Below are 144179 nucleotides of genomic sequence, written 5' to 3' on the forward strand. Positions count from 1 at the left end.
GTTCTTCTCCTCAAGAATAAGCATAGAAATCAAATCTTGGAACACGGGGATGTCTTCTCTTGTATTCATGGAAGACCTGAAATGTACATACTCATCTCCTAGGCCATCCAAGCATGCACGGACAATGTCATCGTCTTCCACTGAGACTTTAATAGATCCAAGAGCCTCAATGATACTCTTGATCTTCAAGGCATAATCATTGATTGAGAGGTTGTTCCTCTTAACCTGATTTAGCTCCGACTTTAGTTGAAGCTTCCTGGCCTTGGTGTTCACCTCGAACACTCTGCCTAAGTTTCTCCATGCAATGGCGGGGGTTTCAGCATCCTGTAGATAGCCCATCATGCCATCTGTGATGCTCATAGAAAGCCAATACATCACTTTGCTCTGGCCTTGTTGCCAGTCCCTCAAAGTTTTCCTTTGTTCTGCTGTAGCATTTGCCTCGGGAATCTCTGGTTCCTTTTCATTGTCTCCTTCTACATAGTCCCAATAACCTTTTCCTTTTAGGAAATTTGTTATTCTGAACTTCCATGCAGGGTAGTTATTTTTCTCAAGCTTCTCAGTAACAATCTGACTGAAACCGTCAGACATCTTGAAGCACTAAGACAAAATAGCTGCAATCTGCAAAAACCTGTAAATCTACTGAACCTGCTATCGTGGTACCTATAACGCTTTCTACACTCAACAAGTGTCCACAATCAAGCGTACATACAACCACTATACTTGTACAGTAAATCTCTGTATACTGCACTCTGTGGATTGCGAACGAAGGGATTGTGATGCTCTTGCTCTCTTAGACTCTCTTGCCTGCACCATGCTCTGATACCATGTAAAGAATGAGGATGCAAGAGAGCTACACAAGACAAGCACAAAGCACACAGAGATGGAAGGCTTCTTCTTCTTCTTCACAGAAAAGAGAGTACAAAATGACTAAGTGCTAAAGCTGAAAAGTAGCACATATGTACATGCGGTCACTAAGTGTGAACTCGCTAGAAGCGTACTAGGCTGGCACTATAAGTGTAGTCCAGCTGTAGAATCACTGGCAGAGATCCTCCGTGTCGGTCACCTAACGCGCCAGTGAGTAAATGCCGTAAGCGGCCAAGACCCGTAGTGGATGCCAGCTCAAGGTGTAGAGCTCGACATCTCAACACTTTACTCTTGCTACAAGCATATTGGCTCAAGCTTTGGGCTAGCCAATGAATGGCTCTAGTCATAACAAGCAAGGGATGTAGCATTTGGACAAGTGTCCTCCTTTCCCACTTTGAGAGAAAGATCTTAATCATTTAATTGTAGCATTTGGATAAGTGTCCTTCTTTACCCCTTTAACATAAAGATCTTTATTATTTAATTGAATCTAAATTCTCATTGGACCTTCCTATAGGTCATCCAATAGGATTCATATTGCAGAATATGAGGGCAATATTGCTAGGGGCTTGACATGTGGCCTTAATGCCTCTTGAGTCTTGGGCTTGCCTTGAGAGTGTGTGTGTGTGTGTGAGAGAGAGAGAGAGAGAGAGAGTGTTCTCTCTCATGCCCCTATCTTTAGAACACCTCAAGCACCTTGGTCATCAGGCACCTCAAGCACCTTAGTCATTAAGCATGACAAGGACCTCAAGCACCTTAGTCATCAAGCATGACAAGCACCTCAAGCACCTTAGTCATCAAGCACGACAAGCACCTTAGTCATCAAGCACGACAAGCACCTTAGTCATTAAGCACGACAAGCACCTCAAGCACATGCCTAGCTTGCCTAAGGTCTAAAGTACCTAAATGTCCTAGGTCTAAGGACTTTTAACACTAACCTTAAAGGTATTTAATGAAGCTAACCCTAAGGTCTTTTAAGCTCCATTATCTGCTCTTTGGTAGACCATCTCCTTTTTAAACCCTCAATGACATGCAGCTTTCTCTCCCTTTGGTTCCGTGCTGAGATAAATCTAAAAGCACATATCTATATTCTAACTCTTGTTCCCATTCATTGCTCTTTGGTAGACCATCTCCTTTTTAGACCCTCAATGAGATGTAGCTTTCTCTCCATTTGGTCCCGTGCTAAGATAAGTCTAAAAGCACATATCTATATTCTAACTCTTGTTCCCATTCATTTTCCCAGATTAAATGATCAATTCAATATGAGGAAATCATTTGGGATAGGTAGATATTTGACAAGGCTTGTAGTAGCAGACTTGAGTCTTACCATACCCCGATCGACATTTTCCGAGCGAACACAGATCCAAGCAAACAAATTAAGAAAGTGAATCATAATACATGAAGATGAACTCAACAAGTTATAGTATTACAAACACTATCCAATTTGTTAATAACTAAACCCTACATCACAATTACTTGCCAATAATTCTCTAAATTCTTTAAGGAGTTGCTTTCGTCTCATCAATGACTTAATGTTTATCCATAACACAAATTACGTTGTCAAATCATTAATACAAGAGAATTCCATTAAAAATGGACAAAGTTATCTTTGTAAAATGAAAAAAATTCAAACTAACCATGGTCCATTGGACACCTCACATGAGGATTTCAAAATATTCACTTTCAAAATCATACAAGGAATGACATGTCCATTTGTCAATACTTAAACTCTAGATCATAAGCACTCGATAATAATTCTAACTCTATGAAGAGACGCATCCGTCATTAATAAAAACATTGCGTTTATGACGCATTTCACAGATATGAAAGTCGTATCGCAATTGCTTCGCCATCCTTTGAGCCGCTGCCTCTACATAGATCGGCAATGCACTTCCACAAACAAGCAAAAGTGAATGTAGTCAATATGAATGCACTCAAAATTCAATCTATGGATCTCATTAATAACATTAAACGTAATTCTTTCGCAAGATACATAAATGCCAAAAAGTGAAACATAACATAAAGACCCAAAACACAGAGCAAACAAAATAGGGAAGTGAATCATAATACAAGAAAATGAACTCAATAAGCTACATTTTCACAAACACTATCTTATTTGTTAATAACTAAACCCTACATCACAAACACTTGCCAACAATTCTCTAGATTCTTGAAGGAGTCGCATTCGTCTCATCAATTCACAATGTTATGTATTATACATAATACAAATTATGTTGTCAAATCATTGATACAAGAGAGTTTCATAAAAAAAATTGGACAAAGCTTCCTTTGTAAAATGAAGAAAATTTCAAACTAACCATGGTCCAATGGACACCTCACATGAGGATTTCAAAATATTCACTTTCAAAATCATAGAAGGAATGATATGTCCATTTGTCAATACTTAAACTCTACATCATAAGCACTCGCTAATAATTCTTAGACTCTATGAAGAGTCGCATTTGTCATCAATGAAAACATTGCGTTTATGACGCGTTTCACAGATACGAAAGTCGTATCTCAATTCCTTCGCCATTCTTTGAGCCGCTGCCTCTGCATAAATCGGCAATGCACTTCCACAAACAAACAAAAGTATATGTAGTTATTATGCATGTAATCAAAATTTAATCTATGGATCTAATAACATTGGACGTAATTCTTACCCAAGATACATAAATGCCAAAAAGTGAAACACAACATAAAGATCAAAAACACAAAAGTAATGTCAATGTCATAGTAGGAGCGAAGTCTCACTAGTCATCATAAGGGTCGACATGCGATGGCATGTCACCCTCATCCTCAACATCTAGAGAGGTAGATGCCTCCTCTCGGCTTTGCTTTTTAGGGCAAAGCAAGGGAACCACATAGTCTCTAATAAGAGACTCATCGGTGTCAAGCGCAGCACATGCTCGTTCAAATGATAAGCATGCAGCCAAAACGGGAGATGTACCACACCCAAGCTCCAAACAAATACCTCCACGTCGACAAAGTAGCTCAACAAAAGCTGCAACAAAAGCCTGGCTCTGCTGCATCTCACCCCGCCAAGGCATCCCTGATCCTGATCTAGCTAAGGAAGTCTCAAGAAAATGGTGTGTCATGAACGAATCTGAAGGCTAGAGACCCAAGCGAGAGAACATAGTGGTGCTCTCAGCCACAAATCATGCTGGCTGCATCCCAATCCTGTGTACCATAAGTAGCATAGAGCACTGGCACTGCAAATCAAATTACAAAACCACAACATTGAAGAAAGAGCTTTAACAAAACTATACAATACTGAAGTGAAAACAATACCTGAATTCGACCAGATAAACTCTCAACATATCCATATGAACTATGATGGAGCACTATAATGCGACGATGTACCACCATCTGTGAAGCACGACAGAACCTCTCCACCCATCCAATAACCTCTCCTATTCATAGGTTCTTGTAAGAAAAAACTACCGATATTATGAAATAAGATTAATGCAAGTAATCAAACACAACACAAATACCTGCAGTAGAAGCCATAATGAGCAGCCATCCAGAATCTGCAAGTGTAGAAAAAGTCAAATGGATAGCAGATCGTACATGCTCCTCAGTGCAAATATCCCAACGAGATGGAGAAGAAGAACCAATATGCAATCCACCATAAGGAAGATCCAAGAAGACAAAATCTGCGGCCCACGAAACATACTTTCCCACACGAGTGTATGGCACACCGCTTGAGCGAAGTCGAGACATATGTTGATGCACAAGATTCCACGATGCATTGTGAGTACCCTCTCTATAGTTTGCAGCGATAGAAATGTAATCGCCAACAATAGAAATACATTGTGTATCAACAGGAAGCATTGGGTAATGTAAAGGAGACTCCAAAACATAGACAAATTGTATGCTCCTCCTAACAACAATCAAGCCCGAGGAGTCTACGACAACATATTTATGATATGTGAACTTTTTCACAAAGTATTAATAAAAGTTGACAATAAAAATTTCAACACTTACCATGCTCTAGAACATCCTTCTCAATAGTGGTATCAACCACAGTCTCCATCCTCTCACTAGACAAGTGGACACCTTAAAAGACATATACAACATTTTTTGAACCTACAAGAATCAACAGCATGAAAACATAAAAGTTAAAGAATGACATAAGCATACCTGGTTGTCTCGCCTTTGAAGTAGGAGGTGGTGGTTGTCTCGCCTCTGCTGCTGCATCCCTAAGCATGGTTTCTCGAAGCTCTTTCTCTCTCTCAAGGATGTGACCCTGCACCATATCTAACCACCATGGACATGTATCTCTCTCCCATGTTGTCAAAGTGGGTATGCTAGGGGGGTACATATATGTGTCCTTTGACGCAGTCTGTGCCCACTGTCTCACCACAAATGGGAGAGTTGGCAAGATCCCCTTTGAAACCAAAAGTGACAAAAACCTAACAAGAAACAAAAACATTGAGCACATGACTCGATAGTGACATACAAAGCAAGATCAAAATTGTTACAAACCTATAAGCCAATCGTTGAGCTGCCATTCGAAAAGTATCAACTTTCTTGAGTGCTTGTTTCTCTACATATTTGCTTTTAGCCTCCAAAGAAACCTCCAAAGGATAGAGAAAAGGCCTAGCTTCAAACTTAATTTCATCAAAGTAGAACCCCAATGTGCATTCATGTGGCAATGGTGCCCCTCCTAGCACATTTGAATTGTCCAAAACAAGTTGTGTTGCTCTCTCATAGACACGAGCAAGGTAGCCCTCTCTACGCAGCCAACTACAAATTTAAAAAAAGCAAATTTGTGTTATTTAAACAAATATTATCTCTTAGACAAAGCAAGCCAAACATTAAATAACTAGTAAATCATACTCACTACGAAACAAATTATCTCCCTTCTTCAAACCAAAAGCAGTCCTTGTGATCCTATCAGACTCGAGTAATGAAACCCATTGGATTTTATTCTGCATAGGGGCATCATGGAGTGCAATCAAGTTTAGCTTCTCTAAAGTTGCCCAGCTGTCATGTCCCCATTTGAGTGACATAATCTTTGCCAACCAGTCTGTCCCAAGATTGGGATCCAAAATATTCAAGAGCTACAAGACAATACAAAGAGCATGAAGTTTTACTTCACATCCATAACAACAATTAACACAATGATTATTGCTTGATTATTTGGTGAAGTGTACCTTTCCAATGCGTTCTTGATATTTATGTATTATCTCACGATGAATGCTTTTCTCCTCCTTCTTCACATCCTCTACAGGCATTCCTTGCTTGAGTTGAGTCAATCTAGACTCTTTCTCTTTAGTTATTTGAATCTAAAAAAGAAATCAATTTGTCTAAGAGTTATTCAAATGACTTAAAAATAATTTGCAAGTAAAAAAAAAAACAAAACTCACATCATAAACTAGCATGCCAAGGTAGCGTCGTGTGAGTGGATACCAAGGTTCTACACCTTTAGCATACTTTCTTCGCACAGATGCAATTAGTTTATGGTCTTTGTCGGGGAGAGTTTTTAGGTAGCTTTCATGTTCAGCTGCACATATGTGATTGGTGTTCACAATCTCATCCCGTATGTGAGTGGCCACCAAAGCATGCATGTTCATACTGCAAAAACCCATATTGATTTGTTTCCATAATAAAGTATTCAACAACAAGATATATGCTTTAGTAGATACTCACATATTCATTCGTTGCAAGCTACTTAGCAATGCAATCTCAGGAACCTTGGTGGGATCTATGATAGTACAAAGGACCCTACAATGTCTCTCCTTTGAGGTGGAAAACTTCTCTTTGATAGCTTCAGTCCATGCAAGCGTGCGATGGTTGCCCTCCCAAACATAAAACATGCGGTCTGACAGATCTGCAAACCTTGGTTGGCTTTTGAGCTCCAACTCATACTCCTCATTGATTTCTATTCAAAGAGGATCCCACTTTTCCTTGATGTCATCTTCAAAACAAGAAACCAAAATTAGTGAATTCAAAAATAATTTTTAAAATAGAAATTCACTTAACAAATTTAAGAAGCTTCAACTTACCTGTAGCAATGGTTTGCTCTCTCTTAAATGTCCAAAGTGAAACAATGAAAGCTCCCTTTTCTTGCATATATCCTTCCCTTGCAAAAGCCGTTTTTAATCCACCTAAATCATCTCTTAAACCTCTGACTCTAGCATATGGAATCAACCTACACAAAGGTATAGGAGGATAGTCGAAGCAACTGAACATACGTGTGGTCTAAAGTACATCGGCACCTCTATGCATAAAAATATTTTGCTCCTCGTCAATCTCTGCAGCTGCAGTTACCTCATCTCGCATTTCCCAAGGGATAATTTGAAGTTCGTTTTCTTCAGGAGCCAATGTGTCATCAATTTCGTGCATAGACCCTTGGTCAACATCCACAGAGTGAATCTCTTCCTCTTCAATGCCATGACACTCTGACATTTCTGTTACTGACACTGATGACACCTGTTCACTACTTTCAAGTGGTTATGTAGACTTTTCATTACGTAGACTTTTCTTTAATCTTCCACAAGATGGACTAAAAATAAAATACACAATCAACATCTTAAAAAATTTGTACATTGCCTCTAAACATGAACTTTAACATGCATGTCTATAAGCAATGAAAACTTGCCTCTAAACATGAACGTTAACAATGAAAACATTGCCTTTAAACATGAATGTTAACATGCATGTCTATAAGCAATGTTTCAAACTGAATTTAATTGGAGGAGACAAAATAAATATTGAAGACAAAAAATAAATACTATCTCCAACAAAACATTGCTTGTAAAGATGCACGCTAACATGTAACATGTATGACTAGAACCTTTTTTGTGCATAAAAATAAATTCTAGAAATACAACAATATAATTTGCTACTCTAATGAAACATTGGTTTTAAACATGCACGTTGATATGCAGGTCTTTCAGTTGCCCTTCAATAAAATACACAATCAATCTTTGAAAATAATTGGACAGCACCTCCTTTGAATGTGGAACAAAATTTCAAAAAATATAATAATCCAATGGACACCTCACATGAGGGTTTCTTAATATTGAATATAAAAAACAAAAATAATCTCTTTTGAAACATTAATCACTATTCTCTAAACATGCATGTTAACATGCAGGTTTTTAGACACTAATTGACTTGAAAGCTTGGATGATTTGAAAGCTTTTTTTCATATGTAAACATTGTCTCTAGGCATTCACATTAACATGCAGGTCTTTAGACACTAAATAAAATTTAGCAAGCTACAAACATTCTCGTCAACGGGTAGTTCTAGAAGCAATTTGCTTTTGTAAAAATATATATATTATTTTTGATACAATTTGCTTTTAGGCATGCACATCGACGGGCACCTCTACATGCATAATAATGGCACCTCTACATGAGAAAATGTACCTAACAGGAGGGCGTCCTTTACGTCCCGCCATTGCTCCTCTCCGATTTTTTGGTGATGTTGGCATGGAGATGCAAGCTTTGCGTAGATACTCGGATGACAGATGCTCTAACGCTCACACTTCGCAGGTGCTTTCTGACCTGCATGTGCAACTCAGACTCATAACCATATTTTGAAAGCCTCAAGAGACCGCACTTTCTTTTTGTGAATTCTGACAAGCTTTGCTTCAATTGTCTTGAAACAATGAAAACATTGTTAACTCGAGGCTCAATTTTCAAGATTGTACTCAAACCATTTCCTGATGACTTGGACCATTACACGACACTCGCTCAGGTAGCAGAATATATCTGCATGTCGTCATAAACCAAGACTGCTGAAAGCATTTATAGCTCTATTACTAGCATGGCAATCAGCACAAAATTTTGACAAATTTCCAACACTTGAAAAATTAAAATCTCTAAAACTGAACTGTCTATGCATATACAAAAGGTTTTTACTCAAAATTACAAGCTCTACATTGCATATTTTATTTACAAGCTCTATATTGCATACTCTATTTACAAGCTCTCCGCTGCATATTTCAATTACAGGCTCTATTTACAAGCTCTGCGCTGCATATTCTAATTACAAGCTCTATATTGCATACTTTATTTAGAGGATCTATATTGCATACTTTATTTAGAGGCTCTGTATTGCATACTATTTAGCAGTACAAAACTATGCTTACAAAACTAAAATGTGCTTTGGCTAAAGGGTAGTTAAGGCTTGTTTTAGCGAGCCAAAAGTCTAATGTGACAAAATCTTGGGATGAGAATCGAGGCCAGATGGAGGGTAATGGCTGCATCACCACCACCGAGGAGGTGTATTACTCAGGAACTCAACATCTAAGGCATAACCCAGGCCACTCACCAACCCTTAACAAAACTTACCTTCTACTAGCACTTGACATGAGGTGGGAGATGACAAGGAAGAACCGACTAACAAAGGAAATCAAATGAGAGGGAAGATGCAAATCTACTGGCCAATAAGATTTAAGGCGCAAATCTATTGGCCACCCAAAAGCTAGTAGTTTCTACACGTGAACTGATAATACGCAGACCATTGTTGCGTACTCTCCAACATAATGCAAAACAGACACACCCAAAACCGTGTCCAAGAATAAAGTCAAGCTCATACAGAAGTTTTGACAATTGAATGCCTTCCATTCATGACTTCAAACCAAAAAGCCAGGAGGACTTTTTGGTTACGAAGTCTCCTTAAAAAGTTACGAAGACTTGCTAGACAGAATCTAGTATCAATCTAGCAGTAAGGCCCAAATTTTCCGTCCACATTTAAAACTTGAAAATAGATTACTGCAATGAGCTCCAAGAACTTGATGGACAGTAAGGCGGAAATAAAACCGTTCCGCAGAAAAATCATAAAATTTCTTCCACAGTGACAACTCAATGCTACAAAATCAGCTGCCAAAACTATGCTTACAAAATTGTGCTTACTTATCAGTCAAAATTGCACGCCTTGCGTCCCTCAGCTGACGAATCTAATGAATCTGAGCTTACACATCAGTACGAACTGCACGCCTTGCTCGAATCTTGCTCTCCACTGCTCTGAACTGCCGATTTGAACTGCTATCGCGAACTGCTGCCGATTTGAGACCTTGTGCAAACTGCTGATTTGCTGAGACCTTGCGCGAACTGCTGATTTGAGACTGCTCCCAAAGAGCGCACGTTAACATGCGCTCACTGCTCAGCTACGAGCATCTTCGATCAAACACAGGGTAGGAAATGACTTCAAAAGACTTTGGTTTTTTGAGCCCAAAGACCTGCTCCAAAAAACCTTTGGTTTTTTGAGCCCAAAGACCTGTGCCCCACGTTAACTTGCGCACAAAGACCTGTGCCCCCCAAAAAACCTTTGGTTTTTTTAGAACTGCTCCGATCGAGACGTGCACCACTTTGCGCCCAAAGACCTGCTCCCAAAGACTGCACATTAACATGCATGTTTAGAGTTTCTTTGAGAGTTGTTGTGACACCTGCTCCCAAAGTGCGTGCCTCCAGAACTGCTTCCAGAACTGCATGTTAATGTGCGCTCACATTAACATGAGATCTTGTTAGAATAATTTTGTGTGGAGTAGTGATTTTGAGTTGGTGGAGTAGTGATTTTGATTTGTCTTGAACGATGTTTGTTGGTGCATTCATTATTTTAATTTTTAATAATTTTCAATCATTAAATGTTCACGCTGCTAATTTTTAAAAAGTTTATATTAAATCTAATTGTATATTTCTTTTTGAAAATATGTTGAAAAGAAAATCGTCACTAATGTGTCTTGAATTGCGGGCAGGATATGCATTTGAATAATCATTTGCAACGTGTGATTCTGCATTTATGGCATCAGGATATGGAATAATCATTTGCATGAGAATCATGAAACGTTTTTGTTGCAAAAAAAATTGAAGTTTATATTAAATCATTTTTATTTATTTTTATAAACATTAAAAAACATATTTAGATTTGTTAAAAAGGGAATCGTCATATTTGAAAGCTGTTGTGTCATTCTAGTGGATTGCAGCTACAATGGGTCGTCAGATTACTATCTATGGTCCAGTTCGTGGTCAGAAACTTTTGTTACTTCTTGAAAACAAATTCCATGAATTACCTTTGTAGTCAGTGAGAGAAAGTTTTGGCTTGTTTACTAGTTCGTTTACTCTGCACCCATTAACATTGAATGGTGAACATGTAAAAATGGAATCCTCGAGGTCAGGTTCTAGTGAAGAGGTCTTTTTACTGGATCATGAAGTGTGCCAGTTTTTTAAAGTTCGAATAACAAACACTCATGAACATCAAGGCTCCCCGGGAAGTGAAGCTTCTCCAATAGTTCTAGATATTGGTTCAAGTGATGTCACAAAGAATCAGACCAGTGTCATGGATATAATTCGATCAATGCCCAATAAAAACAATCTTCATTCTGCTTTGAAGAAGACTAAGGAAATTGTTCAATGTAAGGAGATTCCTGCTCAATACGATGGATATGTTGCATTTGAATTGCCACCAACAAGCAACGACAATACAATGGTTGGCATGGAGCAGCGTCATGATTGTCATTTGTGGACAGAATATGTCACTTGTAGTAGTGATTTCTTTCCTGGTGCCATTCGCTTCAGTAGGTGTTCAGGTCATCTCCGTTGTGTCAATGATGCATGTCCTTTCTATTTGCGAGCAAGAGTTCATAATGAATCACAATGGCGTGGTCATCTCTCTAAAGTTATTTCCATTGGAATATTGACACCTGAGCTGGGAACAGTGGTTTGTGTCCATTGCAATCAAATGCCTTTTTGTGTTGCAACATGTCCTGCTGTTATTTATTACTGTTTGCCAAAAGATAAGCAAAGAGTTACTCGATGTGCTATTCATATGAGAGAGCATAAGCACCCTTGTGTTCAGGGAAAGAATAGGTCTGTTGAGCAAATGATAGATTCGCTTCTGCAAACTAAAGCAAACCAAGATCCTTTCACAACTGCCAAGCAATTAGAACCTGTTGCTACCCAAGACGTGATAATAGATAAGCTAGTGATGGAAACTGCTGGCAAAAATGACACTATTGAAGATGGAGAGTTTTCAGAATTTCTTGATACCATTACTCCTCTATCTAACAAGCGAAGAATAGAGAGGAGCTTAGAGATTGCCAAGAGGTCAAAGAATTTCAGTGCAAAAGGTTTGGAAGCTGTCCTAGACCTCAAGAGCAGGTGTAGGTATCATTTCATTCATAGTGTACTTTTTCCTGGACAGCTTGGAGGTTCTGAGCAGCCACATGTGTTCAAAATGTCGATCATAGGTCCAGGGAGTGGATTTGACTTGGTGAATAAGATGCGTCGAGGAGGAAATTTAGAGAAAATGTGGGTTCACTTTGATCATGTGCACCGTGTTCAAGGGTGGCCAACAATGTCTGCTCATGTCTACGACCCATTTGTGCGTGAATTAATGACAATTGCCACCTGTGAATTCACTGTTGAAAATAAATTTGCTCAAATAGAGTTTTGGAAAATGTTAAATAAAGTGGTGCAAGATCAAGGGTATGAAAAGCCAGAATTCGGAGGGTTTATGGCAGATGAAGCAAATGCAAATTGGATTGTTGTTTGGACTGTTTACTTTGGTGGGGCAAAAACAAAAATACCTTCCAAAGAACGATCATGTGGCTTTCAGTGGGAGCAGTCCATGATTCAACATGCAGTGAAATGTATCCGTCCATCTTCACAAGAGGATCACAAAATCTTGTGCCGAAAATGGCGGAGTGCACCATCTGAGAATCAAGCAGACATTTGTAAAGAAGATCTACGCCAATTTTGGAAGGCAGGGCATGTTGTCGATGGAGAGATGGCTTGTTTAGAGACTTGGATGGCTTGGTGGGATGTAAGAGTACAACATTGGGGAGGGAGATTTGTAACACAGGATGAGTCTGGAATTTTTGTGCCCACAGAGGTTAAGCATTCAAGCATGCGTGCATCTATTGGTTACAAAGAGAAAATTAGCTTGTATGAGGCATTTGGTGTAGACATGGCAATGGCAGTGCTACAAAGCGTCAAATACAATGCTTATCTAAAAGGTGTTAGGTCTGCTACTGGTCCTGGGATCGATGATCTCGCAAAGCGATTTTTGGGCGGATCATCAACGTCAGCTTCCAAATCCCTCATTGACTTGACACACTCTTCAATGTCTGAGATGGGTTTTCAAAGCCCTGAAATGAATAGAGCTCCCTTGCGAGAGAAGAGTGTTAAGAAGAAGTGACCAACATTTGTTGATGCAGATGAGCTGCTTGATGAAGACAGTCATAGACCAGAATTTGTGACAGTTACAGAGGTTGTAGGGCCAGATGTGCATCCAGAGACTAGCTGTGGAGTTGGCAAATATTGGCACGAGGTTAATGTTCCAAAGACACTTTGGGCTATAAGAAGAACTGAGCCTGGTCGAAAGATGACTTGCTTTGGGATGGTTGATAATCAGAGTGTTAGATGTGCACGATACATCAATGAAGGGAATGACGATGTCACACGTGGAACTGCTGCTCCATGATTTTGGGGACGCAGAAAGTATCCTGCCTCTGGTTCAAATCCAGGTGGTTTAGTGGAAGGTTTTTTGTGGTTTTGCAACTCCAATAACATGCATACATGGTGGATACATGAAATGATTGTAGGGGCTCCAGGGCCAACACCAGGTGTTTAGCCTGTAGCGCAGGGAACACAATTGTTGCCAGTTGAGGTGGAGCACTTGCAAGCAAATGGATTTGTCCTTCAATCGACAACAAAAGCTACCAATTTAGGCAGTGGTTTGTGATCAAGAAATAGTGTTCCCAGTGCCTTCCGTCCTAGGTATAGGGATGGGAAGATTGTTAAGTGAAGATCAAAGCTTACAAAAGAATTTCATACAAGGATTGCTTTGGGGAGCACACTTGAAGCAAAATTGGTGAAATAAGTGATTATTGTGTGCAATGAAACACATGTTTTCTATGTCAGTACAGAGGGGTCCAAGGCAAAGGGGATAACATACTCAGTGACAATCTCTGATTTTCCACGATGCACATGCGAGGACTTCCAAAAGAGAGAATCAAAAAAACAGACCTACATGCCATGCAAACACATGTACTATGTATTTCTTCATATTCTTGGGTTAGACTCACATGCCCATGAGTTCATGCACCAGGCTGCTTTATCCAAGGTAGAAATTTTTCAGGCTCTGGGGGGCACTAGGGCAGCTGTGCGTCCTTAGGATACTTACACAACATGATGTTCAAATTATATATTGCACATTGTTGCAGTAGTTTTTTGTGGGCATTTACGTTAACTATCAATCACCATCCTAGGAGTTTTTAGGTTGCAATTTTGAAATTTTAGGGAAATGTCGAACGTAAGGCTTCGAACACATAAACTTTCCATGTATTTAATATATTGTTGTCATCGATATCTTGCTCAACCGCCTCACCACCGCCGATGCCACCGTAATTCTCTCTCTCTCTCTCTCTCTCTCTCTCTCTCTCTCTCTCTCTCTCTCTCTCTCTCTCTCTCTCTCTCTCTCTCTCTCAAGCATACACACACACACATACACCTGGGAGCAAAGGAAGGAGAAGGAGACAGAGATGGAGCAAGAACAGTTCTTAGCGTACACATCCAAGAAGGAGGATTTTTAGGTCAAATGGACCTTTTATAAGAGTTTAACCTATTCACACATGGGCGTCCACGGTGGCCGGTCGTTACAAAACTACTGTCAAAATAATATAAGTGGTGCGCCTCTCATCGGCGATCACCTACACAACTATTGGACAGACAAGCCCGGTCCATACTCAATCAAATAAATAATATGCGTCTGTCGAAGGTGATAGGATGTCCGTGAGGGTTAACATGCCCCCCTTCCTGATGTAAATTCCGTCCTCGGAAGCTATTGAGATGAAGCTTGTTCATTGGGGTGGAAGAGAATCCGAGATTGAATGTCCTTAGCCTTCTTCAATCACGACAAAATCAACCAAAATTGGCACAGTAACTACATTCTCATATACAATTAAAAAGCATATACACTTGTAGGCACACAAATTGATTGGTATTAGAATATTAAACAATTTGTCAGCAGTAAACATTAAACTGTAATATAATCAACGCATAAACATTTATAAAGCAAAAAGATTTACACAAGTCTAGGGTCGTTAATTTAATGGTTGAAAGGCACTAGAGGTCAACTATTAATACCATGGGCAAGCTTCTCAATTTTCTCTAGTTAATCAAGCTATTTAATGGCGAGAGCCAAGTATTTCATGTCTGAGAGCTGACTAGAGGCTATACCTAGAAGACCTTTAGTTAAGCTACGATAAAAGGAATTGCTCATGAAATCATTGCCTAACTAATTCCCTTTTCTTTGACCCCCCAAATTCTTTTCACATTGATTCAATTTTGATGTGTGTGCTTATTTTGTATGCCTTGGGTTTTTTGCTTTTCAAGGAATGCCCACACTGAGAACCTCTAGGGCTCTAGTACCATAGGTGATACCTGTGAGTGAAGTACCAAGTCAAGCTGAGATTTCTCTTCTAGCTCAAGATTTTACATTGTGGCCCTTTTGATTTATTTATTTTTGTTCGTTTTCAGCATTTTAATTTTGTAACTTTGGGGGGTCATATAACATTGTTACCCTCCCTAGGCTCATCACACTAGTAAACTCCCTTTATAATACTTAAGCTAAAGGTCAATAGAGACTTAGCCCACTAGAAAGCCTTAGTACATTGCACACAATGCTACCTAAATCGGATGAAGAGCCTAAAGTAACCATTGATTACTAGGAAGGCATTCCCCATGGTATTAAGAGAAGATCTCTAATTTCTAACTTGGTCAAAGTAGCTTAGTCAGACTGCTTGATTCTTTAACCTAGACAAGGGATTATGATACAAAATTATATAGGATCTAATGTTTAATCTAAGCAGATGTGCGAAATATTGTGCTACCAATCACATTTAAAGCAGCCAAACATGGATGCAAAAACAAAGAGAAGGGGCAATGCTAATGGTCAAGAAACACCTAATTGTGTTGATGATCGTGCTTGATTTGAAGAATGAACGAGAGAAAAATTCCATGAAGTTACAAATCCTAACAACAGCAACACGTTCTTATACACACTAGAAAACACAAGGAAATACCTCTAGGAGGCACATCAATGGGAAGAGACAACAACCTTTATTGAACACAATCGAACAACATAAGGAACCCTAACCTAATTACTTGCACTCCCCCTATAGAGTGAAGGGAATAAGATATTGTAGAGATGGGGAGGTAACCCAAAGGCTAAACCCCTCCTCATCATCGTCGAGAAAAAAAAAAGTCATCAACCGTGAGACCATACGTATCATCCGTGTAATCATGTAAATCTTCTTCATCATTAGAGGCACCAATGTTTACTAAGAAGGTCACTAGATATCTATAGTCATCTTGGTCAAAAGGGTACGCTTGTGTAATGGGAGCGACGATCTCTACTAAGGATGGATCAGTCGTGGTCAAGAGATGTATCATCCATTCCAACTCCTCGAAATTTCTCTCACATGCTAGCGTACCTACCAAATCCCATTCACAGGCAAGCACCGGAAAGACTATGTGAAACACTTGTGAAAAGTAAAGAGGGTATCTCTCACCCAAGGTAGGAGTGAGTGACTCTAACGTACTAGCCATATATGTACACACAAATAAATGATTTTTAGAGTGCAAATATTATAAGGGTCGTGTCAAAAGGTCGTGTCCTTGTGCATAATGTGTTTTAATGACTTTGTGTCATATAGAACTTGTAAGTTTCCAGATTATTGTTTGGTGGATCTTGCTCTTTTACTTTTTTATCTTGTTTTTGTGAGTATAAGGATTTTTATATACATTCCCTAAGATTGGGAGATTGAGAGGTTAGGGAGGAAGGTTAAGAGGGGAGTGAATGAATGATGAATGTCAGTAAACACTCCCCCTTCCTTGGGTAGATCATACATTTTGGAATGATGTCGTCACCTTTTGAAACCAATTGTTCCAAGTTGTCTTCGAAGACTTTGACCAATAGTTTTTGACCACCCTAGGCATTTTATCTAGTTGCAAGGGTGGTAAGGTACTCTCCCATGATATTATTTGCAACATTATTGTAGGTGGTGAACTTAAAATGGGAGGTGAAAACTCTTTCTTGTTTGTATGGATATGTACAATGGTAGGTGGAGGTTGTGTCGAAGCTTCTATTTCCGTATATGAACTACATGAAGAGCAAGAAGCTTCATTTGTTTTTTCTATAGTTGAGCTGAGTGAAACAAGCCTTTCTTGCTTGGAAACCCATACTACCTCCAAATCCGGTGTATAGTGTTCTGTGATTTTTCCTTTCCCACGATCTTCCATCGGCTTTCTCATCACAGGATTTGACTCACATGGGTCAGGTGATAGGTAAGAACACAATTTACGTTTTGGCACCCAGATTTGATCATTTCTTTGATAGTAGCCTTGGGCTTCCAATAATCGTTTAGGAATCCAACGCAACGTTTTTTTACATTTCTGAGAGCGAGTGGAACGTTTCTTACAAGGCTCCTGCTTTTTAGCATCAGTCATGGTCGCTAAAGAAGCTTTAGGGACCCACTTGTATGTTTTCTTAGTTATATTGCGATGGGTCTTGTGTGTCTCAAGCTTTAGAGAGTTGGGATATAGGGACATATGGTTCAACCTCCTGGACATGTACTGTTTTTTGTTTTATTTCCTCAAGAGGTAATATCTCAGAGACTATGGCTTGAGTGACATCGCTAAGAGTTGGTTTCTACGTTGTGACACTCCCTATCTCCCAATCAATAGTGCATTTGTTCTCTATCATCCACGTGTGTCTTAGGTTTATATTGCCTTCCATAGTTCCAACAGGCATGACCAAAAAGTTTTGAGCTACAACCCCGTTGTCATAAGTGACGAAGTGTGCCAGATACCAAAAACCGTAGTTTTGTTCTTGTTGAGACCCTTGACTTGGATAGTACTCACAGATAGGGATGGCTTTTTTAACTGACACCACACCCCATATGATAGCAGATTATACTTAGCATTCGTGTCAAATAAGGCATTATATAGCACTTTCCCATATGCGCTATTTAGTTCAATAGGGTATTGTAGAGGTGTGTCAAAGTCCAACCAATCATCCTCTGTTTCAACGTGGAATGCATGTGTAACTCCAAGGTTGGCCTCTCATTGACGTCTAATGCGTTGTTGTCGCTCCTTAGCCTCAGCTTGAGCTTGTATCTTCTTCAACTTTGCTTGTGCCTTGGCTTCATTTTTTGATGGATGGCACGTAGCTCCTCTTGGCTTAAAGGATCATAATATCTTTTAAATTTTCTCCCATTGAAGAATCCAATGGTTTCAACTCCATCAAGAGTCTCCACACGAATGGTACCTTGTGGAGTGATTTCACATACTCTATATGGCCCTTTTCCAGCATATTTCAACTTTTTCTTCTGTTACACACTCCATACATAAGGACTTTATCACCAACATTGATATCTTTGTTCTTTAGATGACAGACAAACCATTTCTTCCTCCTATCTTTCTCCACAAGTGCATATTGCACAGCCAATTGTCTTTCTTCATCTAACCTCTCAAGGATATATGAGCGCTCAACTAAAGGGTTACCATCCCAACCTTCTTGTGAAGCTACACGCAGACTAGGAATTACAAACTCCCATGGCATAACTGCTTCTTGTCCATATACCATTTTGAATGGTGTACAATTAATAGCCACTTTGTAAGAAGTACAGTAAGCCCATAGAACTGATGTCAGCTTCAAATCCCAATCTGTTCAATGAGCTTCCACTGTTTTGGTCAAGATAGAAATTAAGGTCTTGTTAGTGCTCTCAGCTTGGCCATTTGCTTGTGGGTAATATGATGTAGACTTATAGTGAGCTATTATGAAGTTTATTGTGAGTTCCTTTATCACTCCATTTATAAAACGAGTACCATTGTCACTCACAATTTCAAAGGGACAACCAAATCTTGTAATAATGTTCTCAAATAGAAACTTGGCAGTTGACCTTACATCAGCTTTACGTGTCACCCTGGCTTTCGCCCACTTTGTCACATAGTCAATGGCAACGACAATATATCGAAATTGAGTGTTACGAGCTATCGGACTAATTGGGCCTACAAAGTTTAAACCCCATTCTTCAAATGGTTGAGTCACTTTAACAGGAAGTAAGGGCATCTTATCCTTTCATTGTGTGATCTTGTAATGTTGGCATTCATCACATCCTTTTGCAAAAAGTGATACATCCTTGAATAAGCTAAGCCACCAATAGCCTAATTGCAACACCTTTTTAGGAGTTATTTACCCTGAGAAACGTCCTCCGGCTATACCCATGTGAGCTTCTTGCAGTATGTATAAATACTCATCCTCACGAGCACAACATCTAAGAATATCGTCCTTCCCTAGCTTGTAGAGAGTTCCTACAATGAGAGGATAAGGTTCACATTCTTTTAACAGTTTTTGCTACATCTTAACGAAGCTCCTTGGGTGGAAAACCGTTAACTAAAAAGTTCACAATCTTCTCACTCCATTCAGGCATGGTCTCGATTAGGAACAGGGAAGTATCACGCTATTCATAATTAATTCCAGTAGGGGCTTCACCATTGGGTATGCGAGACAAATGATCTGCCATGACATGTCGTTTACCAGGTCTCACCACAACAGTAAAATCAAACTCAAGAAGAATCAACAACCATCATGTAATTCTTCCCATGAGCAAGGTTTATTTACTAGATAGAACAAGGCTTCATGATCCACATAGAAAACAAACTTGTTGGCAAGAAGGTAGTAGCAAAACTTCTTCACTGCGTAAATCATAGCTAAACCTTCCCTCTGTTGGGAATGGGATCATGCTAGCTATGGTGGATGAAAGAAAAACATGGCGTCAATGTGTGAGTGTGTGTGTGTAAGCAAGATTATCACTCAAGTGAATTAGGTTCCAAGATAGAATTAGCTTGGACTCATTAACACAATCTTGATTGTTGACTTAGCTTAGCACAAGCTCACCATAGACAAGCATGTAGTGTAAAATAGAGTTGTGTTTATTCATTCATGAAATGAGCTTTAAGTAGCTCTACAGCCTTGCTCCACAACATGTGGGATAATTCCACTCTTCTCTCCTTGACTCACACTTTAGGACAAAGCTCCCACTTTACAATTCTCCCCTTGAGGTTTGGACTATGACAAAATACTGAAGATGCATGATCCACACAGGATGATAAGCTCGTATCCACACAGGATGGTAAAATCCACGCAGGCTGACAAAATCCAAATAGGATGATAATATCCACACAAGAAAATAAAAGTCCTCCCCTACAAGTAGAGATGCTGCATCTTCAAAGTACGTCTTCATAAAAGACAAGGTTGGTCTCTCCTTTGTCTTCTTCGTCTTCTACCATGTGAGCTGATCCTTTGTTAGGTCTCTTGCCTTCGTTGCTTCTGTTGTTGCTTCTACTATTGTTGCTTTCTCCTCTGCTAGTGTGCACTCCATCAGGTTCGGATTGTTGCTCTAAGGCAGTGCTGATGACAGACCATAAAGATTTTTTCATAAGATATCCTCTTAATTTTGTTTGCCAGGTGTGAAACCCTTCCCCGTTGAATTTTTCTATTCCCTTTTCATCCATTTGTGCTAATAGAGGGGTCTTAGCTCAGGAGACTCTCCTAGCCAGTGTCTACCTCTTTACACGGTGCACAAATATTTTAAAATTTATTTGAAGTGGTTGTGCTCGGTTGGGTTCATTTCATTGCAAGTTAAGGGACAGAGAGAATGAGAGGGAAAATTTCTTTAGTAAAGCTTTACTCCCTTTTGTGAAGCTCCTCTTCACCATCGGTGAAGCCCCTCTTCATAGATAGGGGAAATGACCCTTTGCTTTTGCTTTTGATGCTTGAAGGAGTTTGAAAAAGCTTATGGTAGTGAAGACTACCCCTCTAAAATAACCTTATGGAGTTTGCCCTTTTGTAGGAATGCTTTAGTCACCTTGGTTTCACTGCAGGTGGGAAAGGGCTCCAAAGGAGGACCTTTTTGCAAGGCCTTATAGGAACCTCCCCTTGTGGTGCTCAGGGCCATGTGAGCCAGTGCTAGTGCCAACCAGCAAGGCGGGCAGGGTCGGGTAGGTCCGGGCAGTTGGGGCAGGCGCGGGCAGCAGGGCAGCTTGTCGAGCAGTCGCGGGCAGGCGGGCAAAAAAGGTATGGCAGGAACAGTCCCTAGCGGACCCTATTTTCTTGAAAAGCCAATTTGATGCGAATTTTGGGTCCCCCCAGCTTGCTCAAAATAGCCAAGACAATTTGAGCCGTAGACCCCACGAGTCAACACACCATTTATGGTGCACTAGCCAACAAAGCAAGCTCGTTTGCTTGCAAGGAGCTCCTAAAAATAGAGTCTTAAACTCAAGCTAGCAGGCTCCATACACACACACACACCTAATAATAGATAACATTGAGGATAGGTTTAATGGAGTTCTCGGGCTCGGATTGCAGAGCTTGAAGGCTCTATGGAAAGCTTGAAATGAGCACTTTGGGATGAGGTGAGCATTGAAAAAAGAAAATGAGTTCAATGAATTTAATCGAAGAGGCAAATGATGCAAAAATTGACACAAAAGGGCAATCTAAAATGCAACACAAAAAGATGCTAATCATCTCCCTAATCAAGCCAAACTAGCCATGGAGGGTAGTGGCCTCTTGGATGTGCCAAGGACATGTGCACACATAGCTAGATTAGTGCTTAATTAGTGAGAGATGCAACTAGTTATGAAAATGTCAATGGACCGTAACAATAATTATGAAATGCCAATCAATCTAATGGAGATGCTAATAATTAACACACTAATGCATAATGACAAATCTAGCTAGCTAACCTAAAGCTCTGATACCAATTGTTGGGAATGGGAGCGTGCTAGCTATGGTGGATGAAAGAGAAACATGGCGTCAATGTGTGAGTGAGTGTGTAAGCAAGATTATCACTGAAGTGAATCAGGTTCCAAGATAGAATTAGCTTGGACTCATAAACACGATCTTGAGTATTGACTTACTTAGCACAAGCTCACCACAGACAAGCATGTAGTGCAAAATAGAGTTGTGTTTATTCATTCATGAAATGAGCTTTAAGTAGCTCTACAGCCTTGCTCCACAGCATGTGGGAGATTCCACTCTTCTCTCCTCGACTCACACTTTAGGACAAAGCTCACACTTTACACCGTCTCTGTAGTACTGTAGTTTCTCTCAGCATCATTTAATTGACGACTTGCAAAGCCAATGGGGTAGTCCAGTTTATGTTCTCCTGCTTGAGCTAGAACACACCCAATAGCAAATTTGGATGCATCAATATGCACATGGAAAATTACATTCCAATCGAGCACTCGTAGAATGGAAGCGCTAATCAAGATCTTTTTCAATGACTCATAAGCATGGTCACACTTCGCGGTCCAGTGGAACTCAATAAGAAGTTTGTACAGTGGACAAATTATCTCGGCAAAGTTTAAAATAAACCGCCGGTAATAACCAACATGGCCCATGAACCTTTGAACTCCTTTATAGTTTGTAGGTGGTGGCAATTCAGCAATGGCTTTAATTTTTCTCTCATCTATGGAAATCCCATTTTTGGACACTATATGCCCTAAAATGACTCCATGTTTAACCCAAAATTGGCATTTAAAAGTGTTTAAGGAGATCTGATACAATCTGGACTTCTCAAATACTTTTCGTAAACATAATAGATGTTCTTTCCAAGAAGAATAAACACAAAAGTCATCTAAGAAATCTTCGCAAAACTCCCTCAAATATTCTCTAAAAGTAGTGTTTATTCATCTTTGGAAGGTAGCAGGAGCATTGGTTAAGCCAAAAGCCATAACACGAAATGTGAACACTCCGAATTTGGTTATAAAAGTCTTTTTAGCTTGGTCCTCTAGTGCAATTGTGATTTGATTGTATCCAGAGTACCCATCTAAAAAGCTATAAGCTTCCTTCCCTGCAACTCTTTCAAGCACATGTTCTGAATATTGCAAGGGGTAATGATCCCTCCTAGTGGCAGCATTGACCTTTTTAAGATCCATGCACACTCTAAGTTTCCTATTCTTTTTCGGCACAATCACTATTGGAGACACCCATTTTGAGTGCTCAATAGGGTATATGAATCTGCATTTGACAAGCTTTTCAAACTCTTCTTGAACAATATTTGCATACTTAGGATTCATTGGGTAGGATTGTTGTTGGACTGGTTCCATACTATTCATGGGAATTGTGTGGTGCACCACAGAAGGTGGAACACCTTTCATATCATGATATGTTAAAGCAAATATATCCTTGAATTCCTTGAGAAGTTCTTTAAGTACATACTCCTCACTCTCTGTCAGATCTTGGGTAATGAAAACAGGTTTGGACTCTTCTCCTGGGTTTGCTAACTCTATCTCCTTAACTATCGTTGGACCATCATAGACTCCATTACTTCCATCGATAGGTGTCCTTTGTGCCTTTTTTATATACAACCTTACATTCCTTTGTGGTGTAGGATCTGAAATGTTCACGTGCAGGGTGTAAGTCTGTGGGGTCTTGTTGTTCTATGGACTGTGATTTCACTTCCTTTTGTTGTTGAGTTAACTCTCGATATTGTCGTCTCCTTACGATACGGATCAACTTTGGCTTCTATGTAGCCTCTAGTTGTGCGAGGTCAATGGGTTGTGGACTACACCACATAACGCTTTGAAGGTATTCACCCCAGTCATCTACCAACTTCCGATGAGCATCACATACCCCAATATAATTAAGCCATTCTACGGTAGATTACTTGTCATTTATTCTAGCACGCACATTTTCTCAATATTGTCGCCTCTTATATCTCTTACTCTTCTTGTCTTATTTTCGATTATGGCCAATCTCTAGTGAAGAGTCAGTAGATAAATCGCTACTTGTGTCTTCTGTTCTCCTGGATAGATTGTCATCTAGGGTACCACTGGGTCTTGAATGGTTTATCCCCACATTTGCACTAACATTTAACTCAGATTCTTCGTTCTCAGAGTCAATTTCAATTGATGATTTTGACTACGAATTGTGTGGGCTATAGTCTTGGGCTATAGTCTTATGAGACACTACTGGTTCCAATGTCAGTCACGCCTTCATCTTGTAGGTCAACAAAAGTTATATGCATTGCTTCTATCATATTTAAGGTACGAGTGGTGGCATTTCATCCCCCTCATGTGTTACCCAAGTTGTCCCCCTACTTCCCCAAGTGTCTATGGTTTCTTCTAGGTGGACCCAATCCACATTGTTAGACTCAGTCATCCCAGGTAGAACATCCATATGAGGAGAATATTCCCCAACATCAGTGTCCACTTTACATGTGTAACAATACTTCAATGGGTCCAAGTGAACTTTAGTGTCAGATCTATGATCAATTATAGATTTGTTTCATAGAGGATGTGCTCGACCAATTACAAGATCCACTCGAATGACAAAATCTTAGAACTGCAAGTAGACATGGTTTTTAGACCAGTCATGCACCATTTTTGCTTCCCTCATGAAAGGACGTCCTTAGATCATCTCAGATGACATAGTGTGCTTGGTGTCATAAAATCTAATATCTAGCTAATCGAAATGATTTTCTCATATTAAACTGATCATTTAATGTGGGAGAATATACGGGAACAAGAGTTAGACTAGAGACATGTGCTTCTAGACCTATCTCAACAGGGGACCAAAAGGAGAGATGGTTGCATCTCAATAGGGGTCCAAAAGGAGAGGGTCTACCAAAGAGCAATGTGCAATAAGTGCTTCTAGACTTATCTCAACAGGGGACCAAGAGGAGAGATGGTTACATCTCAATACCGATCCAAAAGGAGGTAGTCTATCAAAGAGCAATGTGCATCTAATGGAGCTTAAAAGACCTTAGGGTTAGCTTCATTAAAGACCTCCAATAGTTAGTGTTAAAGCCCTTTGACCTTAGTCAAGCTAGGATTGAGCTTGAGGTGGGAGCCCGACCTAAGCTTGAGGTGCTTGTCATGCTTGATGACTAAGGTGCTTGAGGTGCTTGTCGTGCTTGATGACTAAGGTGCTTGAGGTGCTTGTCATGCTTGATGAGGAAGGTGCTTGAGAAGCTTTCTATGCATGTGGGATAAGGTGCTTGAGTCAAAAAGAGACCCTACAAAGGAGGGGGAAAGCCTCAAAGTTAGAGGAATCTTTGACTTAACCTCCCACTCACCCAAAAGGCACCCTTTTCTCAAGGGGCACATGGGACACAAGTCAGACTCTCGCTATGCTTAGCCACATGGTGTGCTTGAATGCCATTGGCTGGGCTAAAGAGGGGTCCAATGAGCTTCTAGTTCCATTCAACAAATATCTAGATATTTTCAAGATCTCTCTCTCTAAGGGGTAAGGAGGACACTTTTCCAAAGACTACCCATGTAGTTGAATGCATGCCGCATGTGATTGGCTAGGGGGAGAGGGGTCCAATGAGCTTGAGGCATGAGAAAAAAGTAGACTCGCCCCAAGCAAGCAAGGGGTGTGCTGGGGGGTAGACACCTCTCATACACTTATTTTGTGGATTCATTTTCACTTGGTGAAAGTAAGGTGCTATCATTTAACGAGCGATGAAAAGTGAGCGAGGGACAAAAAGCGAGCAAAGAGATGCAAAAAACAAAATACTTTGAAAAAATATAGATCATATAAGATAAAATTTGATTTCCCTATGCATGGGCATTGTGTGAAAAAGTGACTCTATCGATGGACCGTTTGTGACAATGTCTCTCCCTTGTGCTCTACGTTTACATGTATCCACAATAATCTACCTTATACATACAAACACCACATGCTATAAGCCAAATGTATGTACAGAGTCTGTGTTTTTCTTGATGCAACTATATTAGCAATATTTCATCTCAAGATGTAGAGCTATACATGTCAAAACACATGTGCACTTGCTTATATACAAAACCATGTCTAGCACCTAATCAATTTACATTGAGCTACATTGAAAAATAGTCATGTTTTTAACACAATCACCAACTTTCAATATGTGTTATGCATCCTTAAAAGGAGATATTGATAACAAGTAACAAAATTGGCAACACCAAAATTGGCATCTCATTGTTTAATTATTGCAAAGGTTGTGTTAATGCTATTAGTTAGAAGGACTACTTTTTGTTTTAAAGTGATGACTTTGTCAACTTTTTGTTTTTTCATTCAACCAACCCAGGCCGGGTCACCCGGACCTTCCTTTTTGCAATTTGCTTGCAACACCAACATTGGCATCTCATTTTGTCATTATTGCAAAGTTTTGTTAATGCTATTACTTAGAAGGACTATCTTACTTTACATACGACAATGATGTAGAAGAAGTCATGCCATCACAAGGAGACAAGAAACAAACTAGCCTCCTTTATCCTTTTAGAAGCAAAAGTAACACATGGATTTTGGAATTGGCAAAGAAAGTGAGTTTTTGCAAAAGTTTGTAATATTTTTTGATAAATAATTAGCTTCATCAATCTCATCTATAAAATCATTTTGATTGCTCTTTATGCCTTCAAAACCATCTTTGAATGACTCATTATATGCCTTAGTTTTTCAACCTCCATTGTCTACATGTGGGAAGGAAGCATGGTATTAGTGTGTTCTCTATGCAAGTCCATGTTAGATTAGTTTTTTAAAACTCAACCCTCTTTTTGTTTCTATTTAAAGCTTCTTCAATGTAGCACGTGAGCCTTGGCTCTCATTCCGCAGAGCATCAAGCAAACTATCTTGAAACAATCTATATATAGGATCCATCCAAGCATGGTTTATGTGAAGAAATCCCCCCAAAAAAAAATCGCTAATTTTAATAAAGTCTCTAATTGACAACACTTATCAAATAGGGTATCCAACTTATGGCAGGTCCAAAGAAGCTCTAGTATCGTGTGCTCACTCACTCATCATTTGTAAAGGTGAGTGAAATCAATATATATCCTTCTTTGGTATATGATTTTAATTGGTGAAGGCCATTTAAAGTGGACATGTTTTGTTAGTGTATCTTGCCTTGGCATGATATATAAACTTTCAATTTGGAAAACAAGTACATACTATTTTTTTCAAAAATAGAGCAACATCCAATAGAAACCCTCTAGATATATTGCTAGTCAAAAGTATCTAACCTCATAATATTCTCCTATGCTTTCCTGTTTCTTTTCATGTAGCACCTCCTTTGTGTCTTGAACTCTAAGACATTTGTCTTGAAAATTAATTGGTTCAATTCCGACATAGTGCTCGCTTCCTATACTTGGACAAGTTCCAACATGTTAAATCTTAGAGGAGGTTGGTAAAAGGACGTATCAATCACTTGATGGTTAATATGAGTTAAGGACCATGAGCGTTGGTAGCAACAAGTTTAAGGTAAGCAACACAATTTCTTATAGTTGAGTTTCAGATTGTGCATCAAACAAGAAGCATAGAGATGAAAGGTAGTAGGATAGAAAGGCCAACTAGACGATTCTTCTAGAAGATACCTATGTGTGCAATGATAGCATTGAGACAAGGAAAAGAATAGCACATTGCAACAAGAATATTGTGTTGTACATGGAGGCCAACTTTGTTTATCTCTCTCTCTCTCTCTCTCTCTCTCTCTCTCTCTCTCTCTCTCTCTCTCTCTCTCTCTCTCTCTCTAGGAATTCACCATACAACAAGGTGGGAGCTCACACCACTTTAATAGGCCAAAAAAAACCAAAATTTCACACAAGTGGGTGAGGAGGGTTGCAGGGGTAGTGTGATAATTTCCTAGGTGATGAGAGACTTTCCTCTATCTATGTATCTGAAGTCGCGCGATTGCGGAGCGTGGGTCGACTCTCTCTCTCTCACACACACACACACAGTGAGCTTACACAGTACACAGTACGCAGAGATCTGTTAGAAGGGTTATCTCCCAATTCCTTAGTATTCACAAAGAATATGTTAGTATATACAAAGAGTCAGAGGTAAGTGAGTTAGGCGGGCGGCCGGCCATATCCGCATAAGAGGCCACTTGGGCTTTAATCCCAACAACCTCCCACTTAAAGTCCAATGTGGCACTTTAAGTAACTGTAAATCTATGAACATAAATGTACAAAGATTTACATGGCTGCCATCTATCCAATGCCCAATAACTCACGACAATGCACAAAGCCCTCTCCTGGAAGTCCCTTTGTGAGTAGATCAGCAGGATTGTCCTTGGTGTGGATCTTCAGCAGCTGTATCTGCTTGTCTTCAAGTACTTCCCTAATGAAGTGATATTTGACATCAATATGCTTAGTCTTCGAATGGAACACTGGATTCTTTGCCAATTGTATAGCACTTTGACTATCACAATATAACTCTGGCATATCTGCATTGATTCCCAAGTCTGCAACCAATCTACCAAGCCAAATAGCTTCTTTGCATGCCTCATTTGCTGCAACATACTCAGCTTCTGTAGTAGACTGCGTAACACAATCTTGTAATCGAGATCGCCATGATATGGCACCTCCAGCCAATGTAAAGACATAGCTTGATGTAGATCTCCTCTTATCCAAGTCTCCTGCATAATCTGAGTCAGTGTATCCTCTGACACTCAAATCCTGACTACCATAGCATATGCGCATACTCTTTGTATGTTTTAAGTATCTCATGATACCTTTCACTGCCTCCCAATGTTTCTTGCCGGGATTTGACATATATCTGCTAACCACTCCCACTGCAAATGCAATATCCGGACGTGTAGCAATCATTGCATACATCAAACTACCCACTGCAGACGCATATGGAATCTTATCCATTTCAGCCTTTTCTTCCTCAGACACAGGACAATCTTGTTTGCTAAGTTTCACATATGGTGGCAATGGAACACTCAATGCCTTTCCCTTCTCCATATTGAAACGTTGCAAAACCTTGTCAATATACTCTGCTTGAGATAACCAAATCAACTTCTTTGATATGTCTCTCTCAATGCGCATACCAAGTATATGACTTGCCTCACCCATGTCTTTCATGTCAAACGATTTTGCCATCTTTGACTTCAAAGCTGAAATTTCTTCCAAGTGTTTGCCAGCAATCAACATGTCATCCACATACAAAATAAGGATCAGCCAACTGCCATCCTTAGCCTTCTTTGTATATAGACAGTGATCGAACTCACTACGTTTGTAGCCTTGAGAAAGCATAAACTGGTGGAACTTATGGTACCATGCCCTCGGTGATTGTTTTAAGCCATAAAGACTCTTTAACAACTGGCATACCAAATGTTCCATGCCTTTCTCAACAAACCCTTCTGGCTGCTGCATGTAAATTTCCACATCTAAATCACCATGCAAGAACGCTGTCTTGACATCCATTTGGTGCAACACCAAATCCAATATAGCAACCAATGCAAGAAAGCATCTCAATGTAGTCATCTTGACCACTGGAGAGAAGACTTCATCAAAGTCAATGCCTTGTTCTTGCTTAAAGCCCTTGGCAACAAGCCTTGCTTTGTACTTTGGCTGACTATCATGAGCGGTGATCTTATACCTGTAAACCCATTTACAAGGTAGAGCCTTTTTGCCCTGTGGTAATTTAACCAACTTCCATGTCTGGTTTTTATGCAGAGCTGTCATCTCTGACTGCATGGCCAACTGCCATTTTTTCGAGTCAACCACTTGTAATGCTTCCTTGTAACAAGATGGTTCTCCGCAATCTGTGAGCATGACATAATTTAGAGATGGCACATAACGATCAGGTGGTTTGGAGACACGCTCAGAACGTCTCACCACAACTGATTCTACCTCTCTAGCCACTATAGGCTGTTCCTGAGCCTGACCATGCTGTCTTGATGTGCTAGCACTAGGTCCATCTTCCCTGAAGACAACTCTTCTGATCTCCTCTGTCTTCTCTGGCTTAGCGTGAAACTTGGCTTCATTGAAATGCACATCATTGCTACGAATAAGCTTTCTGGACTCAGGATCCCAAAGCCGGTAACCCATCTCGCCCGATTCTCCGTAGCCAAGAAATATACACTTCTTGCTCTTTGGTTCTAACTTATTTCTGAACTCCTTAGGAATATGGCTATAAGCTTCACAACCAAAGACTCTGAGATGCTTATACGAAGGTGCCTTGCCTGTCCATAGCATCTCGGCCACTGCACTCTTATCCAGAAACCTACTAGGAGACCTGTTGATCAAATGGACTGCTGTAGCCACTGCTTCCGCCCAAAATGCATCAGGCAACTCAGCATTTGACAACATGCTTCTGACCTTCTCTTGTATGGTCCTATTCATACGTTCTGCAACCCCATTCTGTGAAGGATTATATGGTGCAGTAAGTTCCCGCTTAATCCCTTTTGCTTCACAAAAGTCTTGAAAAGCTTTGGAAACGTACTCTCCACCATTGTCAGTTCTCAAGCACTTCAGCTTCTGACCACTCTGATTCTCCACCAGCTGCAAGAATGTCTTAAAGACCTTGAGCACCTCATCCTTGTGCTTCAAGAAGTAAACCCATACTTTGCGAGAATAGTCATCTATGAATGTACAAAAGTACGCTGCTCCCCCTAGTGACAAACTAGGCATTGGTCCGCATAGATCACTGTGTACAAGAGCTAACCGTTCGTCCCTACGATTCCTCTTTGATCTGTGCGGTTCCTGTGTTTGCTTACCATAAACACAATGCTCACAAAACTCGAAATCTTGAAATGAAAATCCAGGCAAATAACCATAATGAGAAAGTATTTCCATTCCTCTTTTTGACATATGTCCCAACCTACGATGCCACAGTGACACACTTGGCTGCTCAATCACATTAATTACATGGTTTTTAACCTCTGAAACATGTAAAGTGTACAGAGTTCTTGACTTGCTGCCATGTGCTACAGTCATCGAACCTTTGGAGATCTTCCAAGCGCTGTTCCCAAAAACTGTCACATAACCCGCATCATCCAACTTCCCTGTACTAATCAAGCTCTTTCGGATTGCTGGAACATGTCTGACATTCTTGAGCCATAAAGAAGAGCCATTCTGAAACTTCAACTGCACATCTCCCACTCCAAGTATGTCACAAACCTGCTCATTGCCAAGTCTGACATAATCTTTAGTAGCCACATATGATGTAAACCACTCTTTGTGCGGAGAAACATGTAAAGATGCCCCTGAGTCGATAATCCAATCACTCATAGCATGTCCATCCTCTGCAGTCAAGAAAACAGAATCAAGATTGCTTGTAAGGAAGATGTCACCACCTGCTATACCAGAATCACTGTCTGAACCAGATCCTGTGACATTCACCTCTTCAATCTTCACTGAACTCTTCTTTTCATCTTGCTCAGAACTCTTTGTTTTGCCTTTTTCTTGTTTCCACTTCGTACAGTCTCGCTTCATGTGACCCTTCTTGCCACAATGGTAGCATTCTATGTCATCCTTTGACTTCGAATCACGAGACTTACTTCGGTTTTGTGCCTTCTTACCCTTCTTCTCTTTAAACTGTTGTCTCCCTCGAACGACCAAAGCACTATTGCCTTTGCCTTTGTCAATGTTCTTCCTGTTCACTTCCTCTGTGAGCAAGCTGCCTTCTACATTGGCACTTATAAGACCTTCTGGCGCGACAGAATTACTTAACGCTGTACGAAAAGTATCCCAACTGTCTGGCAAAGTGATTAAGAGAAACATAGCCTTCACTGAATCTGGAAAGACTATCTCCTGTGCTGTTAACTAGCTGAAAATTGAGTGAAATTCATTCAGATGATTTGACATGGCTGTCCCTTCCTTCATCTTCAAATCCACCAATTTCTTGAGCCAGTAAATCTGAGAAGCAGCACTTTGTTTCTCGTACATATCACATAGCTTTTGCCATACGACATACGCTGTAGTCTCTTCTGCTACGTTGAAGTAAACATTTTCTGCCAGTGTCAGCATGATTGTGGAACAAGCTAACTCGTCAAGCTCTTCCCACTCATCTTGAGCCATAAATTCTGGTCTCTCCCCTTTGAGCTTCAGTGGCTTCACTTGTTTTTTCTGCACCAAAACCTGCCAAATCTGCTTCTTCCAGAATGGAAAGTTTGTGCCATCCAGCTTCTTTATGTTGTAAAGAGTCTCACTTTGAGAAGATGCCATATCTGCCAAACTGTTTACTCCTGAGAAAAATCCGGCAGAGTTTCCCCTGTAAACTGGCCTCTGTACACAGTAAACAAGCTATAATCAACAAGCTGAACACCTCTCCTCAGGAACTGTCAGTATTTTTGAAAATTTTTGACAGAGTCTCCCCTGTAAACTGAGCTCTGGGAACCAAAAGATAGCTCAAGAAACAATCATAAATAGCTGACCAATGACAAATCTAAAAAATCCCTGTAATATGCTGTCCTGTAAGCATACATTGTCTCCTCTCTGGGCGATGACAGAACCTGTATCTGTCTCAAGACTGAGCCCTGAACAATGCCTCAACGGCCTGACGCATAAGATGCAATCCAGTGTCTACACAAAGTCATACATCCTAAGGGATAAAAGTCGCCGAAGAGGATGCGTGTAGAGGGGAACTCCAGCAACCTAATCCACCTCACACTGGGTAACCCAGCCCCCAGTGCTTGGCTTCAAAAAACCTCACACACGACCCTCTCAGATGGCTCAGCAAACTGCCCAGAACTAGCATACATCCTATAATAGACCAATCACTGTCCTATGACCGCTGCGGCGGTCTGTCTGCTAGCGTGACTCACAACTAGCAGACCCACAATCACAGTACATCAATCTGCAATACATGCCAGTGGTGTCAAGCCGTCGTATGGCCACACCTCCCCTGGAACCTGGCAAGCACAAGAAGTAGCAATGCAGACTGCAATATATATATCTGATGATATATATGTGTACCTGGTCTATAGATGATGCTCTGAAGACGAATAAGTGATGTATGTCGATGTCGATATTGATGTCGACCACCTCCTGCTTGCCAATCTACACAAAACGGATTTCTTTGCGGCTGAAATCTATCTTCTGCTGTAGTGCTCAGAACGAAATTCTGAGGGCATAAATGGCTTCGAAAGGGGGGTAAAACCCCAGGTCGCCTGATGGAAACGCTCCCGGAACGCCGAGTGTGAATTTTCGAACTCCGGATCCAGAATCTGCCGGAAAAGTGCGCGCGCGCGCGATTGCGCAAATCCGCACTGAACCAAGGCTCTGATACCAATTGAAGTCGCGCGATTGCGGAGCGTGGGTCGACTCTCTCTCTCACACACACACACACAGTGAGCTTACACAGTACACAGTACGCAGAGATCTGTTAGAAGGGTTATCTCCCAATTCCTTAGTATTCACAAAGAATATGTTAGTATATACAAAGAGTCAGAGGTAAGTGAGTTAGGCGGGCGGCCGGCCATATCCGCATAAGAGGCCACTTGGGCTTTAATCCCAACAGTATCTACATTCCTATCAATCAGGATTATAGTGTATGATGTGTGGATCTCTCCCTCTACTTTGATCACTCTCAAAGTTTCAATGTGTAGAGGCATGAGGCCTCTAAAAATGGCAACCACAATTTTGAATCTAGCCTCTTTGAGACCAACCTATGAAGAAGTTACCTTCAATTGCTATCTGGTGACCTTGAATGCAACATATGCATTTCTATATCAAGTCCACCACCACCAAACAATACAGCTTAATTGATATGGAATTTGAATCAAGTGATAGGTCTTATAGGGGCCACGGGAGCAAGCCAACACAAGTACCCATCATAAGCCGTTGAAAACCAAAAAGGTCTACACCCAACTAGATTCTGATAGGGGCAAGGGGTAGCATCTGCAAATCTAATGCAACTTGGCAAAGGATTGGTCTTGTTGATAACTTCTTGTGCAAGTTATGACATGGGTGTGCACTTCTCACAAGGCTCAATATACAAAATGTGCACATGCAGAACAGTCACGAATGGGTTTGCTGAGAGAGAGAGAAAGAGAGACTTGGAGGTGAAGCAACAAGAGAGTACGCACCTTCAATCTCATCAATTTGCTCTTTACATTTTTGTAGGTGCTTTAAATAGATGAAATTTTTCTACCAACCTCCAATAAATGCTCACCGTAGCATTAAGCATAGCGTTTGGAAACGTTTTGTCAAAACGCCAATTGTTCGGCTTTCTACTTCTCCTCTCACTCTGATGGTTATTTACTATAAAAAAAAAGGCTTAGTGAAGACTCCTTCTCACCATGGGGTTTAGGACAGCGTTTGGAAATGCTCTTTGATCAGGCTTGGTGAAGACTCATGCTCGACAAGACTTTCAATGTCGCTTTTCCAAAAGATTTAAGAAAAGGCCTTGTGAAGACTGAAAAAGCCACAAAGTTTGTGATGTTTCGACACGAAATTATGAGGCAATATTTAAAGTGCACTACCAAGTGTTGTCCAGCTCATTACTCTTATAGGGCAAAAATGAAAAAATCAAAATCTTCTTTCATCCTTCACTCCTTCACCAAGAATTTCAGAATAGCCTTAAGAAACTCTCTTCAAAAAGGCTTGGTAAAGTCTCCCATTCACCATAAAATGTTTGGAAATTCTCTATGAAAAGGCTTGGTGAAGACTTTCTAACCTTGGCTTTTGGAACAACATTTGGAAACGCTCTATTATAAAGCTCAGGGAAGACTTTGGCTCACCAAGGCTTTCTAAGTAGCGTTTCCAAACGCTTCAAAATAAGGCTCGGTGAGAAGACTAAAAAAGCCACAAACTTTGTGATTTTTTAGACACTAAATTATGAGGCAATATTTAGAGTGCACTACCAAGTGATTTCCAACTCATTACTCTCATAGGACAAAAATGAAGAAATAACATTCCTCTGTCAGCCTCCACTTGCTCATCATGGCTTTAAGAGTAGCATTTACAAATGCTTTGGTGAAGACTCTCTCTCACCATTTTTTTAACAAAAACTTCTTGAACGCTTTGTGATAAGGTTTTGTGAAGACTCCCACTCACGATGGAATTTATTACACCATTTTAGCATGTATCATGGTAAGGCTAGGCTTAGTGAATCCTTTGGCTCACCAAGGCCTTCCAAGTAGCGTTTCCAAATGCTTTGATAAAAGGCATGGTGAAGACTCAAAGATCCACAAATTTTCTGTTGTTTAGACAATAAATTGTGAGGCAATATTTAGAGTACACTACCAAAAGTGTTCTCCAACTCATCACTCTCACAAGACAAGAATGAAAAGAAGGGCTAACTCTTTGCTTGAATAGACAACCGCATGTTCTTTTTTTTAGTGTTGACTTTGTTTTCTATTCAACCAACACAGGCTGGGCCACCCGGACCTTCCTTTTTTGCCTTAGATACCTCCAAGGGTGTTAGTGGGGGTTGAACCCACCACCATGGTGATGCAAGTGATGCAAGTCCAGCCTTCTAACCAGCTAAGCAAGCCCCCTTGGGTTATAGACAAACAACCACATGTTGTGCTTGCTCCCTTGGGTGTTTAGCACAAAAAACAAACAAAGGCACCATATTTACATTACAAGCAACACTTAGGTTTGTGGTATCTATTAGTACCCGTTTGGTAAAGTTTCCACCTCAATAGTGTTATCAACACATTGGAAGGAAGCTACTTCTACCTTGAGGCATCCCTTTGCATTCTTTGTACATCAAATAGACATGGTTTCTCTATTGCTATGTATAGATCAATGTGAGATCTCAATGCATGCTTGACTCCTTCTATGTGATATCTAATCACCCTATGTACACGACTAGGCCCTAGCCTTATGCTTATAGCTAAGTCTCCCCTCTTAGATCCATACAAAGTACAATTAGAAGCAAAAACTATAGCTACTAAAATCTAAGCATGTAGCTGTGTTGCCACTTCTGGGTGCGTATCCCACATGGGCTACTACTAGAGACACAATTGATTGTTTTTGGAACCCAAGTCCATAGTTACGTGGACACTCTAAGATGTATCCCACACAAAATACTACTAAACTAATTGCTGATTGTTTCCAAACTTTCTTCAAAGTTCAAGGCCCACCTTGATTCAATTTATATAGACATATAGTTATACGCAGATGCACACACTCACACACACACACATGTGTGTGTGTGTGTGTGTGTGTGTGTACATGTATATAAGTATGTATCTATGCAAGTGTTATGTGAAACACTTCCCACTTGGGCATATAAATCTCTTAGTACATGCTTCCCACTTGGGCCATTTCACTTGCATTTTGAAACGCTTCCCAATCAGGCATACATACATACATACATACATACATACATACATACATACATACATATATATATATATATATATATATATATATATATATATATATATATATATATATATATATATATATATATATATATATATATATATATATATATATATATATATATGTATGTATGTATGTATGTATGTATGTATATATATACATACATACATATATATATACACACACACACACATACACACGCACGCACGCACACACACACACACATTAAGAAGAAAGAGAGATAGATAGAGAGAGAAGAGAGAGAGAGAGAGAGAGAGAGAGAAAGGAAGATTGTATCCACTTTTGTTCATTTTCATTTCAAGAAACTCTTCTCAATTGAGAATTACACTTATTTATTAGCCTCACGTTGCTCTAGAATATTGTCCACGTGGATAAAGAAACAGAGCTATGAATCAAGCTTATACCTTGAGCCTCAAATCAAAGGCTATTAATGATTTTATCCTCCCCCATTTGTAGTGAAACGGTAGTGGTGGAGACAAAACAGACTTTGGGATAATGGGACATTTTCATCAAGAGCATTGAATGGAGGAGTAAGATCACAAAGATGGTGGCAAAATCAAGGACAACGTGATTACATGATACAGTAGCACTACTTTTGTAGAGCCATACTTTTAAGTGACCTCAATCTCTCAATGCTCATTAATCTCAATTGGAATGTGTTTCTAGATGCAAGTGGCGGGACTTTGTCAAAGGCCAAAGACATAGCTATAACACAAATAAAAAATTTCAAGTTAGCAAAAACACATGTCATCTATGCATGGGTGATGGAATAAGTTAGTTTTCCCATGTGATGTTATGGTTGTTCAACTTTGCTAATAGTTTAATAAGGCAACTAGTTTATTCCTTTATGTACAGGCAAAAGTGAGACTAGCTAGGGACTTAGTTATGCAATATTATATCATAATGGATCACCACACAAGATGAACCTTAAGGAAGAAGATTACTTAATTGAATTAATATTCTATCCAAGAAATAGGCTATCTAGATGGCATTGCAAGAGTATACAATGCATCTACCAAGTGGGCACAACAAGTGTTAGGTGCCACAACTCCCATTTTACGATATAAACCCAAAAATTAAAATTTGGTAGCGGTGTTCTTTGCATGGGCCATTCTACATTGGAAATGCTTTAAATTCTACTAAAAATAACTTTAACAGTCAAAGTTCAAGATCATGAGGCATGTGATTTGAGCCGTCCAATCCAACAACTTTCCATGCCAAAAATTCAGCATGCAATCTTACTACAGAGGCCACTTCAGCATCCTTTTTTTTTTTGCATTGTTTCCAATCAAATTGTGCCATCTCAACCAACATCAAGAAAAGCGTCCCCACCTTGTAGTCACTGTAGACATATAGTAGTGTTAGTGTGTATACGCGCTTCACTAGGGGCACTTTTCTCCCACTGGGTTTTTCCCCCTGGACATCTGGTGTGAAAGGACACCTTATCTCTTAGGGTCTCATATAAGTTTGTAGCTCTGAGTTTGGATATACTTTATTATTCTAATACAGAGAAATAGACTACAGAGATCTCGTACGCAAGCTCTGTGTCTTCTCCTTCTCCATCTTCTTCCTACTCTGAGTTTCTATCTTCCTTATGTTTCCTATTTCATCATCTTCAACAATTGGTATCAGAGCAAGGTGATTTCCAGAGCCTCTACTTGCGTTTTCGCGTCCGCATGCGCAATCGCAATTTTCAGGCAGTTTTCGGAAAATTTGCTCGTGGGAGCATCCTCGACGTTCCGGGAGTATTCTGATCAGATAACCTGGGGTTTTACCCCCCTTTTGAAGCCGTTTGAGCCCTCAGAATTTTTTTTTGAGCAGCATAGCAGAAGTTACTTTTCGGAGGCGTTTAGATCAAGAGGGTGTGCTTTTTGACAGATTTTCTTCAGGTAAACAGTTCTTTTCGGAAGCAGCTTGTCTTAGCTTTGTGCTGAGATTTTGTGTAGAGTTTTTCTTGGATTGGAGAGGAGATTTGTGAATCTCTTGGAGGTTCTTTTGCTCTCTTGTGTGCATCCACAGTATGGCTCAATCTACGGAGAAAGAGATTTTTGGTTCGTTTACATCTGAAGACAAATTGGATGGTACCAACTATTCTCTTTGGTCTTTTATGGCCAAGAATGTTTTGGTTGGTAAAGGATTGTGGGATTATGTATCTGGAGATGAAGTTCATCAAGGTAGCATTTCACCTGCCACGCCTGGTCATGGTGAAGCTGTTGGTGCAGGACCCTCACAAGTCACTCCAGAGCAAAAGAGATGGGATACTAAAGATGCACAAGCTATGGTTGTGATTGCCTTAACCATAAAGAGGACAATCACACCACATATCAGATCTTGCAGAACTTCTGAGGATGCTTGGAACACTCTGCAAGCTATGTTTGGAGGAAGAAACGCTGCCAGAATAGAGTTTTTGAAGAAACAACTTGACAAAATACAGATAGACGAAGGTGACGATATTGTCGAGCATCTTACAAAAATCAGGGATCTTAAAGAGCAATTGCTTAGCATTGATGAAGTGATTCCAGAGAAGGACTTGGTTTTTAAAACACTCAATTCACTACCACCATCTTATTTGACTTTTCAGACTTCTTTGACTCTGTCTTTGCGAGCTAATCCTGAGCCTCTTCATTTTGAAGAGTTAGTGGCTTTGCTATTGCAGGAGGATCAATCACGTAAGAACAAGTCTTTACAGGTGGATGGTATGGATCATGATCTTGTTGTACTGAACAAAAACAAGGGTAAAGAGAGTGCTCATCACTCCAAGTCTGGTGCAGGACAGTCTTCAGAGAAGTCTAAAGGTGATTCCGACAAGTCCAAGAAGAAAGGTAAATGTCACTACTGCAAGAAACCTGGTCACTACATTAGTGAGTGTAAAAAGCGAATTGCTAAAGAAAAGAAGAAAGAGTCAAGTTTGGTTGTTTCAGCTTCTGGTGATTCTTCTACAGCTAAATAAGAGTCTGCAAACTTTGTGCAGAATTCTTATGCTTTCTTAGTATATTCAGATTTTTCTGCTTACAGTGTTGACGAGACACAAATGATTTGGTGCTTTGATAGTGGTACATCCAGGCATATTACTTCAAGGAAGGATTTGTTTTGTTCATTGGATGCAGCTCCAGTAGGAAAGAAGGTGACATGTGCAAATAATGCTTCTTATCCAATCAAAGGCGTTGGTAAGATTTTGATTACCATTTTAGATGGTTCAGATTTATGCTTGCTAGATGTCTTATATGTTCCAGGGATCAAGAAGAATTTGTTTTCTGTATCCTCTCTTGCAAAAAATGGTCTTCGGGTCATTTTTGAGGATGACAGATGTGTTGTACGAGATCGAGAGAATGGTTATTCTCTTATCACTACAGGTACGCTGGAAAATGGACTATTTGTGCTAGATCCTTATGAAAAGCAGATTCAGGTATGTATTGCAAAAACAAAGACTCGGGCCATGTAGGATGCTGAGTTGTGGCATGCTAGATTTGGGCATGTTAGTTATGGCAGTTTGATGACTTTACAACGTCATAATATGGTGCATGATTTGTCTTTATTGGAGATGCCACCAAGACATGTATGTGAAGGTTGCGTTCTTGGAAAGATGCACAGATTTGCATTTTCGCAGGATGGTTCAGTTAAAGGGACACGAAAGTTGCATCTTGTACACAGTGATGTATGTGGTCCTATGAGGACGCCATCTATAGGAAACAGCCTTTATTTTGTGACCTTCATTGATGACTTTTCCAGGTTTTGTTGGGTGTATCCACTCAAAGCAAAGTCAGATGTGTTTGCAGTTTTTCAACATTATGTCGCCATGGTTGAAAATGAAATAGGTTACAAAGTACAGACTCTTCGTACCGATCGAGGAGGTGAATACATGTCAGGTGCATTTAAGGATTTTTTGGGAACGAAAGGCATTAAACACCAATGCACTATGCCATACACACCACAACAAAATGGTGTTGCAAAAAGGAAGAACAGTGTCATGCCAAGGGTAGGACTAGACGGGCACGGCCCGGGCAATGTGCCGGACACACATGCAGTAAAGGGGTCTATATATGGAAGAGGGTCAGGGGCCTATATATAGGATGGTTGGGAGGTTATTCGCGTGCCTGTCTACCCGCTGGTCTTACATTGGTATCAGAGCAAGGTGGAGAGGAGGGGACAGTAGGGAGCTATGGAGGAGGGAAGCATGGCGTTCTCTCTGGAAGCATGGCGATCTCTCTCTCTCTCTCTCTCTCTCTCTCTCTCTCTCTCTCTCTCTCTCTCTCTCTCTCTCTCTCTCTCTCTCTCTCTCTCTCTCTCTCTCTCTCTCTCTCGTGATCGGAGATCTACACAGAGCTCGGGGCCGAACTCCACGTGGGACAAACCGCTTCTATGCACAAAGTCGCGATGTTCGACATGCACGAAATCGGACCTGCATGCTTTCTGCAGCTTCGCCCTGGCCTGAGGGGGGTTTTTCGTCACATGATGGAGGTGGCTGGAGCAGCGCATGGATTGGCATGTTGGAGTTTTTCCCTGCGCAGTTTACAGAGCCGCCATCGCTGAAGATTATTTCTTTAAGTTTATTTTTTACTTCGTTTAGGGGTTGGCCATGGTGTGGGCGCCTAAGGTGCCCATGGGGCACTCCTAGGGCCTTGTCCCACACATGGGGTGCCCAAGGGGTCCCGGAGAAGCCAGGTCACCCAAGGTTGCATGCAACAATTGCAGGAGCCATGGTTGCACGCATTCACGGACTAACTGACCGTTTTGCTACGATGCATGAGTGTCTCGAAGAGAGGCAACGGTGGTTTTTCCAAGGCATGCATGCAGAAGTGCTAGGGAAGCAAGGCTTCCAGTTCACCATGAGGCTATGGAAACACGGTTTCTACCTTTGCCATGGATTTCCAATCGAATACCCGACATCACTAGCGGACGCCGATTCGAGGCTCTTTAGCGCTTTGATGGAAGCTATACACCACCATGATACGAAAAGCATGGCATGCGTGCTCATGCATCATGCACGAATTTGACAACATAGCAAGTCGATTCATGTGATTCAGCAGGTACGCACTAAATTTTGTGGCATATTTTGTTTGCACAACATTAATGTTTCGGTTCAAGATCAAAATCCAGCATGGCTTGAGTACACAATTCCTCGACCCCACACGCGCATCAGAGGTTCATTGTTGCTACAAAGGCAATTCAGGCAGGGCTTGTAACATATTCGATTACGGTATTTGGCAAGGCCGACCGATAATTATACTTTTTGATCCCTCCTACATTCAAGAAGCTGCAACGATGACGACATGAATAATATTCATCGCTAACGTTCAAAGACAAGGTATGACGATTTGTTGCACTTTTCTTGTTTGATTCATTCTCAGTGTGCAGCTGTTACTTGTATGCTTGAGCACGGCTCACTTGGTCTTCAACATGTTGTTCTGATCATTGAGCAAGGCTCATTATGTGCATACACCACTGTGGTGTTGAGTACACCACTCCAGAGTTAACCCTTGCAACTTTTTATCATGCATGGCATGTATATACTTACAAGGCTTTCATTTTTGTCCTGCTAGCATTTGGAGTATGCTAGGAGCATATTCATTGGGGACATTTTTACAACTGTATGGTATGACCATTTCATGGATGTGCATAGGATGATTTCTAGTTACAGTGCGGCAAGTATAGGCAAGGCCTATAGTTTGTCATGCAAATTTCTTTCTCGCCTATCTTTCATTGGCATAGCAGGCAAAAGTGCTCGGCATGGCTGACCATTTATCACAGCCTGCAACACAGATAGGAGTCTCTTTGCTTTCAATAATCCAGTTCCGTCGGTATGTATATAAGTATTTTTCTACTCTTCAATAAAAAGTACAACTGGACAAGGTCCATTGTCTGTGCATGATCGACACAATTGACTCTCTTCACGATGACATCTGTCATCAATAGCATGTGTTGGCAATGAGGCCAGACATAGTTATCTGAAGCATGGCTTCTCCTGAGTACCTTAAGGCAGGGCCAAGGGCAGGTTTTTCAGTATTTCAAGGTGACACGCTTACTGGATTTGTTGACGGCAGCAAGTTGCTCGGCATGGCCGACTCCTTGTCACTGTTTCTACAAGCCGACATAGGATGCTTGCCACACAATACTGGTTAATTTCACTTGAAATTGCTCGACTAGGTCGATTATTTTTGTCATGCTATTGGCAGCCACATCAGTTGGCCATTAGCACTACCCGATTTAGGTGAAGCAAGGCTTGTCTTTATGCATCTTGCATAGAGACTCCCCACGTTTTACATATGCTATGAGCATACAAACTTGGGATGGATTTGCAAAAATGTCTGTAGCTTCTTTCATTCCGTATACGACGGATGTATATGATACAAGAGGGAGAATATACATATGCGACAACTCTCTCTCACACGGCAAGGGTAGGACTAGACGGGCACGGCCCGGGCAATGTGCCGGACACACATGCAGTAAAGGGGTCTATATATGGAAGAGGGCCAGGGGCCTATATATAGGATGGTTGGGAGGTTATTCGCGTGTCTGTCTACCCGCTGGTCTTACAAACAGGTCTTTAATGGAGACAGCTAGATGTATGCTCAAGGCTAAGAGTTTGCCTCATAAGCTATGGATGGAGGCAGTTGCTTGTGCAGCACATGTTTTGAACAGGTGTCCTACTCGTGCCTTGAAGACCATTACTCCATATGAAGCTTGGTATGACAGAAAACCTTCAGTCAGTTATCTTCGTGTTTTTGGTTGTCTTGCTTATGCTCACATCCCTCAGTAGTTACGTGGGAAGCTTGATGATAAGGCAATCAAATGTATATTTGTGGGGTACAGTAGTGGAAGTAAAGGTTATAGACTTTACAATCCTGCTACAAACAAGATTTTTGAAAGTCGTGATGTAATTTTTGCAAAAACTACTGCCCAACCTATGGTTGCTTTTGATGTACCTCATATGCAGACACATCATGTATTTGAAGGTTTGCTTCCTTCTTTTGTGGAGAATCAAGAATCACAACAGGTTGATAATCTTGATCAATCTTTTGATCAGCATGTGACACCTCATGATGTAGAGGAAATTGTGCGTGAAGAGCAAGAAGTTCTCAAGGAAGAAAGAACCTTGCCTAAATGGGTTCAGAAAACTTTGCAAGATAGCAAGTTGGATGCACCGTTGCCACGAAAAACACGTGTTGGTACTACTTTTGGCAGAGAGCAAGTAGATTTGGCTTGCTTTAGCACTCTTTGTGATGCAGATGAGCCTGATTCATTTGAACAAGCTTTAGAGTGTGTTCAGTGGAAAGATGCTATGCAGCAAGAAATTGATTCTATTCATAAGAATCATACATGGGATCTAGTGGACTTGCCTATAGGTAATTGCCTACAGGTAAAAAGCCTATTGGTACATAGTGGGTTTTTAAGGTAAAAAGGAAACAAGATGGTACTGTTGACAGGTACAAAGCAAGGCTTGTGGCAAAAGGCTATGCGCAACAGAAAGGCATAGATTATGATGAAACCTTTGCTCCTACTTCTCGTGCGTCCACAGTTAGATCACTAGTTTCAATTGCTGCTCATCATGGTTGGAAAGTGCATCAGTTGGATATCAAAACTGCTTTTTTGAATGGTGATTTGCAGGAAGAAGTTTATGTAAGTCAACCAAGTGGTTTTGTTGTAAAAGGTCAAGAGCAAAAGGTATGTAGATTGCGTAAAGCTTTGTATGGTCTCAAACAGGCTCCAAGAGCATGGTATGAGAAGATACATACTTATTTGATTGGCCAGGGATTTCAGAATAGTCCAACAGAAAGTACTTTGTATGTCAAAAAGAGAGATGGAGTTCTCATTATGCTAACACTTTATGTGGATGATATGCTTCTTACAGGCAATACTGCAAATGAAATTGAAGCGTTTAAAGATGCTTTGAGAAAAACCTTTGAGATGTCTGATCTTGGTTTGCTACATTATTACTTGGGTATTCAGTTTGTGCAATCAGAGGATGGCATATACATGTTGCAGGCAAAATATTTGCATAAAATTTTGGACAAGTTTGGTATGCAAAATTGTAAACCAATCTCTACACCCGTAGAAACTGGATCAAAGTTGAGCATGCACGATGCTGGAGAACCTTTTGATGTACATACTTATGCAGCAGCGGTTGGTTGCTTGATATATTTGGCAGGCAACACTCGTCCAGACATTCAATTTGGGGTTTCACAAGCAAGCAGATTTATGCACAGCCCAAGTATGCATCATTGGCAGGCTGTGAAGCGCATACTTGGTTACCTTTCAGGTACCCCTAATCTTTCCATGTTCTTTCCGAGGGGGGATATGTATGGAAAGCACAGTTCTATGCAGCTTCTTGGTTACAGCGATTCAGATTGGGCTGGTGATTTTGACACACGACATTCCACAAGTGGCAATTGTTTTTTCTTGGGAAATGCATGTATATCTTGGCTAAGCAAGAAGCAACCCACAGTGGCTACATCAACTTATGAAGCTGAGTACAGGGCAGCTTTCACGGCAACAGTTGATTGTGTATGGATACGTAGGTTATTGGCAGATCTTTGTGAGTGTCAACAGGCACCCACTACCATTTTCATTGACGGTCAGAGTGCTATGGCAGTTGCAAGGAATCCAGTATTTCATGCAAGAACAAAGCACATAGAGGTTCACTACCACTATGTCAGGGAAAGGCTACATGCAGGGGAGATCACACTAATTTACTGTCCTACACAGGATAACATTACAGATCTATTTACGAAGGCGTTATCACGAGAAAAGTTTGAATCTTTCCGAAAAGCTTTGGGCTTACTCTCATACAGATGATGATCTGCTACCTTGTACCGATTCACACTATCACTACAGGGGGGATTTGTAGACATGTATTAGTGTTAGTGTATATACGCGCTTCACCAAGGGCACTTTTCTCCCACTGGGTTTTTCCCCCTGGACATCTGGTGTGAAAGGACACCTTATCTCTTAGGGTCTCATATAAGCTTTGTAGCTCTGAGTTTGGATATACTCTATTAATCTAATACAGAGAAATAGACTACAGAGATCTCGTACGCAAGCTCTGTGTCTTCTCCTTCTCCATCTTCTTCCTACTCTGAGTTGCTATCTTCCTTCTGTTTTCTATTTCATCATCTTCAACAGTCACTAGGTTTTTCCAAGTGATAAATTCGAGCATGGACATGCACCTTGTTGTCTCCTTGTCACCTTGTAATTCTCATAGTGCATTTCTAGCCTCCTTCACTTTCATGATTAGTGGCCACTTCATGACCCCCTTCCTCCTTGATTTTGACACACGTGAAAGGATACTAGGTGTGATTTCTTTTATTAACAAGCCCCCCCATGACTCCAAGATTCCCATGGTTGCCACCATGACGGTTTGCCTACTTTATGGGGACTAAGAAACATGATCTCAAACTACACAATTTCCCACAAAAATCATTTGAGTTGGAGCATATTGTCAATTCCTTTTAAATATTTTGGAGGGGGAGTATAGTATAAACACAAGAGAGAAGAATTTAAAAGGACCATTATTGTCAACCTCACCCTTCAATACTTCTCTGAGATTAATTGTAGATCTGCCAATCACCAATAGAGGTCATGGAGAGTTTTGGGTGCTTGTAGATTAGCTAACTAAAGTTAACCACGATGGTTGTTACTAACATTGTTGATTAATTTGCATTGTTGCAAAGAATTGTGATCCCTTCTTATCAGTCACTTTGGAAAACCTAAATAGTGGGGAAACACATCTCAATATTGTCAGTCATCAAGAGAGGATAGGTAGATTACAAGTGTTAATCTTCTGCTAAAGGATATTCTAAGCATGTACATTAGCACCAAGTAATCCAATTGGAAAGTTTTCTCTAGTTGAAGTTTGCTTACCATCAAATATGATCAATATTGCTTCAAAGTATTTTGTTCTTTGCATCTCTTTTCTCGCTCTTTGTCCCTCGCTCACTTTTCATCGCTCGTTAAATGATAGCACCCGTGAAAGTAGAGGCCTACACAACACTCTTGGCTATGGAATGCAAATCCAACCAAGAGCCATGCTTCAATGCTTAAGCTTGCCATCTTCTCCATCTTCATTACTATGCTATTATGTATGCTAGCAAGAAGAGTGATGACAAGTGAGGAACTATTTCTTTCTCCTACGGAATGTTTCTTCTTCCTCTTCCCTACCCTCATTCCCCAGTAGCTCTCTCCACCTTTGAAGGTGTTTGAGGCCCCTGGGACTAAGGCTTGGGAAGTTAATGCTTTATACAAAGTTTATATTATGCTTGTGATGCATGAAGCTTTCCATCTTCATTGCATCACCAAGGTCACAAGGAACACAAATATTGTATTGTACCAAGTCTCTCTTGATGGGAGAAACCATAATACAAATGCCTATTGGAGGGGGGACTGTCGGCTCCGTATGAATCCGGTCCTCAACTATTGTCATGTTCTCTAAACTCTCTCTTGCAAAAGTAGTGTTCGCGCCAAGTCAACTAAGTACCATGTTTATGTTGCTACCATCAATTAAGTTCACCAGCTAATGCTCACAAAGTAATCTCACAAAAGTGCTTCATTTAATTCCCTAATTTCGCTACTCTCAAAGTTCATAGACCATTTCCATTACAGCTTGGAAAATCCATAACAATGAAGGTATTCCTTATTTTGTGTCCAAAGACCTTGATCTTGAGATCTTCTAGCATACCAATAGGTTTAGCAATAGTCCCATTCCACCTTTACTACTATGTTTGTGGTCCCAGGGTGAGGTCTTCCCATAGTTTCCCAACAATTTTAGTCACAATGCTACCCCCAATGCCACCATCAAGGATTTCCTTCACAGTTTCTCCCTTGGTAGTGATTGGTATAGTCGCATTGGATTCATCGCCTTCAAAGTATTGTCCCAACTTGTTAACATGTATTTCCACAACAGAGTTGTCATCTAGGTTGGGTTGTGGATCTAAGTGTTCCTCATCTATTGGCATCTCCCTAGATCCATCCATCTGTGCAAATTGTGGTAGCCCGACTTTCAGTTCTCCGTTGAGGAAAGCTCAAAGAGCTAAGAATAGCTCGGGGTCTCCATATAGTTTGGGCATGATGGTGGTTCTAACTCCTAAAGCCATAAAATCCATCAATATGACAATATTTAACGGCATCTTTTGGGCTTCAGTCTCTTGACGTGGGAAAGATGGCATCTCCATTTCTTCGATAGGGTCAGGTAGTCCCTCTGTAAACATTCTCTCCAAAAAGAAGTGAGTATGCCCACTTTCCCATGACTTTAAGTCACTTTCTTCTTAGATTACACTAGGTATGGCTAGGAGTCTATGGACTTTGTGAGGTTGCTATTGTGTAGGGAACATTGTGTTTGTAATGTGGATCTGCCTAGGTGCTGCTGGCTCTAGATCCCTTTTGGTCTCTTCTACCAAAATCCTTAATTGCTTGACTCGCTCAATCTCCTCTGTAGGGCTTGGGTAAGTTCCTATCTTCTTCTTGGGTCTTGGCCATTGTAGCTCATGACGATCTTCCTTGTTGGTTTCTTTCCTAGTGATCGTTTTGGTCTCCATGGTTTCACTTGAATCAGAATCCTCTTCAGCATTGTCCATATATATGGGATCGTCACCAATCCCTATGTTGGTCTTTGAACTGGGGTCTGACTTCACTGCTTTGCGATCTCTTCCTTCGTGTTTTCTTCTTCTTTTGAGATTGGGCAATTGATGTCGTGTCTGTTTCTTCAAGAATATAATTTTGTTTTTGGATCATCGATCATGTTAGTACATTTTACTGGTACCATAGGTGTACTTTGTGATGGCTCCTCGGTAACCTCAATCAATTTTAATGGCGTGATCTTCGACGCATTTTGATTATTCGAACATTGGGCAATCAAATGATCTATGCTACATCGATTACACATGAGTATCGGCATTGTAGACGTGCTCGCTTGATTGGTTTGCATTAGTGTAGCATTCTTTTGTAGCTTAATAGGACACTTGGCTGACAATGTGGACCCCACACTCATAGCATTGAAGAGGTGGTCTCTTGGCAGTGTAATTGATATTTTGGCCTCTTGCAGCAAGAGCAGCTACTTGATAGACAGGTTTGACTTGTCCCCAATAGTCCTCCCTGTAGTATTGTGGACTTTCTTCAAGTGCATCAATCCCATAGGCAATATTAGGGTCTATATCTTCCTCACAACCTTCCAAACAAGCAATAGATGACTCACAACCCACTTGATTCATAAAAGTGATTCTCGGATGTGGTGGTTGCGTTCCTAGCACTGGAGGTGGTAAGGGTGTTGTTTGAACAACATTTTGGTCCCTGGGGACCATGTGTTGTGACTTTTGTTCAAGAGGTGGAGCCGGCATCAATGCAAGCACTCGAGGTGTGTCCGTCCATGCTAAGGTTGGTCTATTGGCCATTGCGCACTTAAATACTATGCAATCCTTAGCTTGATGACCATACCTCCCACATGCATTGCAATTCCCATTAAATTTTACTCTAAAAGTAGGGCATTCATTGGTACTATGCAGACCATAGCAAACTGAGCACCATCGTTGCTCCCTTCTTAGATACATTTGTTGTTTTGCGGAGCACGATTGTCTCTAAGACTCTCTTGAATGGCCTTGGTGAGATCTGCTAAAGTCATCTCAGATATATTTGGCTCTTTAACAATATGCTTTATGGTCATTGGTCCATGCCCCGATGCTTGCAAGCTAGTAGATTTAGGCTCAATAGACACTCTTTCTCCTTGAATCATTAAATTATCCTCCAATTGGATCGCATTGGTGGTGACTGTTTCCCAAGTGATGACTGCTTCCCAAGTGGTGATACCTCTAATGACTAGGCCATTGTAGATATCCTCATGTCGTAATCCTCTAATGAATCTATCAAGCAATTGGTTATGACTGCTTCCCAAGTGGTGATATCTCTAATGACTAGGCCATTGTAGATATCCTCATGTCGTAATCCTCTAATGAATCTATGAAGCAATTGATTATTATTGAAGCACTCATTTGGATTACAACGAGAATTCAAATGCTTCAAGCGACTGATAAATTCTCTCACCGACTCTCCTTCCTCTCGTTGGGCTTTCTGAAGTTGAGAGGCTACACCCCAAAGCACTCCCTCTCGTATGTATTCTTTCAAGAACAGTCTCCTAAGAGTAGGGTAAATCCCCAGCCTTCCCACTTAAGGTTAGGATTAAAGCATTACTCTTATGCAGGTCATTGTGTTCTCCTAGAGAATCGCATATTTGTTCAAACACTTTGATATGCTTTCTCACATCCCCGTCTCCACTAAATTTTTGTGTGAGCTTGGCTATTTGTACTGCCTTACTTCTAGGCTCCCTATCAGGTGTGCTACGTATATTCTCAGCAATAGATCAACCAATAGCTTGAGCAAATGTTGCCAAGTCACCTAAGTGAGCAGGCACCATGGGTGAAGGCACTCCAGAGACTACATGTGGAGTAGGTATTGGCATTGGGCTTGGTGCATAGAAAGCCCTTGGGTTCCAAGTTTGGTATGGTGTTGTGCCATGTGGTGGCCCAAAGTTCAAATGTGTGGCCTTGGGCATAGCAGACGTGGTAGTTGGTATGCTAATGCTAGCCGGTATGGTCCTATTGAAATAAGATCTTGGATGTTGTGGTTGTGGAGCATGGGTTGTTGAAACAATGGGAGAGGTAAGAGCTACATGAGTACGAGGACCCATAGGTGTAAATGATTGGTACACACTTGTAGGTACTGTTGTTTACAGGAATTGAGCTACCATGTAGCGGTGCTTTACTAACAAATGAGGCCCATGGCGTGTTCCTTGGCATGCCCATCACTGGGGTAGGCATGATAGCCGTGGCGTCATCAAGAGAAAGATAAGCTAGACTTGGAAAGGGCTATCACTTGTGGGCTCAGATTGTACTGAGACCCCGGCAAAACAACGTATGGAGGATCCATCGGACTTACCGAGGGAGTCTCCATTTGTGATAAGGTCAGTTGCTTAGCCTTCCCTGTATCCAAGAATCTCATGAGACCCGTCGAAGGTATGTGGATCCCCTTGTTCTGTCTGTCCAGCTCAATAACCCTATGGATGATTTCACAAACTCTTTGTTGTTGATCCTCTATACTAGTAGCACCCATTGTGGATTGTAGGACATCTAACCAACCCACGTGATAGGTGTGACCTGTGTATAGGTCGGTTAGAGTTTTTGTTTGTAGTTAATACTCCCAATTCTCATTTAGGAACGCTCCATCTAGGATTGAGGTTCTAGGGGTGTCCTTTGAACTAGATGCAACGTGGCTCTCTATGGGTTGACCCCTTAGTGGTCACTAATTCAGGAGCACTCGATTGCTCTCCTAGCATGAATGTTGACATAGGGGCTTTCTCTTTTAACTCTCTTCATTGCTCTGCCCCACGTAAGCTCTTGATTTCCTTTTCCCTCGCTGCAAGGATATATCACTCAACCTCTTGCACTTCAGTAAGGCTTCTCCCATCAGGTAGTATAACCTCGGAGGGGAATAACTCTAAAGAGTCAGGGGGTGCAGTGAATGGAGTATTCACGTGCACACTCTCCAAGAGCATGGGGTCTACGTTGGTCATGAATGGCGAATTTACTTCCCCACCCCCCTCATTCACATAGTTAGCTCCATGTTCGGAGCGAGTGGCTTTACTAAAGGTTTCCTTCAAGCGGCTAAGCACGCTCGGCCCAGACCGTGGGCCCACGGCATGCATATCTTGGCTTGAGCTATTGGGATTAGGCATCAGGTAACCCTCCGACGTCGTAGTTAGAGGAAGAGTCACTAGATGCAATATGTGGCCCCTGAGTGGTACTACCTTGGGTTCCCGTTGAGGGCCTAGAGCGTAAGGTAGAGGAATAATGAGTGCCCGCATAAAGGGAGACACTCTCTATGTGCTTGTCCTCTAGCACATGACTAGAGCGTAGATGCATGTGACCTCAACACTCTAGCAGTGTTGGTGAGTGCCCATGAAGGCCGCTCATCTAGTATTTTAGGTGTTTACAACCCAATTTTTTGTATTTTTTGTCCCTTTTTTTAAAGAAGCCACGGAATATGGTGTGTGATAGCTCAAAACAAGCGTCTTGGCTAGGGGTACATGCCGTGCTTTATAGTCCCCAATACGGTTACGTACAGCCCTTGGAATTCCAAATCTAGTCTTTTCCTAGGTGGGGAGAGGGCTAGATTTAGTATGTCCAAAGGGTGAGTGTGAAGGGGATTGTGGAGGACTTGAGGAATTTGTCCCACATACCCTCCCTTCACTTGAGGTCCTAGTCTTTATATATAAAGTAGTTGTATATTATATCATAAGACTGAGGCCTGAGGCTTGGGCTTGGGGAAAGATCTCGATCCCTTCTTTTTAAGATAAGGTTTTTTATATTTTTGTTTTGAGTTTTCTTTTTAGTCCCAAATATCCCGAGCATTTTTTATATTTTTTTTTAAAAAAAATTCAAAGAAAAACTTTTTCTGAGGATAATGTGACCGCGTGGATGCCGAGCTCTGTCTAACCTCTTTTTACCTAACACAACTAATTAACTTTAACTACCTCTGCTAACACACTATCAAACACAATACACTACAAACTCACAGACAGTCAACTCTATTGCTCATTGTCTACTCTACTTCTCATTCTCTTCACTCACTAACATATCTACTAACACCTGCACATTACAGATCTTGCAAAACCAACAAAAACAAGTACAATGTAGCACTAACAGAGCTTACAGCCGCTTAACAAAAGCTGACAAAAACGTGCTAATTTGCCCTTTGCAGCCACTTAATAGTTCTTACACAACACAACAAAAAACAGAAAACAGATGGAAGAAAAGCTTCCAAAGGTAGTACTGAGTGCTCCTCAAGCTTAATGCAAGGCATTCCTCAGCAACGACGCCAAAAATTCACGCTTTGCCATACGTGTCAAAGCTCGAAACTTGCTTGTGCACTGTGTGCGAGCCTCGAAAGGCTCCAAACACACAACTAGAAGATCCTAGCAAGCTCAACGAGGTAGGGGTGTGTCACTCACAGCTGAATGCTTCCATCGTGAAGGATCCTGTGCTACAAAAAAGAAGGAGCCACCATCGATGTCGCACTCAACCACTTCGCCGCTTTTGATGCCGCCGCAATGCTTGATCACTCTCTCTCTCTCTCTCTCTCTCTCTCAAGCATACACACACACACACACACACACACACACACCTGGGAGCACATAAAGGAGAAGGGGACAAAGATGGAGCAAGAGCACTTCTTAGCTTACACCTCGAATGAGAATTTTTAGGTCAAATGGACCTTTTATAAGAGGTTAACCCATTCACACATGGGTGCCCACAGTGGCCGGTCATTGCAAAACTACTTTCAAAATAAGATAAGTGGTGCGCCTCTCATCGGCGATCACCAACACACCTATTGGACCGACAAGCCCGGTCCATGACTCAATCAAATAAACAATATGCGTCCGTCGAAGGTGATAGGATGTCCGTGAGGGTTAACACAATTGGAATTAATAATAAGTCTCCTCACCTGGTCAAAGATACTATTGAGGACCCTTATCAATGCTGTATTTGTGTTCTTTTGGATAAACCCTTCAATTGTACTATTGTTTCCATGTATACTCCTAATTCAATGATAGGGAGGAGTTCAATATGGTGTTATCTAAGAAGTTTATCTTCTCCCATTATGCTTGATGGTGATTACAACATTGTCAAGAAGGTGGATGATAGATGGAATAAGCCGGGTAGAGTGATTTCTAGAGTTGATAAAACATCTTGGAGCAATCTACACAAAAGTCTAAACCCGATGGATGTATCTGCTACTAGATATGTGGTAGTGATGTGTGTGAACACACTTAGGACTGTCAAGACACTTTTCCCCTCACTAGGAGATTTTCCCCCTGTGCATTGTATCTATGCCCATCACTCTAGGGCTAACTTATCTTTCTGTTTGTGTACTAAGAAAAACACTTTCTGTTTTGTGCGTTGAGCTCAGCTTCTCCAAGTTGTGTGTGTATCCCTACAACCCTAATTTAAACAATTGGTATTAGAGCAGGTTACATCCTCTCGGATATGCTGAGCTCAAAATTTTGATCCAAGCTCATTATAGCCTCCGTTTCCACTATAGGCGGTACTGTGGAGGAAATTTTGTCCTTTTGTGCAAAATCTCTGTCATGGAATTTTTTTGCAAAACAGGTCCCCTTCAATGCTCTTTGGGTTGTGCTTCATAGCATGTGTTGATCCTACTTTCTTTTCCCTCTTTCTGGGTAGTTTTCACATCAAGTGCAGTCACTTGCCATGGTTGACAACAACACATATGTTTTTAAGATGTTGCTATTGAGGAAAAAATGGATGGGAATAACTACCCAATGTGGCCTTACATGATGAATCATGTTCTTGTGTCAAAGGGCATCTGGAATGTGGTGTAGGGCATTGATGTATGTCCACCTTCTATGGATATAGGATTTATCAAGATGTCGCAGGTTCTTGTAGGTATGTTGCTACTAGAGTTGTTTTGCCTACAACTAAGTGATCTCATTGGGATGTTGGAGATGTGTAGGCTCATGCATTGATTGCATTATCTATGAAGCTCACTAATACTCCTCACATTCACTTAGCAAAATCAGCAAAACGGCTTGGATGCTTTGGCTAGTTTTTATGTAAGTTACAATGAGGCTAAAATTGCACTGCTGCGTAAAGAGATGGAGTCAAAGATTATGCAAGAGGAAGATGAGATGGACACTTTTCTTGATGGTATCAAGGATATCAATGAACAACTCATTTCTGTGGTGAAGCTATTTCAGACAATTCACTTGTGCAAACTTTTCTCGATGCATTTCCAAACTCTTATTAGACTTTTCTAGTACTTGGAGACTTATGACCTAAGGAAACCCTCAAGCTGTCAAGTTTGATGCGTTATGCACATTGCTATTATAAGAGTCACTTTTGAGAAAGAATAGGGGTAAACAATATGCACTTGAACATGCTATTGTTGTTGCTGAAAGAGGAGGTGGAATAGCAATGTAGTTACTTCTCATGGTTCTTTAGTGAGTAGCAGATCACCTATGTCTAGTGCTTCTGATGGCAGCAACTCGTTTGGGAATTCAAGGAAAAAAGAAGATGCATTGCAATTATTGCAAGGCTAATGATCACTTCATAAAGCAATGTCCTAATTTAAAGGCAAAAAAGGCCAAGAATATAGAGGCTGGATCTATTGTCAATGCAACTATTGCAGAATCTTTTGGAAATGGAGATAGTGATGTTGATGTAGATACAGAGTCGGCATTTAGTGCAAAGTGTACTTATGATGCTTCTTCCCATGATGCATGCGTGTCAGTTGCTATAGTGTCACATGTTTGGTAATTTGATAGTGGCACATTACTTTGCATTGTGATTTGTTTGCCTTTCTCGAGTTTGTCCCTCACAAGAATACGGTCACTTATGCTAACAATACCTCTTCTCCGGTTAAGGGAGTTGGAAACATTGTGCTAGCTGCAACAAATGGAAGTTCTTTTACACTTGTGATTTGTTTGCCTTTCTCGAGTTTGTCCCTCACAAGAATACGTTCACTTATGCCAATAATACCTCTTCTCCGGTTAAGGGAGTTGGAAACATTGTGCTAGCTACAACAAATGGAAGTTCTTTTACACTTGTTGATGCACTTTATGCACTAGGGATAAAAAAGAACCTTTTGTCTGTGTCTACACTTGCAAGACTTGGTGTTGTTGTCAAATTTGTGGATGATAGATGTACAATTCATGATCTTAGTTCATTGTTTCCTTTAGAATTTTGTGTCATGTGCTCTAAGCTTGCTTTGTATGAAAAGTGTGGCCAAAATTTGCAAATGCATTTGTGGATCCAAAGTCTACTCTAGATGCTAAACTTTGGCATGCATGTTTTAGGCATGTGAATTTTGTTAGTTTGTTGCGTTTATAGAAATGTGATATGGTTGCTTCTTTGCCGCCTCTTGAAGCACCTTCTAAGCATGTTTGTGAAGGATGTATTTTAGGTTAGATGCATCATTCAAAGTTTCCAAATGATGGTTCACTAAGGGCTACATGCATGTTACAACTTGTGCATAGTGATGTTTGTGGGCCTATACAAACTCCATCCTTGGGTAATTACCTATATTTTGTGACTTTCATTGATGATTACTTTAAGCATGCATGAGTGTATCCACTTAAAACTAAGTCCAAAGTGTTCATGTGTGTCAAGCAATTTCCGATTATGGTTGAAATTTTTCTCTAAATGTACTATGGGCACTCTTTATTCAGATCGAGGGGAGGAGTATATGTCTCATGAATTTAATGCAGTTTTGGCTAGTCGTGGGATCAAACACCAATGTTCAGTTCCGTATACACCTCACAAAACGATATTTCTAAAATAAAAAAAGGTCAATTACAAAGATGGCATGATGTATGGTCAAGAGATAAGCTTTACCACATTCAGTTTGGCTTGAGGTTGTCATGTGTGTTACTTATGTTCTTAACAAGTGTCCTACCAAAGCCTTGCAATCTATGACTCCTTCTGAAGCATGGCATAATAAGAAGCCACTTGTTGACATATGTGTGTTTTTGGTTGTTTGGCTTCTGCTTTGGTGCCACAAATGCAACACAAAAAATGGATGATAAGGCTGTCAAATGCATTTTTGTTGGTTAAAATCCTGATAGCAAATGTTATAGTCATATCATCTGCAAACAAAACGTATCTTAGTTTCATGAGATGTTGTATTTGTGAAGATTTTGTTCAACCTTTGTTATTATCTACTAGACACAATAATGTAAGCTCATAGGACATTTGTGAAAGCCGCCCATGTGTGCGGTACGATGCCCTTCTCCTTCAGAGACATCCAACATTTATACGCTTGGCCTTCCAATGCCAAGCTAATTTGCAATGCATTAACCCTAGCCCTTGACCAAATGTGGAGTACAGAGGTTGAGGGACTTGAAGCTGTGATCTTGAGGGTGGGAAGTGCTCCTTGGCCACTTAAAGGCCAAGTTAATGTGGCCTTAGGTGTGAAACCCAAGATCCACAAGGCTATGGAGTCACTCAACAACATAGCTGAGAGAGAGAAGATGATGGTGTCGCGTGGCTTGCTTGGCTTAGCCCGTTGCAGAAAGGAAAAGTGCCACCCTCTTCCTTGCGTACCCAAAGCCAAAGCTCATGCTATTTGCTATAGATCCAACAATGCACTTACGCATGTGTGTGTGTGTGTGTGTGTGATGGGGTGCGTGCCCACAACCATTGAGCTTTTCTTCACCTTCACCTTCACAATTTTGCATGGGCTTGCATGCAAGAGAGGCCAAAAGTAGCCATGACTTGCTTTCCTATTTTGAGTTTTGATACCATTATGAGGCCTCGGGATTGGGAACCCTCTGCTCCACCCAACCATCCTCTCCATATATAATACAAAACAAAGGGGCCCTCGTGCTAGTCCCCAGGCATGGGCCCTTGGCATCACACTTGGTAGACAGTTCATCAGGTTTGTACATGTTCTTTGTGCCATGAACAGAGAGCTTACTCCTTCTATATAGTTGAGGAGGTCTATCATCCAAGGATGTCCATTGACTGCCTTGCTTTATGCTATCTCTTCAGATGCTTTAGGATGGCTAGTCAAGGATTGTATGCATAAGACAACAATTAAGGGGATAGACATACTAGGTTCTGAGTAAACCTTATGTCTTCAGTAGTTTGCAAAATGATACTAGTGATGTCATTGCTAATGATGTAAGTATTGAGCATTTTCGTGAATGTCTCACCTTGTTTTGCTTGGCAATTTGGTCACACATCAACCACAAAAAAACCAGCTTTAGGAGTACTACTTCCAAGATACCCTCTATTGTTTCAATGCAAGTTGTCGAGAGATAAATGATGGGCAAGTTTTCACATTGCTAGGGATACCAATGGGCTTCAATGTATCTATGGCTTAGAGGTGAATTGGGTGGTAGAAAAATCCAAAAGAAAAGTCATCACAGGAAAACTTTACAGCCTTCCCTATCAACAAGGCTCTTTGTCCTTATGTATCATATTCTGTCTTTAGTTGTTTATTTTTTTGCCAGTTGGAGGCCTTCTAAGTATTAGATTCAACAAATCTACTCTCTAGCTAGAAGGTTCCCATGGGTGGAAATGAATGTTTAAATAAGATGCCTAAAGTTGCATAGAAATATTGTACTCTCTTTAAAGAGCAAGGAGGTTTGGGCTGCTAAATATGGAGCTATTTGCTAATAAATTATCAACTGAGTGGATTGTCAGAAGCATATGATCTAATGATTAATGGGCCCACCTCATCAAGAAAAATGTTAATCTCTTCACTCTTTGTACTTTCATGACCTGGAAAGGGTTTGACTTCAAAGATCTTGAGCTTTCACTTGCCAAAGTTAGATATGTGGTGGGTACTAATCTTACGTGCAGATTCTGGAAATCATGGTTTGAAGTGAAGGATTTCTATTTTGGAAAGCCAGTTTGGACAAGCTGATTGGCACACCCTTTCTCAGATATTACATTTGGTTTTGATCTTACATTCCTAGTTTGGATCTTGCTCTCTACATTTGAGATCACAAGAGTTTCAAAGCTGGCATTAGATACTTGGAAGATATATTCAGAGATGGCTCATTCCTAACTCCACAAGAATTTTTCATTACTTTTAATGTCTCCCTAGCTTGTGTTGATCTTGTCGTGAGTAGGATGGAGCTATTTAAGAAGAGGGCAAGAAGTATTCTTATTAGACGTGTACAAGATGAACAAATGTAGATGGCTCGAGTGTTCTTCTCCAAATACAAAAGCAATGGGGCTGAGGATCAATAGTTGATTGAAACTCTCAACATGAGGTGAAACATTTAGAGGACCCCTAACCAATGGAAGTACATATTTAAATGTATACAATATTTTTCTCCCTCAATTAAGCATGCCACCTTCTTATGGCTAGTGTTACACACAGCTATATGGGAGAGGTTCTAAAGCTAGATCATTTGGGAAAGGCCAACTGGCTATTGCCCTAGGTGTCACAAAGCCGTTGAAAATTTTCTCTACCTTGTTTGGCTTGGTCGGGCAATTCTAAAATGCGGACTTACATGCAAGTTATATTCCGAGAATTACATCCAAATCCTTTGAATTTGGAAAAGATCTTCTTGGGAGAATGTCACTAGTTTGGATATCCTTCTATGGAATGCTCTACAATCTCATTTTTTATGGCAAGTTTGGATCTAGAGCAACAGAGCATTGTTTGAGGAAGCATTAACCATTTTCAAAAATATTATGTCCTTGCATGGATGGCAGGTTTGGAAGGAGAATTTGGTGATCATATACTTGCGTAAGAGGTCAAGGATGATTGAGTGTCTCTCTCTACACTAATACAGAATGTCACACGTCGGGTCTTGCAGTCTAAAGGCTATGCATCCCCCAAATAGTATGCTAGTTTATAGAATGTGGTAGCTTCCTTTGGCTGGAAAAAGAGCTTTGCTGGTATTACCTTACACCATTACTTGGTCTTTGGTCAGCTACCTCATGATGATTTGCATCAAGTTTTATGGTGAAGGTGTATTACACTTGGATTGCAAGTTGACACCACATGTGTACTCAAGTTTAAAGGTGGGGCATGGCTATGCTTCTCCCCTAGTACCCAGGTGGAGGATGGTCAAAAATTTCAACATTCATGCAGTTCAAGAAAGTTTATCAAATAGCCAAAGTCTCATTTTTGCATCCCATGGATTTTTGGGGCTTGAAGTACTTTCATGCTCTTTATACTTTGTATATTGTGTCTTGTTTGAGTTCACTTCACCTCTTCGGTAATTTTCACACCTCTTAGGAAATTTTCATGTGTGATATATGCTATTAGTGTTGGAATTAGGGTTGCAGAGAAACACACACAGCTTGGAGAAGACGAAGGAAGCTCAAGGCACACAATAGAGAGTGGGTTACTTAGTGTGCAATGGAAAGATAGATAGCCCTAGAGTGATGGGCGTATATACAATGCTCGGGGGAAAAAACCTCCTAAAGAGGGAAAAAATGCCCCGGCGGTCATAGTGTGTTCACACACATCACTACCACATGTATATGGTAACAAATCCCCCCTGGAGTGATGCGGTGAACGAGAGCTGGCACATGAGTAAAGGGAAGTGCCATGCCCTGAGGACATGATCAGTCCACAAAGGGGAGTAAGCCCAAAGCTTTGTGGAAAGCTTCAAGCTTCTCACGAGACAATGCCTTTGTGAAAAGATCTGCAAGGTTGTCCTGTGTTGGCACATAAGCCAAGATGATCTCTCCTGCTAAGAGCCTCTCCCTGACATAATGGTAATGCACCTCAATGTGCTTTGTGCGAGCATGAAAAACTGGGTTCCTCGCAACTGCCAATGCGCTCTGACTGTTAGTGTAGATAGTGTTGGTAGTGTCCTGTCCAGCACCCAAATCAGCCATAAGGCGTCTGAGCCATACACACTCAACCGTAGCTGTGAAGACTACCCTATACTCATCCTCACAACTCGAAGTGGCCACAGTAGGTTGCTTCTTTCTCAACCATGATATACATGAACTGCCAAGCATGAAACAAAAACCACTTGTGGACACTCGCATGTCAAAACAACCAGCCCAATCTGAGTCCGAAAAAGCATGTAAGTCTGGCGGCAATGATCCCCCCTTGGGATAAAACAAGACAAGATGTAAAGTGCCACTAAGGTAGCGGAAAATCCTCTTGATAGCCTGCCAATGCTTAGACCCTGGGCTATGCATAAATCTGCCGACCTGTGAGACTGCAAACTGAATATCTAGCCTCATGTTGCATACATAAATGAGGCAGCCAACAGCAGTTTGGTAAAGAGTGACATCAGCAGGATCGCCAGCATCATGTAGACTCAACTTCAAACCTGTTTCCATGGGAGTGGCAATAGGTTTGCAATCCTCAAGTACAAACTTACATAGCAATGTCTCTATGTAACTTTTCTGACACAAGGCAATACCACCATCACACTGCTTAAACTGTATACCCAAGTAATGATGCAACAACCCTAAATCTTTCATCTTGAAAGTAGCATTCAAATCAGCCTTAAATTCAACAATATGTCTCTCATTTGGTCCAGTGATCAGCAAATCATCAACATAAAGAACCACAATGAGAAGTACATCACCCTCACGCTTTACATACAATGTGCTTTCTGTTGGACTATTACGAAAGCCTCGTTTAACCAAATGAGTGTCAGCTTTCTCATACCAAGCACGAGGAGATTGCTTCAACCCATACAAAGCCTTCTTACATCTGCACACTTTGTCCTCTTGTCCTTTTATGACAAAACCACGAGGCTGCGTTACATAAACTTCCTCAAATATGTCACCATCCAAGAAAGCAGTAACAATGTCTGATTGATGTACATCCCAACCAAAATGAGCTGCCAATGCACATAGAAAACGCACAGTAGTCATACGACAAGTGGGAGCAAAAGTCTCTTCATAATCAATGCCTTTTTGCTGTGCATAACCCTTTGCAACAAGTCGAGCCTTATGACGATCAATCTCACCATCCGGCTTGCGTTTCAACTTGTAAACCCACTTCGTACCAATGGCCTTTTTGCCAGGAGGCAAATCACATAAAGTCCATGTGTCATTTTCTATGAGTGCATCATATTCTGATTGCATGGCAGCCATCCAATTTTTTGAATTCTGTGCTTCATCAAAAGACAGAGGCTCCTCAACATCATGTAAGCTAGACACAGCCAAAGCATAACAATATGATGCATAAGATGCATGGAAAGAGCCTGAACGAGTACGACTAGACAAAGGTGCATCCAATTTACTGTCACGCAAAGTGTGCACCAGCCATTTTGGCATACCTCTAGCCTGCTCATTTTCAGCCCTTTCCTCATCAAGTACATCATGTACATCTGCATCAGTAATAGGCTGATCTAGAACATTTTCAGAAACCCCCATAGGTTGTACATTTGCCTCATTGGAACTTATTCCACCACTGAAAAGAGGCAACAAAGTGTCATAAATGTCCTGTGAGCTTACATTACTGTCTCTAGTACATGACAGTAAGGGCTGAACAGAATCTTCCACAAACACTACATCCCGAGAAACCAGAATACGTTTTGTTTGTGAATGATACAACCTGTAACCTTTGCTTTTAGCACTATAACCAACAAAAATACATTTGACAGCCTTATCATCCAATTTTCTGCGCTACACTTGTGGCACCAAAGCATATGCCAAACAGCCAAAAACACGCATGTGCTCAATAGAAGGCTTTCTATCATGCCATGCTTCATATGGAGTAATAGATTGCAAAGCTTTCGTAGGACACCTGTTTAGTACATAAGTGGCACACATGATGGCCTCAAGCCAAAAAGAATGCAGCAAAGCTTGACTTTTGACCATACATCGTGCCATTTCCGTCAATGACTTGTTTTTCCTCTCAGCAACACCATTTTGCTGAGGTGTATAAGGCACTGTACATTGGTGTTTTATCCCACGACTAGCATTAAATTCATGAGACATATACTCCCCCCCTCGATCGGAACGGAGGGTGCCCATAGTACATTTCGAGACATTTTCAGCCATAGCCAGAAATTGTTTGAAGCACATAAAAACTTCGGACTTCGCTTTAAGCGGAAATACCCATGCATGCCTGGAGTAATCATCAATGAAAGTCATGAAGTACAGGTAATTGCCCAAGGACGGAGTTTGCATGGGCCCACAAACATCACTATGCACAAGCTGCAACCTGCATGTAGCCCTAACTGAACCATCCTTTGGAAACTTAGAACGCTGCATTTTACCCAGAATACAGCCTTCACAAACATGTTTGACAGGTGCTTCAAGAGGCGGTAAAGAAGCAACCATATCAGATTTCTGCAAACGCAGCAAACTGGCAAAATTCAGATGACCAAAACGTGCATGCCAAAGTTTTGCATCTGAAATAGCCCTTGAATCTGCAACAGCATTTGCAAAATTTTGTCCACACTTGTCATACAAAGTGAGCTTATATAGCCCACGGCACAAAAGCCCAGATGCAACAATTTCATCACCAAAACTGAGATCAGGAACTGTACATCTATCATCCACAATTTGACTACAAGGCCAAGTCTAGCAAATGCGGATACAGACAAGAGATTCTTCTTGATCCCAGGTACGTAAAGTGCATCAACAAGTGTGAAGGAGCTGCCATTAGCAGCAGTGAGCACAATCTTTCCAACTCCCTGAATTGAATAAGAGGCGTTGTTGGCACAAGTGACTGAATTCCCATGAGGGACAGACTCGAGAGAGGTAAACAATTCACGATGTGAGGTAATGTGCTTTGTAGCACCACTGTCGAAATACCACACATGTGAATCTGCAGCAACTGACAAGCATGCATCATGGACAACAGGATTGTAAGTGCACTCTGCGCTAAAAGCCCATTCTGCATCAACATCAACAACACAGTCTCCTTTCACAGAAGACTCAACAATGGCTGCATTTGTAGTGGAACCACTTCTTAGCCTCTTTGGCCTTCAACTTAGGACATGACTTGATCAAGTGATCATTAGCTTTACAATAATGGCAACGCATCTTCTTTTTGCCCTTATCACCAGAATTTCTAGACGAATTGCTGCCAGCAGAAGCATTAGGAATAGAATTTTTGCCACTCGCAGCAGAACCATAAGAAGTGGCTGCATTGCTGTTACCACCCTTTCTTTGAGAAGCAATAAAAGCCTGTTCAACTGCACGCTGCCTAGTCCTGTTTTTTCTGGAAAGTGAGTTTTGCAACAGCAATGTGCATAATGCATCAAACTTGACAACTTCAGGATTTCCTTGGGTCATAAGTCTCCAAGTACTAGCAAAAGTTTGGTAAGAATCTGGTAAGGCATCAAGAACAGTCTGCACAAGGGAACTGTCTGAAATAACTTCACTTGCAGAAATAAGTTGCTCATTGATATCCTTGACACTAGCAAGGAAAGTGTCCATATCATCTTCCTCATGCATAATCTTCGACTCCAGCTCTTTACGCATCAAAGCAATTTTAGCCTCATTGCGGCTTGCATAAAGACCGGCTAGAATATCCCAAGTCTGTTTTGCAGATTTTGCCCGGGGGAAAAAACCTCCTAGAGAGGGAAAAAATGCCCCGGCGGTCCTAGTGTGTTCACACACATCACTACCACATGTATATGGTAACAATTAGCCCTTCCCAACATGGTTACATCTAGTCATTGCCTCTTCATGTTTCGCCTTTGGCTAATCTTTCCCTTGTACTTCTGCAATATGTAGAGTTTGGCCTTACTCTTCCCAAAGGGCTGCCTTCTCTTGTAGCATTCCTTTTTTTAAATCAATGCCACTTTAGGAAAAAAAAAAATCCCCCTAAAAGGTAGAACCATAAGTTAAGAGACACTTTTTCATAAGCTAATATGTTTTAACATGTCTATACTTTGCTATATTCCTTTGTCCTTACTAGCTTCCACTTTTCTTTCTCTTTTTGAATTATGCTCGACCTTTGCATATCTTTTGTGTTTATTTCCCTCATATTTTGATTTCCTTTTTAGAAGTCCATTTGTGAAATCTCACCTTGGTTGCAATATTTGGAAGAGCCATCATCAACTTGAAAGGAATCCAGAGACGTACTTTAGAGCTTCTGTTGATTGAATAAGCATGTATGTGTGCATGCCAACACCTTTGGTTGTGAGAGTGAGAGAGAGAGAGAGAGAGATTATCACTTGCGTTTGCTTTTCACACTTGCCAAAAGCTTAGTACTTTGAGCTAGTTTCAAGCAATGCTCTCAATATGCCTTTTTTCTATTTAGTCAAACGTATTGCTTCTTTGAGGGATGACCAATTTACGCCTTTTGATAATGGTTTATAAAGACAAAAAAGTTTTTGATTTTTTCAACTCCAAAGAAGAAAAAGGACCTTTTAGTGGTAAAAGATCTCTTGAAAGAAATACAACACTCAACTTCTTCCAATTCATCGTATAGGGATGTGAGTGTTTACGTGGATGCATAAAGAACCAAATTCAATTCTTAGAGGCATAAGCATAAAAAAGAACATGGACAATGTGTGTTTTCCAGAGTACTAATCACCTTGATGAAAAAAGTGTAGTTCGATCAAAGCTGTTTTTTACAGGTTTTTGACTGGTAATATAAGGGGAGGGTTTTACTTGAGGTGGTTTTCTCAAATCCTAGCTGGTGCAAATACACTATAAGACCATCTTTTGTAAGCATTGCCTCTAGAGATGTTTCCGTTGGAGGTTTTCGCCATGAAGGGTGCATGCCCTACACAAATCATGTTCCCTATAAGGGGTATGAGCCTCCCGAGAACGGCCACGGGAGGGGACCCCCCACCTAGACACGCTAGCCTCACTCCACGCACTCGCGCATCGTGGGGACTCCACGCAAGGTTCCCCGGGGCACGCTATGACCCTCCGTCAGTGCGGCGGAGCTTGAGGCTACGTGGGGCTAGGGACCCGGAACGCAAGACCCGCGAAACGCAAACGGCCGTTGACCCAGGGAACGCAACCACGCCCGAGCCGGCCCCGTTCGAGCCGGGCCCCCGTGAAGGCAACTTGACCCGAGCCGGTCCCGTCCGAGCCGGGCCCTCCTGAGCCGGTGCCGTCCGTGCCAGGACCCCTTGAAGCAACACCTCGACCCGAGCCGGTCCCGTCCGAGCCGGGCCCTCCTGAGCCGGTGCCGTCCGCACCAGGACCCCTTGAAGAAACACCCCGACCTGAACCGATCCCATCCGAGCCAGGCCCAAGAAGACCCCAACCCGACGCGCCCAGATTCTGGGGCGTCACATTCCCCACACAAACAACATGCCCCTTTCAACATTTCCTAGCTGGTGCAAATACACTATAAGACCATAGTTTGTAAGCATTGCCTCTAGAGATATTTCCTTCAGAAATTTTTGCCAAGAAGGGTGCATGCCCATACACAGATCAAGTTCCCACAAGGGCAGCATGCCCCTTTCAACATATTTTCTCATGCCCCTTTCAACATATTTTCTGTTGCTCGATTTGAACCCAACTTTGTCAGTTTTGAAAAATTTACCGCTGAAAGTTGTGGAAATTGCCAATTAGCCCGGGCAATTTTCCCTTCATTTAAAGATCACTTTTGTGATCCCTGAGACATGTGGGTGTGGGTGAGTGGGTGCAATCTTTAAAACTAGTCGAAGCGGCTTTTAAAAAAAAAGAAAAAAGATCACTTCTATGATGTCAAGGGACCTACTTTGCGTTTCAAGATGGCTTAGATTTGGCCAAGTGTAAGAACGCTAATGAGCCCAAGGAAGACGTAGCTGCCGAGAGAGAGAGAGAGAGAGAGAGAGAGAGAGATTATCCCCAACAGAGAAGAGACATGCACAGGTGCGGGACATTTGCTGTTGGGAGAGCTACTACTATCTCCTCCGTTCATCGCCATCATCATTTGTGGTCTCAGCCGTCATGCTCCCATTCAAAGCTTTCTGGCGTGGTTAATGTCTGCAAGTTCACCTTTCGTCCCCGTTCGTACTCGCAAGGTCTCAAAGGCCAGCATTTAGCAGCATGTTTCAGCTCCACTTCCCCCCCGGTCGAACGTCCGCTTCAGGATGATCATTCATCTCAACTTGCTAGTGGAGGCGCTGCACTCCGTGAAGCAGCGGCTGCCCCTCCGAAGCCAGAGACTTGTACTGCTGACGAATTGCATTATGTCTCAGTACCTGGATCACTTTGGAGGCTCGCTCTCTGGCGATACTTCCCTCATCCACAAGTAAGCACCTCTTTTTTGCTCAAGTACAATTATGTATTGTTGTAACAATCATCCCAAAAAATTCCCACTTCAAGCCTTCTCTGCTCCTAGCACGAGCAGGACTTTGTGCATTACATGTATTTGAGGACAGCCTTGAAGCCCCACCAAGTCCAACCTTTTTTTGTCATTAACAGAAGTCAGATGCAATAATGGAAATTCAATGCTCTTCGTAAGTTGCATTCTTTCATAGATCATCAAAATAGGAGAGTATCTTGTGCTACTGGAGTAGCATCCAACACATAGTCTACGAAAGGGAATTTTCCTTCTTTCCTCTTTAATCATTTTTGTCAGGCATGGTATTCCCCCAGGTATAACTGCTACAGAAGATACTGTAAAAGCTGTCAGACATTGATGTAGGAGAAAGAAAGTTGCAGTGTATGCACATTAGAATTTTCTCGAATGTAGTCACTAGTCAAAGAACAAGGATATAAAAGATGGTGGGATAGCCCTGGTTAAATAGGCAGATGAAACCAACCAAGAGCTATGCCCTCGATCATGAGTGAGCAGGGCCAGTGGCAATGCCGAAGTAGCTCTGCCACATGTGACATGACAGCCAGCAGCCAAAAGCACATCTCAGCTGCCTTTTGGCCAGTGCTGGGATTTTGCTTTTTATCCAGGTTCTTTTGAAGCCCAATTAAATAGGCTTAGGGCCTTAGCTGTAATCACTCTTGAAGTCTTTGCATTGATAACACTTTTATACTGATGTGTCCAAGTAAAGGACATGATTTGTGCTTGTGAATCAATCAAGAAAAACTGCAAGGGTCATTGGTCTTGGGGCCGGATCTCTCCATGTAGAGATCTCGCTACTCTTTTGTCCAAGTGGAGGGTTCTGTTTTCTGTTTTTGTTTCTTAGGTGCAGGCTTGTAGATATTGAGAGCGATTGCCTCTCACAAGAGTGAACCAATTGCAAGTTCCATTCCGGGGTTAACTTAGCAACCATGTGGACATTCTATCTGTGATCGTTGTTTCAAAGTTGAACTTTGAGTTTAGTTGGGCTAGTGCCATTCTATGGAATAAGAGTGGATGGTTAAGAAATGAGCTGGGCACAAGGAAGCTTGATAAGGCCGTTGATGAATCCCCTCTCACCTACAAGTGGGATAAGTTTTAGTTTTCTTTGGGAGGTTTTATAGTTTCATTTTTAATGGTTGCCTTATCACCTCTCTTTTCTTTCTGGTGCAGGCTTCCTCTAGAAATCATCCTCTTCTCCTATTATCAGGAGTTGGCACGAACGCAATTGGTTTTGATCTGGATCCTAATGTATGTGCTCAACCTTGTAATGCTTAATGCTTTGTATTATGCGTCTAACTGATTTATGGAAAAAAATCTGCATTATAAAAATACTATCATTATTCTTTAACGATGATCATGCAGTACATGACGAAGCATTAAAATGTGTTCAAATAAGAAGATTTTTTTGAGCTGCCAGTTGATAAACATGCTTAATATATTAGTAATCATTTAATTTGTCGAACAAGCATTTACTGGAGGAAAGATTTCTTCTTTTTCTATTACTCGATCTCTTCATATTTCCAGGCATCATTAGGCCCAGATTTGTGCAATCCTTATAAAATAAGTTCATATTTTATGAAAAAATAAAGATGAGAATGTATAGACAGAGGTGTTGCTGTTGTGTTGAGTGGATTTTTGTTGCATTATGACGTCCAATGAAAGATACAGATATGCAAGTTGAATGAGTATTTGATTTCGTCTTACAGACCAGTTTGACATTTAGTAGACGCTTTATAAACCCCAAACCAGCCCCCCCCCCCCCCCCCCCCCCCCCCCCCCCCCCCCCCCCCCCCCCCCCCCGCTACCTAAGTCCATTGAGATGCATGACGATGGAAGGCAAACTCCTGGCGCCGCTCCTCAATGGTGATCAGCCCTAGCCGAGCCTGCTGCATCTACTCCTCCATCCAAGGGCTCCTTGGGTGATGCTCTTGCCGAGCCTGCTGCATCGATACAGATATGCAAGTTGAATGAGTATTTGATTTCGTCTTACAGACCAGTTTGACATTTAGTAGACGCTTTATAAACCCCAAACCAGGGCCCCCCCCCCCCCCCCCCCCCCCCCCCCCCGCTACCTAAGTCCATTGAGATGCGTGATGATGGAAGGCAAACTCCTGGCGCCGCTCCTCAATGGTGATCAGCCCTTGCTGAGCCTGCTGCATCTACTCCTCCATCCAAGGGCTCCTTGGGTGATGCCCTTGCCGAGCCTGCTGCATCTACTCCTCCAACCAAGGGCTCCTTGGGTGATGCTCTTGCATCTATGTAAGGAAGCAATGCCCCCCCGGAGCCGCTTCTCCTCCTCTCGGGCCGCAGCCAAGCGGGCTATCGACTCCTGGAGGAAGAAATGGCTGAGCTCCACAAGGCTAGTGGCTCTAGCAGTAGGGTCACCCGGTGTGTCCAAACTCGCTGTCCATAGCGCCACAATATGCTCTCTGAGATCTGTATCCAGAAAGATCCTCTCTGTAATGCGTAGCATGAGACTGCCACTCCACTGCCTTTCTGACAAGTAAGAATCATTGGCGCATGATCTAAAAAAGTAGTTTGTGTCAAAATGCATACTGAACGCCCATGTCACAGATGTGGTCACTAACATGAAAACGATTTATCCTGATAGATTCACCCCTCCGACTCTGCGGTCAGACTGAGAGAAAGAGAGGTTGTTTGAGGGCCTCACAAAGCTTGCATCTCCCATACATCTGAAATCCTTAAAGACATACATAAGCGCTCCCAAGCAGCCAACTAAGCCACGTGTACAGTAGCATGGCTGCCCCCAATCCTATCCGAAGAGTCCTCCAACGTGTTGAACCCCCCCCCCCCCCCCCCCCCCCCCAAATGCATCACTGCTTTGCATGAGGCAAAGACTCCACAATGTGTGACCAAAACATAGCCCGTGAACTGGCTGGGCGCATATATCTTCAAGAAGTCCACAAGGCTACCTTGAACGTGTATGGTGACCCACTAGGCCTTGCTTGGCACAATAATAGCTCTGCCCACAATGGCCTTTTGCCATGCGTCTGCAATAGTCATATATACACCTCCGTGAATGCCTCTAGGCCCAAAAGCAGCTGACCAAAATGTCTCATAACGGCCACTCAAATCTGTCCCAATGCCGAATACCGATGTTACAAAGATGATGCTCTGGAAGCATAAGTAAATCTATTGCGCCACCCACAAGGCATCTTTAAATCTCCTGTCTCAATCGACCCCTCCGGTGATAGATTTGCCCACAAGGCATCTCTGAAGCTCTTGTCTCAATCGACCCTTCTGGCGTAAAAATTGGGGTCCATCAAGCCCTTGTACATTCCATGAGACAATACTCATGAGGTCAGTGAGAAAAAATTGATGCTTTTGCAACAGCCAATCTCGCAATCCTCGAGGCCTGCTTGGATGGGGAGTAATCTGCATCCGAACGACTTTAGATAGGCATGCCTAAAGTGTGTGGTCAATCCATGCCTAAGATAAGCGTGCAGTTCGTAGAGTTACGTCCTCTGTCTAGGTATCCTCATGTACATATACATAGCAAGGCGCACTCTGGGTGTCTGCAAAAAAGTATACCACAATGTGTCTACAACCTTCTTGTCACGTGACACATCCAACCCTATGTGTCCGTGGACAAGCTACAGCATAACAGGGTTCAGTCAGTCCTGTCAATCTAATTAGAAGTGATCTGGCACTTTTGTGAGTCTATTCGTAGACCGTGCATGCCCAGTCACTTAGCATAGATGCATATCCTCTGGTTGCACACAACATGATCATCAGTGTTCCCATCAGAATCCATTATAATCAGTTAGGGGATTTTTCCAGTGATTTTAGCCTATTTTCCCTATTTTTGACATTTTTCACTTATTAATTTAAGTGACTTTCCAACAAAAGTAGGTAGGGCAATTTTGCTAAGTTTGTATATAAGCAAACCAAAGCTAGCACTCTTGGGTAGATGAGCAAGGAGCATAACAGGCCCCCAGGTAGCAGGTACTCCCTCTCTCTCAGCAAGAACCCCCCAAGCAAGAACCATCGCCAAGTTGCCCCCTTCCCTCTCTTAGCGTTTTTGCAAATGCATCCCCAGCATGGCATTTCTGCATCAAATCAGCCTCGCCAACAGTGATCATGCCTAGCGTTTTTGATCAAGCCGCCACACCATACCTTAGACCTAGCGTTTTCCACTAACGCCAGCAAGGCTCAGCAAGGCTGCCCATCCAGCGTTTTTCAGCTTTAAAGGCATAGCAGATCAGGCTGCGATTTCCAGCATTAAGGACAGCAGATGAGCCCACGATTTCAGCCCTAAAACCAGCAGCCTCAGCGTTTTTGGCAACGATTTCAGCATCAAGACGCAGCCAAGATCAGCGTTTTTCAGCCCTAAAATCTGCGTTTTCAGCGCGTCGTCGTCGCATCGTCATCATCGACATAGCGTCAGAATTCAGCAGATACAAGATTTGCAGATTTCAGCCCATAGCATTTTTGGACAGCAGGAGAAAGATTGCAGATTTCAGCCCTTAGGTCGACTTTGTCATCCCCGTCGTCATCGTCGACATAGCCTAGACTTGCATCAGTCTCATGCATACCATTTGTACCAGATTGTGCAATCATAAGTAGACCACTCTCGCCGACGAGAGTGGGGCCTTCGGAGGAGGGTTTTACAACGTCTCTGGTGTCGTATCTCTCTTCTCTTTATCTCTCAGTCTCATACACTTGCACGCACAGTGTCCATTCACTTTGTTTGTGATCATAGCATTCTCTCATTAAGAACGGAAGGCTCTCCCTTTCATAAGAACAAAAAGGAACCTTGAGCACAGTTCGGAGCACTCATCTTGAGCAAAGCGCAAACAATCATTCCGCTGCACCTAACATTGGTATCAGAGCTTTGCGAGTGTTCTGTATCACCCAAGGAAAGAACCACAAGATTTTTTTTTGCTTGTTACGGTCGCACGAACCCAAGTTCGCTTGGGCGTGTCGATTCCTAATCGTGTTTTTTGAAGAGTGACAGGAATCCCAAGAAAGAAGGGCTTGTCCAGCCTCCCGTTGTATCTCTTTTCACTCATTGAGAGCGGACCGTGCACTTAGCGGCCGGCCAATCGATGTGAGGTGGGAAAAAGCAACCTTGGTGTGAGCGCAAGGCCGCCAAGGGGTGCGCCCGCGGAAAGGACTAGAACTCGGGTGAAGAGAAGATCCTTCTCAAACGCGGTTTGCAAGCGAAAGAAAACCTCAAGAACCTCAAGACCCGCAAGAACCCAAGACCACAAGAACCCACGACTTCAGAATGGTCATCACTCGAAGCGGAATGGATACTTCGCTTGGAGGTGATGAGCATGAGAGAGGCGAAGAAGAATTTTCCCTACCAGGAGGTTTTTCCGACCCTCCCCCTTCCCCATCTACGACAAGGATTGCACTAACTCCTATGGAGGCTTTCGACAAGAGGATGATGGATAGGAAGTTAGAAAGCGAAGAAAGAATCGCAGCAGCCATAGAGTGTAAGTACCAAGAAAGAATGGCAATCATAGTCCGTGCGAGCGAGCAAGCCTGCTTGGAAGCCAAAGTAAGAATAGCAGAAATAGAACGCAGACACCAAGAAAGGATTCCAACCATCCAGTCACAGAGAATTTGACTTTCAGTAAGTATGATGGTAAGATGGATGATACGGTTATTCATTCTTGGTTGCATCAATTTAATGCTTATTTTGCGACAACTAAGAAGACAGGAAATAGCAAAGTTTTGACGGCAGCTATGTACCTTGCCGGTGATGCCATCAATTTGGTACCACGCATGGCAAGAGGCACAGCTAGCCGCGCACCTAGAGGAAGCCGACGAATTCATGCCCCTTTCCTTCAATTGGGCTGATTTCCAAGACGAGCTCAAGGCACGGTTTATGCCACCTCAGTACCTCGCATGATTGAAGGACGATTGGTGCGCTCTCAAGCAAAATGGTATGCCGGTTATGTCTTTTTCTAATCGTGTTTTGCAGCTAGGTACCCAACTACGCAAGTTGGATGATGAACGCAAAGAGGCATTCTTTTTCGGATTAGACGACTATATCAAGTTTGATGTAAAAGTCTTCGACCCAATCGATCTCAACAAAGCGGTAGCGATTGCTCTCGCACAGGAGATGAAGCACAACAAGGGAAAGCCTAAGGAGAACAAGACTTCCACCAGTACCTCGCAGACTTCTCAGAACCCTCAGAACGGTAAGAATGGTAAGAATGGTAACTCTTCTAACTAATCTTCCAATAGTCTCTCGGAAAAGAATTCTTCCAATGAATCTAAGGGTAAGGCTAACACAATTGCTAAACCTAAGCTTACTCCAGATGAAAAGGTAGCACAAGGAATTGTAGGAGGATACATCACGTCGGAAGAGCAAAGCACTTATTCTAAGGAAGGTCGTCGTTTTCATTGTCGTATTAAGGGTCACATAAAAAGAACATGTCCTAAGCTTGAATCGAATGAATCTAAAGAATCCACAGAACCCACTTTCTCTGTCAATGCAATTAATGATAACACGAGCGTGTCCCAAGTTTCTCATGACCCTCCCATTGATGATTCTCTCATTAAATGTTATGGTCGTACGTTGGGGCAGCGTTTTGTCATCTTGTTTGACCCAAGTAGTATGTATGATGTGATCAGTCCCTCTCTTGTTGAGAGAGCCCGCCTCGAAGTTAGTCAGAGATCTCCTATCGAGGTCTTTGGTTTTCTTCCGGGTATGGACGCTCTCATCACGGAGGAGTGCCTTGATGTGTTGTTTGCAATTCAACAAGCTGCCTTCACTAGAAGATTTGTTGTCTCTCCTCTCTCAGGATGTGATATGATTTTAGGCATTCGATGGTTTCGTGATGCTAACCCTCTCATTGATTGGGAGGTTAACACTTTCACTCTCAATGCCAAAAGTGCTTCTCCCATTGTCATTCATGGAGAGGACATTGTTCATTCTCCATCTCTCATTGCTAATATGCAGGACAAGATTGAACGGATTCACGAGAAGGAGACTCTCTCGGTCTCTTTTTCTCCAAAGCATGACACACAGGATTTGCATGATTATGAGCAGCATGATGATTTGATTGACAGTGATAAGCATGATGATTTGGATGATAAAGACAAGCATGATGATTTGCATGATCAAGATATGATTTCTCATGAGCATGATGAGTTGCATGAAGAAGATGTGATTGTTCACAAGGATGATGTGGTAGTTGATGCTTTTACTAGCGAAGCTAACCTCGTGGCAGATCCGATCAATCACGAAGGATCGATCTTGGCTCTCGAGCCTAGGTCCAAAGAACCTTCACAGGAAGTATTATGTGTTCGCATGATTGATACGCACGCATTGTTCGAATGTTTGATTCGTGATCGTTTCCTGTATTTTAGTCAGCATCTTTATGTGATCCCTCTCCCTAGCCATGACATATTGTATGTTGAGCACGTTTCTCTCATGGATGAGCACGACTGTATGCGGATTTTTCATGAAAAGCTGAAAAGTATGTATGTAAGGAAGTCACATTCCATGTCTCTTCCTTGGCATGACACAGTTTCCGAACGAGCACATGAAAGTATGAGCACCAAGCATGGGCATTTCCGTTGTGAATTGCCACAGTTGATTGCTCTAGATCAAACGAGAAAGATTCGATCTCATTGTTTGCGTGTGTGTGGTGAACGGTTTGGCACTCCGTCTATTTGTTTATCTACATTGCATGCATAGTCTTTGAGGAAGACAAGATTTTTTCCACTTACTTTATATGGAATGGGTATGTTCATGGTTTTGTGTTGGAAATGGTTTCAGGAATTTTCAGCCATGGAAATTCTTGAAGAAGGAAGAAGCACGACTCTAGAAGAAGTTGAAGCATCGAAGGAGCCACAGAAGACTTTGTGTCGCTTTTGGCGCGGCCCAAAGAAGCAAGCGTTGCAGACCTTTATGAAGTTCAAGTACCGCACGACCCACACATTAGAGTGGGCCGGCGAAGAATCCCTTCCAGGATTCCGGATGCTATTGGCGATCTCCCTCGATGCCATACAGTTCGGCACCAGTACCTCACTTTGAAAAGGAGGGGATGTTACGTGACACATCCAACCCTGTGTGTCCGTGGACAAGCTATAGCATAACAGGGTTCAGTTAGTCCAGTCAGTCTAGATTAGAAGTGATCTGGCACTTTTGTGAGTCTATTCGTAGACCGTGCATGCCCAGTCACTTAGCATAGATGCATATCCTCTGGTTGCACACAACATGATCATCAGTGTTCCCATCAGAATCCATTAGAATCAGTTAGGGGATTTTTTCAGTGATTTTAGCCTATTTTCCCTATTTTTGACATTTTTCACTTATTAATTTAAGTGATTTTCCAACAAAAGTAGGTAGGGCAATTTTGCTAAGTTTGTATATAAGCAAACCAAAGCTAGCACTCTTGGGCAGATGAGCAAGGAGCACAACAGGTCCCCAAGCAGCAGGTACTCCCTCTTTCTCAACAAGAACCCCCAAGCAAGAACCATCGCCAAGTTGCCCCCTTCCCTCTCTTAGCGTTTTTGCAAATGCAAGCCCAGCATGGCATTTCTGCATCGAATCAGCCTCGCCAACAGTGATCATGCCTGGCGTTAGTGATCAAGCCGCCACAGCATACCCTAGACCCAACGTTTTCCACTAATGGCAGCAAGGCTGCCCATCCAGTGTTTTTCAGCTTGAACATAGCAGATGGACCAGCGTTTTTTAGCATTAAAGGCATAGCAGATCAGGCTGCGATTTCCAGCATTAAGGACAGCAGATGAGCCCACGATTTCAGCCCTAAAACCAGCAGCCTCAACGTTTTTGTCAACGATTTCAGCATCAAGACGCAGCCAAGATCAGCGTTTTTCAGCCCTAAAATCTGCGTTTTCAGCGCGTCGTCGTCATCGACACAGAGTCAGAATTCAGCAAATACAAGATTTGCAGATTTCAGCCCATAGCGTTTTTGGACAGCAGTAGAGATTGCAGATTTCAGCCCTTAGGTCGACTTTGTCATCCCCGTCGTCATCATCGACATAGCCTAGACTTGCATCAGTCTCATGCATACCATTTGTACCAGATTGTGCAACCACTCTCGCCAACGAGAGTGGGGCCTTCGGAGGAGGGTTTTACGTCTCTGGTGTCGTATCTCTCTTCTCTCTATCTCTCAGTCTCATACACTTGCACGCACAGTGTCCATTCACTTTGTTTGTGATCATAGCATTCTCTCATTAAGAACGGAAGGCTCTCCCTTCCATAAGAACAAAAAGGAACCTTGAGCACAGTTTGGAGCACTCATCTTGAGCAAAGCGCAAACAATCATTCCGCTGCACCTAACACTTCTACATTTGGCGATGTCACAAAGAACCTGGCCGATGGCCATAGTATCTGTATCAAGTCTCATCCCACGGGGGACTTGGGAGTGACCAAGCGTGGGCATGAAAACAATCCAGCACTATATGCATAGTCCACTTTGTGTGATCGCTGCCACACATTGAAAAGGAGAAACCAACCGCTGTGTCCAAGGCCTATGCACCCCTACCTGCGAGAAAAAGAATATGTATTCTGAAGCAAGTTGCCTTGAGGTCAGGAAATGGGTCCCCAAGAAAGCGTCTAAAGTCGTAGTCGAAGAAATCCCATTGTTGGCGAATGTCAAAGTTGGTGAGTCCGTGAGGGAGTAACGCAAAAGGAGAAGCTTGTACCAAAAGTGGAATCCTTAGGTAGGGATGTCCCTCCAAAGCTAGTCGACACGTGGCATAAGCACTGCCAAGAGATCTCCAAGTTGCTTAGAAGTGTCTTGTCCCTTGAGTGGGAAGGGGTGACTGAGACAGGCTAGCTGAGGGGCTAGTGGGGGAGATGTGAGGGAGGGGGAGGGGGAGGTGGAGGCGGGGTGGTGGAAACGATAGGCAAGGGGGAGCTGGCAGTGGCGAGACTGAGGTGGAAGGAGTCTCCTCGGGCATATCTTGCTGAAGAGGCTCAAAGCCGTTCCTTGTAGGAACCAAATGCTGCTGGCCTGTCGTAGGTCGGCCACCAGGGTGGCTTGTATGGTGAGCATGTCCCTGACAGTGACGACCATGTACCTGTTGCTAGCCATTAGCTGACCGGCCACCGATCTCTGAAGAGGTGCCAGTCCTTGCACCATGGGTCTTTGGCTGCTGTGCTTGGGCAGCCTTGGTCGGCCGAGTTTGTGGCACAGGTCGAGTGTTCCAGCGAGGATAGGCCTTCACAAGATGCCCATTTGCTTGGATATGAAGCACTGGTTCAGGAGTCCCGAATACTCAACGTTGTGCCGGAACCATCCACCACTCACCCTAGATAGAAGAGGACTACCTTCGGGAGAGAGTGGGTGTTGCGAACCAAAACGTATACTGAAGATATACTTGCTGCCTTGGCGGTGATTGAAGTTGCTATGCGTGGGGTCTGTCACAAGGCGGGCACCACGTGCCAATAGAAAAGAACAGACTGAACAAACTTGTAGCACTTTAATAACAACTGAACTGAAAGAGAGAGAGACGACACGCGACACGGAGTGGCGGAATTCCACCCCAGAGAGTATTGGCCCCAAACCTTGGTGCCCCTTTCGGTATTTCTTTATATTGCATCATCAAAGTACAAGGGGGTACTTCAGACTCTGCACCTTCTCCAGGAAGCATGCCAGAGAATGAGATCTAGCCTTATATTTAAAGGCCCTTGGCCCGAAAAGCAGTTACAATAAAAAGCCTTTAAAACTCAAAAGCTTCTGGTCCAAAAGCAAAGCCAAAAAGCTGCCAGCATAAATCACGGAAATCCGTACAGCCTGCCACGTCGTCAGCCAGTGCAATTTTCGGAAATCTCCTGTTGCCTTAGGGTTAGGGTTAGGGTTTCTGCAGTTTTAGGGTTAGGGTTTCCAGAATTAGGGTTTGCAGGTTTAGGTTTAGGGTTTCCAGAATTAGGGTTTGCAAGTTTTAAGGTTAGGGTTTCTAGAATCAGGGTTTCAACAGGTAGGGTTTTTGGCAGAAATTAGGGTTAGGGTTTTTGCTCTCGGGCAGCCACGTCATCTGTAAGTTGGCTTCATTCTTTAGGCTTTGACACGTCAGCAGTTTGTTAGATCTCCCCTTCTTGAAAGAGAGTAATCGTCCGCGATTACAGCATATCTGCAAAACAACTCAAGTTAGCTCAAAAATTTCCGAGGGTCATTTTGAGGGACAATCAGTTTGCTCTTTTGATCAAGGAGTTAGCTTCTCCTTTCGTCCAGATCGGAACTCTTGATATTCCGGCGTAGTAAAATTAGCCATCACACCCAAACCGTACTGATCTTCCGCGGGTGTCTTGATGCACTAAAATTACATACCCAGGCAATCTCATCCAACTAGGAATATTCAGTGGTTGGCACATCACAATGCAACACAAATGCTTACATATGCATGCTACAAGACATAGAAACATAAAGCCGCCGATGAACACTCCTCCCGCATGACCTAACAAGGTCCGGGCCGGGAGATATTCAACGACTCCCTCATCACTCTTCCCGCATAACCTAAAAAGGTTCGGGCCGGGAGATATAGAGGCCTTTTACAACCAAACGCCCCCTAGACCGCAGCCTGCGTTGTTTGGAGGTGCTGAGAGTAACCTCTGCTTAGACTTCTTAATGTTCCTCCTGCATAACCATCCAGGTCTAAGCTGGGAGTCACAACAACAATTATTTCACAAGCATACAACCAAACGCTCCCCAGGCATCGGCCTGCGTCATTCGGAGGTTTTCAAACATACAACGAAACGCTCTCCAGGCATCGGCCTGCATCGTTTCGAGGTTCAAACAATACCAAAACAGTATTTCTCACTACTCCACCAGGGAGTAAAAACACCAATCATTGAAACCAGTATTAAAACCAGAGTCAAACAATTCAAATCGGCACCAAGACAGGTTCAAAACAGATACCATCCATTCCAAACAAATTTCAAATAGGATCAACAAACAAGATCAAACAGCACTCAAACTTAAAAAGCAATCTTGACATGAGTCGAGCTCGAAAAGTCGACTGACTTTCCATCCTGAAACTTGCACCAAAAATTAGGGTAAGGTTCCTTCCTTGAAGTCGTAGCCGAGCACAGCATGGTCCATCAGCTCTTGGACAAACAATGTTTCTTTGACCGCGATGGTAGTCCCAAGATAGCAATCGCACTGGACCTCCAAGGTCATCTGCTCGTGAAGAGACATCTACTGAGAGATGTCGAGAAATTTCAAGTTATAATCTGCTAGGGTTTCCATGGCAAGCATTTTAGGATACCCCACTCAGCCAGAAGTTGCACTCCGAAGGAAGATGTCAGAAACCATATAACTTCGGGCAAATTTTTTTTTTCCCCCCTTGAAAGCTTGCCAAGTACTTAAAGTAGACTACTTGGTAGCTGTAGACATCAACATCTGCATGGCACTGCTTCGGAGAAAAACAGTGACTTGAAACAAATTTGGATCCTTCTCTTGCAAGTGATCTTAATTGGCTTATGCTCTGTAAGACATGAGCGGTGAAGACGGGAGCGCGCCTGATGCGCGATGAAGTATGGGTGGGAGTGGCTAATAAGTCTGGATTGGAAGACGAAGATACCTCACATAATAATTCCAATAGCTTTGTCTGCTCTTTTGTAGGACCGATATGCTTTCAGAAAAGCACACGCCTGATGCTTTGACACCACTGTCACAAGGCGGGCACCACGTGCCAATAGAAAAGAACAGACTGAACAAACTTTAAGCACTTCAATAACAACTGAATTGAAAGAGAGAGAGACGACACGCGACACGGAGTGGCAGAATTCCACCCCAGAGAGTATTGGCCCCAAACCTTGGCGCCCCTTTTGGTATTTCTTTATATTGCATCATCAAAGTACAAGCCGGTACTCCAGACTCTGCACCTTCTCCAGGAAGCATGCCAGAGAATGAGCCCTAGCCCTCATATTCAAAGGCCCTTGGGCTGAAAAGCAGTTACAGTAAAAAGCCTTTAAAACTCAAAAGCTTCTGGTCCAAAAGCAAAGCCAAAAAGCTGCCAGCGTAAATCACGGAAATCCATACAACCTGCATGTCATCAGCCAGTGCAATTTTCGGAAATCTCCCTGTTGCCCTTAGGGTTAGGGTTAGGGTTAGGGTTTCGGCAGTTTTAGGGTTAGGGTTTCCAGAATTAGGGTTTCAGCAGTTAGGGTTTTTAGCAGAAATTAGGGTTAGGGTTTTTGCTCTCGAGCAGCCACGTCATCTGTAAGTTGGCTTCATTCTTTAGGCTTTGACACGTCAGCAGTTTGTTACAGGGTCTCCAATATTGTCCCAATCTCGGAACCAATCCTAGATAACAACGGGAGGGACTCTCTTCTAAGGTCGGGGAAGCAGACCGTGATGGGCAAATCTGCTTCCTCTTGAAGAACATTAGAAAATGGGTCGAAACCATGGCGTCGTTGTTGAAAATGAGCCTTGATTGCTTGTATGGCTTGCAGGCTCATTGAAATGACCTTGGAAGCCATATCCGGAGTCTCAAACTCGATCCGGTAGTAGCCACGCCCGAGGAACTATATGTTCATAATCTTTTTCACCTTTGAGAGAATGCGAAGCTGGAGGAGATTGCGCACCTCGCCTCTACTGGGCCGAGTGCCGATAATCTTGCAGATGATAGAGGAGGCTTGAAGGCGCTCCACCTCTGTTGCAAGGTTCGCTTGCTTCGTCGGCGATAGAGCAAGTTGGGTGGTGGGCTCTATGGGGTCAGCCGAGGAGGCTTCATGTGAGTCCCTTTGGGGGATCGTGCAAGAGGCTTCCTCTGTGTTTGAAACCGAAGACAAAGGTGATGATGGAGAGGGTAAAGTTGCAAGCACGCGCACACACACACCACTCCCCTTCTTAGAAGCAGGGTGAGAGGAGGCGGGGAGGCGAGGGTGGGAATGCAACAAGAAAAAGGGGGGGGGGGGGGGGTGGGGACGAGGGAGAGGAGGCGGCGCTGCAGAAAAGGGGGGATGGCGGGTTGAAGGGCAGGCGAGGAAGGCGGAGGGCAGGGGAGAGTTGAGGATGGGCACGCGAGGACAAGGAAGCTGGGGGGAGGGGGCTCGATAGCGAGGGTTGCGCACTCGCAGGAGGGCAGTAGGGGGGAGGGGGGGGGGGCTTCAGCAAGCTCTCTACTCGCTTCAAGAAAGTGCTTATCTATTGCCTGCCAAGGTGCCTCGTGACGTCATCATAAACCATCACCTGCTTTTCAGTGTCATCCTCATGAACGGCTTGCATAGCTCATTGGCCACCTTGTAGCCGACTACGGAGCCCGCCTCGTCGTCTATTGGAGATAGCCCTTATCACCTGCTAAAGACGCCTCACTCACCCCGAGCTTCGTGCTTATGTTAGGCTTCGCTCACTACACTCCTCATTTCCGGCTGACCCCACTCTTGCTGCTCATCCACGTGGCTGGCAGTGGGATGGACCATGTGCTCGTTACCTGTCGACACCTGTAGTCTCCCAATAAGAAGTGATGACCCGCATTCTTGAAGGCAAGTACAAGCGAGTGGGAGGCTCTCACTCTCAGACTCTGCGTCCAGATGCTCTAAGAAGTGGGAAGCCTGCCCACTTATTTAAAGGTACTTTGATGTTCTAGGTGGTACCTCTTCCCTTGGCACCAAAAAGTACGAGAGCTTCCAACCGACAACCTTCCAAGCCGTCTGTTTCGATCGGCGGAGTCTTCAAGAATATGTGCAACCATCTGACCCTGATCCCATGCAACCGCCTTTGCCAGGTTATAGTGAGTGGAGCCTGTATGGATACCCTTACTATTCGTACCTGAGATACGCGTCCAACCGAGTGAAAATTTTTAAGGATGACGGCACGACAGTTAAAATTTTCACTTTTTTCGGGGTGAAAGATCGGCAGAAAGCATTGCAATTCCTACAACAATTCGACAACATCTATGCTCTAGGGAACTATATAGAAGAATCCAATATTTCTCGAGCAGTGGTATTTCTTAGAGATAATGTTATGCAATGGTGGAGTTCATTCGCGACACAACCACATGCTCCAAGGACTTGGCAAGCTTTCATGACAATATTTGCATGCAATTATATGACTTCTCTCTTTGAAGTCCGGATCTTGGCAGAATGGGGCAACTGGAAAATGCTTGCCACAGAGACCATGGATGACTATAACCAAAGGTTTCTTGACGTCTACCTCCTGGTGTCCTTTAAGTTCATTCCCTTGGAGGACTAGTGCAAGCGATACACCATTGGACTACCATCACCATTGTAGTAATATTGTCTGTCCCAGCAAGTCTCAACCATGCAAGAGCTTATGGACCATGCCGCGGTCGGCTACAAATTGATGAAGGGAATGCTAGAGTTTATCACAAAAGCAACTCCGGCCTTTAATCAAAACTCTCGACATCAACGATCAAATTCTCGGGAGTCTCGTCAAACCCAACCTCAAAGGCCTTGTCTGACACAGCGTCAATGTGAAACCCTTTTGCAAGAAGGTTGATGCTTGAATGTTTTCAAACAATGCATACATTCCCTACATGTCCTCAACGAGCCTTGACGTCTATAAAGCAACCTTTTACTCCAACGACAAAAAGATCCCAAGGCCACCTCCGGCTAAGAGAGCTAGACCCACTATTGGACTCATACTTGATACCTATGTCGTACGCCTTGAAAGTACACATGAATTGTGTCGAGTATATGGAAAAGTCAATGGCTTGCAAGTCCTAATTTTCTTCGACCAAGGAGCTATCGAAACCTTTATCCATCCGGAATTCTTGAAGCCAATGGACTTTGATTACGATCCACAGGGTGGTGAAATTGAAGCCGAGTTAGCCACCGGTCAGACTCAGAAGGTGGTACCTCTAATTGGCGCATTGCTAATGATCATCCAAGGATATCACGGAAAAGCCGATTTCACATCATTAAGTTGGGCAATTGCGACGTTGTCTTGGGCATGCCTTGGCACGACAAGAATGATGCGACTCTCCAGATCCAAAACTGAACCATTGCGTCATGCAAAAGGGTAGGCCAAATGTTCTCAAAGTTAGGGTTGCACGAAAACTTGATAGTTGTTTTAAATACTTTTGAACTCTGCTTGAGGAAGAACTGTTTGAAATTTGTTTGAAATGGATGGTATTTGTTTTAAACCTGTCTTGATGCCGATTTGAATTGTTTGACTTTGGTTTTAATACGGGTTTCAATGATTGATGATTTACTCCCGGGTGGAGTAGCGAGAAATGTTGTAGGGATGCCAAAAGCAGAGTCCAAAAGCTTCAAAATCAAAAGCCTCTCTCTCTCTCTCTCTCTCTCTCTCTCTCACACACACACACACACACACACACACACACACACACACACACAAGCTCTCTCTATTGAGAGAATAAAGCAAAAACTCTCTCTCTCTCTCTCTCTCTCTCTCTCTCTCATGTCACGGTTTGGAATTGCAATGGAGACCTATGGACACACCCAGAGAGACTTGAGGAGGTGATGAGAGGTCGAGACATCATTCTACTTACAGAGACACACGAGAGCCCAGAGAGAGGGTTACCACGGATACATGGTTTCCAATGGGAGTCTCTACATCGGGGATGTATGCGCCAGCACACCACTCGCGGTTCAGGAGGAGTGGCTATACTTTTTAGACAGGGGCTTCACAGCAGACTACAGATTGTTGCCCGGGACCCACAGGCCCGATACATGTGGATTCGCCTCGAGCTCTCACGAGACAGGATCGTCTACATTGCCCTTTGCTACTTTGCTCCCACAGGCTCCAGATTCGCCCCTATTGAGCAGGAGTCACCGTACGCATGCCTCACGGAGGAGATTATGGAGTACTCCACACTGGGTGAAGTCTTCCTTATGGGAGACTTCAATGCTCGTACGCGCAGTGAGCAGTGTGAGACATATGACCACGAGGACCTAGAGGCACTACACACTCTAGATGAGGAGGCTACTATGAGAGACACAGCAGACAGAGCTCCAGTCACAGCCTACGGACGACACCTACTTCGACTTGGCTCCCAGCACCGTCTCGTTATTTATAACGGGATGGCCCAGTGGCCCACCTCAGGGGGCCTGACTTGTATGCCACATGGAGTTACAGAGGGAGGGGGGAGTACAGTCGACTATATTCTGGGACCCAAGGAGGCTACACACCTTATCACATCCTTCACCATTCCACCCATACCCATCGGAGCCGACCACACATACCTCTCTTTCTCCATCACCGGAGATACCATCCCACATAGCTCCACAGCACACACTCCACACACCACCATCCATTTCACACATGAGCTAGCCTCTCTTTACTCAGCCGAGGTCGAGCATGGCCTATGCCTCCTCCACCCATCCACACCACTCTCAGTTCTCACATCACATATCTCTTCCGTTCTCCACACTTCAGCTATTAGCTCTTTTCCACACACCACTCACACAGGACGCACCCCCCCCCCCCCCGGGACTATGCCTCAGAACCGCTGGTATGATGATGAGTGCAGAGAGTTATACCGACGCCTCCGTGCACGGCGAGCCTTAGGAGAGATCACAGAGAGAGAGGCCAGACGAGATATGAAGACGCTGACACGCCAAAAGCGGCGAGCATTCGAAGAGGCACAGGAGCTTGAGCTATACCGCCTATTCATGAGCATAGATAGCGCGACGGCATGGCGCACCCTGCGCGAGCCACGTCCGACCACAGCTATCGAGGATCCACAGATATGGCATGATTATGCAGAGCGCCTCTATGAGGTGCCAGGGCAGCCTCCTATCCCACAGCCACATGAGCCACGCCCCACGTGCTCCTCCTTCTTTACAGCAGAGATGGTAGAGAGGGCCATACGCCGCATGCAGCACAGACGATCAGCTGACCACACTGGATTACAGAGTGAGCACATCATTTATGCGGCCTCCACTATAGCCCCGTTGATTGCACATGTCTTCAACCGGGCTATAGCGGAGGGCTTCCCAGAGGAGTGGACACAGCACACCATAGTGCCTATCCACAAATCTGGCGACACCCTGGACCCAGGGAACTACAGGACTATCATGATTGGCCACACGATGGCCAAGCTATATGGAGCAGTACTTGAGGCACAGCTTAGCTGCTACGCAGAGACCGAGGGTTTACGAGCTCCAGGCCAGGCAGGTTTCAGACGAGCTTTCTCCACCACTGACCACATCTTCGTTCTGCGCTGCCTCATTGATGGGGCAAAGGCGCGGAAGAAGAGGCTTTACTGTTGCTTTGTGGATTTCCGCAAGGCCTTTGACACAGTCCCACGCGAGAGACTCTTCCAGCGCCTTCACAGCATTGGGGTACCGACAGAGATGATTTGGGCCATATATACTCTCTACGAGAGGGTGACGGGTCGAGTTCGTTGCCCAGGCGGCTTTTCAGAGACCATTGCTAGCACCATTGGTGTTAAGCAAGGATGCCCACTCTCCCCGACACTCTTTGGGCTCTACATCGACGAGATCTCCGACTACATACTACGAGCAGGGGGAGAGGGGAGCGACTTGGCAGGTACTCCGGTCCACATCATGTTATATGCTGATGATATTGTGTTGATTTCAGAGTCACCCGAGGGCTTGCAACGCCATCTTGAGGCCTTGGACGAATTCAGCACACACAAGGGGTTGACTGTGAACCTTGGCAAAACCAAGGTCATGATCTTTCACACATCCAGTGCAGTGAGGAGCGCTGCCACCTTCACAGCAGCAGGAGGACAGGTTGATGTAGTCACCTCCTATGTCTATCTTGGCATCACATTCACCAGCCTACCAGGACCCTTCACTATGAGGCAGGCTGCTGCTGACAGGCTCACCCGAGGTTATGCAGCTCTGACCATGCTAGAGCGGAGATGCCACCAGGCACACTTTCAGGAGCCCCGCACGAAGGGCTGGCTTTTTGACACCTTAGTCACCCCGGCCCTGATGTACTCGGCGGCAGTATGGGCACCAGGATTGACAGATGACCAGTGGACACAGCTTGAGAGGCCACAGGTATGTATGATCTCACGCTTGCTCCGCAGCAAGAAGACAGTGCCACATGACATTATTAGAGCCGAGCTCGCCACACCACCTATGGTTGTAGAGGCATTATTCCAGACAGTCTGCTTCATCCAGAGGATGAGAGAGCTACCCCCTGACAGACTTACTCGTAGAGCATTTGAGGCAGCTATACAGCTATCAGAGAGTGGGCATGCGAGAGCTTGGTACTCACAGGTCAGAGCATGGTTTGAGGGACACGGTCTTGACATGGAGAGCCTACCACCATTCCAGTACGACCCCCACTCACCATCTGTTCACCTCTCTCGCAGTGAGAGAAACTTGGTATTGAGACAGGATCTGTGGCAGCTATACACTAGGAGAGTCTGGGAGTCACCTGGCTTGGGGACGAGGATGTCAGATTACAGAGACCAGTTTCTCACCATATTGTCTGGGGGGTTCATACAGAGACCACGCTATATGGACACATATATGCCACACACCTCACGGGTGGCGATTGGTCAGCTGAGAGTGGCTTCACACAGGTTAGAGATTGAGATCGGGAGACATACTGGTGTTCCCAGGGAGGAGCGAGTCTGCAGAGCCTGCACAGAGGAGGTGGAGAGTGAGGAGCACTTTGTATGTAGATGCAGAGCATACACTGAGATCAGAGGCAGGTATGAGGCCTTATTCAGAGGACAGCCCACTCTCCGAGAGATCATGGACTCTCGAGATCAGAGACAGCTCGGACGTTTCTTACTAGAGATACAGAGCCATCGGGACACACTACTACAGCCACGCACAGCTACACAGACAGAGGGGAGACAGTCGCAGCTCACAGACTTCTTTCAGAGGATTGCCACCCCTACCTCACCAGATACTCAGAGAGGAGTGACACTCACACAGGCGGAGGTGAACCGAGCTAGACGACGACCACGAGTCACAGGCTACAGAGGCGTGAGCTCCCACCACCGACAGATCGAGGAGATCCGAGCCCGGGAGCGCCGTGCCACTGAGGAGCGAGTAGCTCAGATGAGGGCCGACCCGACAGATTTCATCCGGGTAGCCTTGGCACCAGCCCCGCCCATGTACCACATCTTACATCCCCCCATTTGTACAGGATGGAGCTAGAGAGCTTGATGCATTCTCATGATTGTACTACCTTGAGCATATAGACATGCATATACCCCTAGAGATAGAGCCCCATCCCTCCTCAGATACTCCATTACCTACATTCAGTTCAGTTTTGTATCAGTTTTGTTTCATTTGTCTTTCCGATAGACGGATGACATACACGCCATGTACATTTGATTTGTCTCATAGGCCGATTTCGGCCTGACATAGACGTTAAAAATCTTTCTTTCTTTCTTTCTTTCTCTCTCTCTCTCTCTCTCACACACACACACACACACACACACACACACACACACACACACACACACATACACACACACACACACACACAAATTGCGTAGCCAAAATAAAGCAAGGCAAAACTGCCGCAAAAGCTGCCCGCCAATTGTACAGATCTCCGTGATATGCGCCGCAAAATGCAGGCCTGTCCGTACGGTGCAGCCACGTCATCATTTAGCGGGGGTTCCTGGAAGAGGGTGTGTGTGTGTACTGGGTAGCCACGTCACCAGTTTGTGAAATACCCCCCTCTTGAAAGCATTGTAATTGCCCTCGATTACGCCTGCAAAATAGACAGAAGCCAAAAACTGTCTTAGCAGACACTGACTGCTAGTACCGACGCACTAGGAACACACATCTAGCACATGTACCAATCGATAGTCACATCACACGACATCACATGACAAATCACATTCAACATTCATTCGGATCTCAGACCATGATTTATCGGCAATGCAATTAGCAATCGCATCTAGGTCCACTCAGGACCTCATAGATGCCCGATTGACTAATCCCTATTGCAACTATGTCTATCGAGATCATTCAGACCAAAATACTGGTCATTTCTTCCATCAATTCATAAGTCAAGAACAAATCAGTTTCATATTATCCGGAGTTCCATTTCATAAAGTCATACATTAGAATATTGTCAGCTCTCAGTATCCCTGAAGCTCAAAGAGATATCAGTGACTAGTATCAAAAATCGAGGCATCTGTTGACAAAGGAGTAGAGTAACTTCCCTCTTGTGCATACCCACTGCACCATATATCCGGCCAAGCTGAATTCGCGGTTCCATTTGGAATAGACTATGCTAAACCAAAAGCTTCAAGGTAAAGATTCACAATCCGAGGAGTATCTGCTAGGTCCTCCTCCTCCATCCACTTTGCATCCAATGCAAGATAGTTCTTGAATTTAACCAAGAACCGCCTCTTCGCTTTACCCTATCTTTCTTTCTTTATGTGCCAAAATCTGTTCTGGAACAAGGATCTCCTCGTTTTCTTCCGCTTTGGGTTGCTCATCAGGCTCCCCATCTTCGGGCACATCACCTTTAAAAGGTTTCAGGAGACTCACATGAAAAGCATTGTGAATCCTTCAAGTGTCGGGAAACTTCAGTCGGAAGGAGACATCATTTATCTTTTCGGAGATTTGGAAAGGTTCGTAGTATCGCATACTAAGCTTTGGAAAAAGCCTCTCCTTTCCCTTCTTCTTTCTCAGGCGTGCCTTCTCAAAACGTGAGAGCACCCAATCATTCTTCTTCAATTTCAAATTTCGTCGATGGCGATCTGCTGCCTTTTTTGTCTCTCTTGAGATTTCTGCAAAGCCTCGTGGACCCTGGCAAAAGCCGTGTCCAAGTCGCGCGTGTACTCATCGGCTTCAAAAATCTAAATAGCCTTCCAAAACAAATTCTGAATCTGGGGTCCCGGTCGGAGACAATCGTCTTGGGCATGCCATGTAATCTGAAGATCTGGGCCACAAATAGTCTCGCTAAGTGATCCGGCTTGACTGTTTTCTTCACTGGAATGAAATGAGCTTGCTTGCTAAATCTGTCAATAACAGTCCAGATACCATCGTGACCACTCTGTGTTCTCGGGAGATAAAAAATGAAATCCATTGCAATACTTTCCCATGGGCGGGTGGGTATGGGAAAAGGCTGTAACAATCCTTGTGCTTTATTTCTGTTAAACTTGACCTTCTGGCATACCAAGCAACTGCGCACAAACTCGTCCACATCCTTCTTGAGTCTGGGCCAAAAGAAATATCTCTCTAAACCTTTCAAGGTGGTAGCAATGCCGCGGTGACCCATAAAAGGCGGATAATGGCATTTGGTTAGAACCTTTTCCCTCAGCGGCTCATTCATCGTTCAGTTCTCTCCCAAAAAAAAAGTGAGTAAAGAAACTGAAGTTCATCAAGTACAATCTCTGAGCCCTTCTTTTGTCAAAGTCGCTTTCTCGGCCCGGTAGTCAACCACGGCGTTGTTCTTGTGGTACCAAGGGATTTCGAGTAGGACATCACAATCTCCCAAGGAAATTACGTAGAAATCCTTGTGCCCTAAACACCCCTGCCATTGCAAACGAAGTTTGCCAATGATCGATGTAATGGCAACATCTCGTTCGGGTGCCACTCGAACTACCTCCACCCGTGGCCTCAGCCTGTTGGGCGTAATTCCAAATCGAGCCACCAATCCAAGTGAAAAGAAGTTGGCCTTGGCTCCTTTATCAAAGAAAAAGAGGGCTTCGTGATCCTTCACTTTTCCCTAAAAGTGGCAAAGTTTACTTTCATTCATTTGATTCGGTTCGGACCCCACGCAATGTGGTACCAGTTCTGCTTTTTATCTGCCTTTTCTGCCACGTCCCTCAGTTGCTTTGGAACTTTCTGGCCTTTCTTCATCCTGTTCATTCTGTGCCTTGTTAGGGCACTTCGCGGAGATATGCCCAGTTTCCCACATTCAAAACACTTCCCCTCTTTGATATAGCCGATCCTCTCTCGACGAGTGAGCTGGGGTCGTGCATCCTTTTCTGGGGTGCTCTTCTTCTTTCTACTTTCATTTTTCGAAGTCTGTTCAGTTCTCTGCATCACGATCTCATATGTGGGGTAAGTCAAATTTCCTGAATGAATGGCAAAACCCTGTTTCTCATGACTCATCAGTTCCTGCATGGAATCTGACTTTTGCTATAAGCAGTGATCTTGGATCTCTGTAGGAAGTCCCAAGGTAAACCGCTCAATTTGTTCTTTGAACGAGATCTTCTTAAATGAAGACGCTGGTAGAAAAGAGCTCCAGAATCTCTCGCAATAAGCGTCCAATGTATCCTTCTTGGTCATCCAAGATGGTTCCAAGCAGTTTGTATGTTGCGTTTATACTCTCGAGTCAGCCAAGAAGAAATAAAAAGCCTTTTAAATTTCAGCCATTTAACTCGCGCTATCTTGATCAACGGAAGCGTGGACCACCAAGTGCGAGCATTTCCCTTGAAGTAAGAAGGAGCCCTTCGAATCTTGGAGTGCTCTGAGTAACGCCCTCCAGAGAAAGCTATGTCAAACTGCTGTATGAAGGCTAAAGCCTTCGAAGCATCTCGATATCTAGAAAACGTGTCAAATTTAATTGACTGTCCACCTTCCTTAAACTCTCGGACTTTCTTGCTTTTCTCTTCCAAAAAGTCATACTGGTTAGCTTTATAAAAATTCTTCTTCTTTGCATAAAAGCTACCGTTGTCAGAGTCCGGACTATCCGAAGACGAGTCCTCTGTGGAACTGTCAACCACTGGGCGAGATTTAGGCTTCTTTGTCTTTTGCTTGCCCTTTCCGAAGCTTTGCTTTTTGCTTCGCTTTTTACCTTTTCTGTCTTCTTCACTCGAGTCAAAGGAGCTAGAAGAACTCGAAGAAGAAGAAGAAGAAGAAGAAGAAGAAGAAGAAGAAGAACTCGAAGAAGAAGAAGAAGAAGAAGAAGAAGAACTGGGTACTCCTTTAAAACGAACACGCTTCTTCTGCTTTCTTGCCGATGCAAATGTAGATTGACGACCCTAGGAATCCGGGAAGTCAGTTCCATTCTTTTGCTTTTTGTCGTGCTTTTCTGCTTTGTTTTGCGTGTCAAAAAGTTGAGAAATTCGTGCATCCACCACCTCTTCTAATTCTTGCTATGTATACATCCTTGGAGTAGGAGGTTTCTTCAGTGCCGGTTTGAGGAGTGGTTCTGTGGTCTACCGCCACTGTGAATGCACCTCATTGAAGGAGATCTGGCGCATAAATTTTGCAAATTTCGGGTCCTTCGCAAAATTTAGCATCATTTTTGTTGCATTATCAATCAATTGTCGACGCTCCATCTCTTCGGTCTCCGCCTGAGTAGGCCGAGGCGGGCCGTACTCCTTGCATGAATCTTCGTTGTGATCTCATCCCGCATCTCCGGATGCAGAGGAAGTCGACTGATCTTTGTCTGAAGCCATAAGTGCCGCGTAAAAAGGATCTAATTTCCCGTTGAAGAGATATTGGCCGTGCTCTGATACCACTGTAACAGACTTGGACACTCCAAGTCGAGAATCTACCGCGACACAACAAGATTCACTTCAAAATAGTTCACAACTCACAATTGATTGAACACTGGCCCGGCGAAGTTCCGTGCCTAGAGATATTGGCCCCAAAGATTGGCGCCCCTTTCGGTATTTCTTTTTGTATTAATCTGTTGCAAAAGTACAAGCAAGTGGGAGGCTCTCACTCTCAGACTCTGCGTCCAGATGCTCTGAGAAGTGGGAAGCCTGCCGACTTATCTAAAGGTTACAAGGGATGCCAAAAGCAAAGCCCAAAAGCTTCAAAACCAAAAGCTCTCTCTCTCTCTCACAAGCTCTCTCTCTTGAGAGAATAAAGAAAAAGCTCTCTCTCTCTCTCTCTCTCTCTCTCTCTCTCTCTCTCTCTCTCTCTCTAATTGCGTAGCCAAAATAAAGCAAGGCAAAACTGCCGCAAAAGCTGCCCACGCAAAAGCTGCCCGCTAGTTGTACGGATCTCTGCGATATGCGCCACAAAATGGGTAGTTATCCACTTGAGGAACACTATATATGACTATTTCCAACATACTAGAGCATATGGGCCCTAGGGCCGATATACAGCCCTTTTCACAGGACAATCCACATTTTAGAGTGCTACTGGAGTCCAAAGACCAAATACAACTGGGTCGTGTCTTACTAGAGATTTGGAGACTACTCCAGTCATCTACACACGCCAAGGGAGGGCGATAGTCACAGCTTGCAGACTTCTCTCAGAGAGATGCCCTAGCTCCACCCACCAACATTTAGAGAGGGGTGGGTCACACTGCGAGCCCGTAGACGCTTAGAGCCCTCCTAGGATAGGGGACCTAGAGAGTACATCAAGGCCATCCGGGAGATGTGACTCCGACACGAGTAGATCAAATAGATGGAGATAGAGCAGCCTTCTCATACCATGTTGCTATGTTGTAGGGACTCTTCACTCCCTACCCTCCTATGCTTTGCCATACTACACCCCCAGTTTGGTAGAGGATGGAGATAGCTAGTCCTTTGCACATCATGCTTATGTTCCCTTGTTGCTAAATTGGCTTTATCTTACAGAAAAATAATTCTAAATGAATTATTGGATTTATAAGTGAGAGGGTTTTCTCGCTTGGAACACCAAGGAAAAATAATTCTAAATGAATTATTGGAATTTTAAGTGAGAGGGCTTTTCTCACTGGAGACATCCGAGTACAGAGTATTCCTAGTGCGTCATTCAAAGTAATGATGGGAGCACTGAGAACGGGAATATCTGTAAGGCCACCAGGAACGGGTACTTTTGATGCGTCACATCGGATGGGTGACAGGGAGCATCGGAAAGAAGTATCCGACCATCCGGGAACGGACATCTCTGATGCGTCATAGGATGGGTGACATAGAGCATCGTGAAGGAGATTGTACCGTAAGTTCGGTAGGAAAGGACTAGGTGATGGGTATTTCTGATGCGTCACAAGGTGGGTGACGGGTGCATCGAAAAGGGAATATCCATAGTCGGGAGGAAATTCCGAACTGTGTTATAATTGTTCACAAGGAAAAACAAGCACTTGAATGAAGATGGGTTCAGAGGAAACTTTGGGGAAAAAACAGATGCTTTCTGAGAAAGCGGATTGCTTTTCGGGAAAGCAAATGCTTTCCCGCGAGGAAGTTTATGTTTGCATTGCAATTGTGCGTGTGATTGCATCCAGGGACGCCTGGGAAGTGCTGTGAAAGCATTGTTTTTAACTTATAAGGTTTTATTGAGTTTTTGGGCAGGTTCAGACTATTTTTAAAATACGCCGGCCGCCCATTTAAAAAGTGGGCAGCCATCTGATAAATAAGGCAACAGATCAGCTAGCGTTTTCTCTCTCTCTTTTTCTGGCAGAACGGTGAAAAAAAAAATTTTGGAAAAAAAAAAACCCCCCCCCCCCGGCCGCGATCTCTACGCGAGTAGCTATTCGTGCTTGTGGCGAGGAGCTATAAAAGTATCACATGCCCTCACTTAGAAGCAAGACCAATCTTTGCAAGGAGGAGATGCTGCTGCAGATTTCAGCCGTCAAGAAGACGTTGCCAGTGATGCCCATGGCTGCCCCAAGTGTACCAGATGTCGTCAAGACCCAGTGCGCGAGTTCTCTCGCGAAGAAGTGCCTACGAAGCGTGTTTTCATCGTGACAAGCTGCTGTTTTTCTCTGTTTTCAGCCCATACACGTCGTAGACGGGGCTGATTTACGAGAAGGAACCCGAGAACACACCTCTTTTGTGTGTAGGATTGGAAGAGAGGATTTTCTATGCAGAGATCTCTTCCGGGGAATTGCTTTTTTGAGAACCGAGTTGCGTTTCGAGCGTCGAGACTTTGAAGGTAACGATTTTCATGTTATAATCTCTGAGTATTTGATTGCAGGTGTACTTCCTCTTCGTGAGGGAGTAGGAGCAGAGGAAGGCATGAGCCTCTGCAGGAGAAAGCGCTCTGAGGAACTAGAGCTAGATCAGCCCAAGGGTTTCGTACCCAAGTTTGGGAAGCATATCCACGGATTGAAGAGAGGTAGACTCTCGAGATGTGATCCGGAAGTTGAAATTCCCAAGGAAAGGACTTCGTGTCCAAGAAAGCGGAGTTATTCTGCAGGAACAGGACTCTGGAAACAGAGTCGGAAAAGAGTTGCAGGGATGCCATGCCCTGAGTCTGGAAGGTGTGATCCAGAGGCGAGAACCTTGGTTCTCAAGGATTTGGAATAAGGAACGGAGGTTCCTTGGAATAGGGTTTTGCCCTAGGAATCGGAAGCCGAGGCTTCCGTGAACCATCAAGTCTTATTCTAGAACGAACGTGGTAATACGTTCGGTTCAAGTGCTTGTATAGACTTCTCCTCAGTAATAAAGATACTATTACGGGGGGGGACCAACCCATCTTCTGGTCCCCAGTACTGTGTCGATCTTCTCACTCTCTATCTCTCTCTCTATCTATTTCTCTCTATATCCTTTGGCTTCAGTACTAAGTGATAAAGTCTATTTATCCGAATGTATTTTATATTGTTATGCGCTCGCGTTTGTGACATCCCCTATGCATCTAGTTCCACATTCATTAGATTTAGAGCTGCATCCCCATTATCCCTCATACACATGTACACACATCCCCCTGTAAGTCTATTTAATTCTATAGCAGGTTTATTTTCTGAAATTTTGTCCTTTTTTTTGGATACTCTGAGGACACACATATACCCTGTTCTATCTTGTAGGCCAATTTTGGCCTAGAAGGTGCTAACAAAGCTTTCTTTGTTTCTTTCTTTCTCTATCTATCTGTATTTTAATTTTTTGTACATATATGTATAATTGCATGCATGTGTGTGTGTGTGTATGTATTTATGTATGTATATATGTAATAGTACGCGTGTAACAAACTTGGACACCCCAAGTTAAGATTCTACCGCGACACAGCAGACATTGTGAACTTTAAACCAATTCACAAAAGATGACACGGCCTGACGTAGTTCCGTGCCAAGAGGAATTGGGCCCAAAGATTGGCGCCCCTTTTGATTTTTTTTTTTTTATTAATCTGTGCGCAAAGTACAAGAGCCCGCGGGTCCTCACTCTCAGTCTCTGTGTCCATATGCCTAGAGAAATGAGCCCCTAAGGCTTATTTATTCTTACAAGGGATGCCCAAGAGCAGAGCCCCAAAAGTTTTTAACTCAAAATCAAAAGCAATTGATCTCCAAAAGCTTCCAAACTCAAAAGCATTAATCTCCAAAAGCTGAAAGCGCGATTTGCGAAAATCCGTATTGTCAGCGGAAATCACGGAATTCCGTATGCTGCCACGTCAGCATGTCAGCGCTCTCTGCGACCGTTCGTACAATGCCACATCAACCTGCTGGCGTTTTTGGACCTCCTTCTTCGCAGGGATTCCCTACAAATTCCATCGCCAGACATCCCCCTTCATTGGCGTTTTCAATCACAGCAAATCCTCGCCATCAAGCTCCCTTATCTGGCGTTTTTGCTCACCAAACATCAGCCCCAATCAGTGTTTTCACTAACGCTAGGGACTGCTGCAGATCAGCATTAGCGTTTTGATATTTCAGCCATTAGTGTTTTTGGCAAAGATAGATCCACCCAGCGTTTTTGGTTTCAGCCCCTAACCGCCGCAGATACACGCAATTTTCAGCTTAGATACAGAAGCAGATCAGCCCCCAAGTTGGTTGCAGATGTTCCCCCATTTTCAGCCATAAAAACGCAGCCAAAACAGTCATTTTCAGCCACCGAAACAATCCCGGAAATCAGCAGTTAGAAGACCACAGATTTCAGCCACCATCGAGTCGTCGTCGTCATCACCGTCGTCGTCATTGGCATAGTCCCATTGCATCAGTCCATTGCATACGCATTGTACACCTTTGTGCAATCAAAGTAGACCACTCTCGCCGACGAGAGTGGGGCCTTCGGAGGAGGGTTTTACAAACTCTCGGGTGTCGTATCTCTTCTCTCTCCTTCTCTCAGTCTCATTCACTTGCACGCACAATATCCACTCACTTTGTTCGTGATCATAGCACTCTCCATAAGACGGAAAGCTCTCTCTTTCCCTAAGAACTAAAAGAAACCTTGAGCAATAAAGATCACTAATCTTGAGGAAATACAACATTCATTCCGCTGCACCTTACATTGGTATCAGAGCTTTGGAAGTGTTCTGCATTATTCAAGGAAAGAACCACAAGATTTTTTTTTGCTTGTTGCAATCGCACGAACCCAAGTTTAGTTGGGCGTGGCGATTCCTAATCCTGTTTTGTTGAAGAGTGACAGGAATCCCAAGAAAGAAGGGCTTGTCCAGCCTCCCCTTGTGTCTCTTTTCACTCATTGAGAGCGGACTATGCACTTAGCGGCCGGCCAATCGACGTGAGGTGGGAAAAAGCAACCTTGGTGTGAGCGCAAGGCCGCCAAGGGGTGCGCCCACAAAAAGGAGTAGAACTCGGGTGAAGAGAAGATCCTTCTCAAACGCGATTTGCAAGCGAAAGAAAACCCCAAGAACCAAGACTCTCAAGAACCCAAGTTCCTCGTGAACTTAAGAACCCAGACCACAGGAAACCACAAGAACCCACGACTTCAGAATGATCATCACTCGAAGTGGAATGGATACTTCGCTTGGAGGTGATGAGCATGAGAGAGGTGAAGAAGAATTTTCCCCACCAAGAGGTTTTTCCGACCCTTCCCCATCTACGGCAAGGATGATGAGTTGCATGAAGAAGATGTGATTGTTCACAAGGATGATGTGTTAGTGGATGCTTTTTCTAGCAAAGCTAACCTCGTTGTAGATTCGATCAATCACGAAGATCCGATCTTGGCTTTCGAGTCGAGGTCCAAAAAACCACCACAGGACGATTCGATCATTCAGGAAGAACCGATCTTGGCTCTCGAGCCTTGGTCCAAAGAACCCTCACAGGAAGTATTATGTGTTCGCATGATTGATACGCACGCATTGTTCGAGTGTTTCATTCGTGAAGGTTTCCTTTATTTTAGTCAGCATCGTTATGTGATCCCTTTTACTAGGCATGACATATTGTATGTTGAGCACATTTCTCTCATGGATGAGCACGAATGTATGCGGATTGTTCATGAAAAGTTTGTATTCAGGAAGTCACATTCCATGTCTCTTCCTTGGCATGACACAGTTTCCGAAAGAGCACATGATAGTATGAGAAGCATGGGCATTTCCATTGTGAATTGCCACAGTTGATTGATTTCGGAAAAGATTCGACCGCATTGTTTGCATGTGTTTGATGAACGGGTTGTCACTCCGTCTCTATGTTCATCTACATTGCATACAGAGTCTTTAGAGAAGACAAGATTTTTTCCCTTCACTTTACATGGAATGGGTATGTTCATGGTTTTGTGTTGGAGATGGTTTCAGGAATTTTCAGCCATGGAGATTCTTGAAGACGAAAGAAACAGGACTCTAGACGAAGTTGAAGCATCAAAGGCGCCACAGAAGACTTTGTGTCGCTTTCGGCGTGGCCCAAAGAAGCAAGCATCGCAGACCTTTATGAAGTTCAAGTACCGCACGACCCACACATCAGAGTGGGCCGGCCAAGAGTCCCTTCCAGGATTCCGGATGCTGTTGGCGATCTCCCTCGACGCCATACAGTTCGGTACCAGTACCTCACTTTGAAAAGGAGGGGATGTCACGTGACACATTTCAACCCTATGTGTCCGTGGACAAGCTACACCATAGCAGGGTTCCCGTTAGTTCAGTCAGTCTAGATTAGCAGTGATCTGGCACTTTTGTGAGTCTATTCGTAGACCGTGCATGCCCAGTCACTTAGCATAGATGCATATTCTCCGGTTGCACACAGCATGATCATCGGAATTCCCATCAGAATCCATTAGCATCAGTTAGGGGAATTTTCCAGTGCATTTAGCCTATTTTCGTATTTTTGGTTATTTTCACTTATTATTTTTAAGTGACTTTCCAACAAAAGTAGGTAGGGCAATTTTGCTAAGTTAATATATAAGCAAACCGAAGTTATCACTTTCTGGCAGAAGAGGCAACAAGAGCTTCCCGCTCAACAGGCAACTTCTCAGCAGTACCCCCCCAGCACCCCCCAGCGGTTTTGGACCTCCTTCTTCGCGGGGATTCCTAGCAGATTCCATCGCTAGACATCCCCCTTCATTGGCGTTTTCACTCATAGCAGATCCTCGCCATCAAGCTCCCTTATTTGGCGTTTTTGCTCACCAAACATCAGCCCCAATCAGCGTTTTCACTAACGCTAGGGACTGCTGCAGATCAGCATTAGCGTTTTGATATTTCAGCCATTAGTGTTTTTGGCAAAGACAGATCCAGCCAGCGTTTTTGGTTTCAGCCCCTAACCGCCGCAAATACACGTAGTTTTCAGCTTAGACACAGAAGCAGATCAGCCCCCAAGTTGGTTGCAGATGTTCCCCCATTTTCAGCCATAAAAACGCAGCCAAAACAGTCATTTTCAGCCACCGAAACAGTCCCGGAAATCAGCAGTTAGAAGACCACAGATTTCAGCCATCGAGTCGTCGTCGTCATCACCGTCGTCGTCATTGGCATAGTCCCATTGCATCAGTCCATTGCATACGCATTGTACACCTTTGTGCAATCAAAGTAGACCACTCTCGCCGACGAGAGTGGGGCCTTCGGAGGAGGGTTTTACAAACTCTCGGGTGTCGTACCTCTTCTCTCTCCTTCTCTCAGTCTCATTCACTTGCACGCACAATATCCACTCTGTTCGTGATCATAGCACTCTCCATAAGACGGAAAGCTCTCTCTTTCCCTAAGAACTAAAAGGAACCTTGAGCAATAAAGATCACTAATCTTGAGAAAATACAACATTCATTCCGCTGCACCTTACAGAGAGGGTTACAATCACGAAACCATCGAATGCCCAAAATCATATCACCTCCCGAGAGAGGAGAGACAACAAATTTTCTAGTGAAGGCAGCTTGTTGAATTGCAAACAACACACCAAGACACTCCTGCGTGATGAGAGCGTCCATACCGGGAACAAAGCTAGAGACCTCGAGAGGAGATTTCTGACTAACTTCTAGGCGGGCTCTTTCAACAAGAGAGGGACTGATCACATCATGCATACTACCTGGGTCAAACAATATGACAAAACGCTGCCCCGACACCTGACCATAACATTTAATGAGAGAATCATCAATGGGAGGGTCAAGAGAAACTTGGGCCACACGTGTTATTATTAATTTCATTGATAAAGGAAGTGGATTCTGTGGATTCTTTAGATTCATTCGATTTAAGCTTAGGACATTTTCTTTTTATGTGACCCTTAATGTGACAATGAAAACAACGACCTTCCTTAGAATAAGTGCTTTGCTCTTCCGACGTGATGTATCCTCCTACAATTCCTTGTGCTACCTTTTCATCTGGAGTAAGCTTAGGTTTAGCAATTGTGTTAGCCTTACCCTTAGATTCATTGGAAGAATTCTTTTCTGAGAGACTGTTGGAAGGGGAGAACTCTTCGTCGCCTCTCTCATGCTCACCACCTTTATGTGAAGTATCCATTCCGCTTCGGGTGATGACCATGCACTAGGGTCTTGGGTTCTTGGGTTCTTGAGGGTCTTGAGGTTCTTGAGGGTCTTGAGATTCTTGAGGTTTTCTTTCGCTTGCAAACCGCGTTTGAGAAGGATCTTCTCTTCACCTGAGTTCTACTCCTTTCCGTGGGGGCACCCCTTGGCAGCCTTGCGCTCACACCAAGGTTGCTTTTTCCCACCTCACGTCGATTGGCCGGCCGCTAAGTGCACGGTCCGCTCTCAATGAGTTAAAAGAGACACAAGGGGAGGCTGGACAAGCCCTTCTTTCCTGGGATTCCTGTCACTCTTCAAAAACACGATTAGGAATCGACACGCCCAAGCGAACTTGGGTTCGTGCGACCGCAACAAGCAAAAAAAATTCTTGTGATTCTTGTGGTTCTTTCCTTGAGTGATACAGAACACTGCCAAAGCTCTGATACCAATGTTAGGTGCAGCGGAATGAATGTTTGCGCTTTGCTCAAGATGAGTGCTCCGAACTGTGCTCAAGGTTCCTTTTGTTCTTATGGAATCTAGAGCCTTCCGTTCTTTAATGAGAGAATGCTATGATAAAAAACAAAGTGAATGGACACTGTGCGTGCAAGTGTATGAGACTGAGAGATAGAGAGAGAAGAGAAATACGACACCAGAGACGTTGTAAAACCCTCCTCCGAAGGCCCCACTCTCGTCGGCGAGAGTGGTCTACTTATGATTGCACAAACTGGTACAAACGGTATGCATGAAACTGATGCAAGTCTAGGCTATGTCGACGATGACGACGGTGATGACAAAGTCGACCTAAGGACTGATTTTCTACTGCTGTCCAAAAACGCTATGGGTTGAAATCTGCTGCAGGTCCAAAAACGCTGATTTGGGGGCTGTTCTCTGTGGGTCTTTGTCGCTGAAAATCTGCAGGTTTAGGGCTGAAAACTGAGGTGTCTTTAGGCTGAAAACTGATGGTCTTTCCGGCCCGAATTTGCTACTTCCTAAGGGGCTGATCTTGCAGGTTCTTTAATGATGAAAAACGCTGCATGCTGAATCTGCAAAGGCTGAAAACGCTAGGGTGTAGCTCTGTCGAAAACGCTAGGTCAATGAAGCTTTGCAAAAACGCTAGGTTGTTGTGCTTCGGTGGTGAGGATGCTGATGCAAAAACGCTATGCTTGGGACTTGCTGGCGATGGTGTGCTGATGCAGAAACGCCAGGCTGAGAGGTATGGCGATGAGGGATCAAAACGCTAGGGATGACTGCTTGTTGGAAACGCCAGTGATGGGGATCTTTGCTTGGAGGGAAAACCACCAAGGCTTGGTCTTGCTGAGAAGTTGCCTGCTGAGCTTGGCTCCTGTTGCCTCTTCTGCCAAATAGTGCTAGCTCTAGTTTGCTTATATACAAACTTAGCAAAATTGCCCTACCTACTTTCCAACAAAAGTCACTTAAAAATAATAAGTGAAAAATGTCAAAAATAGGGAAAATAGGCTAAATGCACTGGAAAATTCCCCCGATGGAATCTGATGGATTCTGATGGGAATACTGATAATCATGCTGTGTGCAACCAGAGAATATGCATCTACACTAAGTGACTGGGCATGCACGGTCTACGAATAGACTCACAAAAGTGCCAGATCACTTCTAATCTAGACTGATTGGACTGACTGAACCCTGATCATGCTGTAGCTTGTCCACGGACACATAGGGTTGGATGTGTCACGTGACACAAATTCCACCAAGGGCAAATTTTTTTCCCATTGAGTCTTCTGATCAGAAATGTAAGATTTCAGTAAATCCAGTATAACTGAATTTGCAATCTCAAATTGCCCATCTGTCTGCGATGACGAGAACTACAACCGTGTGCCAATGTTCTTCCAAATAGCCTTCCAAAACAAACTCGTGAATTGGGGTTTTCTTCATCAAGTAGCCATCCCGAATGGAACATCCCGCTACTACCTCGCGATTCTGTATTCGAGTGAATACAGCGGAAAAATCCGGATCTATGGCGTACTGATCAACCATGTCCTCGAAGCTTCTACGTTGAATCGTGGAAATAGCAAAGACTAACGGCTGCCAAGACAAAGCATCTGCCACCAAGTTTTTCTGTCCCTGAACATGGACAATCTAGAAGTGAAATTGTGACAAGATGTTAGCCCACCGCATCTGCTTTTCCGTAAGCTGCTTTTGTGACAAGAAGTAGCGTAAACTCTGATGATCAGTGCCACTGAGTAAGAGCATGGATCACTGCCAAAAGCTCTCTCTCATAAATCTATGCTGTCAATTCTGGCCTTGAAAACAATCGGCTTTCATAGGCAACGACATGGCCTTCTTGCATTAAGACCGCTCCTAGACTACGACCACAAGCATCACAATATACTTCAAATGACTTTTGCAAGTCCGGCAAAGTCAACACTGGTCCAGTAATCAATTTCTCTTTGAGTGTCCGAAAGGCAGTCACCTCTGTCGGTCCCCACGAGAAAGAGACTCCTTTCTAGTCAGAATGTGCAAAGGGAAAGCTACCTCTGCAAACTTTCGAATGAACCGCCGGTAGTAAGAACACAAGCCCAAGAAGCTTCTAACTTCATGAAGATTCTTCAAATTGGGCCAATCACGTATAGTCTCAATCTTGGCCGGGTCTATCCGTACTACTGCTACTGAGACGATGTGTCCCAAAAAGTGTATCTTTGGCAAGAAAAATTCACTCTTTTTGGCATTGATAACTAACTTGTGATCATGCAATGCCTGAAAGTCCTGTAGCAGATGGTGACGATGTTCTGCTTCATCCTTGGAGGACTATAATGTCATCAAAGAAAGTGCCCAAATGATCTATACTCTCGGAAAATCCTATCCATCATTCGGTTGAAAGTCGCTGGAGCATTGGTAAGGCCAAAGGCATCACAAAAAATTCATGTAAACCGAAGGTTGTCCGAAAGACTGTCTTGTAGACATCTCCTGGAGCGATTCGGATCTGATGATATCCGCTTTTTAAATCAATCCTGCTGAAACAAGAGGATCCCTGAAGTCAGTGAAAAATATCATTGATCCTTGGAATTAGAAATCTGTTTTTGATAGTGATTTTATTGAGAGCTCTGTAATCAATGCACATTCTCCAAGATCCGTCTTTCTTTAAAACCAACAACATCGGAGAGCGAAGTACTCGGTTGCATAAGACCCTTTTCAAGGTCTTCCACTTGGTTCATGATCTCTTCATTCTGGGCTCGACTAACACGGTAAGGTGGCGGATTTGGTGGTGTGCTTCTAGGGTTCAGATCAATAGTGTGATCCTCAGGACGAGATGGGGGCTCGCTTGGCAGGCCCTTAGAGAAGCAGTCAGCATGTGTGTGGAGAAAATCTTGGTGTTCTCTATCAAGTTCAGACATGCTCGTTCTGTGTTGATCATTTAACTCTTTCAAGTAGATCGAGTAAAAAAGAGACTGGATTTCATTAATTTGGAAATGGCCAAAGCCGATACAATAGGGACAGACTCGCCCTTCAGTTTTACATCAAGTACAATTTTTCGGCCCTTTTCATTCGTCAACGTTGCTTTCCTTGCCGGATAATCGACCATGGCGTTGTTCTTATGGTACCAAGGGACTCCTAGGAAGACGTCGCAGCCTTCCAAAGGCATGATGTAGAAGTCCTCTTGGCCTAAATACCCTTTACAATGCAAGCGAAGTTTGCCAATGACAGGTGTAATGGCTATGTCCCGTCCGATTGCCGCTAGAACTACCTTTGCTAGTGGTCCCATCTTGTCGGGTGTAATCTCGAGCCGCGCCGCCAATTTGGGTGAAATGAAGTTGGCCTTGGCTCCTCCGTCAAAGAAAATCAGGGCTTCTTGATCTTTCACTTTGCCCCAAGCTCGGCAAAGTTCTGTACTTTCATCAATCAGGCTTGGATCAGTACCCATGCAATCTGGTACCAGTCTTGCTTTCATCTTGCCTTTCCTGCCACGTTCCTCTGCCTTTTTGGGGCACTTTGTGGAGATGTGCCCATGTTCCCCGCAACCAAAACACTTCCCCTCTCTGATATAATTGGCTCTCTTTCGAAGAGTGAGCTGGGGTCGTATATCCTTATCCTTCTTTTCTTGGGAACTCTTTTTCTTTCTACTTTCATTATTGGAGGTCTGGCGGGTTCTCTGAGTCTAGATCTCATTCAGTGGGGTAAGTCAAATTTCCCGAATGTATCGAGAAACTCCGTTTCGCATGACCCATTAATTCTTTAATAGAATTTGACTTTTGTTCCAGGCAGTAGTCTCGGATCTCTGTAGGGAGTCTGCAGCGAAACCGCTCAATCTGTTCCTTAAACGAGACCTTCTTAAATGAAGAGGTTGGTAGAAAGAGTCCCAAAACCTCTCGCAATAAGCGTCCAAAGAATCTCCCTTGGTCATCGGAAGATGGTTCTAGCGGTTCGTATATCCCGTTCATACTCTTGGGTCAGCCAAGAAGAAATAAAGACCCTTTTGAATTTCAACCACTTGACTGGAGCTTCTTTCCTCAAAAGAAGAGTGGACCACCATGTTTGAGCATTGCCTTTTAGAAAAGATGCAGCCCTCCTAATCTTGGAGTGCTTTGAGTAATGCCCTCCATAGAAGGCTACGTCAAACTGCTGGATGAAGGCCAAAGCCCTCGGAGCATCTCGGAATCCAGAAAAGGATTCAAATTTTATCGATTGTCTTCTTTAAATTCTTATGCTTTCTTGCTTTTATCTTTGAGGAAGTCATATTGGTTGGCTCTATAGAAGTGCTTCTTCTTTGCATAAAACATATGGTCATCTGAGTCTGAACTGTCAAAGGATGACTACTCTGTAGAGCTGTCAGAAACTGGGCGGAATTTGGGTTTCTTTGCCTTTTCTTGCCCTTTCCGAAGTTTTTCTTTTTGCTTTGCTTTTTGCCTTTTCTGTCCTCTTCGCTCGAGTCAGAAGAGCTAGAAGGACTGTCAGAAGAAGAGGAGGAAGAAGAACTAGGTAGTCCTTCAAAGCGTACATGCTTCTTCTGCTTTCTTGCAGATGCAAAAGAAGATTGACGGCTCAAATAACCAGGGTAGTCAGTCCCCTTCTTGCGCTTTTTCACTTGCTTGTTGGATTGATTGTTCGCGTCCAAAAGCCGACTGATTTGAGTCTGAACCACCTCTTGAAGTTCTTATTCTGTAAACATCCTCGAAGGAGGAGGTTTCTTGATTGCCAATTTGATGGGTGGTTCGGTGGCTTTCTGCCACTGAGTGTGCACTTCAACGATGGATTGTTGAGACAAAAAATTTTGCAAACTGAGGATCTTTGGCAAATTTAATCATCTGCTTTGTGCACTCGTCAATCTGTTGTCGACGTACCATCTCTTGAAGTTCGTAGTGAGTAGGCCAAGGTGGCCCGTACTCTTCCTTTGTTAATTTGATTGAATCTTCTTCGTGATCTCCTCCCGCATCAGCAGCTGCAGACGAAGTTGACTGATTCTTTTCGGAATCCATAAGTGTCGCGAAATAAGGGATCGGATTTCTCGGTAGAAGAGAAATTGGCCGTGCTCTGATACCACTGTAACAAACTTGGACACCCCAAATCAAGATTCTATCGCGACGCAGCAGAGATTCACTTTAAAACAACTTACAAAAGATGACACGGCCCGACGTAGTTCCGTGCCAAGAGGTATTGGCGCCAAAGGCTGGCGCCCCTTTCGGTATTTCTTTTTATATTAATCTGTGTGCAAAGTACAAGAGCCCACGAGTGCTCACTCTCAGTCTTTGCGTCCGGATGCCTAGAGAAGTGAGCCCCTAAGGCTTATTTATTCTTAAGGGATGCCCAAAAGCAGAGCCCCAAAAGTTTTTAACTCAAAATCAAAAGCAATTGATCTCCAAAAGCTTCTCAAACTCAAAAGCATTAATCTCCAAAAGCTGGCAGTGCGATTTGCAAAAATCCGTATTGTCAGCAAAAATCACGGAATTCTGTATGCTGCCACGTTAGCATGTCAGTGCGTTCTGCGGCCATCCGTACAGTGCCACGTCAACCAGTCAACGCATTTTCCGGGGGCCTGCCACGTTAGCAATCATTGTGTGTGTGTTTGTCCGAGGGCCTGCCACGTCAGCAGTTTGTGACAACACGCACATACATACACATATTCACGAATCACCAATCCAGTGATGAAGTATATTACATGTGTGTGTATATGTGCGCGCACGCGCACACACACACACACACACATGCACAATGTATGTACGAAGATATGCGTGTGCGTCTATGATGATTCATTTGTATGTATGTAGGTAGTGTATATTGGTATCTACTTCTACCTCCCTATTGGACATCGATGATAGTGGTGGGGATGTAGTAGTAGTTATTGTGTATGATGGAGCCTGATGAATATATAGTCTTTTGGATGACTACGGTGAGTCTCTAACTTGCATTTTTTATCACGAGGCTGTGACAACCACTAACCTTAGTTGTTGCTTTCTTTCCCTTGATTTTTATTTAATTTTTGGGACCCTCTTTTTGAAGTCTCAAACAGTCCGACATTGTATGGCCAGTGTGAAAGGGCCGACGACCAAGAGTTTCGCCCGCAACAGTAAAGGCCAGGTCGCCACGAGTTGGTCGGGCCAGTCCGCATTTAATTCCGAGCGGTAGAAGGTTGCTAGGCTTAGTTCAAAGTCATTGAGGCCCCAGACGACAATTATAAGTTGCTAAATACTAGGAAATTAATTCAAAAGAGGCAACTTGGACACATGGCGTCTCCAAGTGAACTTGCAAGGCTACATCAGCTGGGGGCACCCATTTTGAGAGAGAGAGAGAGAGAGAGAGAGAGAGAGAGAGAGAGATAAATTTGGGCTGTTTCTCCTTCATTGTGAGACTTCAATGTGTGCGAGTAGTGGGTGCAAGTGATCACAGCTTTAATGGAAGCTTGCCTTCTCCCCTGTTCTATGTAGCACAATGATTTCGCTCTCGTGCACCTCTCTCCCCCTTTGAATACAAAAACGTAATGCCCAACTCAATGGCTTTCCATCTGTATGTACAGTTGTGTGGGTCCATGCACGATTTCCACTCTTGCAAGCTATTGGATGAGCTAATTGCCGATCCCCCGTAGGTACAAGTAAACTCTGAGAGACTTCATGCCAGAAATCTCGTCCGATTCAAAGGCCAAGTAGCCCTACAGGTGCGGGAGCTCGAGGGCTTGGTATGGATGCGACTGGCACGTGAAACGGAGCTTGAAATAGTAAATTACAGCCTGCTGTGTATTTTTGCAGATTTAGGGACCCTTTTCGATCCCTAATACCCCCAGTAGCTTCGGGGAAGCGAGGGGATTGCTGTACAGGTGTTCTGGTGCATTTTCCGGGCAGAAAACAGAGAATTCAGCGTGCTGTAATTTCTCGCCAAGTTTGGGAAAGCGCTCAAATGTGCCGGGAAAATCACCTTTTACTTGGGGATTTTGACTGTGAAGCCTCCTCTTGTGTTTATACTGCCGAAATCAGGCTAGAGTAGGTCATTTTCAGCCCGATGAAAGTGGGACAGCTTGTAGGAATTTACAGCTTTTTTTCCAAAGCTTTAATTGAATAAAGAAATACCGAGAGGGGTGCCAACCTTTGGGGCCAACCCGGTGTCACTATCTGCTTGGAAGCACTCTAGCTCCTAGGTTGTGTTTTGTTTGAAGTGTAATTTCCAGTCACAGGGTTAGTGCGGCCAATAGAAAGAGATTATGAGCCAAGTAGAGGAGCTGCTAGAAAAAGGGTTGATTCAGCCTAGTTCTTCACCCTTTTGCTCCCCAATGCTTCTAGTTGAAAACATGGGCACTATGGTCAAGTTTTCCTCTTCATTTCATCCACAAACTGATGGACAGTCAGAAGAGGCTAATTCTACTGTCTTAGATGTGCTGAAATGTCATGTGTTAGATAGTAAGGGCAAGTGGGAACAAGTTTTACCCATGCTTGAGTATGCATACAACAATACGGTGCATTCGTCAACAGGCTAGGCACCTTTTGAAATTTGTTGAGGATGGTAAAAAGGTTCCTCCCATGTTGCACACAAAGGACAAGATTTTCGAAGCATATCGTTATGTTGAGAACATGGATGAAATGCATAAGAAAATCAAGATTGCCTTGGAAAAGACTTACGCAAAGCAGAAAAGGGCTGCTGATCGACATCGACGTGAATTGTTATTTTCACCCTGTCATAATAATCAATATCTAATTCTCCTAAATGATTTTCTCATATTAAACTGATCATTTAATGTGGGGAAGTGCCAGGGGAGAAAAAGCTAGAATATTGGTTAAGCTAGCAGACCGGCCACAGTTGGGATCCAAAGGAGGGAAAATAGGGATCCAAAGGGGGGGCCATCTGCAAAAGAGCCATGTGCAACAATGGGCTAAAAAGACCCTAAGGTTCAGCCCATTAAGACTTCCAAAATGCTAAGGTTCCAAAATTCAAAGGTTGTGTCCAAAGGTCAACCCTAGGGGAAATTGGATGCTTTGTGTGTAACTAAAAAGTCTTTGCATATCCCTACATGGGAGGGGGCGAGCCCTTCTTCTAGGGGATGAGAGAGAAAGTCACACACACACACAGGCTCCCTTTACATAAAGGGAATTAGGGACACATGTCAGCTCCCTAGCCCAGATGCCCACAAGGTGTGCCCAATTCCTATTGGATGGCCTTGGAGATGGACCATTGAGAATTAGGCTAGAGTAAATCTAGTTTAATTAATTTAAAAACACTTAATAAAAGAACCAATGAGAATTAAGCCTCCTAGAAAACTATTGGATAGTCTCCCAAGGGGTCCAATGAGCATTCAGGAGCCCAATGGCTTGCTTGATTCCTATTGGCCAGGAGGCAAAGGGGTCCAATGAGAGTTTAGTTTAATTATTAAATTACCTAAAGCTCTCACAAAAGGGAAAAGGGGGACACATGTCAGAAGGCTATCACTTATGCTGCTTAATAGCCATTGGCTTGACTTGGGGAGGTCCAATGGGGAGCCTGCAAGAGCAATTAGCAAGAGGGCTCGCCCAAGAGAGAGAGGGGGGCTGATTTTTGCAAGGCATTATCACACACACACTCACACAATCTCATGTGTGAAGAAAGAGAAGACTATCTCTCCCCAAGCTTTAATGGAGAGCTCATCACCTACTCCAAGCTTGTGAGATAGAAGCCTACATCAAACACTCTTGGCTTGTGGATGCAAATCCAACCAAGAGCCAAGCTTCAATGCATGCTCATCTCCTCTATCAAGCTAATTACTAAGCTAAAGCTATGCTAATATGAGTGATTATGTGAGGAGATGTACATCTTTCTCGTAAGATACTCCTTCCTCTCAATCTACTCTCATACCCTGCTAGCTCTCACCATCTTCGAAGGTGTGTGAGGTCTTGGGGGGATAATTAAAGTTGTGTTTGCTAAGTGTTTTGCTTAGTGCATGAAGCTTTCATCTTCATTGCACTAGCTAGTCTTGAAGGAACACAAAGAAGTGTATTGTACAATGTCTCTCTTGATGGGAGAAACCATAATACAAAGCCTTTTGGAGGGGGGACCGGGTCCATGCAAATCCGGTCCTCAACTATTGTCAATAGCTTAATTTCTCTCTTTTGAAAGTATTGTGGATGCTATCTAACTAGGTGTTATGCTTTTTGTTGCTCTCTCCACCCAAGCACTCTTGTAATTCTCATTAGGAATCTATTCTAATGAAATGCCCACTATGTTCATGTTAATTTCCGCTACACAAGTTTTTAGGCCATTAAATGTTACACACCCTATGATTGGATACTCTTTCGGTTTGAAAGGCAAGGTTAAAGAAGATGAAGGGCAAGGAAAGGTTATTTTCCAAGCTCAATATGCGTTACTATGGGCGTTTTCAAGTACTTGACAAGATCAACGATCTTGCTTATAGGCTGAAATTGCTTGTTACTTGGAAGATTCATAATGCATTTCACATGAGTCTTCTAAGACCCTTCGTGGGTGATGTGCCAGAAGCTATGCCAGATGAAGATCAACCTGAGGTGGAGGAACTCGATGAGATCTTGGTACTTGAGCAGATTTTGGCACGTAAGGAAAGAAAAGTTTAAGAGAAAATTTGCATGACGGTATTTGGCGAAGTTCATGAACTATCCACCTATGGATGCAAAGTGGATGGAAGAGAACAAATTGCTAGTCACCGAATGTACTGCAGCTTTACCTTGAGGCCTTTGGGTTATAGCCTACGTATGTCCCAACTCAACATGTTCAAAAGAGGGGTGATGATGGAGCTAGCACATCAAATGTACATACGGATTCAGTGCAATAGAAGTGTACATTGCTCTACAAATGCTAAAGGTATAACGTTCATTTCTATCGTAGACAAAAATGACACAAGTATGAAGGTCTCATTAAGTCATTTGTATCTATAGTTCATGACCTTTCTTGCGGATACATGTTGAAGTGTGCTAACCACAATAAATCATCTATGGCATGTATATCTGGCATGCAATCAAGGACTCTTGCGATTTCAAGAGGGGTTCTGTCATGAGGCTGTGACGACCACTAACCTTAGTTGTTGGTTTCTTTCCCTTGATTTTTATTTAATTTTTGGGACCCTCTTTTTGAAGTCTCAAACGGTCGGACATTGTATGGCCGGTGTGAACGGCCGACGGCCGAGAGTTTCACGTGCAACAATAAAGGCCAGGTTGCCACGCGTTGGTCGGGCCAGTCCGCACTGAAATCCGAGCAGTAAAGGCCCCACACGACACTTATAAGCTGGTGGGTACTAGGAAATTAATTCCAAAGAGGCAAACTGGACACATGGCAGCTCCCAAGTGAACTTGCAAGGCCACATCAGCTGGGGGTGCCCATTTTGAGAGAGATCGATTTGGGCGGGAGCTCGAGGGCTTGGTACGGATGTGACCGGCACGCGAAACGGAGCTCGAAACAGTAAATTACAGCCTTCTGTGTATTTTGCAGGTTTAGGGTTTTGACCCTTTTTGATCCCTAATACTCCCAAAAGCTTTGGGTAAGCGAACGGATCGCTGTACAGTTGTTCTGGTGCATTTTCGGGGCAGAAAATAGAGAATTCAGCATGCTGTAATTTCTTGCCAAGTTTGGGAAAGAGCTAAATGCGCCGGGAAAATCACCTTTTGCTTAGGGATTTTGTCTGTGAAGCCTCTACTCTGGTTATCCTACCAAAATCGGGCTAGAATAGGTCATTTTCAGCCCGATAAAAGTGGGACAGCTCGTAGGAATTTACAGGTTTTTTCTCCAAAGTTTTAATTAAATATAGAGATACCGAGAGGGGCGCCAATCTTGGGGCCAACACGGTGTCACTGTCTGCTTGGGACACTCTAGCACCGAGGCCATGTTTTTCTTGAAGTGTAATTTCCAGTCATCCTCTGTGTTGTAAGTTTTAACAGTGTAAAGTTTGGGTGAAAGCTAAAGTCTTACCGCCCTCTAGCAAGTCTACCGGCCGGTTTCACTTTCTTCAAAGGTGATTTTCTTATAGGCAGGCAGGTACATATATAGGTAGTAATGAATGCATGTGTTGGCTCCTGAGTGAGTTACAGATTGTCATTCTTCCATGTTGGCAAGGCATCATGACTCTCAGCTATCTTACCTTGTGCTTATAGGTATCTTTTGCTCGTCATTTGGCAGAGGAAGGTTTTGACACATGGATTTTGGAAGTCAGAGGAGCAGGTTTGAGTAAGATAGAGGGTCAGCCAACATCTAGTGAGATTGGAAAAGCTGCAAATGGTGCAGTATATAGCAATGTTCAAAGCATGATTAAGGAGGTGGCGAAGTCTCCAGGTGGTGATGTGGTGGAGAATGGGGAACAACTCTCAGTTCGGGGTGACTCCAAAGTAGCAACCAGCCTATCCAATGTGTTCACACAGATCATTGAAAGGTCAAAGAGTTTTGTGGATGAGGGGCAATCTCTTCTGATGTCTGCTTCCCTGCTTGATAAGATCTCAAACCTTCTAGAAAACTTTCAGCTCTCAGACAGATATGAGGAGTTTCGAGAAAGATTGAAGAATTTCTTGGAGGACAGGCAGAATTCAACTGTCACAAAACAGTTGGTAAATATGAGCAACAAGTTGCTCAAGCTCTTGGAAGATGGCCAACAGGCAGTTTCACCTCAACTTTCAGATTTGCAGGACCGGCTCCTTAATGCATCGCAGATTGCTGACCTGCAAGAGCGATTGATTTCGACTATAGATGATTTTCAGAAGCTTCTGGATTTGGTTGTGACATATGATTGGGATTTTGATAAGTACTTGGAAGAAGATATTCCAGCAGTGGTAATTCTTTGATGCTTGCATTAATCTTTCACAGGACAGAGCTAAGTGTATGTGTCGCTTCTGCTGCTTTATACTTTTAACGCCATTTTGTAATCCCTTATCAAATACAGATGGACTACATTCGTCAACAGAGCAAGCCTAAGGATGGGAAAATGCATGCAATTGGTCATTCAATGGGGGGGATATTGCTATATGCTTTGATAGCATCTCAAAGTGAGGCACCGTTTATTTCTGTATCTTCATGTGCAACAAGCATTTTTTTGGCTGACTTATTATCCAATAGGGTGACTGTACAATTCTTGACAATTAACTGCAGTTCAAACAGTAAGGCTGACATTTAGTCCAGCTTTTTGTAGAGGAAACCTGTAGTCTGGCTTCAGCTGTAACTTTGGCATCATCAGTGGATTATACGGTGTCCGATTCTTCCCTGAAGATGTTACTTCCATTGGTAAATTGTGAAGTTCTAAGATTAATGTATACTTAAATTTCATGGATTCGTTCCATATTTGGGGGTAAGATCATCTTTGATGTTTTAGGACCTGCTGTCTTTTGGTGCAGGCAGACCCAGCCCAGCTTCTCAATGTGCCTGCTGTTCCTCTTGGAGCTCTTATGACAGCACTCCATCCCCTAACAGTCAATCCACCATATGCGTTCGCGTGGCTTAGTGCTCAAGTGTCAGCACAAGAAATGATGGATCCTCAATTGTTCAAAAAACTAGTTCTGAATAATTTTTGTAAGTTACATACGAGTGTTCATGGGGATAGAGTATACTGACGCTTGGAGCGTGAAAGTGCCCTTTAAAGTCATGCTCTTCCTTGATTTTCCAGGCACAATACCAGCAAAGCTACTATTGCAACTATCAACAGCATTTCAACCTCGCGGCTTGCGAAACAGGACTGGGACATTCTTTTTCAAAGATCACCTCAGTGCCGCCACAGTTCCTGTGCTGGCTGTTGCTGGTGATCTGGACTTGATCTGTCCTCCTTCAGCAGTTTTGGGTATTGACTCGTCTTTAAAGTTTACACGCACACTTTTGCTTGTCTAGCATTCAAGTGAAGTCATTTGGAGATCTACTCAAATGCTATCTGATTACTTATTTGCAAGAACGACAATGCTGAAGAATTCTTTCATGCTTTCTGTAATGCTGTCTCTCAGTTTAACTCTAGATTTTTCAGGAGGTTGAGAGCGTTCTGTAATACCAGAGCATAGCTTGTTGAAAGTGCTTGGCATGAATTTTTATGTTGTTCAAAGCCCGCATTTCGGATCGAACTCTTGGCTCAGTAAGGCGAGTCTTTTGTTAGGGAAGAAACCCACAAGTATGTCTTGAATAAGCTGTGCTGCCGTTACAGTACATTTGCCAGGGGCTCAGTGCACTTTTGAGCAGGTGGTGGGTGTTTTATTAAGCATTTGTAATTACTCAAGGCAGGTATACAAATGTGCACGGAAATGTAGCGTCTCTCTGTTCTGAACTCCTCTCTTTCGGCACCCGTTTCCACAAATTCAGATGTAGTGATTGACGGTGTTGTTAACTACGTTGTACTGATTACCTTGTGTGAGTTTTATTTACTGTTGACACAACTCCCATGATGGAGGCTCATGACTTTCTTAGAGTGCCATTTCTGTCACTTTGAATTGTGTGGGGTTAGTCAGACTGCTTTACCAAGCTACATATTCCACGCGGCTCTCTCTCTTTCCTAGCTTGTGTAATTTCTGATAAGTTTGTGTTCTTTGCAGACACTTCAAAAGCACTGCCAGAGAAGCTGGTTGAGTACAAGCTGTTTGGGGGGGAGAAAAATATTCACTATGGCCACTACGATCTCGTCTGTGGACGCGAGGTATGTAGATTTATGATGCAAGGGTTTTCCGTGGGAGCTTTCTATTAAATTGCACATCTAGATGAATGTCCTTCAATATGGGTTTGCTTAATTTTTCACAGGCTAGAAAGGAGATCCTTCCATTTGTCACAAATTTCCTCTTGCGCCATGATAGCGTGTCATCTGTACCGGAGTCTATAGGAGATGAGAAATCAGAAAGGGATGCAGCTATTAAGGACAGCTAGTTCCTTTTGCTTGAGGGAAAAGTTTGTAAATTTTCTGAGACATTCGGCAGATTTTCCCCTCTTGATTGACAAGTCTCTGTTCAATGTCTTGTTGCTTGCCAAGAGAGGAATTATATTTGTATTCCCTTTTAAAACTTGCATCAATAGTGACATGAGAATCTGGCGTAAAAATTCCTGGAAATAGAAATGAGATGTTCTCAATAGAAAGAGCTGAAGAGGTTGTGAAATTGTGTTTCTCATTTGCAGTACTAGCCTTCGCAGAAGATTAAAGTTTTCTTTTGAAGTACTATTTAAGGACTTTCTGCCTGTGAGCCACAATTCTCCTCACAGGAATGACATCTTCAAAGTTCATATGAACTCAACACACCCAGGAACACTAGTACCTATTAAGGGCTGGGGAAGGAGAGAGCCCAATGGGAGGCTGATACTGCGAGCATGGAGAGCCCGGTAAGAAAGGCATGCCTCCAAGAGACAAATCCAGAGGAAGGACTCATGTCTCTACTGCATCCTATCCAACTTTCCCCAAAGTCTGTCAAATTGTGTGTGAGCTCTCATTACCTGGCTCTCACTGTTTTCGCCCGGGGGGGGCCGGCAACGTCACTGTCAATGGCAAGACTGTACTGGGCCTCGTAGATAAACCACGTTGTTAGACTAATGAGCTTATCTAACTGGCTCCAATGTTGTTGGATTGCTCCATGTGTAGTTAGCCACTATGCTATAAGTCAATGGAGAAAGAGCAGCTCCTGTCCATCTCAACCAAAAGCTCCATTCACATGACCAGAATCACCAAATTCTTGTTCTCTCTCTCTCTCTCTCTGGTCCTTGAGATCATACTCCAAGCAAGATTGTCACAAGTGTCGATGCCATCTTGAATGCAAAAAGTCTTGAGTATTCAGAGCCATACCTGCTCCCTTCCGAGGATCCCACATGAAAGACTAGCGACAAGAGGTGAGCGGGCTCCCTTGGACTCCATTATTTGAACCTCTATATTCAGGGTCAAATTTAGAGGATAACCTTAGTCATCAGATGGGCATCTTTTATGTGAAATGAAGCATCTAACGGTCAGCAGTAGGCATTGTGATGGTTAAAAGCAGGCTGTAGCTAACAAGCGCGCACAGTTGGCCACCTTTGAAGAACGGGCATGAATTGAGGAGTTGCTTGGGGCTACGCTCCTACTACAAGAGGTTTATCAGACAGTTTGCAGAGATTGCTTCACCATTGCATACCCGCGCAAAGAATTCACTTGGGCCCTACCCAGATCATGGCATTTTAGAAACTAAATGAGAAAATGACCACATGACCTGTTTTGGTTCTACCAGACTTACAGAGGCCTTTTTATGTGCTTTGCAATGCAGGTAGTTGCAGTTTGGGGAGTAGAGTTGATGGAGGATGGCCATGTGGTAGCGTATTACAGTCGTATAATCATCAGGTCAGAGAGAGCTCTTAACAGTAGGCATCATGATAGTAAAAGCAGGCTGTAGCTAACAAGGAGTTGGCATCGTCGTGATGGTAAAAAGCAGGCAGTAGCTAATACCTGACACTCTTGGTGGGAGATTTTACCCTTCTTTGTTTGATTCCACAATTCCTTTTAGGGACTTAGGGTTACCATTAAACATTCTCAGATGTAATCCTTGGGGGATTCTCTGAGGCATACTGCATACTATCCTTTCGCTTCACAACATATGTTCTTTGGTTTAAGCTTAGCATGATTTTTATCTAGTACATTTCTACCTTCTAGGTGCCATATATGTAAGACAAATGTGATTTGTCATAAAAATCACCACCTCCTTGCCAGCATCAACATCACTTCGACAGTCTTTAGTTTTTCAAGTGTACAATCAAGGAATCACTATGTTTCCCTTTACTCGTGAATACCTCATTGCACCGAAAATTCACCCTGTTCTTAAACATGTCTAGCTACCTTATGTGCAGGTGTACTTCCACAACAAACTCCTCCATAGTTTTCTCCTCCTCCGACTTTTTTGCATACATAAGGCCTTCGTAAAGCATTGAACTCTTAGGAGCAATTGTGAACCATTGGATAAAGCTTGTCAATTAGTGCCATGTGCAACCCTCTCTGACCTGATGTACGTGCATCTTGTAAGAGAAGAAGCATTGTCTTTGAAATATGTAGGTATTTCTTATCCTCTTATGTTTTTTGACTTAACACACTAAAGTAACTCAAGCTAATATTTAATAAAGCTAATCATAACTTTTGTAAAGGACAAGACTTTGAGAGTCATTTTTGACTTGAAAATTCCAGAAGTGGAAGTAGAATTAGCCAATTCTGCATAATAAGTTTAAGGGAAAATTACCAAAATACCCCTCTAATTTGAGGAAATTCCCAAAATACCCTTGTATCTATTTTGGTTGGATTGTTCAAGATTTTTTAATCTTCATTCGTTTTTGACAATTGAGATCCGTTTTTGAGTGCTTAGCATGTAATTTGTCACCAGTTACCATCGCAAAAAAGGTAATTATGTTTCAAAATAATGAAGCAATTCATCTCCAAAGCCTACGTAAGCAACTCAAATTGTAGTTTTAGCATCTTGTACGGTAGACAATCACTCTTCTTGTGAAGACCTACAAAAAAAAATTCGGAAAATTACCAAAATACCCCTCTAATTTGAGGAAATTCCCAAAATACCCCTCAAATTTCAAAAATTCCCAAAATACCCTTGTATCTATTTTGGTTGGATTGTTCAAGATTTTTTAATCTTCATTCGTTTTTGACAATTGAGATCCGTTTTTGAGTGCTTAGCATGTAATTTGTCACCAGTTACCATTGCAAAAAGGGTAATTATGTTTCAAAATAATGAAGCAATTCATCTCCAAAGCCTACGTAAGCAACTCAAATTGTAGTTTTAGCATCTTGTACGGTAGACAATCACTCTTCTTGTGAAGACCTACAAAATTTTTTTGGGAAAATTACCAAAATACCCCTCTAATTTGAGGAAATTCCCAAAATATCCCTCAAATTTCAAAAATTCCCAAAATACCCTTGTATCTATTTTGGTTGGATTGTTCAAGATTTTTTAATCTTCATTCGTTTTTGACAATTGAGATCCGTTTTTGAGTGCTTAGCATGTAATTTGTCACCAGTTACCATCGCAAAAAAGGTAATTATGTTTCAAAATAATAAAGCAATTCATCTCCAAAGCCTACGTAAGCAACTCAAATTGTAGTTTTAGCATCTTGTACGGTAGACAATCACTCTTCTTGTGAAGACCTACAAAAAAATAATTATTTTTCGAGAAATTTACTCTCACAACCAGGGGTATTTCGGGAATTTTGAAAAATTTGAAGGGCATTTTGGAATTTATGAGAAAATATCGGGGGTATTTTGGGAATTTTCTCAAATTAGAGGGGTATTTTGGTAATTTTCCCAAAAAAATTATTTTTCGAGAAATTTACTCTCACAACCAGGGGTATTTCGGGAATTTTGGAAAATTTGAAGGGCATTTTGGGAATTTATGAGAAAATATCGGGGGTATATTGGGAATTTTCTCAAAATAGAGGGGTATTTTGGTAATTTTTCCTAAGTTTAACTTGAGATAGTCACGCAACCACCATCTGACTCCTTGACGCCATCGTTTCAATTAAGGAGTAGGGAATTGTAGCGCGGATAATGTGTTGTGCTCTCTACAGTGTGGGTGTCCCCAGTGCAATGTGCGTGACAATCTCACTCAAACAAATGAAACCTCTCTCAAACAGAATGAAACACAGAAACAACGGATAACAACACAGAAACAATGGATAACAATAGAGACACAACAGTGGACCAGAACATGTGGACTCGACTAGCTCCAAGAACCTTGTACAGACTTTGGCGTGGCAGCACACTTCGCTCCAGCCCAGGACTCACAGGTACAAATGGGTGTCGAGGCTCAGATGTGCAGGGATGGTGAAGCAGTGCTCTGTGTAAGACTCTCTAGACGACTACGTGCAAGATAAGATGGAACTATCCCAAAACGACTACTGATATGTACAACCATAGGAGCCACCAACGGCCCATAAATGTCCAGCCAGCTAAGTCTATCTCCAAACTGAGTGGTGGTGGTGACCTGGCCACGACGTCCACTAGACCACCGTAGGTACCCTGCCACGTGTCACTCCCAGCCAAAGGGTCCGTCCAGTGTGAACCAGACCAACTGTAGCTAACTGTCCAACTGCCTGTCCTGTGAAGTGACATTGTAGCAGGCTACAGGTTGCCCGCCACAAGACTGGTCACCGTCTCGGTGAGCCAAAACTGAATGAAACTGCAAAAGTAACTATATGTACCATGAAAGATGAGGTAAGAGCACATTCCTGTCACCCAAGGGAAAGGGTCGTCCCCACTGCTGCTCCAGAAGCTTCCGGATCGGGAGGAGCCATCAGATCTATAGTGTAACCATGCGGTTGCTGTCCTGTGCTTTGCATACCTTGATTTCATGTGGTTGTACCAGCCATCTGCTGCACAGCGGATGGGAGTACCTGCTCTGAAGTGAACTCCGGACGCCTAGTAACGCAACCGTGGCGGTGTGCACCAGTAACACCGTCACAGCAAGGAACACTCTGGCTCTGCATGTGTGGCATCTGGATCTGAGACTCTTGCTGAGTGAAGTATTGGACCTGGGGCTGCGGGTAGTGTCCCATGAACTGCTGAGAGGGCTGAGAGGGACCTGCTGGCGGTGCAAAGGTGGCTGGATTCTGGACCTGTATCCCTGGCCTAGTCCATCCATATCCCACAGTAGCCTGGGTAGGCCTGTTATCATACATAAGCATTTGTTGAAATCCTTGCACCTGTGCTTTGAGGTCATCAATAATTCTCGACTTTATCTTCAATGCCTGCTGTAGTGCAAAAATTGTTGTATCTCGATCTGCGATGGCACTTCTCCATAGCTGCGTATGTGGCGGAGTGAGTTCTGCTGGAATAGTATCAGGTAAATTTGCATCAGCCAATTCTGTGAGACCCAGAGTCCGTAGCTGAGCAGTCGAAAGCACCTCACTGAGAGATGGTCGAGGTTGCTGCATATGAAAATGTAATGAAAATGCTGTGCGATTTTTTGAAGAAGCAGGCCTCTTGATTTCATGAGTGATAATTTGCGGCTTTTCTTTTTTCTGAGCCACCTTTGATTGTTCCTCTGGATCAGTGGAAGCACCTGACTCTGAATTTACATCTGAATCCTCAGACGCTACTGAGTCTGCTTTGTAGCTTTCATCACTTGGGTCACTGGAGGTAAAGTCATCTATGTCATGGCTGCTGCCGCTTGCAGATACTTCATCTGCTTCGCTCTCTGATTGTTCAACCCGAGCTTTTCTCCTTACATCTCTACCTTTTTCTTGCTACCCCTGCCAAGGTGAGGTCTGATGACAAACAGAGGATGACAAACAAAGCCGCTGAGTAGCCAATGGAAAAGTAGTAGGATGCAGACAAGTTAGATTTCTCCGGCTAAATCGTTAGGCTGGGCGAGTAATTTAAGGTAGGGTAAATTCGAACCAGGCGAAAGTGGGCGGTTAGGGCGAGAGGGTGCTGGGAGAGGGTAGGGGTGAGAGGGGAGGATAGGGGCGAGAGGGGGTGTGGGAGAGGGTAGGGGGCGAGAGGGGAGGAGAGGAGAGGGTAGGGGGCGAGAGGTGAGGATAAGGACGAGAGGGGGGGATAGGGGCGAGAGGGGGTGTGGGAGAGGGTAGGGGGCGAGAGGGGAGGATAGGAGAGGGTAGGGGGCGAGAGGGGGTGTAGGAGAGGATAGGGGGCGAGTTTTAGGATAGGGGCGAGAGGGGTTGGGTAGGGGCGAGAGGGGGTGTGGGAGAGGGTAGGGGGCGAGTTTTAGGATAGGGGCGAGAGGGGGTGGGTAGGGGCGAGAGGGGGTGTGGGAGAGGGTAGGGGGCGAGTTTTAGGATAGGGGCGAGAGGGTGAGGGTAGGGGCGAGGGGGGGTGAGGGGGTGGGTAGGGGCGAGAGGGGAAGGGAGAGGGTGGGTAGGGGCGAGAGGGGGAGGGTAGGGGCGAGTGGGAGAGAGTAGGGCGAGAGGTAGAGAGGGGGAGGGTAGTGGCGAGAGGGGGTGGGTAGGGGCGAGAGAGGGAGGGTAGGGGCGAGTGGGAGAGAGTAGGTAGGGGCGAGAGGGGGAGGGAGAGGGTGGGTAGGGGCGAGTGGGAGAGGGTATTATGAAAGTGCAGGTTGAGGACAGAACCAACTATTCTCAGCAAGACAACGAGCAGGAGTAGGGAATTCATCCAGCACATCAAGCAGGACCTGCTCTGTGAAGGGAGTTGGCTAGACACAGAGGTTAGCTTCGTTCTGGTTGGAGAAGCAGACACCAATGGGGCTGATGTTTGAAGGGGGTTGAACTCCTGTAGGGGAGATTTCTTTTTGCTTATATACTTTTTCCTTGGCTTTCCAAATTCAACGGCTTTTATCAAGAGGGCTTTCACCGAGAGCGCATCAGGAGTATCTTCTGTGACCTTCAACTCTTGAGCTGGCTCATGTGGCTCATAAGGATTAGTTACCTTGGAAACATTGGAAGAGGGTGTACCTTCAAGCAAAGAGTGAATTGAAACTCCAAAACAGGGCATAGATTTGGTAGCATCCAACCATTCCAACAGATCCTCATCTGACCCGTCAGGCAGAGTAGGTTGTTCCAGTTCGGGATTGGACTCATGGACAGGGAACAATGATGCACCACCGGATCCATTCCACCTTCAAGGCGAATCGGTTGCATTGGGGAGCCAGGGGTTCGTATCCACATTGCATCGTTTCCCCAATCATGTAGTGCTTTCGTGTGTCGTAGCCATGGTCTGCCAATGAGCAATGGGAAGCCGCCTTCTACCTGGGGAAGGCGAACCACCACAAAATCCAAGCTGAATGTGAAATCTTGAACCTGCAGAGGCACCTTTTCTACAATGCCCAAGGGGTAGACAGTCCTCTGGTCGGCCAAAGTCACTGTGAATGGGGCAGGCCTAGTGGGCTGGAGACCCAATGCCAGCATAGTGAATTCAGGCATCAGGTTGATACCCGACCCACCATCTACTATGACCCCTGAGAATTCGCGGCTCATAATAGAAACGGTTAGACGCGGACTCCTGTAATCAGTAAGTGAAGCTTCGGGATAGGATATCATGTAGGATTCGGAGGGCTGCACTGGGAGGTGCCCGCCACTAGACCCTGCACCAGGGTACAGAGATTGAATGATGGCAAGGGTGTCACTTCGAAAATTTGCATCAAGTCGAAGCATGTCATACAATGACACTGGCTGAAAGGTATTCTTCAATATAGTCTCTGCTGTAGGTTTTTCTCTTGGGATCAGTGTCTTCTCAGTTTCCTTGATCTTTTGTAAGTCAGCAACTGCTTCTAAGAAAGCCCCATTAATATCGGAAAGCATAGTAAAAGATCCTTTCTTAGCACTAGGGGATGGCATGTCAGCTGCTGGAGGAGGTGTAGACATTGGGGAGGAGTTGTACCTGCTGGAAGATTGAGGCCGAGGGCTGCCCTCTGAGCTCGTGTGAGGACACCAACTGGCTCCTCTACCAGCTGCAACTTGTCTTGAGAGGCAATCATATGGGCAGAAAGGGGTGGCTTAGGGTTGGTACTAACTGCTATCAAATTGATCTTGGGAAAGGTGAATTCAGGTTGGCTCTGACTTGGGCTCGCAGAGGTAGAGGTGCGTTGTTTAGGACAATCCTTAGTGTAGTGATCCTGAGCCTCAGGGCAAAGTTGGCACGGAGGAGAGCCTTCTGGCAGAGGGCATTTGCTCTGATAATGCCCATACTCTCCACATCTGTAGCATAAAATGGGCCGATTGGAGGGACGGAACGGCGGACGAGGTGGTTGTTGCATGGAGTTTGAGGGTGACGTGTAGAAGCTCTGAGGGGTTGAGGGAGCATTAGCATGATAAAAATTGGGAGATGCGAAGTTGTTGTGCATACCTTGCATAGGAGGTGTTGTCAGCAGAGGTGGCATAGGGTGTTGATGACCATAGGGTGAAACCATGTTGGATGTAGGTGTCAACCCTTGTTGAAGGTTGGGGGCGAGGCTCTGTTGTAGTTGTCGCATTCCCTTCAGATAATAGCACTCTTTGTCATCATGGCCAGGCTTCTCGCAGAAATGGCAGTAAGCTCGAAGTGGGCAGTCCTGAGAAGGATGCCCTGGAGATCGACATGAGCTACACCATACCATAGCCTTAGTCTCCTGCTGAGACCTGAGCTCTTCTAGCTCGCGCTTAATCTGTTCCAATGCCTCATGATTTGGAGGCTTCTCTTGTCTAAGAGAGAAGGACCTCTCCTCTTGAAGAGCTCGCTGTAACTTTAGGGCTTCCAATTCCCTGCGTAAAGAAGTTAAAGGATCAGCAGAACTACCTTCCGAGAACACAGAGGGAGTTTCTATGTGAGGAGAGTTGTTGAACAGCTTCCTAGCCCCCTCTATCCTAGTAGCAGCTGCGATGAACTCCTCGAGAGTGGCGTCGGGTCGGAGACTCTCTCGGAGTTTTTGTTGAGAAGTTTTGGGAAGCGCCTTCTCCACCCACTTTTTAACCATGAATTCACCGGGTTGTTGGGGGAGCTTGGCCACCAGCGACTTAGTTTTAGTCATAAGCTCTGCAAAAGTCTCCTCAGGCTTGAGCACCATGTTGGCCAACTCATCCAACACCTTCTCCTGGTAGTCACCCGGCCTGAAAGCTGCACAAAACTGCTGTCTTAAGGCTGCCCAAGTTGCAAAATGGTTCTCTGCAAATTGACTGTACCATTTATCTGCTAGGCCATCCAGGGTGGATGGAAATAGTACCAAATAAGCATCTTCTCTGTTCAGACCACGTCCCCTACAGAGAGATACAAATCTTCTTGCATGGTCGTCAGCATCTTCTGAAGACAGCCCTTTGAATGTAGGGAACTTGATGTTCACCTTGGCCAAAACACCAGCTAGTGGCTCCATGATTCCTTGCTGAGTCTGTTGCACAGTAGCTTGTTGTAGAAGAATAGGAGAGAGCTTTTCCGGAGAAGGTGATCGCGAAGATGGGGAACCTGGTGAAGGAATGGGTGATGTGATATGTGGAGGTATAGGTGATGAGGTTGAAGGATTTCTACAAGGTGTCAAAGGTCGTCTTCTGTGATAGTACTTCAGAGGGCTCAGTAGTGGGCTTTGACGCTCAACTGACTTCCTTGTATGTGTCATACAGTGACCTCCAAACCAACCAAGCTTTGGGCAAGAAACCTTGAACTGGCTGACTGGTCTAGACTCTACTAGATCATACTAGACCAGACGAGTGTCTAGACCAGCTGGACCAGGGACGAGTAGGACTAGACCAGGGTCGAGGGGGTCTAGACCAGAGAAGTGACTAGACCAGCTAGACCAGGGTCGAGGGGGTCTAGACCAGAGACGAGGGCAAGCTGGACCAGGGCGAGAGGGGACCAGACCAGCAAGGCGAGAGACTTAGACTGCACAGGCGAAGCGAAGAACCCAGCTACGAGGGCAAGCTGGACCAGGGCGAGAGGGGACCAGACCAGCAAGGCGAGAGACTTAGACTGCACAGGCGAAGCGAAGAACCCAGCTACTCAACAGAGTGAGACTTCAGTTGAGGTCCCACCGTGATCGCCAAAATGAGAGCACCTGTAGCGCGGATAATGTGTCGTGCTCTCTACAGTGTGGGTGTCCCCAGTGCAATGTGCGTGACAATCTCACTCAAACAAATGAAACCTCTCTCAAACAGAATGAAACACAGAAACAACGGATAACAACACAGAAACAATGGATAACAACAGAGACACAACAGTGGACCAGAACATGTGGACTCGACTAGCTCCAAGAACCTTGTACAGACTCTGGCGTGGCAGCACACTCCGCTCCAGCCCAGGACTCACAGGTACAAATGGGTGTCGAGGCTCAGATGTGCAGGGATGGTGAAGCAGTGCTCTGTGTAAGACTCTCTAGACGACTACGTGCAAGATAAGATGGAACTATCCCAAAACGACTACTGATATGTACAACCATAGGAGCCACCAACGGCCCATAAATGTCTAGCCAGCTAAGTCTATCTCCAAACTGAGTGGTGGTGGTGACCTGGCCACGACGTCCACTAGACCACCGTAGGTACCCTGCCACGTGTCACTCCCAGCCAAAGGGTCCGTCCAGTGTGAACCAGACCAACTGTAGCTAACTGTCCAACTGCCTGTCCTGTGAAGTGACACTGTAGCAGGCTACAGGAATGGTCCCCTGTTGACCATTCCCTGTTTTCAAGGCGATCGCATGGCGACCGGCGGATGCCGGGAGCCATTGGCGGGAGCGGTGAAAATAGGGAATGGTTAGCAGGGGACCATTCCCGGCCGTCAAAGGTCCAGGGCGAGGGAGGCCAGACAATGACGTGCGAACGCATTCCGCGCACTGAAAGCGACGTGCTGAAAAATTACACGCAGTGAAAGTGACATCGAAGATTACGGGGGCTTATGTGCATGCCAATCATTGGCTTTCAAAAAATACGTTACAGCTGTTGATGTGTCGATTATCCAGCGGCTTAGGCAAAAGATTATGGAGTTTAATCGCCAGTAAGTGTACGGTCTAGATGTGCAACCCCCCTCCCCTGGACTTTGACGATTTGAATACAAGTTCCTTTGCTTTTTCTAGGGCATTTTGATTCATCTTAGGACTCGGTAAGATGAACACCTCGTTGTAATAGCAGTGGATTTTATTGCTCAACTTCGATGAGTATTTAATATTGTTAAAGCCGGGTCCCGCTTGATATCTATTGTATTAGTAGATTTATTTCATACTTGTAACTTTGATGTCACACTACAAGTTACAAAAATAGAAAGCTATTGGGTGCACGTTTTCCTCCTATAAGTATGTTTCCTTTTTAAGAAGCGTTGAAATGAGAAGCGTTTAAAAAGTGAAACAATGCGAGACGTCTTTTTCAACAAGCATAATACTCATTCTACTAATCTTACTAAATGACAGCGAGACTCGGCTCTTAGTCCGAAAGAGAAGTTGATACAAAGAAAAGAGTTAGTATCAAGAGCACTTCTAGTATTAAGGAACTTGTCCCCTTAAAGATGTTAATATTCAAAAAGGAAAGGGTGTCTACTCTACTAGAAAAGTAACGTAATACGAGTAAAATCACTAGAGCACAGTGGGACTAGGCTCTTGGTCTCTATTAAGCTATCATAGAACTTTGGCAACTCTATCGTACCCTCATAAATAGATGTTCGAAAGAGCTTTAGTCTGTTCAATAATTGTGTTATATCTCTTTATGCTGAGCTTGTAAAATTTTGAACAAATTAGTAGAAATGCAAAGGGAAGACAAATTTGGTCCTAGATTGGTTGTTGGGTGTATTTCTTTAAAGGGTTTGCGTTTAGACCTCTAAAGGATGCTTAGATTGTCTTGTCACAAATGTTAAAGCCTCAAAAGTGCCTATGGTTAGGTTCAGACTGAACCGGCGGAAGAAACAAGCCTTCCTAAATGTGCCGCCGCCTAGTGTGAACAGTATGGAGGAGGAAAAGTGAAAAAGTGAAGGGGGCTGAGAGAGGCCATCAACTCTTCGGGGGGGGGGGGGGGGGGGGTTGGAAGAAAAATGGAAGGCCCGGCGGAAGAGTGCCTCAACTCCAGCCAATCAAATTTTTCCATGGAGGATCGACGTCCCTTTGCATTTTTCTTCCGCCGCCTAATCTGAACCCACCCTATATTGTTTACATGACCAAATATGAATGAAAGCGACTCTTGTAACAACAATGTGCATAATGCATCAAACTCGACAACTTCAGGATTTCCTTGAGTCATAAGTCTCCAAGTACTAGCAAAAGTCTGGTAAGAATCTGGTAAGGCATCAAGAACATTTTGCACAAGGGAACTATCTAAAATGACTTCACCGGTAGAAATAAGTTGCTCATTGATATCCTTGACACCAACAAGGAACGAGTCCATACCATCTTCCTCATACATAATCTTCGACTCCAGTTCTTTACATAGCAATGCAATTTTTGCCTCATTGCGAGTTGCATAAAGACCAGCCAGAATATTCCAAGCCTGTTTTGCAGATTTTGCTGAACTAATGTGAGGAGTAATAGTGCACTTTACAGACAATGCAATCAATGCATGAGCTTGTGCATCTTTTACATCCCAACGAGCTTGTTCTACCATAGGCAAAACAACTCTAACAACAACAAGACCTGCAACATCCTCAACATCGCCTAGATCCCCTCAGAACCAGGATGCACATTAATGCCCTGCACAATATTTCAGACACCCTTTGACACAAGAACATGTTGCATCCTGTAAACCCACATAGGGTAATTGTCCCCATCCAATCTGTCCTCATCATCAAACATCTTGAACACATCTGTGTTGTTGTCGGCCATGGCAAAAGCCTGCACCTGATGTGAAAACTGCTCAAAAAGAGGAGAAACAAAGCGAGAACAACACGTGCTATATAGAAAAAACCATAGAAAACTGTAAGGACTTGCTATGCAAAAAACGGCACTAACAAAAAATTTGCACAAAATGACAAAATAGCATGCGTAGTACTACCTATAGTGGAAACGAAGGCTAAAATGAGCCCGAATCAAAAATCTGAGCATACTAACCTCTTCGAACTCATCCCAAAATATATGTCAACATACGAATGCTCGCCAAAGCTCACAAAAATTAGGGAAAGTGAGCAGGTGTGTGCTGAAGCTGCTGGCGACTAAGCTCAAGAGGATGCAACCTGCTTTGATACCAATTGTTGAAATTTAGGGTTGCAAGAAAACACACACAGATTGAAGAAGCTGAAGGAAGCTCAAGGCACACAATAGAGAGTGTATTACGTAGTGTGCAATGGAAAGATGAGTTAGCCCTAGAGTGATGGGCGTATATACAATGCACGGGGGGAAAACCTCCTGGTGAGGGAAAAAATACAACGGTGATCCTAAGTGTGTTCACACACATCACTACCACATGTATATGGAACATCAATTGTTATCCATGTTTTACTTAAAACTTTTTAAGTTAAACCTACTATCCTTTTAGAGTATAAAATAGTGCAAAGTATTTATGAGACTCTCAAACCATCTAAAGTAAGCTATAAACCAAAAACAGTGTGTTTTCTCATGTTTTCATAGTGATCAGAAGGCCACCACCCCCTTAGATCCAAGTGTCAAAAGTTCCTCTTAAGTATAAAGTGTATTCATTATGATTAGAAGGCCACCACCGCATCTGATCCAAGTGTCAAAAATATCCCTTTGATGTAACTTTTAGAATTATAAACCAGATAAGTTATGCATCTTTCTACAGAAAAAATAATTTTTATTCACCTCCTTTTGCATCCTTTGACCACTTTTACACCTCTCTTACACACTCACCATTCGTGCACACGTAGCACACATAGCATGCACCAATTCATTCAAATGTTAATTACCTCCACAATCTCATGGAAAATAAAGAGACCCTCCTAGACGCCATCCTCTTCTTACTGCAAGAGAACCCTAAGGTATATTGTCTTTGCCTTTTAGCCCTAAACTAGTGGTTTTAACCACGAAGTCTAAAATAGGTGATAGCTACCTTGAGGAATTATTTGTGCACAGGTCCAATGGAGGGAGACAATCTCTTCAAGTTGGTGGCAAGATAGCAAGGTGTTGTAGTTGCGGCACAGTCAAAGTAAGGCAAGGTGTATGTAATTTTTTGTGCACAGGTCCAATGGAGGGAGACAATCTCTTCAAGTTGGTGGCAAGACAGCAAGGTGTATGTAACCACTACCCTTGGCACTAGAAGGCGTAGCATAGCTACCGATGTCAATGTGCTTCATGTATGGTTTTTGCCCGTATTGTGGCAAGCTATAAATGCTATGGAGTGACCGTGGACCCAATGCATATACATAGGTATAGAACCTTGCTTCTGAAAGCCTTGCTTTCCATAGTTTTGAATGGCTTGTCGCTTCCTCGACACTAGGTCGTACATACAAGCTTCAAATGTTTTGAAAATTGAAAGACTCACACTTGTTTAAACACACAAGCCGTGCTCGTGGGTAGCCACATACAGAGTCCTACCCCATAGGCAAAACATGCTTTATGTACCTTGTGTCCACACTCAAAGTTGAGATAGAATTTAAAGAAAAGTGTGTGCATCGTTCCCCAACCGTGTCGAGTAGGAAAAATTTAGACAAACTAGCTTAATTTTATGAATAAAGCGTACCTGTACTTGCTGCAATTCTCCTTGGAAACACGTTGGATGCAGCGTGCCAATACTAAGTTGAATGAAAACAACTAGTCGGCCATGCCGAGCATCTTTGCTCTACATGCCATATGACTTGCCTGTATTTGCATGCTTCAGGCTTTGCATGAACCTGAAGGTCTTGTTGTTATTGAAGTACGCAGCTAAATGCCTTGCATATCATCGTTGTTTGGATTCCTTTACCAAGATCATGAGGAAATGACTCCCTGTATACGTCTTACATGACCGTTGATCTTGGATTTGCTAAAACTTGTGCATGTAGAAACATGCCAAAGCTTTGAAAATTTGAGAGATTCTCTTCGAGCCTCCAGTCCGCTTGTTCTTGAATTTTCCATTGCACATGCACTACAAGCAAAGTATCCCTGCTAAAAGTGCTTGATGCCTTGCATGCCGGTGAATATATCCTTGCAATCTCATCGGTGTATTCTCAAGTCCCTTAGGGTGACCTTAGGGCACCCTTGGGTGCCCAAAGTAATTTTTTTTTAAAAAATGTGAAAGCATCGTCCCCTGCCTAGCATGAGCTCATCGAGCTCAAGATTTCTTGATTTAGCGTTGGTCGACCTGCACCCTCCTCATCTAAGCGGGCCTGCACGCGACTCGGCTCATCATCTTTCTCGTTCTTGCAAGCGACTGCTCTCATGCCCAACATGGTCGATTTGTTTATGACCTCGACTTCATCCCCTTCATCTCCATAGACCCCCATGGCCTTGCATGGAGAGAGAGAGAGAGAGAGAGAGAGAGAGAGAGAGAGAGAGAGAGAGAGAGAGATTAATTTTAGTCCTCAGAGTTCATATATGACCTATGGGACCAAAATTTTAGACCATACAAATGGTTCTCTTGATAAGAGGGTAATGAAGCGTGAGTAATCATGGATACAATAAAATGTGACACAAGTCATTTAGGGGAAAAATAGCTAGTAACTAAGGGGTGGTGTCGCTATGGTATAAGGCTTGGGAGAGAGAAACTCTCGTATAATAGCCTTCCCCCCACGGTATAGCGCCCGTTGTCCTTTGCCTCGTGTTGCATGCACTTTCTTGAGCTGTGCGCCTTTGTTTTTTTAGTTGTGATGGGGTGAGTTCTTCAGTGATCCATAGCTTGGTGTCCTTGAGAAGGTGTGTTTGTTGCAAGAGCTTGAATCGATCTTCTCTCTTCTCGAATTCGAGAATGGCATGTCCACTTGGTAACGGCTTGCTTCCATCGACCATTTCTATCTTGTCAGGGTCAAGCTTGATCAGCTTGAGGGTTTTATTGAGGAAGTTTATGTGTTCCCAAAAGTCCTCCTTGTGACTGCTTCACATGCTTGTGGTAGTCCGACAATGTGGACCTTGAGGGCATTTTCTTCTTGTCGCTTTTGTTCTTTCAGTTCCATTGCCACACATGCCTCCACTTTAGCGAGCACCGAAAATGTAGCTTGGGTGACTTGTGCTTCTACTTCCATTACCTTATTGGTGGCAATTTTGATCGCTGATTCAAACTGGGTCTCAAGCACGTTCAGGTGAGATTTGAGGTCACGGTTCTCTTCCATCACTCAATCGAGGGCCACTTCGAGTTGTCTTAAGCGATTGGCCTTGTTCGGAGCCGCTACAACACACACACACACACACACACACACACACACACAAAGAGAGAGAGAGAGAGAGAGAGAGAGAGAGAGAGAGAGAGAGAGAGAGAGAGAGAGAGAGAGAGAGAGAGAGAGAGAGTGCATACATCCATGCAAAGACTCACACCCTGCTCCTTCCCCCCTCCATAGCTTCCCCCTCCCCTGAGCTTTGATACCAATTTGAGACCTAGGAAACTAAGACGTCGGATCCACCACCCTACCTCCCCATATATAGGCTGGCTCCTAGCCCTGGCTCCTAGCCCTAGCCATAGTTCTGATCCCCATTCCACACTAGTCAAATCCGAGCCCCTGGCTCAAGTCCCTGACCCCCTAGGTTGAGCCTTGCTCCTTAGGATCCTTGTCCTAACAAAAGGCATAGCTACACATTGTTATCTCGCTAGAGTGATTCTAAGGACTAAAGTTCCATTCTCCTCACACATGGGTGAGCAGACACACATACACACACATACCCATATATGAATGTGTGTGTGTGTGTGTGTGTGTGTGTGTGAGAGAGAGAGAGAGAGAGAGAGAGAGAGAGAGAGAGAGAGACATACACACACATACCCATATATGAATGTGTGTGTGTGTGTGTGTGTGTGTGTGTGAGAGAGAGAGAGAGAGAGAGAGAGAGATAGTGATCCAATTGCCATGCTTTTCTTGGCCATAGCAACGCACGGGTCACATACTAGTCTATAATATATAAATGCAGCTTAAAATTTTCAAGGATGGAGAGAGCTTCCACGTGTCACTCACTAGCTCACATATAAGAAACCCTTTTTTTTTCAAAACTCACAGTACACGAGTGAATTTTTTTAAGCTCAACATAAAATTACAAACCAACCTCAAGCTCACGCTGAGCCTTGAGGTGCTGAAAATTACAAGTTGGATGTCTAATGCCTCTCATCGAGTCTTATCATCATCGGCTTAGCAAATTAAGTGAACTATAGCTCTAGCCTTTATTTATCGCATGGGTGGTTGTAGAACAATCTTTCGAGTCTTGTTTGCATCCTAGCATGTAGATCACCAATGGACATGCTTTCCTTGGCTACAACAACGTGTGGGTCACATACTAGTACTATATATATAGAGCCACTTGAAAATTTCAAGGCAAAAGAAGATCTCCAGTTTTCATACATTGGCTAGCACTTCAAAGAAAAGATTTTTGTTTTTTGCAAAACTCACAATGGTGAGTGGATTATATTAATAGATCCAAGAAATTACATATTCCATGCTCGTGACGAGCCATGACCATTTCAACGGATTTTAGATACATCGGCTAATGGGGAAGCCACCCCTTGACCATAGATGATCCTACACATTCACCTTTGCATGTCCATTAAAGCGTCCCCAAGGGTCATGTTCCACTCTTTTGAGTTCCTTTGCTTTTCAATGGTGATGATCATTACCCTGCTTTCTTGGACTATCTCCGCGAACTTAGCTACCTCCAGAGACTTTTCAAAGATCCACTTGTTCCTTGTCTTCCAAATGTGTTTAAAGTAGAAATACTTCCTGATTTGTGTAGCAATGATAAGTGTATGGCTCTTGAACATCTCCCATCGTTCTTGAAGAATCCTATTTTCTAGGTCTCTTGGACCCATTTGCAAATCTTTCCTGCAAGACCACAGATTGTCGAACACTCTCTGAACAAGTGGGAAAGGTATTCACAAGCCGTTCTACATTGTGAGCATCTATCTGGACTAATGCCCCTAGCAAGGACCTTCACTCTAGTTGGCATGGCTCCCCATAGCAAGGACCTTCACTCTAGTTGGCATGGCTCCCCATAGCACCTTCTATCTTGACTAATGCCCCTAGCAAGGAACTTCACTCTAGTTGGCATGGCTCCCCCTAGCAAGGACCTTCACTCTAGTTGGCATGGCTCCCCATAGCACCTTCCATAAGAAGACCTTCATCAGATTCGGCCATTGAGGACACCATATGTTCTTGACGATTGTTTCCCACCTTGACTCTAGCCAATTCTTTCCCCACTATTTATTGAGCGGGGAGAACCAATCTTGTGATTTCATAAGAGGGAGATACACATCTGGTAACCACTGGTGTCCACTTCTAGTAGTTATAGGCCGGGCTTGTCGGTCCAATAGGAAAAGGGTAAGAGTGATCGCGGATGAGAGGCGCACTCTAACAGGAACATTCAAGGGTTAGTTGGCTAATTATGGGCGCCCAAGTGTGAATGGGGCGAGCTCATATAAAAGTCACATAAACCTAAAAATCATTCATTTTTTCATTTGTGCAATTGAAGAGTGCTCTTGCTCCATCTCCATCTTCTTCTTCTTCATCTCCTTGTGTGTGTGTGTATGCATGAGAGTGAGTGAGTGAGTGAGAGAGAGAGAGAGAGAGAGAGAGAGAGAGAGAGAGAGAGAGAGAGAGAGTGTGTTTGCAATCGAGCATTGCGACAACGGCACGACGGCGGCGAGGCGGTTGAGCGGGGCGCAGCGGCGGCTCCTTCTTCTTCGCGGCAAGGAATCCTCCACGAAGACGAGCGTAGTGCAGTGAGTGACACACCCTTGCTCTCTTGAGCTTGCTAGATTAGTATAGTGTGCTTGGAGCCATTTGTGGCTCGCACACAATGTATCGGCAAGTCCCTTGCATTGACACATGCCACAAACGCGCACATTTTTGGCGCCGTTGCCGGGGAAATGCCGTGCATTAAGCTCGAGTAGCACTCTGTGCTGCGTTGTGGTGCAATTTCAGATGTAGGAAAGGTAGAGAAGGAAGGTGTGTGTGTTGAGAAGGAGTTTTTTTTGTTGATGTGTATTGTTTTGTTAATAAGGTATTGAAAGGTACTGTGATTTTTCTGTTCATAAGGTGTTTTCTCTGTAATAAGGTGTTACAATTAAGGTAGTAGATTCATAATGCTAGTTCTGTGTAAAGTACAGTAAGTAGCCCTGTTAGCTAATGAGTTGTTGTAGTAGTTTGTTAGTGTGTAACAGTAGCTCTATTCATTGTAAGTAGGTAGGTTAGGTGTGTGTGTGTGTGCTCGTGCGCACAGCGCAGCTGCAATGACCTTATCCCAAAAAAAACAAAAAAAAATTAAATAATTTTAAAGGTAGGACCGGGCTCGGGAATATTTCCCAGGCCCAAGCCCAAGCCCACACTTAGGCTCAGGCCTCAGTCCCCCTTTCAAATTATGTATTTTAGTCTCATGCGTAGGTAAAAATCGACCTTTTTAAGGACCAACGGAAGCGGTTAACCTTCGAGGTTATTCGTCGACACTTGTAGGGTGCCAAAGGCACATGCATCTGTGCTCTGGTCGTGCGCTAGAGGCCGAGCAACTATAGAGCATTTCGACTTACGCGAGTTCTCAATATCCACGTGGCTAGGGAAAAGGAAATTGAGAGCTTACGCAAGGCAGAGCAATGAAGAGAGTTTAAAGCGAAAGCCCCTATGTCAATATCTTTGCTAGGAGAGCAATCATGTGCTCCTGAATTAGCGACCACTAAGGGTCAACCCATAGAGTGCCACATTGCATCTAGTTCAAAGGACATCCCTAGCACCTCAAGCCTAGATGGAGCATTTCTAAATGAGAATTGGGAGTACAAACTACAAACGGAAACTCTAACCGACCTATACATAGGTCACATCTATCACATGGATTGGTTAGATGTCCTACAATCACAATGGGTGCTACTAGCGTGGAGGATCAACAACAAAGAGTTTGTGAGGTCATCCATAGGGTTATTGAACTAGAGAGACAGAACAAGGGGATCCATATGCCTTCAACGGGTCTCATGAGATTCTTGGATACAGGGAAGGCTAAATAATCAACCGTATCGCAAATGGAGACTCCCTCGGTAAGTCCGATGGATCCCCCATATGTTGTTTCGCCAGGGGTCTCAGTGCAATCTGAGCCCACAAGTGATAGCTTTACTTTTCCAAGCCTAGCTCATCTTTCCCTTAATGACACCACGTCTACCATGCCTACCCCAATGATGGACATGCCAAGAAACACGCCATGGACCTCATTTGTTAGTAAAGCACTGCTACATGGTAGCTCAATGCCTGCAACAGTACCTACAAGTGTGTACCAATCGTATACACCCATGGGTCCTCGTACTCATGTAGCCCCTACCCCTCCCATTGTTTCAACTACCTATGCTCCACAACCACAACACCCGAGTTCTTATTTCCATGGGACCATACCGGCTAGCATTAGCATGTCACATCCGATGTTTGCTATGCCTAGGGCCACACATATGAACTTTGGGCCGCCACATGGCACAACACCGTATCAAACGTGGAACCCAAGGGCTTCCTATGCGCCAAGCCCAATGCCAATACCTACTCCACATGTAGTCTCTGGAGCACCTCCACCCACGGTTCCTACTCACTTAGGTGACTTGGCAACATTTTCTCAAGCTATCGATCGATCTATTGCTAAGAATATGCGTAACACGCCTGATAAAGAACCTAGAAGTAAGGCAGTACAAATAGCCAAGCTCACACAAAAATTTAGTGGAGACGGGGATGTGAGAAAGCATATCTAAGTGTTTGAACAAATATGCGATTCTCTAGGAGAACACAATGACCTGCATAAGAGTAATTCTTTAAGCCTAACCTTAAGTGGGAAGGTTGGGGATTGGTATAGAACCCTAATGGTGGAAGAAAAAACGATTTACCCTACTCTTAAGAGACTGCTCTTAAAAGAATACATACGAGAGGGAGTGCTTTGGGGTGTAGCCTCTCAACTCCAGAAAGCCCAACGAGAGGAAGGAGAGTTGGTGAGAGAATTTATTAGTCGCTTGAAGCATTTGAATTCTCTTTGTAATCCAAATGAGCACTTCAATAATAATCAATTGCTTGATAGATTCATTAGGGGATTACGACATGAGGATATCTACAATGACCTAGTCATTAGAGGTATCACCACTTGGAAAGCAGTCACCACCAATGCGATCCAATTGGAGGATAATTTAATGATTTAAGGAGAAAGAGTGTCTGTTGAGCCTAAATCTATTAGCTCGCAAGCATCGGGGCATCAGCCAATGACCCTAAAGCCTATTGCTAAGGAGCTAAAGGTATCTAAGCTTACTTTAGTGGATCTCACCAAGGCCATTCAAGAGAGTCTTAGAGACAATCGTGCTCCGCAAAACAATCATATGTATCCAAGAAGGGAGCAACAATGGTGCTCAGTATGCTATGGACCACATAGTACCAGTGAATGCCCTACTTTTAGAGTAAAATTCAATGGGAACTGCAATGCTTATAGAAGGTATGGTCATCAAGCTAAGGATTGCATAGTATTTAAGCGTGCGATGGCCAATAGACCAACCTTAGCATGGACACACACCTCGAGTGCCTGCATTGATGCTGACCCCACCTCTTGAACAAACGTCACAACACACGGTCCCTAGGGCCCAAAATATTGTTCAAACAACACCCTTACCACCCCCAGTGCTAGGACCGCAACCACCACATCTGAGAATCACTTATTTGAATCAAGTGGGTTGTGAGTCATCTATTGCTTGTTTGGAAGGCTGTGAGGAAGATACAGACCCTAATATTGCCTATGGGATGGATGTGCTTGAAGAAAGGCCACAATACTACATGGAGGACTATTGGGGACAAGTCAAACCTGTCTATATCAAGTAGTTGTTCTTTGCTGCAAGAGGTGAGAATATCAATTACACTATTAAGAGACCACTCTTCAATGCTATGAGTGTGGAGGTCCACATCGTGTGGCCGAGTGTCCTATTAGGCTACAAAAGAACGCCACACTAATACAAACCAATCAACCGAGCACGTCTACAATGCCGATACTCATGTGTAATTGATGTGGCATAGATTATTTGAATGCCCAATGTCCAAATAACCCAAATGCACCAAAGATCATGCCATTAAACTTGATTGAGGTTACCGAGGAGCCATCACAAAGTACACATGTGGTACCAGTAAACTTACTTACACGATCGATGCTCCAAAAATAAAATTATATCCTTGAGGAAAGAGACACGGCATCAATTACCCAATCTCAGAAAAAGAAGAAAACACGAAGGAAGAGATTGCAAAAAGCAACGAAGTCAAACCCCAGTTGTTCAAAGACCAACATAGGGACTGGTGACAACCCCGTATATATGAACAACGCTGAAGAGAATTCTAATTCAGGAGAAACCATGGAGACCAAAATGACCACTAAGATAGAAACCAACAAGGAAGATCTTCATGAGCCACAATGGCCACGATCCAAGCAGAAGATAGGAACTTATCCAAACCCTACAGAGAAGATCGAGCGAGTGAAGCAATTAAGGAGTTTGGTAGAAGATACCCAAAGGGATCTAGAACCAAAACCTAGGCAGATCCAGATTACAGACACCGTGTTCCCTACAGCAATAACAACCACACCAAGTCCATAGACCCTTAGCCATACCTAGTGTCATCCAAGAAGAAAGTGACTTAAAGTCGTGGGAAAGTGGACGTGGAAACCAAAACGACCACTAAGATAGAAACCAACAAGGAAGATCTTCATGAGCCACAATGGCCAGGATCCAAGAAGAAGATAGGAACTTATCCAAACCCTACAGAGAAGATCGAGCGAGTCAAGCAATTAAGGAGTTTGGTAGAAGATACCCAAAGGGATCTAGAACCAGAACCTAGGCAGATCCAGATTACAGACACCGTGTTCCCTACGGCAATAACAACCTCACCAAGTCCATAGACCCTTAGCCATACGTAGTGTCATCCAAGAAGAAAGTGACTTAAAGTCATGGGAAAGTGGACGTACTTACTTCTTGATGGAAATAATGTTTACAGAGGGACTACCTGATCCTATCAAAGAAATCCAGATTACAGACACCGTCTTCCCCACGTCAAGGGACTGAAGCCCAAAAGGTGCTGTTAAACATTGCCAAATTGATGGATTTCATGTCTTCAAAAGTTAGAACCACCATCATGTCCAAACTATATAAAGACCCTAAGCTAGTCTCAACTCTTCCAGCCTTCCTCAATGGAGAACTGAAGTTTGGGCTACCACAATTTGCACAGATGGATGGAGCTGGGGAGATGCCAATAGAGGAGGAACACTTAGATCCACAAGCCAACCTAGATGAGAACCTTGTTATAGAAATACATGTTAACAAGTTGGGACAATACTTTGAGGGTGATAAATCCAATGCGACCATACCAATCACTACTAAGGGATTAATTGTGAAGGGAATCCATGATGGTGGCACTGGGGTCAGCATTGTGACTAAAAATTGCTGGGAAACTATGGGAAGACCTCACCTTGCGACCACAACCATAGTAGTGAAGATGGCCAATGGGTCTATTGTTAAACCTATTGAGATGCTATAAGATCTCAAGATCAAGGTCTTTGGATATAAAATAAGAATTACCTTTATTGTTATGGATTTATCCAAGCACACTATGGCATCGGAGATGATCTTAGGATATTCTTTCAGGAGAGAAGAAAAAATGGTGCATAACTAGTCTAAAAACCATGTCTACTTGCAGTTCTAAGATTCTGCCATTCGAGTGGATCTTGTAACTAGTCAAGCACATCCTCTAGGAAATAGGTTTATAATTGATTATAGATCCGACACCACAGTTCATTCGGCCCCATTGCAGTATTGTTACACGTGTAAAGCGGACACTGATGCTGGGGAAGATTCTCCTTATATGGATGTACTACCTGGGATGACTGAGTCGGACAATGTGGATTGGGTCCACCTAGCAGCAACCATAGACACTTGGCAAAATAGGGGGACGACCTGGGTAACACCTGAGGGGGATGGAATGCCACCATTCGTACCCATAAATATGCTATTAACAATGCATATAGCTTCTGACAAGACTCATCCTAATATAACGAAGGAAACATACAAGTGGTCCCTAAATCTTCTTTAGCGACCATAGCTAGTGCTCAAAAATAGAAGCCTGGTAAGAGACGTCCCACTCGCCCCAAGAAATGTAAAGAAACATTGTGTTGGATTCCTAAAAAACTATTGGAAGCCCAAGGCTACTATGAAGGAAATGATCAAATCTGGGTGCCAAAACGTAAAATGTGCTCTTACTTGTCACTTGATCCATGTCAGCCCAATTCTGTGGCTCCAAAATGAATTGAAGATCGTGGAAAGAAAAACATCATAGAATGCTACACACCCGCTCCAGAGCTAGTTTGAGTACCAAAGAAAGAACGATTTGTTCCACCTAGCTCAAGAACAGGGAAGTCAAATGAAGCTTCTTGCTCTTCATGTAGTTCCTATACAGAAATAGAAGCTTTGACACAACCTCCACCCACCATTATACATATCCATACGAACAAGGAAGAGTTTGCACCTCCCGTTGTAAGTTCACCACCTACAACAACGTTGCAAATAAAATCATGGGAGAGTACCTTACCACCCTTGCAACTAGATGAAACGCATAGGGTGGTCGAAAACTATTGGTTAAAGCCTTTACCCATAACAACTTGCAACAATTGGTTTCAAAAGGTGACGACATCATTCCAAAAGGTATGATCTACCCAAGGAAGGGGGGACTGTTTGCTGACATCCATCATTCACTTGCTTCCCTCTCAACCTTTCTCCCTGACCTCTCAATCTCCAATCCTAGGGCCACCAAATAATAATGTGAAAACTTACAAGTTCTATACATAACACAAAATCATAAAAACACATTATGCACAAGAACACGACCCTTGTAATATTTGTACTCTAACCATCATCTATCTGTGTGTACAGATATGGCTAGTGTGTAGAGTCATCCACTCCTGCCTTGGGTGAGAGGTACCCTCGTTACTTTTCACAAGTGTTTCACATGGTCTTTTCGGTGCTTGCCTGTGAATGGGATTTGGTAGGTACGCTAGCATATGAGAGGAATTTCGAGGAGTTAGAATGGCTGATACGTCTCTTGACCATGACTGATCCATACATAGTAGAGAGTGTCTCTCCCATTGCACAAGCCTATCCTTTTGACCAAGATGACTATAGGTGTCTAGTGACCTTCTTAGTAAACATTGGTGCCTCTGATGACGAAGAAGATTTACATGATTACACGGATGGCACATTTGGTCTCACGGATGATGACTTTGTTTTTCTCGACGACGAGGATAGGGATTTAGCCTTAGGGTTCCCCCCAATCTCTACATTATCCTATTCCCTTGACTCTCTAAGGGGAGTGCAAATAATTAGGTTAGGGTTCCTTATGTTTTTCAATTGTGTTCAATAAGTGTTGGTACCTTTTCCCATTGATATGCCTCTAGGAGGTGAATGTTTGGTGATAGCTATTGTGCAGTTTGTGACTACATAAGGATGCCTTTGAAGGACAATGATAATGGATGTTTACATATTACAATGGACGTTCTCCATTATATCAGGAGTACTACTTCTTTTTTATCTATGCTTCCACATTTACATGTTTGCATCTTGTCATTTGAATTCAAACAATGCATAAAATTTATGAAGTTGTGACATTGCCAATTAGATGCTATAATTTTTCAAACTTCTAGTACCTTGTTCTTCTCTTTGAGTTTGGTCTATTAGTTGGCTTTAAGTAGGTATCATGACCTTAAGCTAAACTAGGCCACTTAATTGCTGACTTTAATTCCTAAATAGTTTAGTAATTGTGGTAACTTTAGTAATGTTTTAGGCTATGAGGATATAGTTCTCTCTAGTTTATTCCACCTAAGTGTGACTTGGTATTTAAGACCTCGAGTCTCCCGGCTAGTTTATGCTCAAGCTGGTATTTGAAACCTTGAGTCTCCCAGCTGCTGGTATTTGAGACCTCGAGTCTCCCAACTACTTATAGCAACTATGACAACAACAAAAAAGAAAACAAAGAAAAAGAAAAACAAAATAGAAAAAGGAAAGAGAAAGCAAATAGCACAAACTTCCTTGTATTTTATGTGGATCACACTTAAGTGGTATAAGTGACAAGACCACTAATCCTTAGACCCAGACGAGCATTCCTAGGGTTAACTACTCTTTAGTCGACATTTTTTAATTAACGTTGGTCAATATAGTACTTACTTTATCCCTAGCTCTTGTGTACTTCTCTTAGAGTCGACCTAATAGACCCTAACTCAATTGCATTTTATTCAGGTATTACGCTTATTCTAGTTGGCAATGTTACAATTCATGAATTTGTTTTGCATTCCCTAAAATATCATGTATACATCTCACTTATTACACACCTGCACATGCTTCCTTTGAGCTTTCACAATGTTGTTATTCTTCTGACACAGGTACTTCTATCGTGGATCCCCATGCTGCACTGTTATATTCCGAGGACGGAATCTACATTAGGACGGGGGACATGTTAACCACACTGGCGTCCACTTCTAGTAGTCATGGGCCGGGCTTGTCGGTCCATTAGGAAAAGGGTAAGAGTGATCGTCGATCAGAGGCGCACTCTAACAGGAACATTCAAGGGTTAGTTGGCTAAGTATGGGCATCCATGTGTGAATGGGGCGAGCACATATTAAAGTCACCTAAACCTAAAAATCATTCATTTGTGCAATTGAAGAGTGCTCCTGCTCCATCTCATGCGTGAGAGAGAGAGAGAGAGAGAGAGAGAGAGAGAGAGAGAGAAAGAAAGTATGTGTGATCGAGCATTGCGACGACGGCACAGTGGCGGCGAAGCGGTTGAGCGCGGCGCAGCGGCGGCTCCTTCTTCTTCGCGGCGAGGAATCTTCGACGAAGGCGAACGTAGGGTGGTGAGTGACACACCCTTGCTCTCTTGAGCTTGCTAGATTAATCTAGTTGTGTGCTTGGAGCCATTTGTGGCTTGCACACAGTGTATCGGCAAGTCCTTTGCATTGACACGTGCAACAGACGCGTACAATATTCTTTGTTTGGGGTTTTAGGAAATGTATTTTCACAGACAATGCCAAGCTTTCCACTTGAGCTTGGATTCACAGCTTTAAAGGTATTAAGTTTTTATAACATTTAAAAGTGAAGGCAAAGATTGTAGGAAGATTGTACCAAATGAAAAGCCATTTGACAATGGAAAGTCAAAATACTTTATACTTGACATTGGGTAAAAAAGACATATTGACATAGGAAAATGTACCCAACTTAAACTTAAATGCAACTAGAAAAAGTTTTTTTTTGGAAGAGGGAGGGGGGGGGGGAGGAGGATTGTTACTCAATGCAAATCTGACTCTTGAAAATATATTTGAATTTGTGTTTTCATAGGGATCTTTTGAATACCAATATTGATAAATTTTTGAAATTTTTGAAACTTTGTATTTCAAAATTTTAAAATTAATTCTAAAGAGGCATATTCATACTATTTCTTGAAGAGCTTGAAAAATTATTCAACAATGGGCACCTCGATGTGTCGAGGGATGTGTTGTCCCCCTTAGTCCCTCCAAGTCATCAGTTGTTGTGGAGAGTGTATGTATGCACGTTGGAGAGGGGGAATGGGGAACACACGTGGCACATAAACAAATGTCTCTCTATAGCTCAGGGCATTCATAACACCTCTATCTTCTCAGAAACACCTTCAAAAGATATAACACACTCTACCATGCCACCGCGTGCACACTTCTCAACGTACACACGCTAGCAAGATCACCTCTCAACTCACACACACCATGGATGCTCGTTTCAACACACCCAATGCACACCACAACTCAATTTTCACTCCCTTTGCACCACAAGGATTGCAGGCACACACCTTCGTCGACACCGACGCACACACAAAGAGCAGGAGAAAAGAGAGGGGAGGGGGAAATGATGCCAGAGAACGGGGGAAATGGCTTCAAATTGCTTAGCACAACACACATACAACCATTGCAATGCCCATCAGTGAGCTCACACCAAAAAAATTAGCCCCAAGGGCTCCCTCTCGGCTTCCTCAACCCTTCATAGTTCTAAAATTGGGGGGAAAGCCCTTTGAAATGAGTAAAAATGGGGTTTATAGGGAGACCCCACCCTTTTTTGGAAACTTCAATTTCATTGGACGATCTTGAGGCTTTATTTGACAACATTTTGCAAGGCTTGAAACTTCAGAACTGAGCTTTCTCAATCTCTCTCATTGCCATGCTTGAGTCCTCAAGGAGGAGGGGGCACTAGTGCTAGCGCTAGTGCTCCCTTTCACTTTGCCTTCCAAAATATTGGGGGGCCAACGGCCCGCGTGAACTCACCCACTAACAACCACGTCATCATAGTGTATAACACTGCCCAACGTTCATGGTCGTCGATAAACAACACCATGCACCACAACCAAAAGAGTTGCTGCCCACCAACACCATGCTACTGCCTCGCACACAGTGCACCATGGCCAACAAGCTCGAAGCTTCAAGGTCTACATCCCTTTGTGATGCCTAATGGGGGCTCACAATACACCCCATATACCCCAGCTTGTCGGTCTCTCACACCACATGTGGGATAGCTTGGAGCCACGTGGAAGCCTACAGGTAGCTCCACTTCTTGAACTTCACAAACTTCACAAAAAATTCCCCAAAAAAAAGTACTTTTTCTCCCCAATTTCTTGCCATATAACTTCCTTCCCTGTGCACTAATTCCCAACCCATAAAAATCGATCCAAAGCACTTCTCTTGGGCTCCAAACCTACCATTCCTTGCCGCATTCCAAGATTATCCGGGCCGCAAACCGAGGCAACAAAAAGCGAGAAAAGTATATGGCACCTTCCTTTGGGCAATTGCACTCAAACTTCAAACTGGAATATCTCCTCCATCAAAACTCTGATTGATGCACCATCAATTCTTGCTAATTTTACTTGATGCATACCACCCTCTAGAACTTGGTCGAACCCCAAAAAAAAAAAGCAAAATGGCACAACTTCCCATGCGACCAAGTTGGCACACAACTGGCTTCCGCCAAACCTTTAACTTGCCATAATTTTCTCATTCGAGCATCGATTGCTGATCCGAAAAGATCAGCATTCTCCACAACTTGATTTCTTCTATCCACTCACCCCATCTTTGGCCATCTGTCTTGGTTTGCACTGTCTTTCAAGGATCTGCAAAGCCTTATAAATTTGAACTTCAACATCTTTTACATCATGGCTCTATTTTAGGAGCCGTCTGGACTAGCTTCTACAGCATCTTGAGCACTACATTCCCAAGCACAACATTGGCTCTTTGGACACTTGGACCTACCATCCCAATTGGCCCCCTCTTGGAGTCTTCTTGGTCTTAAAAAACGCATTAGGAATACATTTCCATCACGACCTACTTGCCTAGGGCCTCCATACCTGCTTAAATCCTTTTCCAAACACTTGTATGCACCCCTCGCACTGCTTGGCACCACTTCTAGGTTCTATCAACTTTGCATGTACAACGTGCACATGAACATGCACCAGAGAGACACTATTGAAAATACAAATGTTGAGTTGTCTCTATGAAAAGAAAGGGGGCTCACTTGCATATGGCAAAGCTGGGCAATCCACATGCTAGCTTCAGATGCAACTCAAGTTTGTTGGAGAGAGAGAGAGAGAGAGAGAGAGAGAGAGAGAGAGAGAGAGAGAGAGAGAGAGAGAGAGAGTTGGCAAAAAGAGAAGGTTTGTGGACACTCTGCTGCCAAATTTGACAAGAGAAAATTTACTTGTGTGAAGTTCCTTCTAAGAGTATGGCCACTACCAAAATGTGTACGCTACACATACAAATATGTATAGATATAAATATATGTATATATATGTGTGTGTGTGTGTGTGTGTGTGTGTAAACAAAACAATGACTACACATGTTCAATATAGCATGAGAGAAGAATCAAGAGTGCAATTATGAAATATAGATATAAATATATATATATATATATATGTGTGTGTGTGTGTGTGTGTGTGTGTGTGTGTAAACAAAACAATGACTACACATGTTCAATATAGTATGAGAGAAGAATCAAGAGTGCAATTATGAAATTCAAGAGCTTATATTCAACGTGTTTTGATTGTATACAATGTTTCTTACCTCCAAAATTACAATGTCCGCTACTTTCAATTGTTGTGTTCTGAGTGTGCATTTTCGTCACTGAATAGATTTCTAATAGGGCTAGGGGTGTCTTGACGAGGTTGCTTGAATTTATACTTGTTTGCCATTTTGAACGTATAATATGCCCCTTGTGGAATCTCTTTGAGGACAGATTCCATATCGGCTATTGTTCTGCATTAATCAGATTAAGCACACTAGGTGATAATAATGACCACATGCCAATGTGTATTCACTCCATCCATCAAAATTCTTGTAGCATACTGGACACTGAGAAGATGGAGATGCATCTGACTGTGATGCGGGGACCAACTCTAGATGCAAAACAAGGTGATTGATGTGTGTTGGGGTATAAGCTCATGTGCCTTGCCCGGCCGCCCAGAGTCTGAGTGCCCACTGACTTGTATACCTTATACATAGCATAAGTGTATAGGAGGCTGCTCACTCTTTTGAGTCTCTCCACCCATATCTCTGTGTCGTATGTCTCCTTCTCTCTCTCACTCTCCGTCTGTGGTGCTCTCCGATCCCCTTCAATTGGTATCAGAGCGACAAGTGTGAGAGCATAGATGGACAGCTTCGTGATGAACTCATCGGCTATGGCGGAGAGGTCACATATCTGAGCAAAGAAATAGAGGAGGCTTGTGGACAGCCATACAGAGGCTTGCAGGAGAGTTCTCAGGAGCTTCCTAGTGCTCACAGATCAGTCCACAGTTTCTCTACAGATCAGCCCACTGTGTACAACATCTTCCCTCTTTTCGACAAGCTTTGCAACGGCTACATCGACGACAGATTGGAGCTTGGAGCTTCCATAGACATGGAAGCATTGTGAGATTGATGCATTCAGCTCACGCATCGAGGTGGGAAGTGAGTTTGAGCCTTTCTATGAGCTCAAAGAAGCATAGAAGAAAGTCGTTCAGTTTTTGGCAGTTTGACAGCAGTCTACTATTTTGCTCATAACTTGAGCTACAAAGCTCCGATTCCAAAAAAAATTGGTTCAAAACGGAGCTGGCTTTAAGCTCTACGACTTTGTAGAAGGAATCGTTTTCTGATTCGGAGTGCAGGTGGGTCTGAAATTAAAAACATAGAGACTATTTTTCAGGACACTTTTGGGCTCTGTTGTTTTCTTTGCTCTGCAGACAGCTTACCCGTGCACACTGCAGGTAGCAGGCACATATGAGGTGGATTGGTTTGATTTGCTTGATTGTGAGCATTTGCAGGTGTTACAAGATCGGGTTTGACTCCTACACGTTGAGTCTAGTACTCCCACAGGTGTTGCCAATTACAGTTGAGTGGTTCTTCTGCAGTGTTGTGGCTTGCATACATGGTCTTTGAGCGGGTAATGCTCTATGTATGCTTATGTGGTGAGCAGTAGATCTTGTGAGCAAGTGCAGAGGTTGGTTGTGGATGATATGTATGGTCACCTGTGGTACTCTTTGTGAGCATTTGTTGGACACAGGTTTGCAGAGCTTATGTATGTATGTTGAGTGTAGTTTGATACGCATTGATTGCTCATTGTATTGAGTTTGCAGGACAATGGTTATTTTGTGTTGATAGCCATTGTGCGTCGAAACTCTGGCAAAATTTTCCCAGGAGTTTTATGCGCATCATTTATGCGACCTAGGTAGAGATTGCGGGTTGCACTCAGCATTTGAGTGCGGTGTTCTCTACAGGTGGGAGATTTGTGCATGTGTATGCATCGATACCGCACAGTGTGGGCTTGGTGATTAGCTCACGGTTTGACAGGCGTACAATTATCTTCACACACTCACAAGAGTGAATATTGTGATGTATGCTTGTGTGGCTACGAGCTAGGTAGCCGGATTCGAGCACTAATGGCTTGAGGTTTTTAAGCAGGTTTCAGCCACAGGTTTACAAGTTTACAGGCAGGTTTGAGGGCTTATTTGGGCACTGAATTTTCAGCCATTGTTTCCTCTTTGCAGGTGTCCATGTATGGCTCAGTTGTAGGCTGATCTGGGACACGTTTGTGACTTGTTTATGCAGTTGTTTAAGAGCTGAATTTTGGGGCTGTTTTGGAGCTGATTTGCAGCCATATTTTACAGTCATACAGGAGCTTGGTTTACTCTACAGGAGCCTCGTACACTTGGCATTTGGGATTTGCATCATTGCTATTTGTGGAGCACAGTGTGGTTACACTACTGCGAGAGATTTTATGTGTGGATTCGCATGAGCATTGTAGGTGCTGGTGACCTCTTTTTCGGAGAGCATTTTCTCGTTTTGCAGGTTGCTTCTTTTGGATCAGTTGAGTGCATTTCATTG

The 144179-nt window shown here is 43.4% G+C and overlaps 4 protein-coding genes and 1 pseudogene across 4 annotated transcripts; 2 read left to right on the forward strand and 3 right to left on the reverse strand.

Annotated features, from left to right (window-relative positions):
* Window positions 1-3307: 3307 nt before the first annotated feature.
* On the reverse strand, window positions 3308-6339 carry LOC147418185 (uncharacterized). Its single transcript, XM_086507257.1, has 14 exons — window positions 6234-6339; window positions 6021-6152; window positions 5704-5927; window positions 5580-5610; window positions 5350-5368; window positions 5225-5276; window positions 5018-5055; window positions 4849-4920; window positions 4623-4769; window positions 4356-4517; window positions 4153-4274; window positions 4050-4073; window positions 3616-3698; window positions 3308-3434 (listed from the first exon to the last, which is right to left on the reverse strand). Exons 1-14 carry the CDS (start codon window positions 6246-6248, stop codon window positions 3308-3310), a joined length of 1248 nt encoding a protein of 415 aa, XP_086363383.1. The 5' UTR covers window positions 6249-6339.
* Window positions 6340-6399: 60 nt separating this feature from the next.
* Window positions 6400-8273, reverse strand: LOC147418186 (uncharacterized; annotated as a pseudogene).
* A 32079-nt stretch (window positions 8274-40352) lies between these two features.
* LOC147418187 (uncharacterized) lies at window positions 40353-40943 on the forward strand. Its single transcript, XM_086507076.1, has one exon. It carries the CDS (start codon window positions 40353-40355, stop codon window positions 40941-40943), a length of 591 nt encoding a protein of 196 aa, XP_086363202.1.
* A 24172-nt stretch (window positions 40944-65115) lies between these two features.
* LOC147418188 (uncharacterized) lies at window positions 65116-112460 on the forward strand. The gene is made up of 9 exons (XM_086507139.1): window positions 65116-65595; window positions 66814-66891; window positions 109506-110174; window positions 110285-110387; window positions 110531-110622; window positions 110733-110907; window positions 111002-111172; window positions 111909-112009; window positions 112111-112460. The coding sequence occupies exons 1-9, from the start codon at window positions 65206-65208 to the stop codon at window positions 112231-112233; spliced, it is 1902 nt and encodes a 633-aa protein (XP_086363265.1). The 5' UTR covers window positions 65116-65205; the 3' UTR covers window positions 112234-112460.
* Window positions 112461-119806: 7346 nt separating this feature from the next.
* On the reverse strand, window positions 119807-120794 carry LOC147418189 (uncharacterized). Its single transcript, XM_086507077.1, has 2 exons — window positions 120217-120794; window positions 119807-119960 (listed from the first exon to the last, which is right to left on the reverse strand). The coding sequence occupies exons 1-2, from the start codon at window positions 120792-120794 to the stop codon at window positions 119807-119809; spliced, it is 732 nt and encodes a 243-aa protein (XP_086363203.1).
* Between the last annotated feature and the right edge of the window lie 23385 nt (window positions 120795-144179).

This window comes from Adiantum capillus-veneris, chromosome 30 (assembly GCF_014529385.1).
Source record: "Adiantum capillus-veneris isolate H3 chromosome 30, ASM1452938v2, whole genome shotgun sequence".
NCBI lineage: Eukaryota > Viridiplantae > Streptophyta > Polypodiopsida > Polypodiales > Pteridaceae > Adiantum > Adiantum capillus-veneris.

Bases quoted from the DNA above. Each gene is read 5' to 3' on its own strand.
- LOC147418185 (XM_086507257.1), bottom strand. The intron at 5,611-5,703 runs GTATGATTTACT...TTAAATTTGTAG, and splicing joins GATAATTTGTTTCGTAGTGA to TTGGCTGCGTAGAGAGGGCT. The intron at 4,275-4,355 runs GTATTTGTGTTG...ACCTATGAATAG, and splicing joins CATTATGGCTTCTACTGCAG to GAGAGGTTATTGGATGGGTG.
- LOC147418187 (XM_086507076.1), top strand. From the start codon at position 40,353: ATGCTTTCTGCAGCTTCGCCCTGGCCTGAGGGGGGTTTTTCGTCACAT.
- LOC147418188 (XM_086507139.1), top strand. From the start codon at position 65,206: ATGCACAGGTGCGGGACATTTGCTGTTGGGAGAGCTACTACTATCTCC. The intron at 110,908-111,001 runs GTAAGTTACATA...TTGATTTTCCAG, and splicing joins ACTAGTTCTGAATAATTTTT to GCACAATACCAGCAAAGCTA. The intron at 111,173-111,908 runs GTATTGACTCGT...TGTTCTTTGCAG, and splicing joins TCCTCCTTCAGCAGTTTTGG to ACACTTCAAAAGCACTGCCA.
- LOC147418189 (XM_086507077.1), bottom strand. From the start codon at position 120,794: ATGACTAAAACTAAGTCGCTGGTGGCCAAGCTCCCCCAACAACCCGGT. The intron at 119,961-120,216 runs GTTGACACCTAC...GGGCATTATCAG, and splicing joins GCCCCCAACCTTCAACAAGG to AGCAAATGCCCTCTGCCAGA.